This window comes from Haemaphysalis longicornis, unplaced genomic scaffold (genome assembly GCF_048455015.1).
Source record: "Haemaphysalis longicornis isolate Haplotype H1 unplaced genomic scaffold, Haemaphysalis longicornis Haplotype H1 scaffold_4, whole genome shotgun sequence".
NCBI classification, from domain to species: domain Eukaryota; kingdom Metazoa; phylum Arthropoda; class Arachnida; order Ixodida; family Ixodidae; genus Haemaphysalis; species Haemaphysalis longicornis.
Genome location: NW_027526361.1, coordinates 92004220 through 92148398, shown reverse-complemented (window position 1 = coordinate 92148398; position 144179 = coordinate 92004220). Strand labels below are relative to the sequence as shown.

The following is a 144179-nucleotide window of genomic DNA, read 5'->3' as shown; positions in this document are numbered from 1 at the left end:
TCGGTCTCAAGCTCGGAATGGCGGCGAAGCTATGCGGTCGCAACCTGAAGCGACGGCCATACTCCAATGCAACGAGTCTGGGCCAGATTCTGGAAAGATAAACGGTCTTTTTCGCGGCGTACGTTTTTTACAAATGCGGTATATGCCTGCTTCCAGCGAAAACTTTGTCGCGATGTTTTCCCACTGTGACCCCGCGCTACAATCTCCAGCTAAGGCACACCAGCTGAGATCAAAAAGAGTTGAAAGCTTATTGGGAGTTACGCTGCTGCGGAAGCTTGTGAATCTCTCACGTGCAACTTCTCATCTCATATACGAATCTGATGATCAAATTGATCACCGAAAGTTGCTAGTATACCTCGCCGTCCGGTGTGTTCTCTACGCATCGCCTTCATCGCTCTTATTCCCAGAATGTATCACCAACTCACCCTACTTTCAAATTAAACAAACGTAAGACTGCAGACGTTCGTTAACTGAACGTGACAAAAGTTGGAGCAACGTTGATATACTAGGGAAGTTTGAAAGCTAGTAGAAGGAAACTCGCTACTGGCAAAAACAATGTATACGCACTTTGGGATGAGAATGGCAAAATAGCAAACAACATTGGTTATATAGTACTAAAAATAGCCGTGGAATTTTGCGCGAAACTTGCGGTCTCTACCTCACAATATGCATAATCATTACAAAGCATAGCAGGCTCACACACTGCGAGGAACCACCGTGGGTTAGAGCTAGTTGAGCAAGTTCACGAGACAAACGCCGTCGCGCCAACTCAACACCGCCTCTATGGGCAGGTGGAGTAGGGCGCGACAAAGGCCCATGTCCAGGGTACGGAGGGAAGACGCTTACTCTACGCCAACCTCCATGTTACGTGGGTTACAAGTACGCAGTTCCCTTTAGGCGAAAGGGGTGGTAAGGCGCACCGCGCAAGTGCGCGCGTCGTCGCCGCGAGCGCGCACCGTTGTGCGCGCGCATCGCCGCGCTGGCCAGATGGGCTCACAGGCGCGTACCGCACGGCATAGAGTTTCATTTTCGCAAATCTAACGCTCTGTATCGGGTTGTATGGTGATCCTCTGCAATTTCCACGTTACAATCACGTGCCTAACTGCAAAAATTAAAAAGTTAATTAACGAGTACTAGTTAATTGCTGCACTGAACAGCAAGTGGAAGTATTTTTATTTTATCTCGAAAGCCTACTTGTTAAAATTACTTAGTCTTCCCTGTATATACACCCTGTATATACGGCGCTATCAAAGAACTAGTAAGTTTCCTATACAAAAGGGTGTCGGGCAAGGGTGGTATACAATATCTACGTAATTATTTACAGCCTGTCTGGAGGGTGCGTTCAGAAAGCTTAAGTTGGGGAAAACGGGGGTGCGAATAAATGGGGAACTTCCCAGCCACCCGAGGTTTGCAGACGACACTGTCTTGTTCAGTCAGCAGAGCATGCTTTGTCTCAATTGTGCTTGGAAAGTTTGATGTCAGGATTCAAAATGAACACAAAAAAGTCAGGGGCTATGTTCAATAAGCATGCCAAGGAACGCGACTTTGGGGTAGATAACAAAATCTGGGGAAACAGTACGCGATTACGTCTATCTTGGACAAGCCATAAATAAGTGCTGATCCCAGCCAAGAAAAGGAGACTACCAGCAGAAAAAAATGTGGGTTGGGTTGCTTTTGGTAGGAATTCCGATATCCCGAATAAAAAGCTTCCGCTTGTCACTCAAAAAACTGGTGTATAACCAATGCGTTCTTCCAGTAACGACGTACGGGGCAGAAGCTTGGGAGTCTCACTAAACGACTTGAATGGAAACAGAGATAAGATGACATGATAAGATGGCATGATAAGATGATAAGATAAACATAGGGATAAGGTGACAGCAGCGTGGATTAGGGAACATGCTGGTGTGGAAGATATTCTAGCGAAAAGTAAGCGATTAAAATGGGCGTGGGCGGGTCATTTTATGCGCACGAGGGACGACGGGTAGACCCTCCTTTTAACGCAGTGGCTGCCAGTAGACCGTAAACGCAGCAGGGGTCAGCCAAGGACTCGATGGAGGGATGAGCTACGGAAATGTGGGGGGGGGGGGGGGGGGGGGGACAGTGTGGGCTCAGCTGGGACTCGTTAGACTTGGCTGGAGATCTTCGGGAGAGGTCCTGCAGTGGACGCAACCAGGCTGATTATGATGATGACGACGACGAAAAAGTTGTCCGTGCACGCTTAAGGAGTGAGCGGTTGAAAAAACAAAAAAACAGTACAAAAACGTCCTCTTTTTTTTGTTTTTTAACTGAGGTAATATCGAAAACAAAAAAACTGACAGATTGTTCCGGGAAAATTGTTGCGATGCGACCAAAATGCAGTGAGGGGAACGCTTACTGAAATCAATGCCTTGACGTGAAATCGTGCGCAGATTTTGGGATCGGAACTTTCTGATGGCACTTTTGTGATGCAGCATGAAACAATTACGTTCCTTTCAGTGTAAACGCAAAAATTTGTCTCCCAAGTGTTTTGAAGGCCAGAGCCAGCGGCAAACGAAGACTTCTTCAATGCTGCATCGTGTTTGCGGTGGCGTCACGTTCACCTGCCATGCATGCGGCACGCATCCGGATAACTCTCGTTCCGTGTTGTAGTTACCAGGAGTAGTTGCCAAGTGTAGTTACCACACTTGGCTGCGGCTCTTGGCGTCCCGGGCTCAAATCCCCTTCGAACCCAAATAATTTTGATGCATATTTTTTTTTACAGCGGAATTTGCTTCATTCGTGTAGCCCCCAGCAACTATACGGTCAATTGTCGCGTTTGATAAGACATCTAAGGCTTCGCTTTAAAAGAGGTATTCGTTTCTCATAGACTCGAGTTTCTCACAGACCCGTGTCGAGTTTCTGATAGACTCAGTGCGGAATCGTCTTTTTTCAGTTTTTTGTATTTTTCTGGGGGAAAAACATGAAAAACCTGATTTTTTTTTCTCGCCCCTCAAAATTTCAAGAAAACTTGCATCTTACGCACGCTTCATCACTAACCGGGAAAAAGAGAAAAAAAGACTATTTGGGTCGAAATTTTTGAGCGTCTGCCTATCAGCGAATCGGGTTCGCCGACGGCGGCTTCTCCTTTCGTGCCGGCTTGAGGGCTGCTACTTCAGGGGTTGTTGCGCCATTGGCTGGAGCCATTTTTTCGTGCCTCCAGTCTTGGCGGCGAGCTTCACCAGGGCTAGTTGAGTGGTTAAGCTGGGACTGACGACTGCAGTTTCCCGCTGTTGTGAGTCTTTAATAAATTTGCCGGAATGGGTCTGAGGACACTTCGTAATAATGTGTGTGATCGTGGCCCCCTGCCGCAGGCCTGGCACAAAAGGCTGTACACGTCCGGATATATCTTGCTGTAGAGTACTGGGTTAGGTAGGGTGTTGCTCTGAATCTGTGCGAGGGTAGTTGCTTGGTGTCGCGTTAGCGAGTGGCGCGGATGGTTCGGGTAACCATGCTTCGACCGGGGTGCAGGTTGGTGCGTCAGTTCGCAGACAGTCTCGTGAGCGAGCTCGTTTCCTTCGAGTATGTTACTTGCAAGGCGCGAAACGAAGGCCACGATCAAAATAGGCAGTGAAAATTATACTGCTGCTCAGCGCGGTCAGCCCTCGCGCATTCCAACTCCTCACTAGGCAGCAAAATAGTAATATGTAGAAGAGTAGAACGACGCGCAATTGGAGAAACGTTATCATTGTGCTCGTCATTCGGCAGGGTAAGAAGCCGATGTCCTTCTTCAGCAGGGGGATTGAGATGCCGATGGTGCACGTGGCAATGCGGTGTCCCACTCGGCACCAGACTGCAGCATGATAAGGGCAACGCTGCTCTTAGGAATTCGTATCTCGGGCTCCGGGAGCTTCTAATTAAGCCGGCAGCCCTCTGTACTTCGTGTGCCTCTGCAGGACGGAACGTCGACGCCCGACGTTGTCCGCTACCTGGCGGATGGCATCGGCGACGTCGCCATGCGCTGCCCGACGTTGTATTTCTCAGACTTCGTGTTGCGCCAGCGGGGCTCGCGCGTCTACCACTACGAGTACAGCTACCGCTCGCCCAAGGCGAGCTTCTGGCCAGACTGGATGGGCGTCACGCACTTCGACGAGTTCCCCTTCGTCTGGGGCTACGTGCTCGAACGGCCGGAGCTGGTCACCGAGGACGACCGGGAGTACAGCAGGCTGCTCATCGGTCTCTGGAGCTCCTTCGCCCACAACGGGTAAGCAGGCTCTTCGATCCGTGGCGTTCCCCGACTTACTACCGGACTTGCACGATTCTAGCCCGCCCCTGGTTGTGACGCGCAGGTACGTTTACTTGCGAAAATTCGAAAAAAATAATTTGACGCCGATTATAACGCGCAGATGTGAAAGACTGGACATCACGTGCCCGGCAGAAGACATTTTATTTGTCGCACGCAACTGGGGCAGAAAAAAACTTTCTCGCGAAAACCACCAGCTAGCGCGGCGCGTCGCAGAGCTGGAACAGTACTCCCGCATCAACAATGCGGAAATCAAAGGCGTACCCTCGACGCAGGGTGAAGATTGCGCAGCAATTCTCGAGAAAATTGCGGAGAAAAAAATTGACTCCCTGTTACAGCGTCCGATATTGAGGTTGTTCATGCATACCCGCAAAGGACGGTCCGCAAATTCTCGCTCGGTTCCGCTTGCGGACAAAGAAAACGGAGTTCATAACGAAGGCAAGGAAGGCACGACTCACGGCTGACTCTATTGGATTCACGTCAGAAAATAACAGTGTCAAGCCGGTCTTCATCAACGACCACCTGACTCCCGAGAACAAACGACTCCGCACAAGCATTGGTTCTCAAAAAAGAAAAAAGAGTGGCAGTTCCTCTCGATCTAAAACTGCAAAATCAAAGCACGCAAGACGAAGGATAGCCACGTCTATCGAATCTCGGGGGTCAGTGATCTTGCCGTGTTTGCATGAACACAATCGCGCGTCAAGTCGCTAATGCGATTATGTACTACACCGTACACCAGCTAAATACCCTACTAAAAAATTCAGCCACATCCCACATATCAGTTATTCACTTTAACATCCGTAGCCTACCTAAACATTACGATGATCTTGTCAACTACTTAACACTCTCCAACCACAACTTTTCCGTTATTTGCATGTCGGAAACCTGGTTATCATCTAGTGATGACAGGCTGTTTTCTTTGCCGAATCACCATGCTGAATTTAATCACCGCCCGAAGGACCGTGATGGCGGTTCAGCTATATTCATTTCAAACGCATTATCTTACAAACGTCGCAATGACACAAGTTTCAGCTCAGCAAAAATTGAATCAGACTGGATTGAATTCGACCGCGTTGCCTTTCCGTTTGCAAGAAATACTATCATAGCATCCATCTACCGCTCCCCGTCCGCCTGTTACACTGACTTCTGCAAAGAACTCGAACAAATCGTAAACAAATTAAACCTAGAAAACAAAAACATCATTATTGTAGGTGACATAAACATTGACATCACTGACGTAACGGATGGCGCATGCTCAGAGTACAATAACTGATTCGTTGGTAACGGTTTAGAATCTTTAATACAATCAGCTACTCGGGGCGTGCAACACGGTCCGCACACGCTTATTGACCACATCTTATCTAACTTAGTTTCCCCTCAAGTTCCTGGAATTGTCGACTTTAATATCACACACCATTACCCTATTTTTTTACTGCTCGAAACTCGTACCCACTCAACCTCAGACCTTAACAAGACACTCGTTTGACCCCAGTAAATTTACCGAAATCATATCGCTTATTGACTGGAGGGGCGTGTTGGAGGAACATTGCCCAGAAGCGGCATTCAACTTATTCTCTTCTAAAATAGTAGAATCAATTAATCTATGCACGTCACTGACTCCCGTCCATAAGCGATACTCTGCCCCCGGGAACCCATGGATAACGAATAGTCTCCTACGCAGCATTCGTAAAAGAGACAACCTTTACAAGAAATTAAAAGCTCGGCCCTTCAATATTCCTCTTAAAATTCGTCATAAAAAGTATTCGCAAACCCTCGATGCAATGTTGAAGCAAGCTAAAAAGAACTACTACCAAAATAAAATTCTTCAAAACGGTAACAACACCCATAAGAACTGGCAACTAATCAGATAATTCCTTAAGCTGGGTGGCGAGCAATCCTCTATAACTGAAATTAACGATGGTATGCAGACTTTAACGAGTCGACATTGCTGACTCTGTTACACTTTCTTTTCTAAAGTGAATGTAACACAGGCTAGTAACGTTTCATGCCTCCCTAGATGTCCCCATAGTTGTTACCTGCGTCCTACCTCAGCTGAGGAAGTCCATAATGTAATTTCAAATTTAAAAAACACTGGCCCCGGGCTAGATTTAATTCACCCTTTTAAAATAGAGCTAGTTCCTCGTGACGTGCCCGCTGTACTTGCTAGCATAATCAATAACATTTACGACCGGCGTTTTTCCGCCTGAACTTAAACGGCAAAATTGTTCCAGTCTTCAAAACAGGAGAGCGTAATTTTTTAGCTAACTACCGCCCTATAACTGTTCTTTCGTTCTTTAGTAAATTAATCGAGAAGCTCATTTCAGATCGTCTAATGACATATTTTGCTAAATTCAACCTTCTAATCAGCTGCCAGTTTGGTTTTCGCCCTAATCTTTTAACAGAACTTGCGCTTACAGAATTTACAGATAAGATTAAACAGCTCATTGACAAAGGTCACTGAGCTGGAGCGGTATTTATTGATTTCACGAAAGCTTTCGATACCATTATTCAAAAAATTCTTTTTTCTAAATTAGAATCACTCTGAATTTGTGGGCCACGTTTAACACTTTTGCGGAGCTATTTAGCAGACAGGACCCAAGTGGTACGCCTTTTAGACGCATCTTCCCAACCTATAACTGTAAATCAAGGCGTTCCGAAAGGGTAAATTTTAGGTCCACTTCTCTTTTTGGTGTATATTAATGACTTGCCTACGTGCCTAAATAACACAACTTGTATTCTTTACGCCGATGACACAACAATATTAAAAGGTAATCCTAATCTAGACGATCTAACAGCAAGGCTAAACAAAAACCTCGAAAATATTGCAGCATTGTGTAATAAAAACGCACTCCAGATAAACCCCACAAAAACAAAATATTTAACATTTCATACCTCTAATAAGCATCCAGTTTCAGTTCCAAGCCTTTGCTTTGAACGCACCGCCATCCCTGTGTCACGCACAGTAACATTCCTCGGAGTTCTACTCGACACTCATCTGAAATTTAATCGCCACGTGAAATCACCTACAAAAAAAAAATGGGTTTGGCATACGCGTACTAAAATTAGATCTCGAAGCTATTTTCAGAAACATATCCTGATATCTCTATACTATGCATTTGTTCACAGTCATCTTAATTTCTGCTTATCGTCATGGGAAACACATATACTACTCATTTGTCATGTCTCCATCATTTACAAAACCAAGCAGTTCGCCTAATTACACTCAGCCCTTACAACGCATCGGCGCTTCCCATCTACACCAGTCTGAAGATTCTACCGCTAAAACTTGCTTTTCCACTAAGACTGAGTGCTATCATCTTTCGGGCTCGCACACACGGCACACACGGCATAATTATTAGCAGTTTCTTAGATTCCTACCTAACGAACACCAACCCCACAAGATTTGCACAAGACCTACTGCTGCCTAAGAACTACACTAACTACGGCAAACAAACAGCCATTTTCGCAGCCATTCAACTATGGAATTCATTACCAAAAACAATTAAATTGTCTTATTCTATGCGTTCATTCAACAGTAGGTGAATATCGTTTTTGCTTAACAATCTTTCCGAATAATAAAGTCTCGTATAGTAGTTACTACCTGTTTTTCCAGAGCTAATATTGTATAATTTCTTGTTCTAGTGCTTGCATATATTTTTTTTTTGGCGTGTTACACTGATCCGTACCTAACTGCGAAATTTTAGTACTTTTACAAAATATTGCTTCTTCATTGTACAGTAATTTAAGACCATGCTTGCTAACATTTTTTTTCTGAATGATCATTTTTGTGCTTCCCCTTGTTTATAGTACTCAAACCTTTTTTTCCTGAGATAATATTGCATAATTTCTTGTTATAGTGTTTGCATATTCAATTAGCCTGCTAAATTGAGCCGTACCTTGACTGCCTACATATTTTTTAACAATATTTTCGCATTAACAGGAGGTCCCCCCGTCAGTTTTACTTTGGGACCTCCTTCTGTACTAATAACTACGTGCGATGTGTATGTACCGAAAAATGTTTAATAAAATTTTTTACGATCCTTGGTGCTTCAAAAACTTGCTTATCCATCTCCTGCTGGCATTAAAACTTAAGCTGGAAACATTAACACCCGATTTAGATTTTGAGCCCGGTTGTAACGCGCACGCAGATTTTAAAACCTTTGGCGAAAACGGGTGTGCGTTAGAATCGTGCAAATACGGTATGTGAAGCAGCACTGAACAAAACCCGATTTAGAAAAGCAAGTACATCACTGCCCATAGTAGTGATTTAATTTTGTAGTATACATACAGAGTACATTTAAAAGAGGCTAAACGTAATTAATACGAAATTTAGCTCTGGTGATAATTGCGACGTATCAGTTCATATCATGGTTTACATGTAACGCCTGGCAGCTATTCCGCGTTACCACCGCTAACCATACACTCCTTCCTTCATGCTGTACTAATGTACAGTGCTCACGGATTGAAACGCGACACTGCGAGCGCGTGGCCATGGCGCATGCAGCGCCGCCCGTGGACGCCCATGGAAGCTATGTGTTGCATTGTGGTATACCACGAGGGTGAGAGCGTTTTAACTGTAGGCTAGCTGCTTCCGGTTGCCAATGAGCGGGGCTGTGGTTCCACGCAGCGACAGCGGTGCGCTGCGAGCCTGGAGCGCGTTTGTGCGCCGGTGGTAGCCGGCTGGCGGTCCGCGCAGCGAATTTCGCGACATCGTCTGCTCGGGCGCTCTTCTTACGCGTGCCCTTCCGATGCGACACAGATAATGTGCGTGTAAGGCACGGTCACGCTTATCTGAATAAAACGAGCGTCTGCACGAAGGAGCAGCCAACTTTATTCCATGATATAAACTAAAAAAAGAGGAGAGCCGACGAAGTACTAATGCACTGCACCACACGCGAACAGAAGTTTCTTTTATTCAGATGAGCGTGACTGTGCATTACATGAACATTACTGTGCCGCATTGGAAGTGCACGCGTAACAAGAGCGCGCGCACACGATGTCGCGAAATCGGCTGCGCGCACAGCCGGGCTACTGCCGTCGGCGCACAAACGCGTTCAGCTGATGATGAAGATGATTAGTGACTTCCCCTTTGTAACGGGGTGGCGTTGCACAGCGTCCTAGTCGCAACGCCGCTGTACAATCACCTCGCCAAAAATTACAAACAAAATAATAAAAAATAAAAAGAAAATACTTTTACGAAATTTTTGTGCTAGTCTTGACTTCTTGTTCACATGTCTTCCCAGATTGTTCTCTGCTATTGATGAGGCGCGCCGTAGTGGAGGGCTGCGGATTAATTTTGACCACCTGGGTATCTTTAACGTGAGCCGAAATCTCGTTCACACGGGCGTTTTTGCTCATCGATCGCCTCCATCAGAAAAGCGGCCGCCGCGGCCGGGAATCGAACCCGCGACAATGATTTGATTCACGTCAGCGTTACGCAGTCAAGCCAAAAGGCTTACGTTTAGTATTGTATTGTTATCGCAGCGCTTCAAAGCTTTTATTAAGACTAAATAATATTCCCTGAGAGGCAACAAACATGCTCTGTTTGGTCCACGCAAACGCCGGGCGTGCAAACAGCCAAACGATGGGAAAAGCCTGTAGAGGTACACAACTTCAGGCGGCCATGAATTCTGAGCAGTTTCTTTTTCTTTTTTTTTCTTTTTTTTTTTCAATCGCAGCACAATGCTGGCCGGGAACACGACGTGGCCCGTGAACGAGAAGGAGCTGCGCAAGTCCCTGCGGCTGTCTCCGCAGCCTCGGCAGCAAGACGTCGCCCCGTCTCGGGTGTGCACGGTGCTCCGCAAGTACATCGTGCCTTACAAGCACACCACGAAGCAGGAGGCCACCGCAAGCAACTGAGCTGGCTCTGCGCGCCGTATGCGCCGGAATATTTTCCAGCGACACTGCGCGACTAACCCAGTGTGCGCCGGCACGAGTGGCTTGGGGGCTTGAACGCAGCCAAGAAGTGAAGCGGGGGGAACGGGGGGGTGAAGGCGACAGAAACACACCGCATATGAAATAAATTAATACGGCATTGTGAAATCCCATTACACTGTGTCGAATGCGTGACGAATTTCAGATGAATTGTTTATGGTTAGGGTCCCGTGCATGCTTGTTCTGCATCCTGAAAAAAAAAAAACGCCTTAATAACGTGGCCATCTCTCCCCATTTTGTGCAAGTTTCTTGGAAGGATTTGGGGAACATTTTTGCCAGTCGTGATTTATGTCGGTACGTGTTTGATTGTATATAGAAGCTCAAATCCTAAGAAGTAACTACTGCCCCTCCCGCTCATCATCATCATCATCATCATCACACCATCACCACCACCGTCCAGAATTCATTCTGGAAATAAAAAGATTTGATTTGACGGAGGCGACGAGACCGGTGGCAGAGACGGAGGAGACGTGAGATGCCATGCGTTGGTGTGAGCTTCTTTTAATTTTTGTAACTCCGAAAGTATGCGCAAGGCGCGCACACGACCGGTATACACGCGCCGTGGGTGGACCGCACAGAGGCGCGAGAGGTCGCGTGACGCTATCACGTGGCATTCAGCGACAACGCAGGGGGTAAACCCGCAATCGGTGCGTGCACCGTCTGTCTCTCCCGTCTCCGCGTGGGCTGGTAGCTCAACTGGTAAGACAACGGGCTCTCGCTCCGTTTCTCTATTCGTTCCAATGCGCATTCGCGCCGCCACCGCCCGCTGGCCTTAATTCGACTGGCCACGCTTGTGGCAGACGGAGAAGGAGAAGTGAGATGACATGCGTTGGTGTGAGCTTCTTTCAATTTTAAATGCAGAGCATTTCTTTAACTCACGATGTCACCCGGCGTTGTCGGCGTGCCTCGGCGTCCGCAACAGCCGTTCCAGGTGCGCCCTCTCCCCCACTCCTCTCCCGCACCACGCTACCCTCCTCGCTCTCAATAACAGGTCCGCACCCCTCCCCCTACACTATATAAAAAAATGCTTACCGGCGCCTGGTTTCGATCCCACGACCCTGCGGGCGGAACGCGAGGTACATGGTGCTCTACCCACCGCGCCACAAAGCCGACACAGAATGGAAGGCTGCGAACGCGCCTTATATCCTTGACTCATTCAAACTACGTCAAGAAGCTGCTGATACAACGTATTTACTACCACCAACTCCCCAAACACTAAACGTTAACGCAATACACCCACCCCCTATGCGACGCATTTACTCGAGTCCCCCTCGCGCGGAGATGGGCCCTTTACTCCTAAAGTATGCGCAAGGCGCGCACACGGGTGGTGGTGGTGGTAATAATGGCATCGATGAAAGACATATACCACCACCACCACCACCACCACCACACGGAGAAGTGAGATGCCATGCGTTGGTGTGAGCTTCTTTTAATTTTTATAACTCCTAAAGTATGCGCAAGGCGCGCACACGGGTGGTGGTGGGTGGTAATCCGCCGCCGCCGCCGCCGCCACCACCACCACCACCACAATAATAATAATACTAATAATAATAATAATAATAACAATAATAATAATAATAATAATAATAATAATAATAATAATAATAATAATAATAATAATAATAATAATAATAAATAAATCAATCAATCATGTTTATTTACGTGCCCAGGAACAGCCAGAGGCCTGAGTGCTGGCGCACGGATAGTGCGCCAGCACAATAATAATAATAATAATAATAATAATAATGGCAAATTTCGTGTTTAGGCGCGTCCAGACGTTTTCATTGCTGCTGATTTTTGAGTGAAAGTGCAAAAAACAATGCCTAATCAGCTCGCCACAGCCGCGATGTTTCGTCACATAGAAGTCGCAAACACTGGTTTCAATGGGGGTTGAAATGGGGAACTGAAAAACTTCTTTAAATCCAGAAATTCGTTACATCCAGGTTTAGCTGTATCATTACAAAACCCAAGAATAAACAAAAAAGTCTGCAAAAGAAAACGTTCGTATTACGAATAAAAAAGGGTGAAGAAAATGGCTAAAAACCGTGCAACGCCCTGCATTCCCACAAAAATGCAGATTCGCAAAAAAAAAAAAAAACACCCGTAATCACGTAACTGAGGATAATTGGTCGAACAGAATTATAAAAACAAAAAATAAGAAAAATAGAAAAAAATCACAAAACTGGTCTGACAAAATAAGAAATATGCATCTTATACATCTCCCCAAAAACTGAGGAATAAACAAAAAAAAGTCCGCAAAAAATTGTTGGAAATGCGCATAAAAATGGCGCATCCTTGCTTCTTCGGAAAAAAATCCATAATTAGCTTATTACAGGCACTTCATCGCTTTAATGGTATGCATTTACATCACTGGCGAAAAGAGACAAAGGAAAACATAAAAAGACTAAAATAAACCAACGTCTTTCGCTATTCATGTTGGCCATATTTGGCTGTGATGAACTCGCACTCTAGTTAGACAAGCGGCATAAGAATGCTACACATTAGTAGACAGTTCTCTGAATTTCTGTAGATTTTTTTTTTTCTTGAGGCTTCCGAGGTTTTTGATGAGACGGACGGATAAAGCTCGGCCTAAGCAACTCTGCTATTAAAAAAGGCCTATTATGAAAAACCATGGAAGCGACGTCCGCGGCCTTGTTTTAACGTAGCTGGTCCTTCCTGCCGAGACCAAATGCATTGATGTACGATTAATACCACGAATTCAAGTGTAGAAGGACCAAATTGACCTGTTAAGAGTGCATTTGTGTGTTCATGTCTTGTCGGATGTGGGAGTTGCTTATACGAAACACGACCAGGCTTGCATTTATAGACGCGTGGCGTTTCGTGTTTTTCATATACCGGAGACACTCGTTATAACGAAATCCGGTATTCGAATTCTCGCTTTTTTACAGTTTTTCATGGTCTAAAATGCAGACTAGGGATCGTAGATCACCACGTTTTTGAAGGGACAGGCGATCAATTTTTCTGGAGTGTATGCTGTCTAGCTCATATGAAAGACAGCGTTTCATATACTGGGGTAGCCACAAGGAATTTAGAAATATATTGCCGGAAATAATTTTAATTTGGCTTGAACTTCCCGAGATCTGCAAGGAGGAGCCACGTTGCGTCCAAGTGTGACGCGACACTCCGTCGTCTTCAATTCAAGATTTAAAAAAAAATACTCATATAAGGACAGGAAAGACAATTTTATCATTGCTTTAGCAGGGGACAAGATTTAAATATCGCTTTTCGTCTCACGCACAGTACGCTGCCGCACGGCTCCCTTTCATGGTGGCAGCATTCGTTCTGACAGCATACGTAAAGCTGGCAGTTCTAAAAATTCCGCTTTCAAACGTTCTAGGGCCCTATCAGGAAAGCAGTTTCGGCTCAAGGTGTCTCAAGTTATTCCCTTTCATTTGGTATAGGAGGCATATGCAAAAATCGCATGTATTTCCATTTAACAAAGTGTCGCTTACAACGAAGTCTGTGTTTCGTTCCGAGGACTTTGTTATAACGAGGAGTTACTTCTTTTATTTTATTAATCCCGTTTTTACAACGCTTTCTTCGATCCTTGTAGGGTTGGGATGGCTGTTGTCGACCCAGACTGACCTAAAGTCTCGACGTATAGAACTGTCGGGCCACCATACATCGAGTCTCCAGGCCTGGCTTGGCCTACAGTCTTCGCGCTTCGCCTGTACAGAAACCCGCAGCAAGTATAACATGGGCGACTACTGGTGTCCTCTGTCCTGTGCGATTCTCAAAAAACATCTCAAAAGGAAGAGTTCACAGTGTTGACGACCTTTCGTCCAGCGGGCGTGAAGGCCAGGCGGGACAGTTGGCTGACTTGCTGGCAAGTCCTAGCTCGAACAGGAACCGGAACCGAACACGAATTTTTATCCGGAACCGAACCGAAACCGAATATTTTCCGCCGTTTTGAATTGAACCCGAACCTTCAGGGATCGAAGGAACAGCTCCGAACCGGTTCTGGGAACGGCTATTGAAACGGTTCTAGGACCGGTTAGAGTGAACGGAAAGATGACGAGTCGGTCGGACCAACCTCGATATTTTTGGGGTCCCTGGCATTGAAAAATTTTACGGTGATCTCTATCTAAACCAATCAGAAAATTTAGTTGCACGCGAGAAATTCGAAAGTTTTTGGGTGACGACAACCTAAATGCTATACAGTTGAGCCCCGTTATAAAGGACATGGATGTAACAGACATTTGGGTATAATGGACACTATTCGCCCATATGGCAGACCATGCCATCTTTCCCATTAAGTTGACCTCTTTTATCTTGTAACAGACATTTTAACTTAAGATGCGGTGCCACCCGGCATAATTGCAGTTGCGTCCATTTTGGAAGCAAAGGGAGCGACAGACGCATGCATGGATCAGTCATCGATGAAACGACGACGAGAAGCCCGGCAATGGAAATGCAATGTACAGAACTGGTTAAAGCTTCTCGCCAAGCATACAAGTGCGAGCTCACATGCGGGCTTGTGAGCAAGCCAAGAACACCGGGAGCGTGCGGTGGGCTCTCCCGATCACGTGGCTTTCAGTCAAGAAACATCGAAAATGTTGAGTCCTTATAAGCGACTGGCAGTGATGGCTCAACGGAGTGTTCACACCATGCAGAAATATTTTTCCTCCGTCAGAATGGCGCTCTCAGCCGGGTTCTTTTCTTTTCTGCAGTTTTTTTTTCTTTTCTCTGGGAACCGGCGACGGTTCACCCGTGTTAATTTTTAACATCGACCAGCCTGTCTATCCATCAAGCCACTCACTTGCGGTTCCTTGGTGTCACTCTGGACAGCAGACTCTAATGGCGACGGGCAGTCGACATTACTATTTCGGCTGTGCTTCTCCGTGTGAACATTTTGAGGAGTATTGCTGGAGCTATGTTGGCGAATCACCCGGCGTCCATGATCAAGCTGCACTCAGCACTGATTCTGAGTCGTATTCTTTACCACTTGCCTCTAATCTCCCCTTCACAATCCCAGTATGAGCGCCTCAGAGAGTTGCATAGGAAAGGGCTGAGGACAGCAATTGGAGTTCCTCAAGGAGCCACAAACGAGAAGGTCATGCGGGAGAGCCAATCTGCTATACTCCGCTTGATGGCGTCACAGAGGCTACTGACGCAGGTAATGCGTCTAGGGGAAACCAGTGCTGGAAGAGCAATAATAAGGCGGCTTCGATCAAGGACGGCCTCTCATGCGCACACTGTTCTGAACACTCTGAGGATATTGTGCCATCAGTGGCCGGGGAAACTTCCCATCTCAATGCCGCCATGGTCTTACACGAGAGCCTTCAGTGTCAGTTACATGTTCCTCACATGAGAGTCAAGCGAAACACGCCAGTGGAAGCAGCCAGATTTTTGGTTCTTGAATATTTGTGGATATATTATCCTAGTCACCTTCAAATTTTTACGGATAGCTCAGTCGATCCGCACAGAAGGGTTAGTGCAGCGGCGTACGCCATTTCTGATGCCCAGGTTTCCTGGGCAGCAGGCCTGGATCATGTGGTGTCGCAGGAAGTTGTAATTCTGACTGACTCAAAAGCAGCACTACAACTTTTGCCGCGTGGGATCCCCACGAAAAACGACTGTCAGCGTTCCTTACTCAGCAGCAAGGGTTTTAATGTGCGCTTTCAATGGATTCCATCCCATGTTGGCGTCAAGGGCAATGAAACCGCTGATCAGATGGCACGGAGTACGCTGAAATTTGCACCGACTGTTAAAGTTTCCCCCAGTCACTGGAACGACTTCAGGCGAACAGCGGCCGAACATTTTAGGTCCTTGGGAAATCCCTATCACCAGCCTTGCGTCACAAAGGGACTTACAAGATCGGAGGAAACATTGCTGTACCGCGTCCGAACGGGCTCAGCGAAGACCACAGCATGGCTATTCAAGGTGGGCCTCGTGCGATCGCCTCAGTGTTCGTCATGTACAGTGACAGGGGATGTGCACCACTACGTAATGTGTTGCCGAGAGCATAATGTCGAGCGGACTGCAATGCTCTCAGCGATTCGAAAGCTGGCAGCCCCACACAACACTCCGGACCACATAGTCTTTCAAGGGGACATTGGATGCTGTGCAGAGACGTGTCGCGCCATCTCCTAAGATTCCTTCAGGAGGCGGAACTGGCGAACTCGTGGTAAAAGGACACTACCATTGGCTTATTAGGAGGAGCTTGGGCGGAGCATTTGCCGGCATATCCAGCCAGGCTAACCCCGCCTGATCCCACACAACAACCACCACTACCACCATAAAGGATGATGAATAGCCAGAGAACACAGCGAAAGAAGCTGTGCGCTCTGGCAAGAAGCTGTTGTACAAAACAGCGTAAGTGCAGCCATGAAGCAAACAAAGATTCAGAACTATTGCATTAATTCTATGGGCAAACTTGAGTTATAATAAACCTTTTTCACATGCTGTAGCGCTCCTTTGGGCTTATTTAAGAGTTGGGGTGCCTAAATTTAACTAGGGGTTGATCAGCAGGTGAAAACATGGTACCCTGCTTATAAGAGACCTCTCATATGAGAGGCAGAAACAGTTCCCCGGTACGTGTCTCTTATAAAAGGGTTCAACTGTAAAATGTCCTTTATGCACGTATCGCGCTGTTATGTTGTCTCTAGCATAAGACTGAAATCTCGCACTGAAGTTAGTAAATAGTTGCCTAATGCATATTTTATATTCGTGCAAGGGCTTTCGAAACAAGTATTTATATAAGGTAAGAATGTAGTAAGCAACTAAACTGAAACAAAAAGAACAGCGATCAACTGGTTTGATGCGAAGAAAATTCGATAGCGTTTTTCAGTACCTTTTCTCCCTGTGCTACCGTCCTGCAACCGTGGAGTACCAGCGACCACTGCCGCTGCTAGTGAATTCACTAACCTAATGTCTTCACTATATTTTATAGAACCCAATCGCTGTCACTTGTCGCTGAAGTGTCATTAGCAAGTTGCTATCGCCGGTGTTTCCCAAAAGTCAGAGTGAGACATTATAGCCGTTCCTTCCTCCTAGCCAGTCCGTGAGCAGGTGGAAGGTGGGGAGAATAAAATCCCTCTAAACGCCACCTGCCACGCTTGACAGGAGGATGCTGATGGCGACGCCGGACAGTTTTCGACTTCTAGCACTGCTAATACTCCAGCGTTAATTAAAGATTACATGTCGTTGAAACTATAGCTACATGAAAAGCGTATACGCTATAGCAGACCAACAATTTTTCCTTTCAATGCGAAAGCATTACTTGTCTCGTCGAGCGAAAATTCGTGCGTGCGCGCTCTCGCGTGTGCGCGCGCTTGTGTGTACGTGCGTAGGTGCGCAGTGTGTGTGCGTGTGTGTGCGCGTGTGTGCGTGCTGTATGCTTGCGTGCATGTGTGTGAGTACGTGTGCGTGCATGCGTGCGCCAGTGTAGCGGATTTACTACTACGAGAATTGGAAGTACTGGCGTTTCATTCCACTTTTTTTGCGACCACGGAATGGAATGGGAATGGAGTGCCGACAAAGCTTGGAGGAATGGAATGGGAATGAAAATAGTCGCCTTTTTCCCCTGAATGGAATGGTAATGGAGTGGGCACAGTTCTTAAGACTAGCTGTGTCGACCTGACGCTGCGACCTACTGCCAAGCTGGCTGTGGAACCATTATCACTGCAACCCATGCTGCCAATCGTTGTCTTTTTAGGTGGCACGCATGGAACCTCTTTAGGATCAGCCTTGCTCGAGTATTACGTGGCTGAGGTGGAAAAAATTGCGCTGTCTTCGTATATGCGTGACGCCGGGAACGTGGACGCAAAATCTCAACGGGCTGCGAACGGTATGCACTGGCTCCGAAATTGGGTATGTGTTGGCCTGCGGGTATGCGTTGACCTTTGCACCGGTCTGACATCCTCACTGGCGGGTACGCGAGATGTGACTAAACAAAAAGGCTGGTGATGTATTATAAATCTTTACTGGGCAAGGGGTGGCCGATGTGAAAATGTCGAAATGTAACCAGACGAACGGCTGGCGAGGAAGGGGCCTGCGGGTATGCGTTGACCTTTGCGCCGGTCTGACATCCTCACTGACGGGTACGCGAGATGTGACTAAACAAAAAGGCTGGTGATGTATTATAAATCTTTACTGGGCAAGGGGTGGCCGATGTGAAAATGTCGAAATGTAACCAGACGAACGGCTGGCGAGGAAGGGGCCTGCGGGTATGCGTTGACCTTTGCGCCGGTCTGACATCCTCACTGACGGGTACGCGAGATGTGACTAAACAAAAAGGCTGGTGATGTATTATAAATCTTTACTGGGCAAGGGGTGGCCGATGTGAAAATGTCGAAATGTAACCAGACGAACGGCTGGCGAGGAAGGGGTGGACGGGGGTATGCCATGTCCCGACATTAATTATAACGTGCACGATTTGATGCCTAACGCTTTCAACCGGTACCCGCAGCTTGACGTACAATGACTTTGGCGTTGCTCGGTACGTCGTTAAGCTGAACGATAAGGTTTCCTGACGTTAAGCCTGACCATAGGTCTAACAAGAGCAATCGGCGAAGGCTCTTGGTCATTACAACGGATAGAAGAAGGGAAAAAATGCGCTCTCAACCAGAACGAAACTTGGCGACAATAAATTTAGAGTCATAACTCGGTGACATCAACTCAAAAGAGCAGTGAGAGAAAGAATCGCTGCCACGATAGTTTTTAAAGCAAAGCTTTCAACCTCTACCAGCCAACGGTTCTTTCATGGCGTGCGGGACAACAAACTCCAAGGAGGGTTTCACTCACGGAGCGCATTGCAGATGGCGTGGCGAATTTACCCAGCGTTCCCCGCGCGGAAGTGCCCGCTCGCCGCCGGCGGCGGCGGCGGTATGGCTTTGTCGTCAGCTTTAGCGACGGTTGTTTGGGCCTGTTTTGGCGCCGCTTCGCGTCCATTGCGCGCTGCCTTCGCAGGGCTTGATTAACTTGTTCGACAGCACCTCCAGGGTAACCCGCACCCGACGGAATTAAGTGGTCGTACGGCAAACATACGTTAAGGATTGGTTCGCAGGGCGGGAAAACAAAATGCACAAACCACATACAGACATCTGGCCGCTAGACGAACGCTACCTTTTGCACACTGCTTGCCACGAATGGGACTCCGTTCTCTAAATTGGTGAATACCGATTCGGTTGTATTTTAAGAGGTATTGCAAAAGGCTAAAGGAAAACTGGTTCTGATAAATAGCGATTATAAAAGTTTCCTCAGCTTTCTCGCAATTCTGAAACTTACTAAACTAGCTAGAAACAGCCATAGTAGGAAGCATCTGCCATGATTCTGACCCATCATTCCAGGTAACGACTGGCAGAATCTCTGGTTTCACTCTTTGTAGAGCCACGTGCGCGAATTCAAGTGACGTTGCATGGGCAATTGTTGTGGGTGTCGTTTACAGCTTTGCTTTCCAACCACCTTCACAGCGTGGACTGGAGCCAATTTTAGATGCGACGGCATCTCATTCACTCGCCTTGTCCCTCCATACGGCGTCGTTCTCCGTCCACACCCCTCCCCCATTCTCGTCGCCGCGCGAGCTGCGCTCTCCGCCGCTCACCCCCTCTCCTCTCCGATAGCGAACACTCTCTCGCGAGGGGCATTGGATTGGATTCGATTGGCTTGGCTTGGCTTGGCTTGACTTGGATTGGACTTGGATTGGACTTGGATTGGATGTGGATTGGATTTGATTAAAGTGGATTGTGTTGGATTGTGTTGGGTCATAGCTGCGGCAGGGGGTTCGGCACGTTTCACGCGATGGGAGAATCAAACTAACGGAAACAACAACGGAACGCCCTATGCGTCGCATCTACACAGGGGTTCCCGCGAGGGGAGGTGGGAGTAATTTTTTTATATATATTTTTCTCTGCATGAGACGTCAGCACACTGCTGCATCCCTTGGTTTTTGGCGGCGTGCATGCACATTTTTTGCACACATTTTTTGCACACAAGACGTTCACATTCAGATCACTTATGATGTTTGATGAAACCCCCAAAGCTTTCACATTAATAAGCATGGCCTCGGGAAGAGTTTTTAAAGCACGTAAGCAGACTACGTGTCCTGAAGAATTCTTTAGTTAAAAAATGCTCGCGATGAGTGGATTTTTACAGCCATTCAATTTGCACAACGCCGGATTTTTCTACCTGTGAGGCACATGGGGCTTTCGCCTTAAAAGTCCTGCAAATTAACCACCAATATTACGAAAGTCCATCTAATCCAGCACCCACCCGGTTAACTAAAACAAAAGAGACGCTGTCTGGTTAAACGTCCTCGAGAGGCGGAATAAGAGCAGAACAAAAACAAAATATACAGAAACACTACGCTACCCGCCATATGACGATTCCCAACCACAGAGTTCGACCCATTTTTTTAGAAATAGGGCGTAAGCAAAGTGCGCGGTCTAGCCTTGCACACGCTTTGCCTTTGTTAAGCTGTGCTTACGCAACTGCGCGTTGGCAGAGGCCAATGGAACTCGTGGTAGCCGAACGTCCTATCCTACGTACCGCAACCTGCAGGACCATACGCGGCAAAATGCAGGATCGCTCGGTGTCGCTTACCTTCAAGGGCGGAGATCGCATAGACGATTATGCTGGCCCGAGATAGACCTGAAATCTCGACGTATGGAGCCCCATCGTCAGTACACCGAGAGATCAGGCCAGTCCCAGACAAGCTTTTCTGTCGAGGGCCGTCGACGCAGCAGCGAGCACGCGGTTGGTGGTCAGTGTCCTCTGAAGTGATGGCCATCTGGGTTATTTGACGTTCGATGTCCTTCCGAATAGTTCTGGCTAAGCTAAGAACAGGATTTTTCGGCATTTGCGATCAATGCAGGAAAAGAGCCGCCGAGTCCACTGTTACGAACGAGCAGTTTTAATACCGTAATATTAATATCTCACGTTTAAAAGTATGTCACATGCGCGAATACAATATCAAATTAAAGGTGCCGATGAGGAAAGATAATCGCGACAAATTAAAATTCTTACATTGGTTAGTTCTGGATATGGGGGTTACACGAGCACGAATGGTTCCAACTATTAAAAATAAGCGGTGCAGTAAAAACTAATTCTAATCTCACAAGAATGGGAAAGAGCGAATTCTAAAAAAGTGTAAAGCTGATATGAGAATGCATTTTTGTTTCAGCATAAGAAGATAACATCAGAATCATGCCTCACCCCTGCGTAATGAGATCCCCTTCCGTATGGGTGATGTTGTGACCTGAATCCAGGCGCACATTTCGTTTCACTGAGAAGCATGGGAGCGACGTAGAGGTACTATTTGCGGGAAATTAATATTGCATGTTGGTGTCGGCATGCAATTAAAATTAATATTGATGTCAGTGTCGACAATATTTTCACGGCGATCTGTTCATTTCCATGTCGTCCGGTCAACAGAGAACGATTCAGTGGAGATATCGTATGGAAAGAGCTACTTTCGCAACGCTGCCGACGTTGCCATGGAGACGACATGTCGAAGCGCGGCTTGCCAGCTGCATCTGCCTCGACACGTCTTGTGACTCCCCCTTCCACTTGTACGCGTTGTAGAATTTGAGTCTGCAGCCAGTGCGTGCGGCAAAAGAGGAGGAAGTGGGAATGAGGGCGACAGAATGCCGATACTAGTAGGCGACAAGCTTAGGAGCGTCCGGCAGCCAGTGCCGCTGCTAGAACTCTAAAACGAGCAAACGTGACTACTGACACGGCTAGGGCGGACGCGCGAGAGACGCCGCGTTGCGGTCTCCTGAAGCTTGAGAAAGGCACTCGCATCGGGCCGAGCCTCAAGTTCGTGAGGGAGATGGACGAGATGCTCGCGGAATATTAAGGATCCACTGTTTGTTTATTAAGTGCAGAGCACTTTAGGGGCTAGCTTTGTCGTCGTAGTTCACTCGCTGGACCCAAGTAGGGCCACACGGCGTTCCGTCGTAGCGGCTGTCGTCGCGGCGTAGCTCAGAGGCTTCGAAAGCCAAGCGGTTTATAGGTGGTATTCAACGAAAAGTTCAGCTGTCAATTTCTTCGCTTGGCAACACTGGAAACGGCCACAGATATGGCCGAAGCGCCACGGACATGGCGCGGCCCGTGCCACTGCGCCGCACGCCGAAGAAAAAAAATACCGGCGTGCGTCGTCTACTCTGTTTAAACCCGATTTCTCAACGGTGGCGTCAACAGAGATGTTATTAATCGCACTCACGTTGGACTCGAAGCAATACCTTGCGTTCGGTGAGGTAGAGTTTGTAACGTGCAACACACTCATGTGCTTAGCACGGACAAGTACAGCCATCTCGCGGAGCCCGACGTAACGAGTGACGGCGCAATCACACGGTTGCCTGCATGCGCGCCTCGCCAGTGAATACAACCAATATAGTCATAAGCGTTCGAAACTCGTGAACCACTGGCGCTTGTCATACATCTCCCCGTTGTTTAGCACAAAGAAAACTGCAGGTACATTTGAGGCAAAATATGCGTAGTTAACATTTTACATACGTAGTTAACAGGTGACATCATTTTAGAGGCTAGACTCGTAGAATCTGCCGCTGCCAAATACCACAAAGGGGGGGGGGCGGACGGAGTATACGTGAAAAGGAGGCGTTCCGCCACGTTCGTCTGTTAGAGAAAAAAAATGCGGTTGATTTCTCTGTCATAGGAATCAGTAAAACACGAAAGTGAAATGTGCAGCGAAATCTGCAGGTGGGCATGATTTGCGGGTCAGCGGCTGTCTTTCGGGTGTGCTTGGCGAGCGACGCCCTGCTGGCGGGTCGCTTCGGCAAAGGTGCACTGACGTCATTTCCGTGACGGATATGACGTCAGTGAAATCTTGGGGGTCATCACCATCATCAACAACCTATCTATACCCACTGCAGGGCAAAGGCCTCTCCCATTAATCTCCAATAATCCCGGTCCTGTGCTAACTGTGACCAATTTATCCCTGCAAACCTCTTGATCGCATCTGCGCATCTAACCTTCTGCCGCCCCCTGCCACGCTTGCCTTCTCTAGGGATCCACTCTGTTACCCTTAATGACCAACGGTTATCTTGCCTTTCCATTGCATGCCCTGCCCACGTCCATTTCTTCTTTATTTCTACTATTGTGGCATAAAACACCTTCGTGTTAAAATATAAAACCAGAAAACGAACAACCCTAAGTATAACGTACTCATTAGTACTAAAGGTTGCTTCCCCGCAAGAAAACTCTGTGTGCTGAGGTGCACCCTTTACAGGCCGCTTGCTTCGTGGTACTGGCGTCACTTCCTTGATGGATATGACGTCAGCAAAATCTTCGTGTAGCCGAAAAAAAAAAACACTTTCGTCTTAAAAAGTGCTGGCCTTCGCCTTCACGAATAAAAGGCAAGCTTCACTCGCGCACTTCTTGAAGCGTTCAATTGCTTACATCCTCTACTGCTCCCAAACAGATTTGACCGGTTGAAAAAAACAGAAACCATCTAAAAAAAGTTTTTTTCTGATATTTTTTTCAAGCTGGATAACATAAAAAACAAAGCTTCTCCGGGGAATTTCATTGTGATGAGACCATTGTGCAGTACGGAAACGCTTTCTCAAATAAGTGCCTTTAGAACGGCCATAAATTGGTTTCATTCGTGTGGTCGCCAGCAACTACAGTCTCTTTCACATTTGATGAGACATCCAAGGCTTTCGCCTTAAAAAAAAGTATGTCGAGTTTTTTATGTGTGGGTAATCTTCTTTTGCAATTTTTCAAATTTTTCTAAAAGAAAACTTTTTGACGCCCCTCAATTTTTATGAAAACTTTCATCTCTACTCCCAAATCCCGTCGTAAGACTTTTGTTTATCACTTACGTTAATTCGAGCTTGCATTAATTCGAACTTAGGTGGCGTCCGTCCCCTTGCAGTTCGAATTCACGAGATTTTACTGTATGTTAGTCGATGTCATAATGTCAAACAATTTGTACTTGCAGCTTACGTCGCCCATACAATGCCCGCATTTTGTGCCTGACTTTTATGCTGACGCGTGTCATAATGTTGACAGTTTGTTCTTGCATAAAAAACTCGACCAAACACCTACATGCTGCATTTTCTGTGTCTGGCTTTTCCTTATAGCTGAGGTGTCGTGCAAAAAAAAGTCGCCGTTAAATTTATTCTTAGGTTCCTTTGAGCCAAAGCCCTATTTCTGAGTAATTAGCGGTGCGCAGGTGGTCTCAACCGTGGCGTTCAGACGACGCAGCCATCAGGGAGTGTGAATTGCACCCGGGACTCGTTTTCGGATTAACGAAGGTCCAGAGTTCAATTCTCAGGCCAAGATGGTCTCTTACTTGGCTCTGAAATTTGTCGATCCAGGCTTGTCGTGTAGCAGGCGAATCATTGGAACATGGTGGACGTTGATTCCTCCCCCCTCCCCGTTTTTTCAATGTACCTCGTGAAATTTCTCAACAGATTTCCGGCTTCCACAAAATCTCATTCGATTCGGCCACTTGTCGAGCGCTCACGGCTAACACTCAGTCAACGTTAGAATCTTCGGCCCTACTCGAAAGGTTCCGTGTTTCTTGCTATTGTCATCCCCGATATCCGCTCCCCAATGGCTACCTTCTTTGGGAGCAAATTTTAGAACGCGCCCCAACTCGGGTAGAATGCCTTAAGAGCAGCTCAAATTCGTTTGGTAAATTTTTAAGCACAGCTCACTAGAGAGCCTTAAGTCGGGCCTCCCTTGGGGCGTCTTTTTCTTGGGGTAGGCACTGTGTTACCTTCGTGTTCCCTTACCTGGCTCCGTGACCTGACGACAGGCTTCTTTGCAAAACCTTTGTTTCGGAGTAGGTCAGCACGGGGAGTTGCTCTGAGTCCTGTATAGTGTACGCACGCAGCGTGCAGAAAAACCAACCGAACTTTCGGTGTCGCCACGTAAGTCGCAGCCTACAACACCACGCTGAGATGGCAGCTTCGCCCATGCTAGACGTCGTAAACGGAACCAGCAGCTTTGACAACTTCACAAGATTGGATTTCTGTGCGGCTGAGTTCTAATGTGTACAGTCATAGACCAATAAAATGCGAACACGAAAATATGAACCAGGACACGCGAAATTGAAAAATACTGTTCGTTGATGTCCAATAATGGCGCGCTAAATTGGTATAACTAAGCCACGCGTCATTGTGACTTGCAATGAAATAAATTGCCCTTTTTATGCGTTCCGGTTCATATTTTCGTGTACGCGTTTCATTTAGTCTAACAGGAACGTGTTTGCGGGACAAGAACAATCCGATGGAACAGTGCAGCTACCGAGAGTTCCTATTTATGTTTTCTCGTTTTCCACGGAATGTCGATGTTGCCGGACAAGTCATGATGCCAGATGCCTTTCCTGTTCCGTAAAGAACAACTTTCTGAGAATCTCGCGCGAAACAAGAGTGATTAATGCGAAGGAAGAACGCTAAAACCGAGCTAACAAGCTAACATTCACTGCACTGCAACGCCGACGAGTGACACAGGAAAATGAGTCCGGCTTTTTTTTTTTTTTTTTCTATGGAGGTGGTGTGCTGATAGGCATTAAGAAATCTCTTAGTTTTCCCTCCCTGCAAACTCGTCCCTTGAGATAGTCTGGGCACCATGCGTGACGTCAACGAAACAATTACTGATTGGTGCTCGTTACCGCCCGGCGGCGGCCGATCGCAATTTTTCAGACAACCTTCGTCAGAGCCTTGAAATGACAATTCCCAGTTTCCCTTCAGATTATGTACACCTCGGTGATTTTAACTTGCCTCGGATAGACTGTCTTCACCATGTCACAACTAAACTGATTTCGTTAACCGTACTCTAGACTTCAATTTATTCTGGGCTGTTAACGAACCCACTCGGGAATCAAATACACTCGACCTCATCTTAACCACTGCCCCGAAACAGTTGAAACAATATCTTGCCTAAATGGCTACACTGATCACAAATTAATCCAGCGATCACTTCACGCCCCACTATAGCTCACGCCGGTTCCGTTACAAAAAACATTCGCCGCTTCAGCAGGAAAAATTACGTAGAAATGAATTCCGATCTAGAACATTTTTTTTTTCATGAGAAACTTCTGCCGAACTTTACTGACCGCACAATCGAATTGGGTACTGTACAGAAACTATACGGACACTTAGATCGATCTCTGCGTTTCGTTGATAACGTTCACGAACTACAAGATCCATCCTTGGTTTAATCGATCACTACGTAGTCGTCGAAACAAAAACAAGCGCTTGTATCGCGCAACGAAACGTGGTTTAATCATGCGGCGTTTATAAAATACAAATAATTCCTAAAAACTTATGCCGGAGCCACACGCGATGCTATAAAGTGCTACTTCAGTGATCTGCCATCTCTCGTACAGCACAATCGTAAAAAGGTTCGGCAGACTGTTGCGCCTGACCATGACTCTCATCGCAATTCATTACACGATGCTAACCAAGCACCACTGTCGTATGGCGAGTGTGCAGCTATGTTTAATAATGTTTTCTCTTATCTGTTTACCCCGCAAGATCATTCCAATGTATCATTAGTAACTGAACTGGACTGGCGTTTTATGAACCAATTACCTTACAGTTGATGGAATTTCGCGTCTTATTGCTAATTTAAAGGTCTCTACATCCGCCGGTATCGTTAACATCAATTCAAAAATACTGCAAAGCACTTCATTAGTTTCTAGTCATATATTATGCAATTTATTTAACCAATCCTAAAAATCAGGGAAGTTACCGGCAGATTGGAAGATTTCTAAGTCGTCTCCGTGCTTAAATGCGAAAACAATTAAGTACTCACCCGATAATTATCGTCCAATAGCCCTCACATGCATTTGTTGCAGGATGCTTGAACACATCATTGTGTCTCATGTTTTCAGCCATCTGGAACCTAACAATTTTTTCTTCCTTAATCAGTGCGGATTCAGGAAATACTTTTCTTGTGACACGCAATTTTTGGAATTTGTCACCGACTTGCACTTCAGCATGGACGCCAAGCAGCAAACTGACTGCATTTTTCTTGATTTCTCAAAAGCCTTTGATCGCGTAGCCCACTGTCGGCTGATTTAAAAATGAAGAGCCCTTAAACTAGACTCACTATATTTAACTTGAATCCGGAACTCATTTCTCTGTGTAAAACACTCCCCCGTTGCAATGCAACTTCCGGTGTTCCTCAGGAGTCAGGGTAGTGTTCTTGGGCCCCCTTTTATTCTTGATTTATATTGATGGCTTACCACATAATATAACGTCGTCGTCGTCATCATCATCATCATCATCATCAACAACAACAACAACAGCCTGCTTAGGCACTGCAGGGCGGCGCCCCGGTGGCTCAGTGGATAAGGCATGGTGCTGCTGAGCACGAGGTCGCGGGCTCGATTCCCGGTCGCGGCGGCCTCTTTTTCAATTGATGCGATAAGAGAAAACGCCTGTGTGTTCCGAGATGTGGGCGCCCGTTAAAGATCCCCAGGTGGTCAAAATTAATCCGGAGCTCTCCACTACGGCGCGCCTCATCGCCTGTGCAGCGTCGGCGCGTTAAACCTCATAATCAATCAATCAATAAATCAATAAAGCGAAGGCCTCTCCCATTGACTTCCAGCCGCTCCTGTCCTGCGCCGCCCGAGTCCACTGTTGGCCACCGAATTTCCGGGATTCATCCCTCCATCGTGTCATTGGCCTTCCCCTTTTAGACCCGCCTCTCGGTGTACACTCTGTTACCTTAATTGTCCGCCGTTTTTCGGTTCTTCTCAATACATGGCCAGCCCAAGTCCATTTCTTTTTCTTTGTTTCAAATATGATATCGTCAACTCTACTTCGTTCTCTGATCCAGGAAGCTCATTTCCCGTTTCCAAGTGTTACTCCGATCAATATATGTTCTGTGGCCGCTTGAGCTAATCTAAGATTGTTTTCCATTTGTTTAGTATGGCGCCAAGTTTCAGCTCTGTATGTCATCACCGGCAGTATGCACTGGTTGTAGATTTTTATTTTCAGTGACAGAGGTAGCTTACTTCGCATTATTTGGGAATGCTTGCCGAGTGCTCCTCAGTCCATACCTATTCCGCCCCGGATTTCTCTCGTGGTTGGGGTCAGCTCTAACTATCTGTACGAGGTAGTTATATTATTTTACTTCTTCTAGTATTTCGTTTACTAAGCTAAAAAGGGCGCTTTCGGTGGGCTTGTTCCTCATCACTTCAGATTTATTCATATCTATTTTTAGCCACACGGCCGTGCTTTCTGACTGTAGTTCCTCAAGCATTTTTTGTAGGTGTACTGCAGTCTCACTCAGCAACATATGTCACGTCTGCAAACATCGAATGACTCAAGTATTTTCCGTTTATCCTTAATCCTGTGTTTTCCCAGCCAAGCTTTCTGAATTCCCCCTCCAGACATGCTGTGAACAGTGTTGGCGAGACGGTATCTCCCTGTATTACTCCCTTTCGGATCGGGAGTTGATCGCTTTGCTTGTGAATTGTTATCCTACCCGTACATCCCTTATATCGGCTGCGGTGTGTACTGAATTAAACGCTATTTCACAGTCCATAAATGCCATGTTAAGGGGTTTAGTGTATTCTGCGGATTTTTCTATCCCTTCATTGACAACATTGATGCGACCCATCGTTGAGTACCCTTTCCTGAACCCAGCCTTCTCTCTGGGTCGTTGGAAACCCAGGCTGTCACCTATGCGGCTCACTATAACTTTCGTAAGCAACGAGTAAACAACTGATAGAGTAGGCTGATGGGTCTGCCATTCTTAAGGTCCTTGGTATCTCCCTTTTTTTATGAATCAGGATAATATTGGCGTTTTCCCAGGCTATGGGCAATTGTTGAGTCCTTAGGCATTCCGAAATAGTGCAGCAAGATTTTCCAGTACAATATCGCCCCCCTCTTTCAAGCGATCCACGGTTCTGCCGTCGTCACCCGCAGCTTTTGCTCTTTTCATGCTCGTGAGAGCCTTTCCTACTTCTAGTTACTGGTGGGGCTCCGCAAGTTAAGCTTGTACTCTCAGTAGTTTCCCCTTGTCTAACGTCACTGGCATACAGTCTGGTGTAGAATCGTTATGCTACCTTTATTATCTCATCCATGCTCTGCCTGATGTTACCCTGCTCATCATCCCCGAGTGTGTACATCCTGTCTTTGCCGATGCCCAGCTTTCTCTTAGTTGCTTTCAAGCTTCCTCCTATTTGCAGCGTTTCCTTGATGACTGCCATGTTATATGCACGAATGTCGTTTGTTTTACTTCTGTTAATCCATTTAGACAGCTCTGCTAACTCAACCTGCTCCAGCGTACTTGACACTTTCATGTTCTTACGTTTTCTTAGTTCTTTCGTTCCTCGTTTTCTTACTTAGTTTTCCTGTTTGGTTCCTTCATAGCTGCTGCAGATTCTGTGATTTCCATTGGGAGGTTGTCATTTAGCCTGTCGTCGTTCTCGTTTAGAAGCGCAAATTCGTTTTGGAGAGTTACTCTAAACTCCTCCGTCCTGACTCCGACTAACTCCATGCTGGGATTTTTACTTTTCACAAGTTTCCTTCTTTCTCTTTTGTGATTCAGCCTTACTTTGCACCTAACGATCCTATGATCGCTGCTCCGAATCTTGCTTAGTACCCTTATGTCCTGTACAATACCTGGTTCTACCTTTAAATATGTTCTAAACAACTAACCTGTCTCCCAAGATCTGTCGTAAGTATCTGGACGTGCATCTCACACAAAATGTTTCCTTGTCCTTGTACATCGGGGCCCCTAATAGCGGCAAAGCCTCCATAACCTTGGGATACTTGCGTCGTAATTTAAAGCACTGCCCGACAAATGTCCGTAAGCTTGCCTACCTAAAGTACGTCCGCCCTCAACTTAATTCCCTCCATTTGTCTGGTCTCTTATCAAAAATACTTAATTTCTATGATCGAAGCAATGCAAAACCGTTCTGAAAGTTTCTCATCTCGTAAAAATACAGCCGTCATATTAGCATAACTAAAATAAAAGCAAAACACTACGGTGTTTCAACAGCATGTGCAGCCACACCCAAGCATTCATTTAACTTATCGGCAGTGCCCACAGCGGTAACATTATGGAATGATCTTCCCAACAATTGTTTCTATCACTGACCATATATGTATTAATCCGCAGACAAATGTACCGGCCTTGTTCGTTATAAAAATGTATATTTGCGCATGTTTACTGCAGCCTTTTTGCCTTTTTTAGTGCCGCGCGCACTACTTCGTGCATAATATTCGCGCTTCTTGCACCATTTTGATTTTAAAGCGAAGCTTTGTACCTCTACCCCCCAAGTGTTCCTTCGCGACCATTGGTGTCAACAGAAAACTCCCCCGAGCAAATAAAACAAGTGACTGGCACCGCCAAGAATCGGACCTGGAACGAATAGAGAAACGGAGCAACATCCCCTTGTCTTACCGACAAGGCACGACAAGGCGCTCCACCCAAGGTACGAGTAACGGCCGTGTTCGCATGACATCTCACATCTCCTGTTTCTACCGCCGATCTCGTCGCCTCCGTCAGCGCGGCAGAGACGGAAATAAAGTGAAATCGTCTAACGCAGGGTTTGAGCTTCCTTAAATTTTATTTAAAAAAAACACGAGTTTTCACTCAGGTGCTTCACCAATACAACTCAGCCAACCACCATTTACGGATGGTGCATTGATTTAACCTTAGCAAAGAATATCTATTTGAAGTAATAAAGGCTGTGGTTAAGTGCATTTCACTTGTCTCTGGTTTCACTCTCTGTGGAGCCACGCGTGTGAATTCAAGTGACGTCGCATGGGTAATCGTTGCGTGTGTCGTTTAGAGCTTCGCTTTCCAACCACCTTCACAGCGTGGATTGGCGCGCATTTTTGAACCCGTCGCGTTTCCACACTTATGTATTAGACAGTATGCTTCTTCCGTGTTACCTCTTCTGTTAGTTATATTGTATTACCACATTGTATTGTTTTATACCATGTTTCTCCTGTTAAACTCGAGTTTTTGCTTTTCTCGCCCCCTTACTCAATGTTACTACGGAGACTTGTAAGGTAACGTGAATAAATAAGCAAATACCATTCAAATAAGAATAAATTAAGACCGCTATATTATATACACACTCATACTTGCCTTCGCCAGGGCAACTACAGTCATACTTGGCGCGCCTTTACAGGAGACAGGTCGCCTTATAGACTGTTAACGGGGATGAGGAGCAAATTCTGGGCAGCAGCGAAACGTTCGCACACAGAGACCTCGTAGCGGAAGCGCGGAATGGACTTGACTAAGCTTTTCCCACTTGCGTGTGCCGCAGCTGAGGCTGGAGCCCACCTAGGCAGACATGAGGCCTCGACGTACAGAAATGCTGCGCCACCACTCGCCGAGTCTCCAGGTCAGGCTATGTTGACAAGTCCTCTTCGATGGAGACGTGCACACAAGACAGCGCAACCACACTACCCATCAATATCTAATTACGTGCCTTAGCGCTACAAGCGCCCTGTCTATTAGCACTTTTATTTGTGTCAGCAATTTCAAGGTTCGAATACCTACAAGCTCATAATCTCACAAGCGTCTTGCCTCAGTAGAACAGGGTGATGAGTCCTTCACGATTAAAAATTAAAAACTATTGCATTTTTAGCCGGAGGCTGCTGGAGAGATGAAAGTTCATGATACACATTAATTAAAAGGCCTAGTTGGACGTTCTGTTGATCTGCTGTTGGGCTTTCTGTCGAACTTTCACGTTTCTCTCGTCGGGCCGCTGCCTCAGCTTCATTTATAGCCGTCAGCTTCATTTATAGCCGCTACGGCGAGCGGCATTTTGAGCTGCTCTAACCTCTTTCACCGTAGCGTACTTTTGTCTTCCCCGCTCGGCAACCAGGCCTGGTAGATTGGCGGCAACGCCGGAAACCTGCCGCCAATCTTCTCCAAAAACTGAAGACTAAACAAAAAATCCCGCAAAAGAACGTTCGAAATACGAATAAAACAATATAAAAACGACCGTAACGCCCTGCATTTCCACAAAAATGCACAACTTACGGAAGTAACCCATCTAATAGTCATAATAGCGTAAAAATCGTAAACGCGTATTATTGGCCGAACAAAATTAAAAAAACTACCAAAAAACGAGAAAAATAGAAAAGAAATTGGCTGCGCTCTATATGTATACGCTGTGAAGGTAGTTGGACTACGAAGCTGTAAACGACACCCACGACGGTTACCCATGCGACGTCACTTGAATTCGCACACGTGGCTCTACAAAGAGTGAAACCAGAGATGACCGAACGCAGCAGCGACGGCAGAAAGAAAGCGGAGAGGAGCGTCTGGCGAAGGGTGAGGAGGAGGGCGGCACGCGCGGCTATGGCGCCATTTCTGTCGTTGCCTTCCCCTTACACTTGTTTCATGCATCCGCGCCGATAAGCGTCCTCCCCGCCCTCTCCAGACGCTGTTCCGTTCACCGCTAATCCAAACTACGTGAACGCCGTTATCATTCATTATGCGGCTTGCACTTCAGGCGAGGGCTTTGAATAAGCCCAGGTGGTAGATCCGCCGCTGTGCTCGTTGAGTGCACCGTCTGTCTCCCCGTATCCCCATGTGGGCGTAGCTTAGCAATGTAATAATAAAAAAAGTGGGCGCAGCTTAGTTCGAGGGAGTTTTCTGCGCGGTCGCGACATAACCTTTGAGTGGTAGTGGTATACTATTTCGCAGTAAAATAAAAATTTTGCCAAAATAAACTGACGTAATCAAAAATATGCATCTTATACATGTCCTCCAAAAAACGAAGACATCTAACAAAGCCAGTAAAAAAAAAAACGTTGGAAATACGAATGGAAAAATTGTGAAAACGGACCGACCCTGCACTATGCCTTTCATCTGCGGCAAAGCACATGACTGGTGAGGATAACTCCGGGGAAAAAACGTTGGAAATACGAATGAAAAAATTGAGAAAACTGATTAACCCTGCACCATGCCTTGCATCTGCGGCAAGGCACATGACTGGCGAGGTGAAGGCACTTAATTATATGTTCATCATTGGTGAAAAGAAACAAAAGAAAACCCTAAACAATAAAATAATTCAACGTCCCTGGCTCTAAAAAGGAGCTGGCTACTTCAACCTTTAGAGTAATTAAAAGGTACAATGTTTTTCCTAATGAACCACCAGGTTAGAATAAATACATTGTAAGACCAACGGCTTAAATCACATGCGAGCTCACTCGTCCAGAGGAATGTGCACGCATTTAGTAGTGTTCACACATCTTAGTCACTTGAAAAAACTCCCTTAAAACAAAGAAGGCTTTGGCTTGGTTACGTACAGCCGTGAGCTGAAGTAAACGGACCACGAGAGCGGTGGCCAAAACTAATCGCTGCGCCGTCTGGTTGCGCGGCGCCTGCTGTCGAGACCGCGCACATCACAGGCGCGGCCTAGCAGTACAGCACACATGCCGCTATCGCTCGCTTCTTCGCGATTGTCTCACGCTCCGATAAATTGACGGCAGGGGAACCGCGCTGCCCTTTTGCTGTCTGCTGGTCAACGCACCTGTGGAAACGGCGCTGCGGCAATCGGCGGCGGCAACGTGGCTCTGCTAGCAGAGTTGGCGCGCTGGAGATTATCTCGTGCTTGAAGCTTTTTTTTTTTCAACCCCCACCTCCGTGTCATATATTGAAGCAGAAAATAAAGCAGAAAAAAAAAATCACTGTGCAGTCGAAGAAAATAAGGCAAAACACCATCTTTGTCGGTTTTGCGGATAGATGATAATTATAACCCGCCGCGGTGGCTCAGTGGCTAAGGCGTTGCGCTGCTGAGCACGAGGTCGCGGGTTCGATTCCCGGCCGCGGCGGCCGCTTTTCTGATGGAGGCGAAAAGCAAAAACGCCCGTGTGTACGAGATTTCGGCGCACGTTAAAGATCCCCAGGTGGTCAAAATTAATCCGGAGCCCTCCACTACGGCGCGCCTCATCACCTGCGTTGCGTCGGCGCGTTAAACCCTATAATCAAATAAAAAAATCAATGATAATTATAGCCTCCAGCGAATCAGTGAAATCGAAAAATTATCGATGCTAACCTTACATGCTAAGGTTTTGACAAATACTGCTGTGTTTAGGTATGTACTGCATTGCTTTATGAAACTTGGTTTGCCGTATGCGGCGTATGTGCCATTTCGCAGTTGCTCGGGAAAATCCAGATTGGCAATTTTTTCAAGTTTGAGGCACCGACACATACATTTAATGTTCAAAAACTACATTGCGATATGAGATACCATTGAACCACGCCTTGAATGCCCAGCGATTATCGAAACGCATGCAAACTACATAGTTTAGATTTATTTGCACTTGAAAACATTATTGACAGTTCTTGCGCACTTCTGTGACACGAGTTAAAATTAAAGAATTTAATCCAAAGGGGGGTCGTTCAGTCGATGATTGAAGATAAAAAAATTACTAGCTTATGGCCGACGGCATGCGGAAAGCAAACGACGGTATATTTCAAAACAGCCAAGTTTATTTACACGTAATATTGTACAAAGCATTGCACAGGGCCGTCGTTCGCAGATGGGGGTTAGCAGACAAAAAGAGGAACGTGAAGGCACTTTGGACTCCGTGGGTCCCTCCGCGATATTCCCAAATTCCTTTTTTTCCAAACCCTGCCGCGAACTAAAAAAAAGTGGGTTTGCCGCATGGCGTGTTTAAATAACGTCTCCGCACAGCACAAATTTTGAAGCTGGCTTTTTGCACAACGTTTCAATTATGCAAAAAAGCCACACTCCAAAGGCGGGCAAACAGGTATGTGTATGAACGACCTTGGCTGGAAGGGTTGATTGTGCAACAATAGGGCACGTATTACCCTATTTCATCGTGGGGTCCCCTGGGGTCCCCCACCACTTTTGCAAGCCCAGAAGGAGTCCTCGGCACGTTACCGGCCGAGTACCACTGGCATAAAAAATCAGAGGTCGTGCAAATCCCAAGTCCTATGGGCAGCCCTATTTCCTTCACAACGCCATACACTTAGGTTAATTACAAAAGTCCCACCTCCCAAAGAGACGCCTCAATAGAGAGTGAGGAGGACCTATCAATTAGCCAATACTAGGCCGCTGAGTGGCCACAAAGACGGTCAATCGTTGTTGTGTACACAAATAGCCATGGGACCCAACTCTGTCACTCTCGTGCGAAACTCGAAGGTGTTTATCCCAAACACGCTACCGAACAAACAACAAGACAACAGATCTCAACTGAGAAACTTTAACAAAAAAAACCTCGGGTGCTCCGTATAAATCCCTACACATGCAATGCACGCCTAAAGTTGACTAGCAGCAAGTACACATTGAATAGTTCATGTGTACGAAATATTTTCGCAATACATGCAATAGAAGCGGCGCAATGAGCAAACAAAAGTGGCCTGATGCCCCGCCCCCATCTCGCCGCGCGATACCGGAAGACTGAAGAGCGCGGGCGAAAACCGGCTGAAAAACGTCATACCTGGACTTCCGGCCGGATCGGCCGCCTCGGCCATGCTCTTTTCGCCGTGTTTCTTTGTGAATGATACTTGTTGTTGTTGTGGTTGATAGCACCCATTTGTACAATTTTTGTGTTCAAAAAGTATGCACGAACGCCAAACGAGGCATACGTTATCATGCCGTATTCCTAAGCAGAATAATGCCACGCCGGGATGCTTGATAACATACGGAAGTGACAGCCGAGGTGGCTGTGCTTGATGACAGAGAATATACTACACTACGTAAATACTTTGTAAACCGCTCCAATGCGGTTTTTTTTATGCGACGGACGTGAATGTTCGCATTAGATTCTAGCTTTAGAAAGGACGGGGAATACTGCTGTACTTTGGCCAAGGATGTTTCGCTCCATTCCAGAAACCAAGTCACATTTGTTCAGGAAATACTTGTTTCGTTAAACGCGTCGGTTTTCTTTCCCTATGGGCTCAGGACAGTGTTCAAAAGAACAATTTTTTGGCGAAACTAAAACAAGGGGCCAATCCTGATAGAAGTTCTCTCCCGGCTAAGAGGCAAACAGTATTCCTACAAAGTAAAAGAACCAAGACAACCAGATTACTTATTTTGCAAGTATACATGTCACGATGAGGTTATGTTTGTCTGGAATTAAAAAAAAAAAACACCACTTCGAACCACCACCATGCCATAATTTGTGTTGACTGCGGGGGCCTAATTTTTTGCCCAAGATTCCGTGTGGCTGCATATTATAACCTGGCAAGCACTTGTCACTGAACCTCAAGTGTGCTCCAGTGATAGTCGGTGATATATATAATGATGATACTAAAAAAATTAGGAGCGAAGAGTAAATATACGGCCTCTCTCCGACTAGCGCAGTAAATGCTTAAATCTAGAAATGCTGAAACAGGCCAACGATTCGTTATCACAAACGTTTGGTGATTGTTACCTAAAGTAACGTAACTACAACGTAACTGCCTTGTCCGACTGGTCTGTTAATTATAACGAGGTGGCCGTAATATTGTAGCAGAATGCGCAACGCACAAGCGAAAACCAAGCCCTACTACAGCCAATAATGCTGAGCAGGCACTAGTATGCTGCAGTGTTTTCAGAATAAATGCATGTGAAGCAGTAAGACGCCACTCATCGAAGTGCAGCTAGCAATCGCCGAGGCGCCGTAGCGCCGCTGCCGAAATGGCGCGCGCGTGTGGGTCTGTGTACGGGGATGAGTAACGGGGCTGGGGTGGGCGACAACGAACAAAGGAAATGCGGAAGCAGAGTCTGCTTGTTGGTTTATGCGTGTACCGGCAAGATGCGTCTCGCATATACGTTTATAGCGCATGAACGCTATTTTTTCGCGCAGTGCACGTACGTGCTTTTCGCTGGTAGATTGTTTATAAAACGCCCATTAATCTTCGGCATAAATGGTTTTGTGTATAATAAGAAACAGTTAAGGCAGTACCTAATATTAACATAAGGTATAAAATCCCCCTATGCTGGTTGCCTAATTCAAAAATATTTTGATGGAACCCACTAGTCGACGTCACAGTCACTGCTTTGGGGTTCTCTGTCGTGTAAAGCAAATTTAAGCTCCAAGATAATTGAACCAACAGCACGGGAAATTATAAAACAAACTTCCAGTCATGTGCGATAATTAAACTGCAAGCTAAATTGCCGCAAAGGCAACCGTGCGATCGTTCGCAATGCTTCCGACAACCCGCGCGGCCGAAGGGTGTCCTCCTTTGACGTCATGACGGGCGCAACCAATCAGGGGCGTCAAAAAACGAAAAGCGCGCGTCTTTCAAACGGGGCCGCGCTTTTTGCAAGATAAATGCCACTTGGACTCATGTACGATATAAATTTCAATGTGATATTCTGAATCAGCGCGCAAGAAACTATATAACTGTTAATCTAACTCAAATTTTTTGGAAAGCGCTTCACCTTCCCTTCAAGCTCCACGCAGAAGATTCCCTTCTTTGATAGCCGGTGCCGGTATTCTAAGAAGACGGGCTGCGCCCGCATTACAAAAAAACCATCACTCACTCCTTCGTCAACATATCTCTGTGGTAGTGTCTACATTGATAGGGCGGTGCCCGGCAGTGTTCCTCTAACTGCGCGGCGTGATTCCCCTAGCGCTGATTTATCGAAGCAAGAAGCAGTCGCGAAGTGTGTGCTGTACTAATAAGCCGCGCCTGTGCTGTGCGCGGTCTGGACAGCAGGCGACGCAGCGATTAGTTTTGGCTACCTCTCCCGTAGTCTGTTTACTTCAGCTCACGGCTGTACATTGTCCCACGGATCCAACAGTTTCTGCTGCGTCCGTGGGACAATCTCCGAAATAGCAGACTAAGCTTGTCGCTTAATTTTTTCCGCTCGGTCGCATACTCAAGCAGGACATTACGCGCGTCTTCAGTTTGGTGTACACAAGCATAGCAATTTCTTGCTGTAGGCAACGTCAAGATGAAGTCTATGTAATAACGTGTCAACCGAACGACCTACATTAGACGAACACGGGTATTCAAGGGACGGGTCCGCTGAACATAACAGCGATGAAAGATATTTATCGGTCAACTTGGTTTCCAAAGTAATGTGTCTTCGGTTGTTTCAAATAATTTTTCACATCACCTCTGCTAAAAGGCACGGAGCTACACGTGACATTTGAATTAGCGGTTGCTGCTAGTTGGTCAGCTCGCGAATTTCCACGTATCCCAATGTACCCGGGAATCCACTCAAATATTATACTCTTGGTTCTTCCTATTTCAGTTGCCATCACATCACATCACATCACATCTGTCTAAAGAACTATAGCGGCACAAGAATTCTATGCATTAGTAGAAAATTCTCTGAATGCCAGCATTTGCTTTTCAGTCGTTATAATGGCACCATAAAGACAAAATAGAAGTTTAGTTCAGTAAAAAAAACTACATCCACGAAATAAAAATGATGCCAATTTCGACGCGAACTTCCAAAAACTAAAATAGATATTAGGGATAACAGATGAAGCAGTGGCCACTTACAAGCCACCTTCTCGCTGTGAACTTGGGACGTCACAGGAACCTGTTTGCGCTATTGGCGACCGTGAACCAAGGTCACCGCCGAGAAACAAACATTTAGTTTCGTTTCATCGTATCACCTGCACGCTAACGAGCAGTTAACACACTGATAACGCTGTTTTAGTGTTCACTCTATTACACCTCTGCTGACGTCATGTACCACGAAATTTGAATTTTTTTAATATTTCCTATTTTTCTTTTGTTAAAAAGTATCATTCGAGAATAGAATTGAGCGAGTTACCAAGAGATACTTTTCTCTCTTTTTAAAATCAAGCGAGGTTGAATTTGTATTCGTGGCCCGTTAAAAGAATGGGGAGAACGTGTTAATTCTTATAATCAAGTACATGCTAGACTCAAGTATGTTACACTCAAGTATGCTAGACTCAAGTATGTTGGACTCAAGTATGCTAGACTCAAGTATGTTGGACTCAAGTATGCTAGACTCAAGTATGCTAGACTCACGTAAGTAGGCTCAAGTAGACTATAATCAAGTACATGCTAGGCTTATAATCAAGTACATGCTATACTGAAGAACCCGACGTTGCGCACACCGGTTTACTTGAGGAGGGCGACCAGAGGTGATTTTGCTGCGCCGAAATAGGTCTGAAATCTCGACGTATGAACTGTCATCATCGCCAGTACACCGAGAGATCAGGCCAGTCTCAGAACAGCCATTTTCGATGATGTTGGCGAAGTTCGTTAAACTATTCACGCAGTCCTTTCACATCAAAGATCTCCCCCGTCGCACACGCCGCCTTTGCGGAGAAGCAACAGCTAGCAGTTACTAAAAAATGCATCAGTGATGTCATGCTCTAATCGTAACTGGGGCGGGACTTCTGAGCTATTTGCGCTTCAAACGTGTCCATTTAGCGTTCATTTTAAAACTTGGGCTTAGTTCCGGTTGAGAGGCCTTTGACAGTGCCCCCCCCCCCCCCCTTCCCCACTGCAATAAAGCTCCCGCTTTGCACGTAATGCGTCACAACCATGTCGCTTGCCCTCAGCCAATCAGGGCTCGATTGATGTGGAAACTTTGAAACGCACATGAAACGACAAACTCACAATTCCGCCCCTGGTCAATATGCTTTGATCCGCAGACATTGCGTAGTACATCAGATTGATCAAACAGCTCCTGGAGAAAAAAAAACAAAAAAACTAACGGTTGGAGCGCACCGGTAGAGTTTTTGGTGTCCTTTCCTCACTGCGGTGCATTTTAGTAGCCTAATATGAATAATAGAATCATTGCGCTGCGCCCCGTTATTGAGGTATACTGCGCTGGAGCGTACCAGACGAAGTTACCACGACTACAGCCCGTTTGTTCTCCGAGTTGCTTCCCATGAGTCGAGTTCAGAGTTGCAGGAAATGTAGTGTACATACCAGGTGGATGAACCACGGTGGCCTTAGGCGTCCAAGAGCCCATGCCAGAAAGGTGCCGGTGGCCTCTGGAGTCCAAGAGCCCGTGTCAGATAGGTGCAAGTCAGCTGCCCAAGTTGATGCGCGACCTGCCTCCACGGCAGCAGCATTGCGAGTGAGGGCCGGGCAGGCAGCGACGAAGAGAGGAAGGTGCCCTGGCTAAATACCCTTGGACAGCCCTCCGTTCTTTCTCCTCCACGGCCAGGAAGAGCCGGGAACATGATACATGTGCACACAGCTCTGCACTCGAAACCGGCGCTGTTTTTCTGCTCCAGGAGCAATGCTTAGTTGTTCTCTCTCTCTCTCTGTTGGTGCGTTATGAGTGCGTGCGCCTTTGTTCTTGTGCGTTTTAAGTTTTCGCGCTTTAGAAGCGCGAGTGGCCTTTGTACCACCACCTCGCCCTGGCAGCGTGGAGTTCCCTTACAGAACCACCAGCCGCCGCCGCCGCGCAGCGAGGCGTTCGGCGAGCTCGCGAACGCGTCCACGATCCGGTGCGCCGTCACTCGACACCTAGCACCGCACCATTTAGTCTTGTTTTTCTTTCTTTCATCTGTGAGTCAAGTGCGCTTTTTCTTTCGTTTGCTGCCCACACCCGCAGCACTTGCTTGTAGCCCTGGTTCAGTTCCGATGCCTCGCTTTCTCGAGACCATCCAATGTGTCATCGGCATTCCTTACGCACTTTAGTATCACCCCCTCTACGACCACGCGCATCCACAAGCGCACACAAAAAACGCTGTACGCGTCTCTTTTTCTGCCAAGCCTGAACAGCGGGCTTCAAAATAAATACTGAGGAACACATAGAAAAAGAAAACGCAAAAGGAAATGCCCGATCCGCACTAACGTACCTCCTCCTTGGGAACAAAACATGAGACGCGATCGCGTTCCTGGCGGGAATCTGCTCGCGCTGAGGGCCTATTCTGACCGTTTAGCCCCTCCGCATACGCAGCGGTTCATAAACACTTCGAAATTTGCGGCATCCGCGGGCTGTCAGCAAGGGGAGCGCAGCCAACGCCCTCTCGAAACAAGGAAAGCCATCGCCTCATTACCTCGCGTGTATGCTTTCTCGCAAAGCGATTGGCGGGTGTCACCGTGTCGTGGTGGCGGGTTGTTCAAACTTCGATGATTAAGAAAAGTCAGAGTTCGTACGAGTGTGGTGACGTAATTTGGAGGCTTTCTACTGATCTAGAAGGCGTTGAAGCAGAGCGGGAACAAACGCAGGGCGCGTTGGGCCACTCACGTTTCTTGGCGAGAGGTCCACGCACGAAAATGAGCACTCAGTGTAAACGCGAATCGGTGGAAAGCGCGGCCGGTGCCACCCGCAACGGGCAATAAATTTTGCTCGAATGGACCAGGCGCCGTGAAACGTCTTTCCTCCGTGCCAGCATCGCGTGGTCCAGACAACACAGACGCGAACGGGACACCCTGAGAAAGTTGTTGGGACATGCGAGCCCTCTTGTGGGAGTCGCTGCTGCTCGCAGTGTTTATACAGGCGCTCGGCCGGATCGTGCGTGCTGGTGCACCGGCTGTGAGGCGATAACCTTAAATAAGCGACACTTGTTGAACGCCTCTCGGTGTGCTCACGGTGTCCGTGCTGTATACATGAAGGAAAAAATAAATACATCACCCGCGGGACTGCTGGCGGGCACGATCTTCTTTTGCCCGTGAAGTGTAAGATGTTCGGGGAACATTGGCTCGCTTATCTTTCCGGGAACGGTGCAATAATGGTGTCAAAGTGAGTTCAGTATCCCGAATCTCCTGCCTGAATCACGATAACACACAGCCAAACATTCCCAGCCCGATGGCAGTACTTCGTATAGAGTCAAACGACGCTCTCACGGTGTTGTCTTGTCCATGCGAACTCGAGGGGGACCGCAAATTAGCTCGAACAAGATGGAGGGGTTTCCTTGGGTGGGACTCGCTGCTGGAGGCATCGAAGACTTTGACGTTGATTTGCGCTCCGGCCCGAATGTCATTTAAACCAAATGTCATTTGACTCAAATGGGGGGGCTTCGAATGCCATTCGGAATCCGCCGTGCTTCACCAATCGGTATTCTTTACAGCATAAAAACCGAAAGCAAGAAATTTAGTGTCAGTACTCCTTTAACAATCGATCGCCGTTCTTCGGGGCGCTGCTGCTGTCGAGTTCTGTTTTTACACAGTAAAGCAAAAATCATATTTAGCAGCAGTCTTTGGCATTAAAATGATATCAAATTATAAATGTAAGCTTTGATACGGTTTTTGCTTAATTCTGAATCGCAGTCTGCTGTCTGGCCACACTGGTTTGCCGCTTGCTCTCACTATTTCTGAGAGTATAAAATCATTACATCTTGATATCATGATAAATGAATAAGAAGTAAACAAAGTCCCACAAGTAAGAATATTTTGTTTGTTTTAAGTACGCCAGTAACGTATTTGTTTATGCTGACTTGGAACGCTGCGTGCGAGAGTGCTAGAAATGGCATTTGAGCACCCCAAATGTCTCTCTGGGTGCTAATTTGGCTCCAATGTCACTTGAGCCGAATGGCATTTCAAAACCCAGTAGAGCAGCACAACTTTGCATTTGAGTCAAATGACGTTTGGTTCAAATGACACTCGGACGCTAGTGTAGCTTGTGTATTATTCACCAGAAACACGAAAAGAAGTTGGAGTGCAAAATAATACGCAACACCGTCAATTCGGGCGCTTTTCTTTTTTTTTTTCAGACTTGAATTAACATGAAACAAACGTAAAACCGATTTATCCAAAATACTAGGAAGCTCATGCCTCGCCAGAATTTTGTTCGGCGCGAAATGTGGCTGCCTCCAGTGGGAACTTATGTTTTATTGAATTACCCGCAAGTGCTCCGTGGCATGCTTGGAGGAGAAGCCGACATAAGGTGGCTGTAGCCCACCAACGCCAACACGACGACATCGTGCAGAAACCGGTAATTAGTAATGGAGTATCAAAGCCAGAGAAATATATGGAAGGGCCTTTCACAGAGCAATAACCACACGCCGCAGCCCTGGTCTTGGGTCTTGCTTCTGGCATTTAAACTGATAAGCACTGGGTGACTTGAGCTCACATGAACCTTTAGTGCTTCTCTGAGAAAACAGATATATTTGTTTCGGTTTCTTTTGCTGTGGCGCGCTTTCGAGAGCCACTCAGGAAGAGCGCAGTGTTCTCGGCGCCAGTTGCGTTCGCCTTCGACCCATGTTAATTTCTTGCACGTTAGCTGTTTGCTAATCGCCTTATCGGTTGTAGCACGCGCCCCCCGCGGGTCATCCTCCCGTTCCGAAACCACTGTGACGATTCCCCCGCGTGGCAAGTTCCCCCTTTCCTTTCCCCTGCGTGCGACTTTACCCGTGCCAGAACCACCGTTGAAATTGCTGGCCCCTCTCCCCGCGGGGGCCTCTCGGGTGGGCGCGGCCTTTGTGAACTTGTTTGGATGCGGAAGGCTTCCGGTCAAGGGGAAGGAGGGCTACGGCGACGTTCTGTTTGTTTTTTTAGTTTTAGTTTTAGTTTGTGAGTCTAGTTTTAGTGAGCGGAGCAGCCCCTATGTCTTGCCGAGCAAAACCGAAAACGGAGGAAGGGGAGAGGTAAAAGAAAACGCAGTCAGGGCGCGTAAAACTGCATTCTGTTCCTGTGTGCGGATTGTTTGTTATTTACTGCCTTTTCTCCTTGAATTTCTTCTTTCTTCTCTCTATCTTTCTTCTTCAAAAATAAATCTTAAAAACTCGCCAGGGCAGAACTTTTAGTGACGGGATATTGTAGCAAATAATGTTGTAACACACACAACGCAGCAATACTTCAATTGCCGTAAATTTGTTCCTGTTTTTATTTGCTTTTTTTGTATATTTTATTACTACTGCGCAGTGCTGCTTATTACAATATTTTTATTACCCGTTTGATTTGTTTCATACGATGCCCGTTTTTTTCTCTTCCTTCGCCTTTTCCAAACTTCTTTCCTTTTTTAATTTTTTTCCTTTGTCTTCGAAGTTCCTTTGCTGTAGAGCAACACTCTTGGCTGTGATCTTTTAATAAATGTCTATATTTTATGTTTGTATATGTGTTGCCTTAGCGTGAGATTGATGTGTACATTTTCTAGTGACGGGATATTGTAGCAAATAACGTTGTAACACACACAACGCAGCAATACTTCAATTGCCGTGAATTTGTTCCTGTTTTTATTTGCTTTTTTTGTATATTTTATTACTACTGCGCAGTGCTGCTTATTACAATATTTTTATTACCCGTTTGATTTGTTTCATACGATGCCCGTTTTTTTCTCTTCCTTCGCCTTTTCCAAACTTCTTTCCTTTTTTAATTTTTTTCCTTTGTCTTCGAAGTTCCTTTGCTGTAGAGCAACACTCTTGGCTGTGATCTTTTAATAAATGTCGATATTTTATGCTTGTATATTTGTTGCCTTAGCGTGAGATTGATGAGTCCATTTTCGGACTGTACACACAATAATGCCCTTTGGGTGATTGCAGTGATATAAATAAATAAATAAATAAATAAATAAATAAATAAATAAATAAATAAATAAATAAATAAATAAATAAATAAATAAATAAATAAATAAATAAATAAATAAATAAATAAACACATCCTTACTGCAGAACGACTACGTGTGCACTCTGAATCGTCTCCCGTGGAGCACTGAAGGAGATAAAGTGTGAAAGTCAGGACAACTAAGTATAATATGCATCCCAAGAACGACGGCAGAAGGGCGGTGTATTCGACCGATGACAGCTCACGGTGCTCAGCACAATTTTGACACCGCTGGCACAGTTCATGTGCAGCGCCATAATTAAAGTGCAGCCTGTTCATGTTTCACTCAGCATAGATTATTATTGAAATGTTGACAGATATGCAAACATTCAGAGAATTTTATAGTAATGCACACGATTCTTACGGAACTTGTATTCATGATGAGCTTTTTTCGTAGCGTGATTGGAGTACCAAATTAAGTTGAGCTATCTTATTGGTTTGAAGTTTTCATTTGTTTCTTTCTGCCAATAATGCATACTTTTTTTTGCAGAAGTTTGCTAATGAGCATAACAAAACTAAAAATACATACAAAGCATAAAACAATGAAACAGCGCTTAAATGAAGACAGTAAAAGAAGCCCAAACCCAAACGTTAGTTAGATATACATACAAATCCCGGATTCCTGAAGAAACCGGAGAAATGTACGCTTGCACTAACATTGCGATCTTACTACCAAAGATATCGCTGAAAACAGTATTGTATGCTTACCATAATTAGTTCGAATCTTAGGAAGCAAGAAATTGTTTTGACTCGAAAAACGCGTGTTTTTCGTATTAGTAATCATGCGAACCGGGAAAACCTCTAATACGAGTTTGCGATTAAGAATTTTGAAAAATAAGATACCGAGGCTGTACCGATAAATTTGAGTTAGAGGCAAAACCCGAAGTTGTTGAAATAGTGGAAAGGAAGAAGATCGACGGGGTGCAGAGTTGATGACGCGAATAGCTTGTTTCTGTAATGTAACGAGGGGTGACAAATGGGTGGCGTAAGAGCTACCCCAGGATGTTATACAGTAGGTTAAATGACAGTGAACGAAAGCAAAGTATAAGCCCAGAAGGATTTGAGTATTAAAATATGGACGCGCCCGAATCAATGCCCTTATACCGAAAGACGCCTTTTTAACAATTGAAATTACATGCTCATCAAATTTAAAGTTCGAATCAATGACAACGCCTAGAAAGTTAGTACGGCTGCAAAAGGCAATTTTTTTAGAATTTAAATAGAGACTTGAAAAAGTAGGAAGTGTCTTGTTAGGGAAGCAATAAAGCATAAAGCAGGTTTTACAAACGTTAATGTATAGTTTATTTGATAAACACCAACGCTGTAGTGAAAACAAGTGAGCTTGCAATTTAGACACTAATTACTAAAATCGTTATCACTGGAGAAGATAGTTGTGTCGTCGGCATATAAGATACATTGTGAAGTTGTTAAGCACTGAGGCAAGTCATTAATGTACGTCAAAAATAGAAGAGGCCCCAAGATTGACCCTTGGGGTACACCTTTGTTAATATTAACCGGGTGTGACGTCTGGCCGTTAACGCAGGCTACCTGACTCCTGTTTGAAAGAAAACTTTTTAAAAGAGTTCGGGCAGGTCCAACAATGCCATAAAGCTCTAGTTTCTTTAAAAGAATGCTATGGTTAATCGTGTCAAAAGCTTTAGATAAATCAATGAAAACGGAGCGAGCATATTTACCACAATCAATAAATGACTTAATTTTGTCGGTCAAACAAGCTATCGCGTTGTCAGTGGACAGACCACTGCGAAATCCGAACTGACAGCTAGTAAGTATTTCAAATTTTGTTAAATACCGGGAGAGTCTTAGTTCGATTAGTTTTTCTAACACTTTATCTAGAAACGAGAGGATGGAGATGGGTCTGTAGTTTTCAATAGAGAGATGATCACCTTTTTTGAATACGGGGACTACTTTTGCCAATTTTAATTGATTTGGAAACACACCGGTCTGAAAAACTAGATTAGAAATGTGACTAAGCGTAGCGGAAATTAGATTACAGGCAAACTTGATATGTGCCCCGTGTATACCATCTATTCCTGGGCCTTTAGCCTTTAGCAGTCGAATAACAGACTCAACTTCTTCTGGAGAGGTAGGGCGAAGATAAAAGGATTGAGCACAACGAGGAAATGCAGACGAATATGTATACGAATCAGCTTCTTGGCTAATATTTGCAAAATAAGTGCTGAAGGCATTAGCAATACCCGTTGGTTCAACAATACAGGAATCATTATACATTATTGGAGTAATTGCTTTGTTTTGACTCGTGTTGTTCAAAAATTCATTAAGTATTTTCCACTTTTTTTTTGGGTGTCATGACCGCACAATTGGAGCTGACGCTCATAATATTGTTTTTTAGCACATTTAAGTAGGGATGATAATGTTGAAGCGTAGCGTTTGTATCGTTCTTTAAGATTAGAGTTGAAAGGTTTACGCTTCGTTTTCTTAAAAAGATTTTCTTTCTTGCGCAAACACCGTAGAAGCGCTTCAGAAAGCCACGGGCTACGGGGAGCGTCGTATCGCCTGTTGGAAGATTTTACTGTAGTGCAGCTGTTTACGACGTTTGTAAAAATTGAAATAAACTTTTCCATGGCAGCATCAGGATCAGTAAATGTGTACAGACTAGACGAACTGACGTTTGAAAGGGCATCGATGAATTTTTCTTCATCAAAAGTGGATCTGTACTCAAATTGGGGACCGTTATTTGTCTTACTGATTTGCAAAAATACCGGAAAATGATCTGTGACGTCACATTCAACTACGCCAGTTTGTATAGGTACATCAAGATTAGAAAGAATATGATCCAACAACGAAACAGCAGCGTTATCGACGGCACGTGTAGGGACGTTAATCAGTGATTGAAAGCCATAACTCGAAAAACAGCTTAAGTAATGCGCTGTGGTAGGGTTGCAAGTATCCAAAAGATTAAAATTACAGTCGCCCATTATCAACACATTCTTGTTTTCGAAAGAGAGCTTATCCAACAAAAGGGAAAAAGAAAGGCAAAAGTCGATTGAGTTAGATGATGGTGAACGATAGATTGATCCAAGCACAGTCTTTTTGCTACTGTGAGGAAGGCAGAACGAATCATCAAATTCTATCCAAACGGATTCGCACTTAGGGACATTAATCTGCAAATCATTGCGCCTAATATAAGCAAGATGCTTCGAAATGAAAATAGCAGAGCCTCCGTAAGGGGCTTCAGCTCTGTGAGCGTATTCACTTGAGTAATCTGGGAAGCCAGGTTTCAGACAGGCAGATGGCGGAAAATTTGTGCATAAAAGATTGCAGTTGTGCAGATATTTCAGCGTGGTGTTTCTTTAGGCTTCTAGCGTTGAAATGGATCGCACTAAATCCAGCACGCCATAGGTTTTTACCAACATCGCCAGCGCTTATGTAAGCCATTTAACAGGCGTAAAACGACCTACAAAGCGCAAGGAATTATGGCTCAGCTTTTGAAGACGTTCAAGTCGGCCTCAGATAAGATGCGATAGACTTTGCTGTCCGTTGTTTTTCTCGCCTTAATTACGCAGTTCTCCGTCCAGACGTACATCCAGTTGTTTTCCTTTTTGAGTTCCCTGCATTTGACAAGCAGGGCCTTATTGTCTTGGGTGAGGTGTTCGTTCACAAAAATCGGGAATTCTTTAGAGACCGTAAGGCCAAGTGCAGAAGACGTAAGGCGGGCCTTACGTGCTTTCGCGATGAAATCAAAACGCTTATCGCGGGAACGGAAGCGGGCAATAATGTTCATTTGGTTGGGGGTGTGAGTAGGAACTCTGTGAACAGTTTCTACGTCATCCGTGGTGACAGGACATTCAATCTTCTCTCCAATGAGCTCGAGGATGTTGGTGCAATTTTCGCCTTTTGTGACGGGCACATTCCGAATTTCTATGTTATTCAGTCGTGAATACTGCTCCAGATGAGCCACACGAGCTGAAAGGCGAGCATTGGACTCTTCCAAGCGTTTGTTATTTGCCACAAGAAGTTCGTTTTCCTTCTTGGCGGCTTCAAACTTAGTGTTGATGAAGTCCATCGATTTCTTCATTTCGATGATTTCTTTCCTCAGTTCATTCACTTCACCAGACTCATTTTGCGCTAGCACAATCCTAGCAGCATTCAGTCCCTCAGTGAGTTCTTTGAGTTTATTTTCCATTTTTAATTTGAAATCCTCGAGCTCGCTGGAAAGGGTACTAACAGTGCGCATCATGACAGACTGAGCGATCCGACAACTGCAGCACCCAATTGGAAGAAAAAGAAGCGGAGGCGTTACCTGAGTTTGTAGAAAATTCTTGATTAGTGCCAAGTTCGGCGCGAGCCACAGTGTCGGATCGCTCGTCAGTCAATGAAGTCGGTCGAGGCAAGATGGCGGTTTTGAAGTCCCGCCGGCGACTGAAGCGTCACCGTGTGGAATTCTTTACCCAGCTATATTAAAACAAATTCTTTCTACAAGTTCAAAACTGTACTTAGGAACTGCCTGCTTGACATTTAAATTTCTTGTGGTATATTAATGTTCCATTTTTTATTGTATCTCGTTGTTTATATTTTGCTTGAAATCTACTACTTGTTATAACTGTATCTGAAGTTTTATTTAGTTTTATATTTTGTCTCTGAATACATAGTTATGTATTGTTCAATACTTCTGTATAGTTTTATAGTTTGGCTTTGTATATGTAGTTCTTTATGGTTCAATAGTTCTGTATACCTTTTTATTTTTTTTAACGTCGCTCGTAATATTTTGTGCATCGTCATCGGAGGTCCCGCGTACGGCTTCGTCCTTGGGACCTCCGTCTGTATTACAACCCATATGTAAATATGTATACATCCCTGAATAAAAATTGAAAAAAATTGAAAAGGGCCTCAACTTCGCCAATTGTGCATCATGATTTTCGCCGACCCCAGGCGCAGTGCGGGGATGGTGCTTTTCATAATTTTTTATCCGTGTTTCGTTTTATTCTTGTTGATTGATTGATTGTAGGGTTTAACACGCCGACGCAACGCAGGCGATGAGGCGCGCCGTAGTGGAGGGCTCCGGATTAATTTTGACCAGGCTGGGGATCTTTAACGTGCGCGAAATCTCGTACACACGGGCATTTTTGCTTTTCGCCTCCATCAGAAAAGCGGCCGCCGCGGCCGGGAATCGAACCCGCGACCTCGTGCTCAGCAGCGCAACGCCTTAGCCACTGAGCCACCGCGGCGGGTGCCCTCGCCATTCCCGCGCATTCGTTACGGTGGGGGACGTCAATCTAGTTTATTCTAGTTATTCTTGTCGTCGGTTCGTGAGGGCGGCTTAGAAGCTAAAAAAGACTGGTTTTAATTTTGTCGTCGCTTCGTGATGGTGGCATATAAGGTAAAAAATGTTGATTTCATTAGTTCTGTTCGTGTATATTTTGGTTTTTAAGGTTTTTGCATGCATGTTTTTTTTTACTTTGCCTGCGAATAATTATCGCTATCTACGCTATTATAACAATTAAATGTGTTGCGTCCACCGATTCCGCACTTTTGTGCAAATACACGGCACTCTACGGTAAGTTTTCACAATTTTTATTCGTGTTTCCGTCGTTGTTTTGACGAGTTTTTTATTGTTGTCTTTCGGGGGTAAACATATGGTAGATTGTGCAAGTTTACTTGTATATATATTTTTATTTTTCCGTCTTATTTTGTTCGACTCATTATTTCCATTTGCGTTAAATATAACGATTGAGTGTGTTAACTGAGCCAATAACACATTTCGCAAAAACGTTGGGTGTTAAGTGCTTGGTCCGTTTTTCTGATTTTTCTTTTCGTGTACCGGTAGTTCTTTTCTGGGCTTTTTTTTTTGCGTCTTCACTTTGGGGGGGAGGGAGGGATACATAAGGTGCCTATTTTTGATCTCGTATGTTCACTTTTATATATTTTGTTTCTTTTTATTTTTTTGTAATCTCGTTCAACCAATTATCTCTATTTGCGCTATTATAACAAGTCAACGCGTTGCTTCTGCTAATTGCTTCTGCTAAAACTGACATTTCTGCTCTTCTGTAAAGTTATACAGCCAACCAGGAACTATTACGCATGCTGATGCGACCATTTATCTAAAACTTAATCGTTTTATTTAAGTTCCTGATTTGAAACTGCGGAAACTTTTTTTTTTTTTTTCAGTCGGCCCTTTTTTTCGTATCTCTTGGTGTATGGGCGCAAGAAATGCGTTTTTGTATGTGGGATATGAGCGTTTTCAGACAGTGATGCCACGCTTTTTTTTTTGTCCGCCAATAATAATGCGACCCAAAACGTTTTCCGATTTCCCTAACCCAAATTAGTGGGCTCAACTAATCAATATTACAACCGGTCAGATCACCGTGGCAGTAACACTAACATTACTCGTTTCACAGGCATCCCAACAATAAAACTGTGATTGAATGTCGTTTAAAACAGAAAACCTATTATGTAAATTTCCGCTATTGTTCTATTTTAAGGGAATGGCAGAAATATCACCTTTTAAAACTGTTTCCCAAGTAGTTAGATGGACCAGGTTTTATTACCTATCGGCCGTTCAGATCAAGTGCCCCCGACACTTTATTGAACGCCTCTTTTAGGAACGTCCGTTTATAGAATATTATTTGCTTGTTTTATCCAGTCTGAACATCTGTTGCTTTAATAGCCACTTTCAGTAATTTGTTGTGGTTCATTTGCCATTTCAATTTGTTTCCATTTGATCATGTGCCTACCGTGCACTACATAGCATCAGCCGTATCACGTATGATATTGTTCCGTTGGGTAGCACATATGGCTGCCATTTGTCGCTCTTACAACGTATACCAGGCAATTCTTTCTACTACAATCAACTGGTTGCGTCTTAACAGCACCATTTCACTTCAACCCTCTACCGTTCCAAGCTCGTGCACTAGCTTGCCAGAAAGCTACGCGACATGAAAGGAGGCCGTGCCCACGAAGGCCGTGCCTTCGCACGTCGGCCTGCACGGCAACGAAGAGGCCGAGAGCCAGTCAAAGCAGCCACCTCTTAGGCAGAAAAGCGTCGCCACTATGCCTCCACTGCGGCCAATAGACCTTTCCGGAAAGTTGCGCGCGCCCCCAAACGGCGGCCGCAAAGCAGCCTGGGAACTGTGAGCGCCGCAGCAGCCGCCGCCGCTGCCGCCCGGGCCGCTCTTCATGTAGCTCTACCGTGCCAAACCGTGCCGTGCGCGACAGCGCCTGTGGAGGGAGCATTTGTTGACGGTGCAGCTTCGGCGTTTAACATTGTGTGATGCATGCAGAACATCTGCTCTCCCGAACAGCTGACCCGCCGCGGTGGCTCAGTGGCTAAGGCTTTGCGCTGCTGAGCACGAGGTCGCGGGTTTGATTCCCAGCCGCAGCGGCCGCTTTTCTGATGGAGGCGAAAAGCAAAAACACCCGTGTGTACGAGATTTCGGCGCACGTTAAAGATCCCCAGGTGGTCAAAATTAATCCGGAGCCCTCCACTACGGCGCGCCTCATCGCCTGCGTTGCGTCGGCGCGTAAAACCCCACAATCAATAAATCAAGTCCTGGACAGCTGTTTTCTTCACTGGCTTCTTTTTCAAAACTTCAGCATTCTTACCACCGCCCGCATTTCTTCAACAAACTGCTGCATTTTGGGGAGTTGCAGTGTGTATCCCGTCCATTCACGCTACACTATGTCTGCATTTGTTTCAAGTACTGGTGCCCAAGAGGTGGCGAGTCTTATTGTGCAATCCTAAGCTCTTTTGATGATTTCGGCTGTGTGTAAATATGAAAATAGAAATGTTTCTTTCAGTCGAAAAAAAGACACGTACACTTTTAATTACTCCGTTAGAAAAACTAACCAATACCGACTAAAAGGTAAAACTGTTCAGAGGGCGCTAATACAAAACACGCATAGTTGACATTTTGCTTAATTATCAATTGAGAAGTGGTTCATGTGTGAAGTTGCTCAGGTAGCAACAAATTTTCCGTATCCGGTTTGGCTTGTCAGCCATCGCATTTGGGAAAACATACCACGGTATACAGTTCTTCACTTCTCGAATAACTCGCTCAACGTGTCTCCTTAGGTTGGCGATTTGCCGTGTGCGTGTTTCCTCCGTTACTGTCAGTTTACGCCGACCATTTAACATGAGGGGTCTGTTCAATTTAACGCCAAGTTCACGGAGCTCATATTCGATCAAGAATCCTGGGTCAGCTATGACGAGCTGTCTCCTTTGTTTTCTCACAGGAAGTACACTACACCTTAAAAGTGGGAAATAATAATTCCACAATGAGCGACCGAAAAGAAATAGTCGAAATGCTGAACTCGCTGCAGCAGAAACCCCGTTACTCCAATGCCGCAGGAAACGGGCTGCAGGCAGTCGCTGTCGTTGGAGAAACCGCATCGTTGCCTGCTAGAGTGAAAATATTGCTTTATGCCCTGTTACGCCGTTTGTGCTAAAATTCATTACAAAACGGGCGTTGATTACTCTGAGCTGACAGGGGTATCTCGACAGTGCTGCATATCACTAGTTCGTCTTGGATGCCTGGAAGCGGATGCCTGGAATTTACGTTATAATGCTGGGCGTACCTGTCTTTACCGGAGGACACCTCTCGGAGAAGACCCGGTGTGGAAAAATGGTCGCATACGGTCCATGTAACATTTGCGTCTGCTCGCGTTGAAATGGGCTCCACATATCCTGTGATGTTCGGACGGCTCCCACAAAGCGAATCGGCCATCACGACCCTGGCGATTTATCTGGCGAACTTATTCCTTTTTAAGTTTCTTGTCCTTCGGAAACTTGTGCAATGAAACATGCCGGTCTCGTAGCGTATTGTTGTCCCATCCGATCATACAGCACGCGTTTTTCCGCCTGCTGCAGCTTCCTTGGCGCCATATCGTCAGTATCGTGTGAACTACAAACGCTAAGGCAGGTCGTAAACGAGTGTAGCTTTACACACGCGGAAATGCATCACGAATAACGTGTGCACACGATATGAGATTCTTCGTTTTACCACTCAGCTCCCCGCGGGCTGCCGGAGGCAAGAGCTGGTTATTTGTATTTTTCTCTGGGAGCTCAAGTGCACATTTGTTTTTTATTTCCTCGTGTTGAGGAATTTCTATTTTCCCGCGGGCAGCAAGAAGCACGAAGACGCCTTTCAACTGCCAGCAGCTAGCAGACGACGTTGCTAGCAGACGACAAAAGGTTCTCATGCGGTGCAGGCAGCTTCAGAAGGATGCGGAGTTTATTTCTTATTTTGGGTTCTATGGTTTAAAGATGATTTAATTGATGCGCGACATAACTTTGCAAGCCCATCCTTTCGCGCTACTTAAACTTGGTCCTATGACGGACGCCGCGAACGCGGCGCGCGGAGCGACCACCCCGTCGGCGCTCGCCCCGCGCGCGCACGCAGTTCCCATGACGCCTTGCGCGCGCCCGCCAGGGGAAGGAGCGGCGCTGCAGTTTCTGCAAAGGTCTATTGGGAACCACGGAACAGTCCTTGCTGCTACGTGGCCCTGAAAATTCCTCGCAGCACCAAAAACAAGCGCCGAACGTGCTTTCTTCTACTTCTTTTTTACAGCGCAGTGCCATAAGTCACGGCGAGGCGGCGCCCCCTGTCCCTCCTTTGCGGGAGAAGAGGAAAAGGAGCAGCGTGCAGTGTCGCTTAGAACGCGGGGTGTTTAAAAAGGGGGGCAAGCCCGCGAGTGGAAGAGCACAGTTGGACTGGAACGGGGGAGTTGGGATTAGGTGGAATCGTGCACAACCCGCCTCATCGCCGTAAGATAGCCTTGCAGGGAATTTTACCCGGACGACTTCGAACTGAAAGGTCACATAACTGTTTTAATGTGCATGATAAAACAAAGCGCGAAAGAAACGACGAAAACAGAGAGGAAACAAATACAGTGAGAGCTCGTTAATTCGAACTTCAAAAATTCGAATTTATGGATAATTCGACCTGTTCGAGTTGGTCCGGCCAAGTCTCCAAGAAAACTCCAACCCGAGTAGGCTCCGCCACGGACACTGTTCGAACTACGCGTCACGGCGCCGGCGCCATGACACTTGGCACACGGCCAGAGAAACGCACCCTGTGCCAACACTGTGTAGAACGGAGAAGGCAAAACAGGGTGAAACCAACCCAATTTCTCATGTCCGGCGTTTGGGAAGACGCATTCTTTGCTAACTCAGTCGATGAGGACGCGAGTACAGCGGTGTGTGCGGTGCGCTGAGAGAGGAGGGCGTCATATCATATCTCAGATCAGAAGCGCAGAACCTTTCGCTGCCAATGACGACAATTAAGGAGGACGAGGACGAAGCATAGGGCGGCTGTCCTCTCAGAAGTCACGGCAGGATCGAATTCTGCCCGTGTTTTCTTCAGTTCCGCGTCATTAATTTGTTAGAGCAAGAAGTGCTGACTGTCGCCTATAGAGAAGAAAGGCAGGGTGCCATCACCGCCTTTTTCAAGCATCAAAGTGCTGACATCCGGTATACAGTTTCTCAGTTGCAGCGTTCTGTTCTTATTCTTCCCCATCATTAGTTCAACCTTTCAATAATTTGAACTGAGCTGGCGTTCCCCTACAGTTCGAATTGACGAGCTTTTACTGTACGACAGGACGGCGCACTCTTCTGTCGTCTAGCGCTTTGTTTTATCGTGCAGACTTACCAGCTCGCCCAGCCTTCCTTGTTACCTCAGTAGTGCGTCTTTTGGTCGTCGTCAGCCTATTCCGCAAGTATCACGGCGTCACGAGTCAAATGCGGATAAGTAATTAGTGAGTCGTCACCCTTTTCTCTGTTTCGGTCTCTTGCGTTGCCTTGATGGAAGTTATCGTTAACATTGACATCAGCGTTATTTCGAAGAGGTAAGCTTGCGAATAAAGTGAGGCTGTATACATGCTGTATATATGGCCCCGCTAAGCCTCAAAAACACACCTCTCATCAAGAAAACGGAAAATAAACTTCGAAAGAGCCAGATATAAGCCATATTAGCTGCGTCAAAAGAAAAGATACCCACAAACATTTCTTTTTTATTACGTTATTAGGTACAAACAACGCACCCTGGTCAAACAATGCCGTGGTCCCATTTTTGCCACGTGTATTCAATAAGCTTTCTTTAACTCGAACCACGTTAAATTCACACAAATTACGGTACCACTCGAGTTTGAATTAACAGGGCTCGACCTAATCATTTACAACTGCTTAAAGTTTATACGGCTCGCTGAGAATTCTCCTTTGGGATTCTTAATGCTGACTGTACAACCTTTACAACATGGTATTTTTATAGCTTGCCACAACGCTCACCAAACACAAGAGATTAATAAGACGTACATGCTCCGTAATAAGCTTGCGCCATACCACAGCTCAGTGAAAGACGATTATGCGCCGAGGTAGTGCACGGTTCAACATCATCTCAACCAAGCACGGGCATTTTCCACTTGTACGGCAATATTTTCTTATTTGGTGACGTACCTTTAGTTGCTATAGCTTTCTGATTATTAACGCGAAATAAATCCTACAGCATGCTCGTAAACCCAAGGAATGCACCCTGTCGCGAACGGAGCGCCAGACGGTCTTGAGTATACGGCCCCTGGAGTTCCCGCGCAAGAAATCGAAAGCGGCCCCCATATCGGGGCCTCCCGACCAGCTAAAAACATGGCCCGTCGCCTAAACACAACGTCTCGCGCACAGCCCCCAAATCGGGCCTCATGACCCAGAGAGAGAGGGAGAGCCCGCCGCCCGGCGGCGATCGGACTCTGAGCCCTGGCCGAGAGCGAGGCAAGTGTAGGACGGACGGGCAGAGGCAAAAAGGAACGCGACGGAAGAAGATGTGAATTTGTATGCGCAGCGTTTAGTCCAATTAAAGCAGTTGTTTATTTGCTTACTGGAAGTTCCGATGCTTGTCATTCAACGTCAAGGACACACCCACCACGACAGTGACGTATCCCAAAGGATCAGGTGAAACTGTCGCGAGAAAGCAAAGCTGACAAATATTTAAAAAACGGCGTTCAACGCGAAATGCATGCGATATTCGGGAGAGCTTTAGTTCCCATCTTTTGGAGTATGCGGGATGCAACGAATACATGCAGTCTTATGGAGATGATCGATGGAAGCAGAGTGATAAACAGAGAGTTAAATCGGTCCATAATTGGTGGGGACAAACCTTATGATCTACAAAAACAGGATGTGTCCTCCTTCACTCAGGACGGCTATTCCTGGACTGCCTCAGGAATACACCGAAGTATAGGTCTGACGAGTCCCATACAGCGATTCAAAACCCGTGACGTTGTTCGAAGTTAATGACGCCGTACAAAATCGTTCTGTGGATCGCATGACTAAGTTCTGTGCTGGTGAGTGAGTGAGTGAGTGAGTGAGTGAGTGAGTGAGTGAGTGAGTGAGTGAGTGAGTGAACTTTATTTAGACGAGCTTCACGCACTGATGATTGGTCGCCCGGCTGGTGGAGGGCCTCCTCTAGCCCTCCGGGTAGCCCTGGTCCGCGCTGGCTGCCCTGGCCCTCTTCACCAGGCTACGCTGGACGTCGGAGCTGGCCACCTGTCCCGCCCACTGCTCGTACGTTGGGTGAGGATTGGGGGCAAGGAATTAAAAAAAAATCGAAGCCGTTTGTTGCGTGGGCCACCACACTAATTTCGTTTTAACCCAAAAGTTCAAGTACGGTGAACCAAATTGAATTAGCAGAGTTTTTGAGATTGATCAACAGAAGTAAAACAAACGACATTCGTGCGTTAAACATGGCAGTAATCGAGGAAACGCTGGAAATAGGAGGAAGCTTAAAAGCAACTCAGAGGAAGCTATAGCTATCGGCACAGACAGAGAATGTACACACTCAGAGACGAAGAGGGTAACATTGTGAATAGCATGGATGAGATAATAAAAGTAGAAGAACAATTCTACCTCAGGCTATACTCCAGCGACGTTACCCCAATGGAAATTACTGAGCGTACAAGCTTAGCTTGCGATATCCGCTAGTAACTAAAGAGGCATTGAAAAGGCTCCCAAGGGCATGAAAAGATGAAAGTCTGCAGGTGAAGATGGCATAACTATGGATCTTTTAAAGGAGAGAGGAGCTGCTGTATTTGGAAAACCTTTCTGCCCTATTTTCAGGATACACTCTAAATGTGCCTGCCCACAGCCCGGAAAAACACCAACATAATTCTGATTCTACTCTCTGTTGTATACACGCTGCTTACCAAAATACTAATAGTTGACCGTGTTGGGAGGTAGGCCAGACTGCGGACCGGTGACAATGAAAGGACGTTTATTTCGGTCTACATCCTAACGAAGGAGGCCCCAGGCCTTTTGTCGTTCGGACGAGCGTTCTGTAGACCGCCGTTCTCTGCCGCTGACCAAAGACGACTCTCCCGTTGCCCTCTCCTCCGGAGGTCCCGAGTCGCTGGCCCAGCCCTGGCCCCGCGGTTCCGAGAAGCCGGCCTTCGCTCTCCTCTGAAGCCGCGACCCGCCGTCCCCCCGATTCCGCCGGAGCGCACACGTGTTGCTGTTTTACGGCCGGCCACCCAGCCGACGGTCTAAACACTCTCCTCTATTCGGCCTTGGGGAGGGCTCCCCCCCCCTCAGAGTCCCGCACGCAACAGACTCCTCCCCCCAATAAAGTCCTTCGCCGAGGCTGCGTCCCCCGATGCAGGGTCGAGCGAAGAATGTTCACACGTCGCACCAAACACTCTCGGGCCCACACCGCACGCACACACGCACAAAAACAACGCCAGCCAGCAGTGCCCGAGCGACGCCACTGCCAGACAATTCACCGAAGCACTTCCTTGCCTATCCCCTTTTGTATTCAGCTCTCGCCAAGCAGGGCAGCGTGGACACAAAGTAAAAAGTCACTACTGAAAAAAATACTACCTAAAGTAAACAAACACTCGTAAAACAATCCCTTTTCTTAGAAGCCTCTACTCAGGCCATCCGCATTCTTGTTTTCGGCCCCTTTCCTGTATTTAACTTCAAATGTAAACTCTTGAAGAATGAGGCTCCATCGCAAGAGCCTACCATTCTTATCAGACATTTGCTTCAGCCACGAAAGGGGACAATGGTCGGTCTCTACGGTGAATTTGGTTCCCTGAATATAACAGGCTAGCTTTTGGACTCCCCAGACGATACACAAACAATCTTTCTCGGAGGTGCTGAAGGCTTCCTCACGGGGCGTCAATTTTCGACTGAGGTACAGCACGGGGTGTTCCTCACCATTTTGATCAATCTGGGACAGAACGACACCTAGCCCACGGTTGCTCGCGTCGCACTGAACTACAAATTCACGGTCGAAATCCGGTGAAGCCAACACTGGTCTCGAAGCCAAAGCTTCCTTCAGAGATTGAAATGCTGCTTCTTTGGCCGCCGTCCAAGTTACAACCTCAGATGTAGTGCTGATAATAGCCTGTCATTCCCAGAAAAAGACCTCACCTCCTTCTTTGTCAACGGCTTGGGAAATTCACGGATGGCAGCAACCTTCGTTGCCATAGGCTCACGCTTTCCCCGGCCTATCGTGTGTCCCAGATAGGTGACACACGCCCTTCCCAACTGACATTTTTCCGCCTTCACAGTTAGGCCCGCAGTTCGGAATCGTTCCAGTACCTGTCGTATATGCTCCAAATGCGTCGGCCAGTCAGCCGAGAAAACTGCCACGTCATCGAGATAGGGCAGTGCAAATTCACTCAGCCCTTCCAGGACCCGATCCATCAGCCTTGAAAAACAAAAGGGCGCATTTTTCAGGCCAAAGCTCATGGTGACGGGCTGAAACATTCCGAACGGCGTGATGAACGCGGCGTACCGGCTAGCTCGTTCCGTTAGAGGCACCTGCCAGTACCCGCGCACCAAGTCAAAGGTGGAGATGAACCTTGCTCCACTAACGAGCTCTACCCTCTCCTCAATATTAGGCAAGGGGTAAACTTGATCTTTGGTTATGGCGTTTAGTCTCCTGTAGTCGACGCAAGGTCGGGGCTCTTTCCCAGGCACTTCGACCAACATCAAAGGAGAGCAATATTCGCTGTAACCTTCCCTTATCACACCCATCTCCAACATCTTGTTGATCTCCGCTTTCATAATCTCCGACTGCTTGGGAGACACCCTATAGGCTTTTGACCGGAAAGGCGCTTCGGAGGTGAGCTCGATGTCATGCATGATCAAATGGGTTTTCCCTGGTTGTGCCGCAAAACATTCGAGGAATTCCCTAATAACACCTTCTAAATCCCGCACCTGGTTGTCGTCTAAGTCACTTTTGTCGGCGGCGCCAAGCACAATTTCCTCTACCGACGGATTAACTTTGCTCCCACAACTGGGAACCTCGACCGAAACTTCCGGTAGGGTGTTCAAAGCGATGCTGACGATTTCCGTTCTTTCAAAGAATGGTTTCATCAAATTCACATGGTAAACTCTCTCTTCACGTCTCCGCCCTGGTAGTCTCACTGAGTAGTTCACGTCAGAGATGCGTCGGATAACTTCCGCTGGCCCATCCCAGTGAACCTCGAGACGATTCTGCCTATTCGGTCGCAGGATCATCACTTTGTCTCCCTCTGCGAACGACCTGCTCTTCGCATTTCGGTCATAATAGCGCTTTGAGACTTTCTGCGCCGCTTCCAAGTTTTCTCTCACCAATTTACGGGTATGACTCATCCTTTGCAGTAGTTCTACTACATACTCTACCACGGTCCGGTCAACCCTTTGATCCTCCCAAAGCTCCCGGATCAGTCTTAGGGGGCCCCGAAGATTTCTCCCGTACACTAACTCGGCAGGGGCGAACCCTGTTCCCTTGTGCGGCACCGTTCGCAAGGCAAACAAAGTGCCCGGAAGGCAACAGTCCCAGTCCGCTTTCCTTTCGTGACACAAAGCCTTCAACACTTTCTTGGGCACAGCGTGCCATCGTTCCACGCTGTTGCTCTGCGGGTGATAAGCTGAGCTGCGATACATTCGGATTCCACATTTTTCGAGGAAAGTGGTGGTTAGCGCACTCGTAAAAGTCGTGTCTAGATCGGACAGCCACAATACGCCTTGGAACCATACAGTCTGACCCTTTTCCCACGCCGGCAAAAGGCACCCCTCAAGGATCCGTCATTTCCCCCTTACTTTTCAATATCGCCCTCCTCCAACTTCCAGCCAAACTCTCCACAATCCCCAATCTCCACCACGCATTTTACGCTGATGACTTGACAATGTGGACCAACACCGGATCGGCGGGACAACAGCAAGACAATATACAGCAAGCCATCGACTACACGCTCGAATATCTACAGCGCCGAGGCCTCACCTGTGCACCCCAAAAATCGGCATTGCTGGTTCTTCGCGCACGCACACGCGGCCGTCCTCCACAACCAACCCCTGACCCGTCCGTCACCATATCCTCCGTGCCCGTCCCGCAAGTGACCACTCTTCGAATTCTCGGCGTTCCCTTGCAAGCCGACGGCTCGGGAGCCGCTCTTCTTCCGCAACTCCATCTAACCGTCACGCAGCTTACGCACCTCATTCGAAGAGTCTGCACTCAGCACCATGGCCTCCGAGAAAAAGACACCTGCCAACTCATTCATGCGGTCCTGATAAGTCGCATCATATATGGGGCACCGTACGTCCAACTGAAACCAAAGGAACACTCCAAACTCGACGCACTCATTCGCAGAACATACAAAATTGCTCTTGGACTCCCTGCATTCACTCCTACCACGCACCTACTCCGACTCGGCCTCCACAACACACTGTCTGAACTCCTAGAGGCACAGCAAGTCGGCCAGCTCGCTCGCCTTTCCCTCACCCCCACGGGACGCACCGTTTTGACACACCTGGGCCGTCCCGCTCCTACTGCATTGGACGCACCACAACGCATGCCCACCCAAATCCGCGCACACATCAAGGTCTCGCCAATTCCGCGCCATATGCACCCTACTTACAACGTGGGTCGAAGACAAGCACGCGTTCGTCTCCTGGAGAGACGATACTCCAACGATCCCAACACCCGATACACGGATGTCGCAACCTACCCAAACCGAACAGCCCATACAATGGTTGCCCTCAACGCTCAAGGCTCTATCCTGACATCCGCCACCATCGCTGATACCAACACCACTACTGCCGAAGAGACAGCCATAGCCCTCGCCGCCACCACAGCACCTACCGGCTATGTAACCATTCTTACCGACTCACAGCAAGCTTGCCGGAACTTTCTGACCGGATGCATTTCACCTCCCGCCCTCAAGCTTCTCCAGACAATAAAGACCCTGCCCTACATCCAAGTTGTATGGACCCCAGGTCATGCCTCACTCCCAGGGAATGAGGCGGCACATGCCGCTGCCCGCGATATCTTACTCCGGGCATTCCCATCAGGGGCGGGCAACTCGGCTGCATCGTCCTCCAACCTTCCCGTTCCCAGTCGCTACACTGATATACTGCACCACTACCGTCAGAGCCGTCTCCATTACCCACCCCCTCATCCCTCCCTCAGCACTTGCGACGCCCGAATATGGCGCAGACTCCAGACGGAAACTTATTTTAACACTCGTATTCTTCACCATATATCCCCCACTACCTACCCTTACAACTGCCCTACCTGCTACACTCCCAATACGACGTACCATCTTGTATGGGAATGCGCCGACCACCCGAACCCCCTCCCTTCCCCCACCCCGGAGCAGTGGGAGTGCGGGCTGACCAGCTCTCAGCTCGGGACTCAGGAACGCCTGACCTCCCGGGCTAGAGCAGCAGCAGTCGCTCGCGGCTTTCTGAACTGAGAAGAGGCCACCCACCTTCTTTTTTTTTTTTTGTCGGCTCAAATAAAAACGTTTTTTCCTCCTCCTCCTGGTCTGATTGTATTTCCGCAGGAAATCCCAACCGCGAAAATATCCCAAGCAAAGCATCGACCACTTCGACGGAAGTCGCTTCCTTCAACGGTATGGCTTCCGGAAACTTGGTTGCCGGGCACAGTAGCGTCAGTAGGTACCTGTACCCCGACTTAGTCTTTGGAAGGGGCCCCACCACATCAACCACTACTCGGTGGAATGGCTCGGAAATGATAGGAACACTCACCATTGGGGCCTTGCGCCTATCATTCGACTTTCCCACCCTTTGGCAGGTCTCGCAAGTTCGCACGAACTGCTGCACGTCTCGAAAACACCCTGGCCAATAAAATTCTTGTAGTAACCTTTGTTTGGTCTTGTTTATTCCCAAATGGCCTGCCCACGCGTGATCGTGGCACAGAGCGAGCAAACCTTTTCGATACCTATCCGGCACCACTATTTGATCGTATTTTCTTCCGCGCTTGTCTTCGTACTTGCGATACAGAAGTCCCTGTCTTTCTTGGAATGTGATATTCTTAGATGCCACACCTTCCTCTGAGTTAAATGCCAGAACCTGCAGTGACGGATCACTTTTCTGCTCCGCTATAAAAGCTTCGCGGTCAGTATTCAGCAACTGTTCGTAAACGGGCGCAGTGGGTGCTAACACTGTTGTCTGAAGCTCCCCCTCGCTTACCCTTTCTGACGGGCCCCCTTCCGGAGCCTGGGATGCCCCTGAGTCACCGTCGTAAGTTTCTGTTATCTCAGGAACAGAAGCATCAGATTCTGGTTGCGCAAGCATCTCGGCCAAACTCTCCGACTCGTCTGTTTCCACCTCACTTGGCTCACGGCTGTAACATAGCTCATGCGCAAGTTTCCGCGCCTTAGATCGTGTCAGTGCCATTACTTGCGCGTCTGTGAAGGCGCACCCCCTTTCGTTTAGCAACGCCTCGGAGCTGTTCGAGAACAGGTACGGATAGCTTTCCGGCAGCCCCTTTGAAACAGCGGCAATAGTCTCCAGGACCCCGAACGGTCCTTCGATTTTCACCTTTGCTGTAGGTAAACATACCGAATCCTCACTCACTGCCTGTCTTATCCACGCACACCCTGACACGCATAGGCGTGCGCACAGGGGGGGCAGGGGGGGCGGCCGCCCCCCCTAATCATCTGAAGGGGGCGCCAAATTTGCCCCATGCCTTGCCGATGTAACACATGAAAGTAAAATTTTTGCTCAGAAATATTTTGTGTGTGTTGCAATTCCATCACATTGAAATAAAAATTTTATAACCATCCCTCTTTGCACTGCGTTCGCACCGCAAGGCCTTCAGTGAGAAGAGGTCGGGAGTTGCTCTTGGGGGGGGGGGGGGGGGGCAGCGGTAAGACTTTGCCCCCCCAAATTGAGAACTCTGCGCACGCCTATGCTGACACGTAGTCTTCCGCTCTCACGTAACTCGGGTGGATCACGTCCATGGTAGCTGCCGAATCCCTAAGCACCCTACATTTCTGCCCATTTACCATGACTTCCTTAGTGTACGGTTTTAGCAGGTCATGGTTGTTTGGATGGCTGCTCACACACGCAAAAGCCGGCCTCTCATTTCGGCAATTTCGAGCAAAGTGTCCCGGCTGTTTGCAGTTGTAACACATTACAGGTCGCCTGACATCAAAATTTCTCGGCGGGTCTTCGGGCTCTCTGACGACCGTTTTCGGTATCGTGTTCGGTGCACCATTGCTCCCCTGCTGTCCTTTAGCCTCCATGAAGCGGTTCTGTGGCGCCGGAAAGAAATTTTCCTTTCTCAACTGGTCCTGGCGCGCATCCTGACTGACTCTACCTTCTTTGATGTTTCGGCTAGCCACGTATTCATCCGCCAGCTGGGCTGCCTTCTTCACGGATACGCCAACCTGCCGGTCCTTAACCCACAAGCGCATGCTTTCCGGCAAGGTCTCGTAAAACCGCTCTAAACACATGAGGTCCTTCAATTTAGAAAAATCCCCATCGGCGTCAGAGCCTTTGACCCATTCTGTGAAGTTATCGCTCAGTCCGCAAGCAAACTCAACGAAGCTTTCGTTTGGCTTCTTTTTGTCTTGCCGAAACCTCCTTCGAAACTCCTCCGCTGAAATCTTGTACTTCGCGAGCAGGCTCGACTTCACCAAATTGTAGTCTTCTGCATCGCCAGCACTTAGGCGTGCCACAACCTGCGATGCTTCCCCCGGAAGCAACGACAACAACCTCTGTGGCCAGGTATCGCGGCTGAATGATTGCCTCTCACACAATCTTTCAAAATTTACCAGGTAGAGACCGATGTCATCTCCCGTCTTAAATGGCTGAAGCAAATTTGTCATCTTAACTGCGCCTCCTTGGGCGACTGAGGAATCCCCATTTGCCAGCCTAGCTTGCTGAAGCTTTATTTCCTCAAGCTTGATCTGGGCATCTCTGGCATCTTTCTCGTCCTGCCTCTTCCGTTCCTCATCCTGCCTCTTTCGCTCCTCTGCCTTTTCCTTTTCCACTCGGCAAATTTTGGCCCACGCATCTGAAATTTCGTCCTCCTCAAAATTCACCTCCTGAATGGCACTGCGAATTTCCGGTTTTCTCATTCTTGCATCCACCTCTAGCCCCAACTCCGCTGCTAGCAGCAGCAACTCATCTTTCGTGCACTTTGCTATGTCCATGCTTGGCGAGAGCTTTCTGCCCGAAAGCACAAATTAACTACACACCCGGTGGCAGTCAATTTGGCGCCTGATTTGAACCCTGTTCAAAATTGTCTGGCAAAGCGTAGTCGCTCAAGCACTTACCAGGGGCCGAATTCTCTAAAACGACGGGGCGTCGCTTTGAAGCGACGGGTTAGCGCCATTGAAATGCATGTGTTGTGTGGTCGGGGCCGTCGCTTTGCGGTGCTCCTCATGAGGGCTGATCCTGAGAAAAGCACTGTGGCAAGGGCGCGAAGCGACGCCAACTGCCCCCCGTCGTTTCGCTTGTCGCTTCGCGCCCTTGTCACAGTGCTTTTCTCAGGATCAGCCCTCATGAGGAGCACCGCAAAGCGACGGCCCCGACCACACAACACATGCATTTCAATGGCACTAACCCGTCGCTTCAAAGCGACGCCCGTTTTTTAGAGAATTTGGCCCCAGCGTGCGGTGCCTGTGTCTCCCGGAGCCACGTTGCGTCGGTCGATCCCGGATCGCCGTTGCCGCACCTTCTCCACACGTCAGGAAGGCCTCGTTGTCTTCCTCCTCGAGTCTTTCGTCCGCTCTTCACTCGCACCTTCTTCGTCGCTCGTGTCTCCCGGAGGCCACGATGATGAATCCGCGCTGATCCCGGATCAGGTGGTTCTTCTGCACGAAGTTCTTTCGTCCGCCTTGGCTTATCCCGCCGCTGCCAACCAGTTTGTTGGGAGGTAGGCCAGACTGCGGACCGGTGACAATGAAAGGACGTTTATTTCGGTCTACATCCTAACGAAGGAGGCCCCAGGCCTTTTGTCGTTCGGACGAGCGTTCTGTAGAGAGAGAGTGTTTATTAACATGAAAATATTTACAGGGCGAAGTTTTGCCTCTCGGTAGAGGGCACAGGTCTCGCCATTCTGTAGACCGCCGTTCTCTGCCGCTGACCAAAGACGACTCTCCCGTTGCCCTCTCCTCCGGAGGTCCCGAGTCGCTGGCCCAGCCCTGGCCCCGCGGTTCCGAGAAGCCGGCCTTCGCTCTCCTCTGAAGCCGCGACCCGCCGTCCCCCCGATTCCGCCGGAGCGCACACGTGTTGCTGTTTTACGGCCGGCCACCCAGCCGACGGTCTAAACACTCTCCTCTGTTCGGCCTTGGGGAGGGCTCCCCCCCTCAGAGTCCCGCACGCAACAACCGCTTAAGTGGCAGCCTTGATTCCCAACAACCCAGAGAAGAGGATTGGTTTAGGAAAGGATACTCAACAATGGACCACATCCATGCCACCAATCAGGCAATAGAAACATCCGCACAGTTAAATAAGACCATTTACATGGCATTTAAGTAAAAAGCGTTTGAGCAGTGCTTCAAGCAAGCATTGAAACACCATGAAATAGAGGGGACGTACACAAGACTCCTAGACGAAATATATAAGGGATGTAAGGGTAGGATAATCCTCCAAAAGATAAGGGGAAAGTTCACGATCAGGAAGGGAGCATGACAGGGAGATACCAAAACTGTTCACAGCGTATTGGGGCGGCGGGGGGGGGAGCTTGACTGGGACAACACACGATTACGGATAAACGGAGAATACGTGCTTCGAAGTTTGCAGACGCCATAGTCTTGCTAAGCGAGTCTCTACAGAACACTTGCAAAAATGCTTGAGGAACTGCAATCCGAAAGCAAGGCCGTTGAGCTTCAAATAAATACGAATAAATGTTGAGTAATAACAGCTAAGCATGCCGGAAGTGCCCTCTTCAGCTCAATGCTAGAACAATTAGAAGAATATGACTACCTCGGACAAGTTGCCAGTACTGACCCAAACTACGAGAAATAAATCCAGCGCAGTATAGATATGGCCTGGTGTGCGCTCGGCAAATACTCCCAAATAATGCGCTACCTCTATTGCTAAAATGAATGCACAACCAATGCGCCCTTCCGATGGCGACATGTGGAGCGGAAACTTGGCGCCTTTTTACACAACTGGAAAGCAAACTTAGGTCGGCCCAACGGGGGGCCATCGAATGAAGAATGATAGGGGGTAACACTTGAGACAGGAAGCGAGCTTCCTGGATCAGGGAACAAACTCGAGTAGATGATATTACAGTTGAAATAAATAAAAAGAAATGGGCTTGGGCTGGCCATGTAGTGAGACGAACCGACAACAGGTGTACCACGAGGATAACAGAGTGGATACTAAGAGATGGGTCTGGAAGAAGGGGAAGGCCATTATCTCGATGGAGGGAGGCAATAAGGAAATTTTGAAGTAAAGAATGGACTCGAGCAGCGCAGGACAGGGGCGGTTGGAGGTGAATAGGAGAGGCCTTCGTCCTGCAGTAGAAGTAAGCATGGTGACGATGATGATGATACTAAATAATAGCCGCGTATATAAGTATGTCATAGCCCACTGAGGAATGGCAGTTCGAACGTTAAAGGCAGAATACAGGATGACAGAGAAGCGCTGAGTGTACACAGTTAGAAAGGGCGTGGTTTGCGATTAGCATTGGAGTACGAATGAATTTCGTGATGTCCTAAATTATCTCGTGTCAGAAAGCCGGAATGAAAAGACGCGATTAATTTAGTCAAAAATATTTTGCTACATCGGTTTCCAGGAGAGTGGAAAATTATAAGAATGCATGCAGGGTCTTCATTCCCTGTTTAAGGACTGTTTAAAGGCTCGGGCGGTGGGCAAAAAATTTATCATGACTTGCAGAATCTACCGCAACTTTCCCGAAATAGGAAACCACTCCCACTTGAGAAAGCTCAAGTAAACGTCTCTCTCTCTCTCTCTCTCTCTCTCTCTATATATATATATATATATATATATATATATATATATATATATATATATACATATATATATATATATATATATATATATATATATATATATATATATATATATATATATATATATATATATATATATATATATATATATATATATATATATATATATATATATATATATATATATTGGAAATTTGGAAAGTTGGAAATTTCCGCGCACGTTAACCTCATCGGTAGTGATCGGCGACTCCCAAGTACGGCACATTCACAACCATTTTGATGCATCTCGCCATGGAACCCCAGCATTCGTGTCACAACGGGGAGCGACCATCCAAGATATCCCCGCACTGATGGACTTCGTGCCACGCACCACGACCACCATTGTGCTCCATGTTGGCACGAACGATATCGCCAAAACGCCGGCCAGAGTCACCTTTCAACGGTACGAGAAGCTTCTCGCTTCCATCAGGCACGACCATCCTCAAATCCGTACCGTCTATGCGACTCTCATCCTCCCTCGCTGCCCTGATCGGCGCCGACAACGGAGCAACTGGCGGGCCGTGCACCGCTTCAACTCAGAAGCCTGCCGGTTTAATGACCTTCTTCGCCGGCATTGTCTCCGCACCAGGGGCCTCTTCTACCTGGACCACGGCCTTGAGTGGCTGCCCTCGGCCCGGGTGTTTGCCGCGGATGGGATCCACCCCAACTTTGGCGGCGTCGCCATCATGGCCAGCCACCTGCACCGGGCCTTGTTGAGAAACTCTGCACGCAGTCAGTCGACATGGCTACAACACGCTGCCAGTGCCCCATCCCAACAAGTGCAAGGACAGGCCCCACCTCCACCTCCGCCTCCACCAACAGCCGCTGCTCTATCCTCCGAGGCCCCCTCAACCAGGCCTCGATATTCCGATGTCGTCCGGGGAACACGCCGAGATTGACTTCCTGAAGAGCCCCCAGGTGAACCCGGTGTCCATCCATTTTCTAGAGAATTTTTAAAGCTAAGGAAAGTTGTGGAAAAAAGAATTCGATATGAACATCACGTTAGCAGCTTAATTGTATACCTCTCGCCTACTCACGAGGCAAACTGGTGGAGCATACTACATAAGGCATCGATGGATCTTTTGAGCATTGTAATCGAACATGACCAGTGTTGCCTCGATGCCTTAAAAAAGGAAGAAATTTCTCTACTTAAAAAAATTCATTTGACTACGCAAGAAAAGACCGAACAAGAAATGTTTAAACTGAACAAAACAAGCCATTTTTCCGCTCTCAAGGCAAAAAAAATGCTCCGCGACGGTGTTGATTTATCCCTATCCGAACCTAGCACATCATCTTCCCATAATTGATTGATTGTGGGGGTTTAACGCGCCGACGCAACGCAGGCGATGAGGCGCGCCGTAGTGGAGGGCTCCGGATTAATTTTGACCACCTGGGGATCTTTAACGTGCGCCGAAATCTCGTACACACGGGCGTTTTTGCTTTTCGCCTCCATCAGAAAAGCGGCCGCCGCGGCCGGGAAACGAACCCGCGACCTCGTACTCAGCAGCGCAACGCCTTAGCCACTGAGCCACCGCGGCGGGTCATCTTCCCATAATGATGTACCCCAGCCCGACACTCCTGATAATGTAGTCAACCTTTCCACCGTTACTCTTTCAAAGGATGAATTGAGCGCATTGTCTAAGGGGCTATCCTTTTGTCCCTCCACTGGAAAATTAAATGAGCTGCAACTGTACAAGGATCTAGAAAATTTCTCATGCTCACTCCGGTTAAAAGAGTACTATCATGATGTCCCCAGAGATGATAACACAGGACCGAGCTTTCCATCAGTTAGCCATTGGACGCCACCACCACAACGTGACAAGTATATGGATACGTACATCAAGGCGGTTCAAAAAGATGTCATAGCGGAATATAGAAAGCGCACCTCCTACAGACCGAATCTCACAGGAAAGGAACAGAGGGCACTAGAAATCCTTAGCACCCGCTCTGACATCATTATAAAGCCCGCGGACAAGGGAGGAGCCATTGTTGTCATGAACCAAACGGATTATAACACTGAAGCGCAAAGGCAATTAGGTGACACGTCTTTCTACCAGCCCCTTGCGGCCGATCCGACATTAGAATACAAATAACGAGTCCGCAGTACCATAATTGAACTTAGGGATGAAAAACTGATAGAAAAAAAAAACTGCGCGAGCTCTTATTCCATTGCACTGCACGCCAGGACGTTTTTACCTCCTTCCCAAAATTCACAAATTCAACAATCCGGGCAGGCCCACAGTCTCTGGCATAGGAACCATGACCGAGAACATTTCTAGCTATGTCGACAACATTATAAGGGAAATTCCGCCCACATTCAATTCGTACATAAAGGATACTACTCATTTTCCAAGTGAAATAAAAGACCTCACGATACCGGATGGCTCCTTCCTTGTAACATTAGATGTAGCCTCTTTGTATACAAACATATAGCTCACGCCGGTGGAATAGAATCCGTCATAAGAGCCTACGAAAATTCACAAGAGGACAAACCTATTGACAGCAACACTTTGGCCCAACTGTTAACTTTAATACTTGAATTAAACAATTTTGAATTCAATAACCAGCCGCCTACGTCCAAATAAGTGGCACATCTATGGGGACAAAAATAGGCCCAAATTATGCAAACATATTCATGGGAACCCTTGAGACACAGTTCTTGGAGAACTTCCCTTTAAAACCACTGTTTTACAAGCGGTACATCGACGACATTTTCTTGGTTTGGCCTCATGGTGAGGAAGCCCTGAAACAATTCATATCCGATTTCAACAGTGCTCACAGTGATATCTCATTCTCACATGAGTATTCAACCTCTACAATAAATTTCCTTGACGTGCAGATAACAACTAACGGACACAGACTGGATACTTCTGTGTACAGAAAACCCACCGACCGACACCAATACTTGAACTTTCATAGTAGCCATGTGAGACACTGCAAAACGGCCATTCCATACAGCCAAGCCCTACGCTTCCGCAGAATTTGCTCTAACCAAAATGACTTCGCTTCTAATTGTGATCAGCTCCGCATTGACCTCGCACGACAAAAATACCCACTACCACTCATTGAAGATTCAATCAGGAAGGCATCAGAACAGGAGCGTTCTAGCCTTATTAGTGGCAATAACACCTCCGCTTCGAGGTCACAAACCAATCTGATTCTGACATATTCGGCATCTGGCCCAAACGTCAATGAAATTTTAAGAAGACACCACAACATCTTGCTCCAGAGTGAAAGAATGAAGCACGTCATTCCAGACCCACCACGCGTGGTGTATCGCCGGGCAAGAAACATAAGAGACATTGTAACATCATCTCGATCAAGAGAAACTAGTTTCCCAGGTTCCACACCATGTGGAAAACCCCGGTGCAAATTGTGTCTAATGATGACACCAACAACAAGCGCTCAGAGCAGGGAATCTGACTTTTCCATGCAGATCAGGGGCAATTTTAATTGTGACACTGCAAATATAGTTTACCTCCTAGAATGTGGTGATTGTGGTGCGCAATATATTGGACAGACTGAAAATTCTTTTAGAACTCGCATCAATAATCACAGATCCGATGCAAAAACAAAACCTTATCTCCCCCTTTCAAAACATATCAACTCTTTGAAACACCCGTTCGATCAATTTAAGGCCACAGTGCTCCAATTTAAAACCCATTTCGACAGGGAAGCCTGCGAATCTTATCTGATCCACAAATATAACACTCTCACAAAAGGTATCAATGAGTCTCAGGGAAGGCTGTCGTGCCTTCAAACCTAGACCTTGTAGCGGCACGTATCGCACGTTACCACTTCTCAACCGTTGGATGGTTCATCGTTGTCAGCAGGTTACTTTTCCGTATGCTTTAATGCTTCTCCTGCACGAAATCTTGCTGTATCCCATCATTACACTTTCCAAGCACTATTCGGTCTAGTGTTGTGAATAACTTATTTTCTCCGTATGCTTCATTGCTCTTTTGCCCGAAATGTCACTTTGTAAGCTATTTTTGTTCACTGCTATGGTTCCCCATGTTCTACGATTTGTACACGTGTATTCTTTGTATTGTTTCGTTTGTCAGTTTCTTTAAAGAATGCTGTGTGCGAATTTATACTGCCATTGATGACTAGCTACGAAGTGTCTCTTTTTTTTTTTTTCCCTAGATCATTGGAGATTTGTCCTCGTACGTGCGCCACATCTTTCTTTTACTTTTTCATAATGTGCAAACCCTTGTTACTTGCAAAAATATCAAATGTAAGCTGACAATTTGTTGTATCTATCCACTTCATGTCATGAGCCGGGGGCTCGTTCAACTGTTTTTTTCTGTGTGCTGTTTTCTTTGTTTATTTCCTGCCTTGTGTGTCATTTCTCAAAATCCTCGCACAGCCTGCGCTCTTCTTGGGTGGCTCACGCACAGCTCTGTCTGCGTCGGCGCCCTTCGAGGAGTCGTCATTGTCCGCCTTGTGCCCCGGACGCGGGTCGCGGATAAGCCATTATCTGGTCTCCTCCCGAAGCGGCGGCACTTTCCTTTGAGGACGCGGCCCCCTCGCTAATCCTCCCGCCTGCATTCTTGAAATTCAACGTCGCCTTCTGCCATTTTGCGTTCCCCAGTGTCTGGATGACTAATTGTCGATTCTACGCTTCCGCCTTATGCGGCAGGTTGTTTCCGCTCCTTTGGAGTAAGATGCCCAGTACCCCTTCCTTATTTGTTTACTTTTCTTAATATTGCTGTGCGTGGGTGGGCGGTGGCTGAGGGAAACACGCTTCCTAAGTGCCTCGCTTTTGCTTTTCGCCGCGTTGTATATTGAGATGTATTACCTGCGCGCCCAGTCATGCAGTACGTTTCTTTCCACTTGTTTCTTGCTGTATATATAGCGTAGTGGTTATCGCACCAGACCGGTGTTCTGGAGGTCGTGCACGCTCGGATCCCACCCTGCGGGCATTTTTTCACCACTTTCTTTCTGACTCAAAAAATTCTTCATTTTTTTCTATGACGTAACGCATTCCCCCCTTTGCTTTCCGAGGTTTTCTTTACTGCCAACCCTTATTCTGTCTTAATTCACTGAGCCCCTCATTTCCCATTTCTGATTCGCTACATGCATAGCGAGGGCCTCTGTTCTGGCAGTCTTGATGCCAAAGGTAGCTTAAGAGGGTTCAACGCTTGTCGGCCACTCTCGACATGTCGTAGACACTCGAGTCACGGCCCGGGGGTTAAAAAGAAGGTCCCCTTCACCCCGAGTAGTCCGAGTGGCGCTGGCTACCACCCACAAGTGCAGGAAGCAAAAAATACCTTAACATAAATACCCGATAAAGTGGTGGGGAAACAGCCCCGCCGGTAGCGTAGTGGTTATCGCACCAGACCGATATTCTGGAGGTCGTGGGTTCGGATCCCACCCGGCGGGCATTTTTTCACCACTTGCTTTCTGACTCAAAAAATTCATTTCTTTCTATGACGTAACGCATTCCCCCCTTTGCTTTCCGAGGTTTTCTTGACTGCCAACCCTTATAACCCTTATTCTATCTTAATTCACTGAGCCCCTCATTTCCCATTTCTGATTCGCTATATATATATATATATATATATATATATATATATATATATATATATATATATATATATATATATATATATATATATATATATATATATATATAATCCGTACGAGGGGGTTGGCCATAAAAGGCATGGTCAGTAAAGCTTGGATTCCCGCCCCTGCATAGATTGCACATGCCCAAGCTCTGGATTTTTTTTATTTCGTTTAAAATACAGTATCACGATGTTATGCTTCCTAGGGCGAGTGCTGGCCCTTGAAAATCCTACTGATGATTCTCTGCTGTAAGAGGTGCCCATGTTACAGGATACACCCAGAACTGCATGCAGTAGCGAATGTGTGGTAATGATCGATTTTATATTAGATCTAGCGGATATTCAAGTGAGTGGCTTTAAACTTGGCGTGGTCAGTAAATCGTGTTATTATCCATTTGTGGTGAAATTCGATTCCATATGCTTACATCACAGTGACAGTTACCGCTTCTCTGTATTACTAAGAGACCCCACTATTAGCTTTCGCGATAATGTATTTCGTTTCCAGGCTGCGATTGTTGATCCCTTATCGAACCGATTTCCCCCGCAGCATGCTATGGTAAACGGAGTGTATTCCTGACCCTCACATTATTCAATTCCTTGAACGCCTCGCCTACCGTGGAGGGGAAAGTTGTCCCGAAAGTTTGGCTTCTACGTTTCACTGAAACCCTGCCTTCTCAAAAACTCCGGTGCGCATGCCGGGAAGTGCGGTGCATGGATAAGAAAATAACTATTTTAAAGACTCAAGTCCGAGTTTTAGTTGACTTGCTATGGAGCGGCAGTGTCTGGTTCTAAGCTCACTGAAACACATTAAACTAAACACGCAAACAACCAAAAAGTAAAATGAGTGTATTGGGGGAACTGCCAGGGTTACAAACTCTTTAACGAAGCAAGTCGGGGCGGAAAGGGAGGGGGTGGGGGGCGTACGCTGACATAGGGAGGCAACGAAATCAGTTTTCTTTATTACGGTGTGTTCCAGACAAATGCATTGTTTCTTTATTGTTGCAGCCTATTGAACTTCAGCTGGCGACATGCTGCTCGTAACAATTGCTCTTGCTGGAGAATGTATACCCGTAAAAGTTGTCGCACTTCACGCGGAAATTCAGCTTTACCTGCAGCTCTGCCTGGACAAGTTCGTGCTAACTCTGGTTCCGTAGCGTGACGCGCCTTGTTGAGCGTGCGTTGGATTGCATCAAAATTTCTAACTGGACGGTCCGGAACAAACCCGGGGCACATAGCTTTGGGACGGCGCGGGACTCGGGACATTGTATGGAAAGTCGGGACAGTCCCGCAAAATCCGGGACGGTTGGTCACCCTACGAGCAGCGCACTGCGGATCTGGTATGGCTGGCAGGAGGGGAGGAATTGCTGAGCTCATCGTCATCCCCTTCACATCATCGAAAACCGTGGCATCTTTTCTCCCACCATGTGCGCCGATCCGCAACTGCCCAGGACCTCGCTTCTTCATTTTTGATCCCCTTAAGGGTTTTTCTTTTTTCTTTTTTTTCCATTTCACAGCAGCCCCCCCAGGGGCAATTTAAGTGAAATAAAGACGTGAAACAACAACAACCGCGAGAAACAAGGCCGGCATTTCGCGAGTCGTTTCAGCCGCCGAGGGTCAGGCTGCGGGGGTTCCTCGAGGTCTTGATCATCGCCAGGCTGGCGCCGAAATATGCGCCGCCTGTCCAGGAGAGCAGCACTAAAGAGTGGCGTGCGTGCGTGTGTGTGTGCGTGCCATAAACATCCGCGCGCGGTCTGCGCTGCTGGGAAGGAAGGAAGAGGCGGCTCGTGAGAATGGTGCGCGCCGTACCCGAGAAGAACACGAGCGGCGTGCCCGAGAAGCCGGCTCGGCGGCGGTGTTATGTTGCGCGCTAGTGCCGAGAATTTCTTTCTCTCGCCACGCCGCAGCCGGAGGGAAAGAGAGAGAGAGAGAGGTCGGAAGGAGCAAAGAGGGTATTGGAAGGAGCGTATACACTTCGCTTTGCACGGAGGCGTGAAAGAACCAGGCGATCTTTTGAAATCGATCACGGGTTACTCTGGGTGAGCCCCTCCCGGCTTCTTTAAATGAGCCCGCTTTTTGCATCGCTGTCTTTGCGGGTGATTCAGGAACACTGGCACGAAAACAGCCATTATATCGCATTTTAGACTTACTTGCGATTGTGAGAGAGAGCTTATAAGTAATCCTTCTTAGTCATCGACGACACGACCAGAGGCAGACCACCCGGCATATACCTCACATCCTGGTTGCAGTTGACCTAAAAAGCATGTGACACAGTCACACACGCCGCCATTCTCGAAGAAATAGACACCCACTATCCAGGGTTCCGGATGTACAACTACGTTTCAAGTTTTCTCGAAAATCGCACTCTGGATGTCAAGTCTCGTAACTCTTCTCCCATCCAATTCGGTAACAATCCAAGCGTACCCAAGGCTCCATCATCTCACAACTATTGTTTAATATTGTCATGCAAAAGCTCGCCATAGCAATTCATGAAGGGAGCGGCGTCCGCATGACGATTTACGCTGATTAAATCACCTTGTGGACTGAAAAAGACGACGACGCCACCACTGAATGATCATGCACAGAACTCCAGGCTGCTCTTCTCATACTTGAAGACCTCCTAACATCAACTGACATTCAGATATCCTCCACCAAGTCTACGGTACTGAAAATAGCAGGCAGTATACTTCTAAACGCGACAAAGTTCCCATTTTTATTGGTACTCATGGACTTTGTGAACAGGAAGATGGCTAAATCAAACTCCTCGGCGTTCCAGTCAACAGCAAAGGCAAAGCCATTACCTGCATTCAAGAACTACGGAAAAGCTGGGACGCCACCATACACCTTCTAAAACGAATCTGCAACAAATTGGAGGAGCCAGCACGTAATTCCTTCGGCTTGCAGGTCGCACTGTTCTTACATCCCGGATCACATACGGCACCACCTGTTTCAAGTTGACACGTACTCAACTGAAGCAACTAACAATCTTGCCCCACAAGCTACTCAGATGCATTACCGGCCTCCCAAAACATACCCCGACTGATCACCTCTATGCGTATACGCTGAGCCGCCAGCAATCGAATCTCTAATAGAACACGCCACCGGCATCCATGAAGACCGTTGGACACTAACAACCCAGGGTAGACATCTAACCCATTACGATGAGACCCGCAACATCAGCACAGAACCGATCCGTACCAATCCGGCCTCACCACTACCTCCACCTTGGCTTCGGACCCAACCAATCACGCATAAACCTCAGTCCCGCAATGAACAGCGCAGATACAGTCATCAAAGATCCACGCTCTCCACGCTACATCGCTGCACAAAGCCAGGAACGTATGTCATTTACACCGACGCGTCTATAAGAGAAACAGCCATAGTAGGAAGCGTATGCCATGATTCTGACCCATCATTCTCGGAAGTAGTCACTATCTCCACTGCAGCTGAACTGGACTCCACCACAGCAGAACTGCAGGCTATCCTCCTAGCTCTCACTTTACTCTGCTGAGAGAATGGAAAAATTCAAGCCAAACACAAACCAAAACGACTCAATATATATACGGCCAACGCGACCGCAGTACAAGACCTACAAAACCCCAACCCAGCAAGCCGCCTGACCCGCACCATTCCCAATACAGAGTTCAGCGACTGATCGATCTTCAGGACATGCCCATCTTCATGGAATGGACCCCTGGGCACCAGGTAACTGGGCCGCTCATGACATGGCATCTGCAGCCAATCTCTCCCTCCAGGGTACATGTCCTTTGAGTGACTCGTTGCCTCCTCTGGATGTCAACGAAGACGCCATTGCGAGGATAATTCGCCATAAAAATAGGCAACGATCGCTGAAGGAAAGTACGCCACGACCCGACCAACCCATTCTTTTGAACATTCCGCTGGGCCTACAAGTCCTACTGTGCAAAGCGCGGACTGGCTACGCGCTTTGCAGAGAGGTGAGAATGGATGCGACGATTTGGCAAAAAAATACCGGACGGCACATACCTTCCCGTCCATGCACCCTATGTCACAACAGCAGACCCAGGCAGCGTTAAGCACCTTATAAGGGAATGCGACAAGCTGGATGAAGAAAGGTGGAGACAAACCACACCATGTTCGCACATACGAAGGGTGGATTAGGCCGCAGCAAAACCAAAAGGAAACGTACATGTCCCTTTGGTCTTACGCGAAAGAAGCTTATTCAGTTTACTTGAGATGGTCCGTGTGCGGGGCGAACATAAAGACGCCACCAAGCCCCCAGTCGACCCTTTTAGAAGTTACTTTCCCTCGAATGACCTTCGCTAAGTGGTCTGTGTGCGGGGCGGATGTGTGAAATGAACCCATGCAACCTGCGAACATTTTTTAACACATACACGAAGATATCGCTGACGTCATATCCGTCACGGAAGCGAGGCCAGTACAACGAAGCAAGTGGCCTGCAAAAGATGCACCCCTGCGCACAAGGTCTTCTTGCGGGGAAGCAACCTTTAGTACTAAAGAGTACGTTATACTTAGGGTTGTTCGTTTTCGGGTTTTATATTTTAACACGAAAGTGTTTTATGCCGCGATACCCCAAGATTTCACTGACGTCATATCCGTCCCGGAAATGACGCCAGTGAACCTTTGCCGAAGCGACCCGCCAGCAGGACGTCGCTCACTAAGCCCACCCACAAGCTAGCCGCCGACCCGCAAATCATGCTCACCTGCAGATTTCGCTGCAAATTTCACTTTCGTGTTTTACCGATTTCTATGACAGTGGAATCAACCGCAGTTTTTCCCTCTTCTCCCATTCCTATTCCCCAACATGAGGCGTTCGACCTTTCCTGTATGAATAAATTCATTCATTCATTCATTCATTGTACATGCGCATGTTTCCTCGTAGAACTTCAGCTTAGATAACACTCTTCAAATAAATAAACTGAAGCAGGTCATGGGATTCTGTAAGCTATTTCCTCCTCAGTGTTAGTTTTCTTCACGCAAAGCAGATATTTTAGTTCCTCGATTGTAGTCTGTCGTCAGATGTATCATAACGAAGAAACAATTAGTCTTGAGCTACCGCACTTTGAATGGTCAAGAACTCAGTATAGTCAGATGCATTTGCTTGATTATTAAAGTTCCAGCCCCCCTCCGAAAAGATCTTTTAATCGCGTGGGCGGTGCTTTAATCTCATTCCGTAGCTAACGGGTAAGCACACTTCTGAAATCCCCAAATTTTTCGTAACCAACTTGTTTATGAAAGTAAAAAGAAAAAGAAGGAATCATGAGCCATTCCACTATGTGAAGGTGGATGGCCAGCGAAGCTTTTTAGCGCATGAAATCGACACACAATCAGGTGAAAGGTATGAGAAAGTTTTATCCTCTCGACAGTTGACGGCGGTAATTCCTAAGCAAGACACATACAGTTACCGTCCTTTCCTGCTGCGCATTTGCGATAAAGTCAGCTTTGCCGCAAAGCGTTTATGCACGCGCAGAACAGAAACGCGCAGAACCCTAGCTTATGTCCGTCCCGCACTCGAACCACTTCAATTTGTAAGTTAAGTGCATCAAGGACTCTGGTATCATCAATTAAAGAAGTGCTTTCTCTACGCGCTGGGGACGTGTGCTTCTCTCCAGCCCAAGTCCTGGCCGAATATATTCACCATCCATATCACATAGGGGCCCGCGCCTGCTTGAGGCACGTTTGACAGCAAAAACTTCCCTAAAGCAGATGAAAATCATCCTAAACATGACAATAACAGGGCCAAACAACCCCAATTAACGCGCAATACAACCCCAATTAAAGAAAAACAATCATGCCATATACGATTATCGCAAAGAACAAAACAAGAGCTGGAACTGGCCTAATTGTTTTTAATTTAGGCACACTGGCCTCACGAGGCCGGTGTGCATAACTTATTGCTGAACTTGGACACGAATAAAGGAGCAGAGCCTGATGACATTCCCAACGTTTTTCTTTCCAGGAATGAAGAATTACTAGCTAATGATCTGTGCGTCACATTTAACGAATCATTATTAACGTCCTCCTGACCCGAGGAATGGAAAAAGGCTAAAGTTGTTCCTGTGCATAAGGCCAATATACTTGGCATGTACAATCAGTAAAATCTTTAAGCACGTAATTTTTAAACATGTAAATGTTTACCCAGAGAAAAAAAAAAAACATATTATCTCCCAATCGGCATGGCTTTCGGCGATATTTTCAACCATAATAACTCAGTTACTGGAATTAACACACGAGGTATCGCGGAGTATTGACAATCAAAAACAAACTGACCTAGTCTTCCTCGATCTTGCCAAAGCATTCGATAAGGTATCACACAAGAAGCTACAAAAATTAACTTGCGGGCACTCTAGGAAATTCTACTGTTCTTTAATGGATCAATAATTATTTTACGGACCTTGCACATTATGTGGAATTCAACAATGAGATCTCGGCTACCACCTCTGGCACATCTGGAGTCCTGCAAGGCTGCGTACTGGCCCCCATTTTGTTTCTTCTCTTTATTAATGATCTCCCTACAAATATTAGAGAGAAAATCAAATTTCTCACTAACGACTCTGTGTTCTATCGTGAAACAAACTCAACCGACGACCACCTAGCTTGAAATACTGCTTTAGAAGATGTTTCCCGCTGGTGCCGTAAATTGCAGACGTCACACAATGCAAACAAGTGTACATTCTTGTCGGTAAGTCGAAAAAAAAACTAGGTCAAATTTTTACTCCACTGTTAATTAAATCCCCATAACTAGAGTAAACCAGCATAAATATCTTGGAATTATCATAACTGAAGACCTAAGATGGCACGCACACATAAGTTACATAACTTAAGCTGCCCTACGCCGCTTGCGTACACTTTGATACAGGCTCCGCCAGGCTCCGCCTCCTGTAAAGCTCCTTGCGTGCACTTAGTTTGTGAGATCATTACTTGAATATGGTAATGTCATTTCGTCACCATTCACAAAACTGCAAATAACTAAACTGGAAGGAATACAAAGGAAAGCTATAAGGTTAATCTACAACCGGTACAGACTTTCAGATTCTCCGACTGAACTAATAAAAAAAAAAAGCTGGCTTACCCTAATGAATATAACAAGGTTGGCACGTGCAAAATTCATGCATGATTTAATTTATGGTAATTTAAACATTGATGTATCCGCCTTCGTCACGTTTGATCAAACCAGAACACTGCTTTATGTACCAGTTTTTTTTTTCGTTGGCCGCTGATGAATGGAATAAACTAGACCGGAAAATTTCAAAAAAGTTTTTAACACTGGTAGAAAATGAACTTTGTATTGTGCAAGCGGAAACGTTACTTGATTCTCATTTGTGTGTTTGTTGTGCGTGTATTGTACCCAGCTAAGAATGATGTTATCATGTTCTATTCTTTTGTGTATATGCTCTTAAGAAATATGTAATACTGAATCCAAGTGAAGGTAAAATACCCTGGCGATTCTTGATCGTGTTGTCTCAAATACTTAGCCGTATTGTACTTATTAAAGAGTTTTAGAAGTCCGTCTGTTCCGTCGTTTACGTAGTTACCGTGTTTACCGGGACCCCACTGCACCTGCGCGCGCGGAAGGGCGAGGAGGCGCACCCCACCGTGACGAATGCGCGGACATGGCGAGGGCCGGCCAGCGGAACTAATCCGCCTACCGCGACGTATGCACAAGTGCCCGGACGGGTCCCGTTCAACACGGTAACTACGTACAACACGGAGCTTACGGAGTGCTCAAACTCTCTATTGTTGTGTTGCATTCGGGAAGGCGTCTCCGAGCCGAGCTCCGTCGCCTCCAGCATGCGAGGTAGCGTGGGGGTTGAGCGCGGCCAGCAAATGTTGTTGCCTTGAAGATGACGACGAGAAGCCGCAGGCAAACTTGTTTACTGCATGGTGAAAGATGAGACGAAGCAAGACAAAAACATCGCCCTGGCGGGCTAGGTTACAGTACAGGACTCGAGTAAAGTGACAGCACTGATTCACTGCTTCAACACGAATGAACTCCGGCGCTCGGGGCTTATATTTATACCCAAAGCGCTAACGGTCAAACGAGCGTTCCCACTGATTTTTGCACACGGCGCGACATGGTACAGACACACACAACGCTCTTCCCATGGGAAGAACGACCCCTCACGAAGAAGGGGTCGGTAGTAGAGGCGCACGCTGAGTCCGAGAGCGGGGAGAGAGGTCTCCGATCGGAGTCTGCCTCGCCGGATCAAGTCTCAGCTTGCTGCGTCAGCCGCCGGCCGCCGAAGTTTGAACCCCGCCGACAGCGAGGCGCCAGCGATCCGGCCTTACCCAGGCATGTAGCGGTTTGTTGGGATCCGTTGGCTGTCGCTGCAAGCCCAAGTCACCGACACAGAGGCGCCCACTTGAAAGGCGCACGTAGTTGGAGGCTCCGCCACAAAGCCGAAGAGTGTTGCACGAAGCATGAAGCACAGCGGCGCACTGATTCGTAACAGTTGTCTCACATGATGCATATGCCAATGTGTCAACAATTACTCAAGTCACTGCATTTATTATCTACCAGCAAAATTTTTTTACTCATGTTTTTATCATTTCTTTGGTCCGAAAATTCTAAATGATCCGATTCTGTTAGTTTTATTCTTTCCTTTAGATTGCAATATGTAAGTCTAACTAAACTATAATATATATATATATATATATATACAGGGTGTCCCAGCTATCATGCACCAAGATTTAAAAAAAGAGCAATGGCATTACTCGAAGGAAAGCTAGTGCGTAATGTTTGCAGTACTGTGGAGAAGCGTGCAGTAATTTTTTCGTTAATGATACTTAACTAATTAATTGCAATTAATTATCTAACTCGAGAAGTACTGTGCTAATCCCCGAAGTGTCAATGAGGCACTTGTAGGTACCCACGAGGGGAATCTAACTGCGGTATTATCAGCGACGAACTAATTGCGTACTCATATATTCTGACTGATCAAGAAAACCCGCGAAATATGAAAAATACCACGTGACGGCCCCTCGGCGCGCATTAGCGCGCATCGTAAAGCAATGCCCTCAAACAGGCTGCCTCTGAGTTAGCCAGAATGAGATAAACAAAAGAAAGAAAGAATAAATCGCTACCGAGTTTGTGCTTTATCGGCACACGCGTCCCGCGAATCTTGCTGCTGTTGCTCCTTCCATGTATGCCATTATCAAGGTGATGCCCTGTCTCTTCAGGCGGGTGACAGGCGAAGCAGTTGCTTTCAATCAGCTTATTTGGGGACGCTGATTAACAATGCGCGCGGAAGCGCCGTCACGTGGTATTTTTCATATTTCGCGGGTTTTCTTTATCAGTCAGAATAAATGAGTACGCAATTAGTTCGTCGCTGAAAATACCGCAGTTAGATTCCCCTCGTGGGTACCTACAAGTGCCTCATTGACACTTCAGGGATTAGTACAGTACTTCTCGAGTTAGATAATTAATTGTAGGGGAGAGTCGGGAGGAATGGGACACTTTTCACAAATGCATTTTTAGTTTTGTTTATTTTGAACGCAAAAAGATGGTTGATGGATTATAGTACAAGTCGGAACAAGATGCGCAAATTCTGAGAAACACGGGCTACTGCCACTTCTAGCGCCACTGCAAAAAAATAATTTCTAACAGCTAAAATCTGTCCCATTCCACCCGTCCCTTCGGGTGGAGTGGGACATCCTTTGGGAGGAATGGGACGCCAGTAAAGTATCGGTCCCAACGTCTTCAGCGGACATTAAAAGCCGATAGTTCCACATCAAACTTGAAGCAAGCTTGCAGGCGCTTCGTTCCCCCAATAGTTTTTGGCCCTGGCAGCTTCATCACAATATCCGTCATTGGCACAGTCCCTATATCTTTCTGCGGAGGAAAGTAAAACTTTGAGCTCTCTTCTTTCTTTCGGAGGAACTGGACAATGACGTCAATATTGTCACTACTTTCGACTCTACCCGTGTAATAAACTTCAGATTTTTTCTTACCAAATCTGACGAGGACAAAATCGCCTTTTTTCACTTGAAAAGTTTCGTTTGGGCAATCGGCCTCAGAAATGTCCCGCCTCTCATTATCGGAACCCGACATGTCACTGTCTGAATCATCAAATGCAATGGCAACAGTGTCGTCTTCACTTGAGGAACTGAACTCCTTCTGAAGTCGCCGTTTCTTTTTTGGGCGGGTAGTGGCGACAGTCTTAGCTGTGATAAGCGCTCTTTTTTTCAGACTCTGTCGTGCCAGCCTCTCTGTAGCTTCTTGTTCAATCGCATGCTTCTCGGGTGTATCCGTAAGGACTTTTGTCCTACCTTTCTTCCTTCCTTTTTGCCCTGTCTTACGCGGTGCAGCCTTAGGGTAGGGCCTTAGGTCACTTGGAACAATCCGGCTGGGAGATGCAGTTGACGTCGAGGCTGCGTTGCCGACAGTAGGTGGGAAGACATCTGTAGAGACGTTGCGAGCTCCATGGCCGTTTGTCTCAAAGTTCAAATCACTTTCCAGTCGGCTTGCGCTGTCCGTTTTCTCGGTGATGGTGGCCGTCTGTCGTGACACCTCTACGCTTACGGACGTTTCGGGTCTGTCAGTGACTGATGACATCATGTAGTCATCCGAAGTGAAGGGCTCGCTATTGAAAGGCCAAATTCCAGTTTTCTGAAAGCCCGAGATTATGTTCTTTTGTGTCACCGTTAATACGTAGGCGGATCCAACTAGTTGTGCAACATTGTGGATGGAGATGGTCTTCCCGGGGTTATTTATGAGCCAATCATTGCAAGCAGCGTTGTACCGAGATTTAAATGGTCCGTACACGGACACATCCAGTGGCTGCAGGCGGTGGCTACAGTGTGGGGGAAAGGTCAGAAGAATGACTCCGCTCTCTTTGGCCTTGTTGATGGTGTTGATGCTCACATGGCTTTCGTGATTGTCGAGAATTAAGAGAATTGGTTCCTCCTTCGAGCACTTCGTATGTCTCACAGTGTGCTCTAATGCCAACAAAAACAGTTCGCTGGACATCCATCCCGACTTGCTTGCCAAACCGAGGCTTCCTGCCGGGGCGCCTTTCAGAAAAAAATCTTTAAACCTCACGCGTGGAAAAATGAACACTGGTGGCAGGGCGTTTCCGATGGCATTAACAGTGCACAAAACAGTCACCAGTTCGCCGCGTTCTGCGGATGTGACCTGACCGATTTGCTTTTCTCCACGTGCTGCTACTACCTTTGGTGGGTTGTGTGCAGTTGTGAAGCCCGTTTCATCACAATTGTAGATGCGGTCCGGAGTTAGCTTGTATCGGTCGTAGACACTTTTCAGGTTTGAAAGGAAAGCATCGACGTTGTTCTTATTGAAGCTTGTTGCCCGACCCAGACTGGTCGCTTCTGGCGATCGAAGCGATAGCTCGGGATGGCGGTCCATAAAGCCCATAAACCAGTCTCTTCCAGCTACCTTGTTCTGTTCCCATGACGCCGGGCACTTCCGGTTTAAGGCTGTTGCAAACTCGTACGCCAGTGAACGAACTTGCATTCTCGTAAGCCCATAGTGCATTTTGCTTGCTTTCAGCAAATATTCTTTCAAGAGTACTTCATCTTCTGTTGTGAAGACCATTCCGCAGACCAAATTGGACTTGAACATGATGCCACCTGTGTCACCGCATTCTCTGTACTTCTTCACTGCTCGGCCAAGCGATGATTTTGATATTTCAAAAGATTCTGCTACGTCTCTTATACTTTTCTTTTCATCGCACACCAATCTCACAGCATCCAGGATCAAATTGTTCGATGTTTGAGCTCTGTCGGGATGCTTCCTCTTGTAAACCCGCGGCATCTTCCTGAAAATGGAAATTAATAAAAAATTGGCAAATGTAAATATTCACGCACACCAAGCACGCTTAACTTCCTTGCATGCACGTAACAGCACTCCTATTGCTTCCTACTATTCACGTGCGTATTCCGGGCTTCTCGCAAATGTGTTCAGTAATCACACCTTTTTAGTGGAGAAACATTGCATTTTATGATGCCCCGTTGGTTTAGCGCGTCTTAACGTCAACTGTCGCAGAAACAGCCTGTCTGTTATTTAACATCACGGCACCAAGCATTTGTACACTTTAAATAACAAATAAACAAATAACTGCTTTCGGAACTAAAGCGGCACAGCATTGAAGCTTATTCGCTAGACACAGCACCAGCCGTATGGTGGGGAGGAATGGGGACACTGTCCCATTCCACCCGCGACTCAAATGTCCCATTCCTCCCCAGGTGGTGTGCCCAACGAAAAATACATTCAATGGCGAAAATTCTCTTGTTAGGGCTAAACTTGTTATTGCACGATGTACGACCCTAACGCCTGTTTTCGAAGAAAAATTGGTATCAGCATAGGCAGGGCGGTTTAAAATTGAGAGAGGTGTAATTGAGTAAGCGGATACTTACTTTTGACACGTGAAAAACGAGAGTTGTAGTCAGAGAAAGCTCCATCCGCTGAAGACGGCCACCATTACAGCCAGGCTATCGGTATGCTAGCGCCATCTCGTGAGCAGCCGATGAACGTGTTTGAACTAACTCCTGGAGAGATAAACGAGCTGTCCCATTCCTCCAACCGTCCCAAACCTCCCGACTCTCCCCTAATTAATTAGTTAAGTATCATTAACGAAAAAATTACTGCACGCTTCTCCACAGTACTGCAAACATTACGCACTAGCTTTCCTTCGAGTAACGCCATTGCTCTTTTTTTAAATCTTGGTGCATGATAGCTGGGACACCCTGTATTTGTGTGTGTTGTCACGAGCCAGGAGGAACAAATAGGTCCAATCCACGCTAAACGACATCCACAACGCTTGAGGCGTTACTCGAATTCACACACGTTGCTCTAGAAAGAGTGAAACCAGAGACTCCGCCAGCCGTTACCTCGGATTCGCCGGGGCGGCGTCCTGAACGCAGCAGCATCGGAAGAAAACGGAGAGGACCGTCTTCCGAACGGTGAGGAGGATGGCGGCACGCGAGGCTATGGCGTCATCTCTCAGAGTCACTGCTTCCACCTCACTCTTGTTTTATGTGTCGCCTCCAAAAAGCGCCGCTCCGCGTGTGGGCGTAAAAGTGGTGTTTACTGAACTAGGCGGGAGTACACATAACAACTGGCGGTAAGAGCCATGCATCGAGCTAACACTTCGGCGTCCTCGTCTTTTCTACCCCTATTATTCGGGTAGCGCTGCATACCCTGACAAGGATAATGACCCTGCGTAAGATCTCGGGAAGAGAGAAAGAGAGCGAGAGAGTGAGAGAGAGAGAGAGAGCGTGTGTGCGTTGTAGATATTTCCTGCGCCTTTTACCAATTGATGGTATCCGCAAGTACGAATTAAGAGAGGACGACCACGCCGGGAGCGAAGAATCAAAGCATCACTCCTTCGGAGTGGTTCCATAATCGGAGTCCCAAACCATATAAATACTTCATTGGGAGTTGTTTACACTACCATGACAGCAGCATAGAAACCTTTGCGTCAGCTTATTTCCGTTTTTTTAGCGCATTAAAGGAGATTTCAAACAGAAACTGCTCTCTATGCGCCTTCGCAATACGCGTTACGAAACTGTTCGACCGGCTGCTGTGTCCATCAGCTGGATCAGAATTAACTCTATGGGATCAGCTCCGCGACGCATGGTTAGGGTGGCTAGAATGGCGAGTGCACCGTTTACTGAAGAACTGCGAGCTGACTTGAGGATTATGCACATTATGCAACAAACAACCGTTTCGCAGCATTCATTACTAAAATAGATAACTTCTGTTTCAATCAGGGGAAATCAGCAGGAAGCTTAAACTTTTTCGAGCCAAACCACTTTTTCGAGCCAAACCATTTCTCTGATGGCGTCTGTAACGCGCAAACGCCTGCAGGAAAGCCAACTTTTTCTGACGACGATGATGAATGATCGTGTGTGAAGTGAAAGAAAAAAAATTAGCAGTGGCTTCGCTCGGCTATGCCAAGATATGCGTAGCGTGCTGCGTGAGCTAAGGTTCAGCTGGTTATTCTTAGGTTTCCTGGCTGTCTAGGATTAGCTGACTATCATGCTTACTGCTGCTAAAACGATTTCCAATCCAATCCAGTCCAGTCCGGTCCAGTCCAGTCACTGCTCTTCGCGCATGTGCAGCACGGCTCTCCAGGAGCCACGCGAAACGGCTATCAAGCGGCTCCGGCGCACCGTCAGACTTGGCTACTGCGCTACGGAGGCGCACAGCTGGGCACGCGCCGGCGCCAGTGCGTCTGCCGCGGCTATGACGTCACTCCTCTGGAATGCGAAGACCGGCGAATGTGCAATTCTTGGGGGGGGGGGGGGTGACCTAAACCCGGAGGCCTCGCTCTTCTTCATTTGAACCCTTTGAAACATGGATAACACGCCCCTGGTTTTGAGAATGGGAAAATAGTAATAGGTGGTAGGAATGTGGATATTAGAATAAGGGGGATGGAATGTGAAGCCGGGGAAAGGAATAGGAGGTTTTGGTGAATTAGATAAGGTGGATTGGATAAAGGGATGGATCATATAGATAGGGGATAAGAATTAGAAACTTGCAAGCGGGGACAGAAGTAAAGAAAGTAATCGGAATGTAATAGAAAATAGCCAGCGCAAGGAAGACGAGGACGAGGAAGGTAACAACAGACACATAGCCGCGCTGTGTCCTTCCTCGTCCTCGTCTTCCTTGCGCTGGCTATTTTCTATCACCATGAACCAATACCAACTCGCCCAGCTTGCCATCTTGGTGCAATCGGAATGTAAATATGGGGTTGGAAATGTAATGTGAATAGGGATATATTAAAACTTGAATGGGAGCATTGAGATTTGAATAAGGGAACTTGAAGGGGGTGGGCGAAAGAGACTGGAATAGGGAGAATATAATAAAGGAATTTAAAGAGGAAATGAGAATTGGCTAATGGAATAGAGGATGGAAGGTAGTGGGTTGGAATACGGGAGTGGGGCTGGTTATGGAGTGAGAAAATGGGGAACAAAATCGGTGATTAGTACATTGGAATGGAGGAAGAAGAGAATTCGAATAATAATGAGGAGTAGGGGACTGGAATAGGGCATGGGAATTAGGAGATTAGAGAAAGGGGAATTGTAATAGAGGATTTGAATAGGTCAATAGAAATATATGGTGAGAATTGATGAATCACAAGATGGAAATGGGTATAGATGGTGGCCATACTGGCAAATGTGGGTGGGAAATTGGAATTTGGGAATTGAAATAGAGATATTTGAATCCGATTAGAGAGATTAGCATAGAGGGAATCGGAAAGGGGGCGAGGAAAAGGGGGAATAAAAAAGGGTGGGATTGGTATAGGGGGTTGGAAGTAAAATGGAATTGGGGATTCCAAATATGGTAAGGAAACAGATGGACCATGAAATACGAGATAAGAATGTGAGGACTGGAATAATGGGATGGGAATATGAGGATCGGAAGAGGTTGAAGTCAGTGAAGAACAAACACACACGATTGCTGAGAATGCCTGGCTGCTCCTTTTTACTTTGGTCATTATCTTATACCAGGTGAACTGCATGCTAGCGACGTGCCACCACTACCATTCTCCTTTCCTGAAAAGGCTGGTAGCGCGGATAAAGGATTTACATCTGAGTATATATAATAAATATAGGTGCTGAACCGCACGCCAAACCTGTTGCCGTTTAAAAGGCATCCTATGTTAGTGTTTGCTAGCCGAGGTTTCTTGCTCTTAAAAACACGCTATCAGCAAAAGCTTCCTCATACGCTACGTTGCTGGATCAGCGTTTGTTTCAGAAAAAACGCTTAGGCAAGCTCCAACATGCTCCACCATCCTTCACCGTTCAAGTTTCGTGATACCATATAATGCAGTGCGGGAAAGTGTATGAGGTGGCGACACGTTTCCACGTGCTCGACTTTTTTGTTGTTGTTGTTAAAGGGTAAACACTGCTGCTGTGGGTGCTAAATTTGTACTTAAGCATAATCTAACTTAAACTTAAGTGTCCCTTTAAAAAGTTCGTAGAGCAGAAAAACCACAGGCGGGTGCCGGACACGGAAATCATGATTGGTCAATAGGGCCATGACGAATGCGAATCATATGGAGGAGTAGAGTGTTTATTCATCAAAAGTCCACAGAATGGTTTGAGAGCCTGACCCAGGCAGGCCACCGCCATCGTGACAGAACATGTTGGCAATGGATGCGGTGCCGCCCACCAGTGTGGGCCGGCCGCATATTGGACTAGTCTTCTACGAGGCCGGATAGTGCATCTACGTCTGCTCTAGCCTGGCTGTCAAGTTCCACTCTTAAAACTGAACCTTAATGAATGTCCTCCAAGTTCTTTTGCTTTCCGCGGTGCCTCACTGGCTAAGGCGTTGTGCTGCTGAGCCCAAGGACGCGAGTTCGATTCCTGGCGGCAGCGGCCGCTTTTCTTGTGCAAGTGAAAAGCGAAAATATCCGTGTGTTTGAGATTTCGGTGGACGTTAAAGATCCCCCGGTAATCAAAATTAACCCGGAGCCCTCGACTACGGTGCGCCTCATCACATGCGTAGCGTCAACGCATTAAATTTCATAATCAATCAGGTTCTAATGCGTTACACTTGCACAAATGGCTGAAATAACTATGTGAAACACAGCACAAGCAAGAAAGAAGTTGAAGTTTCTAGGCGGCTATTTTACAAGGCATATTACAAGAGGCAATTCGCTTTTGCTGGATTCTGCACACACACACACACACATCGCTTACACGTACGCAGAAAAGTAAATTTTCCAGGATGCTAAATTTGTACTGCTCAAATGCAGCCCTCGCGGACACGAACAAAAGATGTAAAATAACGGCAATAAACTTGTAGTTATTACTCGCCGGCAGTTTGTGTGTTGTGCATCCTTTGTAGGTATGTCTGAATAATTGCTTTTTCATTAATTTGTTCGAATAATACATCATTTGCTTCGACCAACGTATGTGGCACCAGTAGAAAAGAAAGTTGGGCTGCTTTTTCTTGGTGACAAATATAATACAAATGTCCAGTCCATGCTCAATGCAAGGAATTGCACTCAGTGCAGTAGCATTCCTGTGATGATGTTAGCATAACCTTGGTGCAAGTGACATAGCTGTAATATTTAACACTTTTAGAACTTGCTCACAATCTGTCCTCACACTTTGTGAATTTTTGTTCCCATGAAGTGCACTAGATGTAGCCCTGCGTCAAACCTCCATGACAAGTTTTGTTGTACAGAACACTCATCAACAGCACAGGCATGCAAAGTGACCTGAGCATGGCTCCCCACACATTAGAGCAAAGATATCTGCACCTGGAAACACTCAATTTAATCCATTGCTAGTCTTTGTTGTTCGTATTCAAATATATAAAATTCGACTTGCCGCAAAAAATGTTATATTCACACAAATTTATTATTCAGTGTACAAAATCAGGGAAGATGAAATTCATCAAACTGTTTTAGGTCACTGCATCAAGCATACATTGCAGACAGCTTCAAAAGGATATCTTTCCAGTGTTTATAGACAGGTGGCCCTCAAATCATTTGTCAATGAATGCTAGGGAAATTAACGATGTGAATTTGAAATTGTTTTGCACCTGACTCAATCTCTTCCCATGCCTATGATATATATATTTTCTGCACATTTTTGAGGTTCGACATTGAATTTGGGCCTGTGGTTTGGAACCAGCTGACCACTGAGATGGTAGATCCATTGAGACGATCAAAAAAACATTCTGCCTATATAATTTACGGCGAGAATTTCGAACACAAGTCTTACTCTGACGATGTGACGTTTGTAAAGGACAACTTAGTACAACTTATGCATAGGGTTGTTCGTTTCCACGTAAAACCTGATTTTCCGTAATTTTTACACCCCGAACATGTTACAGAAGAATCGGGACCCAATGTCTCCCTGAATGAACCTTTTCAAAGCAGTGATCAGCACAATCGTGCGCTGACAGTCCGCCATTGTTTTCAACCAGTACTTGCTTCTGGAAGCAAGCCCCACAAACACAGCTTCCGAACTCATCGAGCATTGGCATGACTCTACCGCTTAGTACTGCAGGCTGGCAAATGCGGAACTGACATTGTTGTGCGTAGCTAATAAAAGCTGCGACGCCGAGAGAACTTTCTGCACATGCAGATAATAATGTAAGTACACAAGGATGTGTAAAAATATCGATGGCCAGCTTTTCCTTTTCATGAATAAAATGTTCCATTCCGTGAACGTTATCAATGCTCTTTACTGTCGTCATTACTCATTCATTTTCAAACAAGCGCCACATTTCGGAGAGTATTTGCTAGAAAACCCAGATGTCTCCTCTCTTACCATCTTGAAACAAACACCAATTTTAACATGGTAAAGGTAAGAAGCTTGTGATACCTTCTGATAAAATAAAGCGAGTGTATTACTTAGTAAATCTCCAGAATTAACCTGAAAAAACCCGAATCTCGGAATGGGCTTGCAAGAATACCCGATTTCTCCCCGGTTATAAGTTTGAAAAATAGCACCCAATTTTTACTCCCGTTCATTATAAAATATAAAACTTGAGAACGAAGCCTGCTTATGCACCTGTATGAATTCTCAGGAAGCTTCATCCCTTTGGAAAATCTTTAATTGAACTACCTATGCACTGAACTCACAAGCAGCATTAACATGTTTGAGTAAAGTTTACTGAACAGAGGCATTAACTTTTTCCTCACAGGCGTGACAGTGCTTCACCTTTGGACCAAGCTAGTAAAAACTTCCAATCACACAACAGTGGACACAATTTCTTTTAATTTTTTTTTCCAAGTTCTAGATTCATGTGCATGACAAGCAAACATTTTAGATTCGTGACAGTGTCCATTATAAGGCTGCATCCAGCGGGGCGTAGCCAGGTGAGGTGTTTCGGTGTCAGAACACCATCCCAAAATTTTCAGAGTGCTAGATCCCCACCTCCCCTCTTTCGGCATTTTTTTGCCAATGTTATTTACACACCACAAAGATACATCAAAATGTGAAAACGAAGAATAGCATGACTACGATGCAAACAAGAATGATATTGTTCGGGCACAGGCTTTTTTTCTTTTTATGTTTTTATTTGCGATGTAGAACATCCCCCGAAAAGTATTTATAGCTACATCACCGATTCTGGTCCTTGTACTTTTGTTTCAGCCACTTTTACTTGACGTGACATGCATGCACCAAGTTTATAAATTACACATTATGGCATTTCACATCATAGCATTTCTGAGTGCCGGAAAATGAATGGATGGGTATTTTGAATACCCAACTGAACCCAAGCTTGGAATGGGAATGATGCTGCAGGTTTTCACTCTTCCTTTTTTTTTTTTTTAACAGCAGTAGCCGTTAATAAAAGGGAGTACTGATTAAGAAGGGGGAGTGTGGAACAAGCATACAAAGGCAAAATGCAAGTTGGGTTCATTATTTGATTGTACCACATGAATGCCAACATGGAGTTTTAACACACTTTTGACTCTGTTTTCGGTACTTTCCTTATTACGTCACTGGTGACGTCGTCTAGCGCTAAAATTGAAAGTTTTCAAGATTTCTGTGTTATCTTTCTTGGGGGGGTGAGACCATTACCTTCCAGGCCTGTAATAAAGTTCGGCGTGTTACCAGAGGCTAGTTATTTCGAATAAAACAGGGGTGTGTTTTGTCTTCACTGTCACTATAATGGCGTTCCCTTTAGCAGATCTGCCTGCAAATCAAGCGTGGAAAGTGGAAAGAGGTTGCCAGTAAACCAAGCATGCTGCTTGCAGGCCAGCATAGAATACCTTGCTTTTTTTTTTCTTTTTTGTCTTCAGATCGACTGCTGCGCAAAACAACTGCACTATTCGTGGTGCCTGCAAGTGGTCATGGGCAGTTGAAAATGGGCTTCTTTGAAATGAAAATGAAATGAAAATTTCAACAAGCTACATTGTCACTTTGCTTGAGTCTTCATTGAGCTGTTCGCACATCTGGCATCAAGCAGGGCATTTCGTGCTTGCAGTTGTCGCCTCACAAAAGCACCGATGAATGCTCAAATCTATGCACTCCTCAATTTGACTCTAGCGCAGACTAGCCAGAAGTGGATTGGCCAAAAGGAAATAAAAAAAAAAAAATGCCATGCGGTGCCACTACGAGTGCTTATCAAACAACACTCGCGCACGACAAGGGAAAGGGTTAGTAGTGGGAGGCTCACAAGGAGGGCAGAGCAAGGGTGGTCACGGGCAGTAGGGAAGGGGGTTCATGTCTACAAGCCAAGCTCGGCGCTATGTCATCTCCATTGGCTGTGGGAGAAGCAGAACAGGCAGCAATGTGCCTCCTGACTGCAAGCAGGGCGAGTGCTAAGGAGGAGGCAGAGATGACACCACCGTTTTCGTCCTTCTTGGCCTCTATCGCTCCTCCGAGCGATGTTTCTACTTCTGCCATAGGCAACTAACACTGCTGCGTAAGTGCCATCCCAGCTTTCTTCCGCGAAGTAAACGTGACCCCGCAGTGTCAGTGCAGCACTGAGGCCACTATTCGCGACACTTCGTGCGAAGTGTTTCCAGCCTTCTCCCCCTTGCTTTTCTGTTCTGCAGCATAACCAACATGTGGTCTCCACCTATTCCTTCAAGCCCAACTGTTCGTAGCCAGTCAGAAAAGAAGTATCCCCAGTATCCATCGCAGCTTCAGTACAAAAGCCTTGTAAACTTGCCTCCCTCCCTCCCTTCTTGACCTCTACCATCTTTTTGGGCCTCGGTCGACAACTTTCCTCCTGCTCCTCCTCCCACATCAGACACCTTGCCTTTCAAATGCTCCGAAGGAGCCACGACTAGTTTGCAGGACGCCCTCAAAGAGCGAGATTACTCACTCCCCCTCCCCCGCTTATTGCCCTTCCAGCCCTGCCCCGCCACGAGCTAGCCAGCTCAGAGCTGCTGCTCGAGCAGGGTGCGCTCCTCCTTGACGAAGTTGACCAGCAGCTGCTCCAGGTCGTCCTCGCAGCGGGCCATCTGCTTCTCCATGGCCAGCCGCAGGTCTTCCTTGGCTCCCTTGTTCACTCCCCGCGTCACTGCTCTCTGCCTGCGAGGGGGAGGAGGAAGAGGAGGAGGGACGTGAAACATGCGGCAAGAGTGGCTTTCGATTGCAGCACTGCGGCCACAATCACTTACAAAATGAGCAAATGACAGTGCCCAGTACTTCATCGATATTACTACTGGGGAAGACAGCCAGAAAAAATGCTCATTTTGAAGCACACGCAAATTTCAAAGCATGTGCAGGGAAGCGGAGAAAGTTCAGTGGGTTGTCTTTCAAATGTGGCTGGCTCTACATGCATAATTCCCAAAAGTGCCCTTCCTCTTATCTCTGAGTGGCCACACTCTTCAGCGATCCCAAAATATCTCAAGTTACTCTAAATGCAGCAGTGCTCTTGGGCAGGGTGGAGTTCTGCATACATGTTGTGGAAATAAAGAGGTAGAGAAAGGGGCAGTATGGGAAAAAGTTTGCACACAAATAAGACAAAAGCAAAGCAACCCCACCACCCCATTTCCTTGTCTCCTTTCTACACACTCTAGATATGCATGGATGGATAACCACAGAGCTATGCTCTGCAAGTTTGCGGTATGTTCACGCTGTCCTCTTTCTGTGCATCATTTATTTGGAAAAGCTTTACATGCGCCACTGCACCAGTTGGCTCTGCTAAAGCTCGTTATAAATTTATGGCACTTATTTGTTAAAATACTGCACTGCCCTTCCAGCATCTGGCACAATTGCAGTAATTTCGACAAGGCCACTGTTTCACCTTTCCCTGCACTTGTAAATGGTTATAACAAAGGTGCTGTGGTGATCAAAACGTGAGCGACCAATAAAGCTGCCTGTGGCAAGGGATAAGGTGACTAAGAAATGCTACCAACTGTTCATTTCTAACTAAATGTGATATGCGAATCAATAATTTGGTAATTACTATTAATAACTCATGCACTAATGAACCCACAATTTAGCTTTTGCCCATTTGTGCACGAACTACTAAAGAAATGAACAACTTAACAAATTTCGCATGATTTGTCCCTATAAAACAGAAGTGGAAGGAGAAGTGTGGGTCCAGCATCTCACCTCCCAACCTGAGTGGTGGAGGTAGGCAACAGGTCCAAAGTGACTCCACCGCCGTTGGTTGTTGTGATGTACATGAACTCTTCCAGCATGTCTGGGTCTGAAAGCCTGCTGCTAAGGAAAGGGCCCACAAGTATCCGTCCAAAGCAACATCTAATGTGCGGAAAAAAGATGCCTTCGACAGGGCACGACATTGCACTGGGTGCAATAACAGTTTTTCTGGGTGCCTCCTCAGACTAACACCGCATTTTTATCATAGCGCTGTTACACTGCCCCTTGCAGTGCCAAAGAACATTGTGTAATGGTGCTTCCCAAGTACGGCTTACAAGAGGAACCATGTAAATTGATTCTTTTTAAAAATTTTGAGCGCTGCGAGTAGTGACAGAAACAAGATTAATTGGCCGACTATCTGTTTGCCAGCTGCAGTGGGCACACTGTACCTCTGGGTCGTTGCTCTGTCCATAACCACTCACTTGCTGCAACCCTTCCGAAGGAAAAAAAAGTGAGCTTCTCATTAGGACTACTCTTCATGGACATGCCAAGAAGGGTGCTTGCTCAAAAATTCCCCCAATTTTGTTTCAAAGTTGGCATCATAAGTCTCTCCAAGAAAGAAAAGAAAAATTCCTCAATGCCATTCTGCTGAGGTCTCCAGTTGGATAGAAAGGAAATGCAAATGATAGCACGGGACCTCTTTTCAAGAAATACGGAATTCTCAGCATATATCAATTACACCTGTACAACCTTGCTCAATACATCTTCACTCAAAGGAAAACAAAATACTGTAGAGTTCAAACACATATATCTTTTGAGAAAATAAAGTTTTCCATTTAGAGAAAATAACTATATACTTCCTCGCATTAGAACCACTTATGGACAATAATCGATGAAATATCGTATTCCTAGATTTTTAAATGAACATAAGGTACTGAACGCAATCCTAGACTCCCCAACTATTAAAGCCTTTAAAGCAGCTTTGCGCGAACTTTCTCTGTTTTAAGAGATATTGGTATAGTTTTTTATGTGACTATGATGTTCCTTGCACTTAGTGTCAAGCTCATAATAATGCAATCTGTTGGTATCCCAGCCTCATGAGTGCTGTGTATGTATGAATTTACTGTACATTTCTACATGACTTCATAATACCTCCCTTACTTAGTTGTATTGTTATATATCTCAGTTATTCTGCCCTAAGTTATACTGATGTAGCTCTGGTCTTCATGTTCCCGGTGTAGATGTTAATATGCATTCAAGTGACGTTGCTTGTGCTTTTTTTTTTCCCCCTCGTGATATGTTCATGCACTGTTTCAGCCAAATGTTTGTGAAATGCTGCCAGTGTGTACTGCTGCTAACCCTTGTATAACGTTTTCAGACCTAGTCAGGTACTGGTGCGTACCTTTTCGCCCCCTTCACTTGGTTTTTCTGCGACTGAAAAACTGTGATAAATTTAACACTTAAACGAAGCAAGCACACATGCACGCACAGCCCAGAGGAGGAAGGATACTGATGAGATAGTTGAAGAAGAGGCCGTAGCAGAAGCTTCCCTGCTTCTTGATGATGTCGAGCAGCTTGAGGAAGAGTGGCTCTTCTTCAGGCCAGTCGTACTGGGTCATCACGATCAGGTGCCCCAGGGACAGGTCGTCGCGGCTGAACTGCATCAGCACCTTGTCCTGGAGGGCAGGAGAGGTCGCGGGGACGAGAGAATGAATGAGGGGTCCGGGGCCCTGGGGGGCACACACACACACACCTCTGCCACCAGCTTACATACCCAGCAATGCATGCCCTAGTGAAAATTTATTTTCATGCACTGTCTACATCACAGCGGTCTACAGATGCTCCTGGTGCCGTGAGCTGGCAAGAGCAGACTACAATCCTTGAACCGCACGCTTAGGAAAACTGTCACAGTGCACAGCACTTCTACTTTTATACGCAGACTTAGGATGGCTACCTACTTTCCTCCGCCTTACATCCGTCATCTGAATTCAAAGTTGTGCCAGTCAGTGTGGGAGCAATGGCTGATCAAAATTGCAGCTGCTAAATTTATCCATAGTAGCCATCTGGAAGGCGTGCCACGTGAAAATGTGATCACAATTCCACAACACACCACTGCCACTGGAATTTTTTTCTCTTTTTGCTTTTACACTCTGAAATGGGTGACAGGGTGCCTGAAAACCTGCGTACAATAGTGGTACTACAGTATTTAACAAAAGGATCCAGCACGCACCTTCTGCTTTCGAGGGCACAATGCCGCCAGACCAGCCCAGGTATTTTCATCCACAAAAATTTGGTCATTGCGCTATGCAATGATGTTTATCTCCTAAATGAGATAACCACACCAAAATGAAGTTGCAGGATAGCGCAAATGCCCCGTCTTTTTACGCTAGCACCCTGGAGTTTCAAATTAGTCCAAATATCTCAACTGATGAGCACCTTTTGCCCCATACCTCCACGTCCAGCCTCCCGAGTGAAAAATTCCACCTTTTAACTTGCTTCAAATTTCAAATCCAGTTTCTTTCTGCCATTTCCTTGGATTCAGCTATATGTCCTTTCTTTGCATGCACTAAAGGCAACAGCCACTAAGACCCAGTTAGTCGGGCACCCACCTGCCATGCATGAGGTGGAGGCTGAATTTGCACCAACATCTGATTCATCCTCCCTCCCCGCCATTTTTGTTCTCATTTCTCTCACTTAAAAAGGTGAGGAGGGGGATGAAAGCTACGAGACAGACAGAGAGAAACAGCAGGAATTCCCTGAGAACAGCAGTAGAAAACAAACAGAAGGAGCTAATCCCTACCTTGAAGCAAGTGATGAGGGTTTTCATGCAGAAACGCAGAACCTCTCCCCTCTCGTAGCAGGCAAATACCAGCTTCCGTTCTGAAACACAAACAAGGACGCCACCCATTGCAACACTTCCTGCAAGAAAGTGGGCAGAAGAAGGAATCTGCACGTGAGCGGAAAAACCTAATGAACCAGCTCGAATGTAACACGTCATCACAAAACATGACCTTATCACCGACAACTACTCACATAGCGGGGCTCAGCATTAGCGTTAATAGTCTTAAAGACCGGGACTTGGAAAAGAATACAGACGTGACAAACGCCACACATCCATGCCGTACTGCAATGTTTCAAGGACAACACATGCACACAGCCCTGCCCACTTTGGCCCTGAATGCCCTTTGCGAAGTGCTCACTTCACCAAGGATGGGCTGTGCCAACCGTATCTCACTGAGTCAGCATGGCTGCTGCCATCGGTGATGTCGCCCTCACAAGGAAAAACCACTGGCTATACAAACACCAACGGAATGAAATTTCATTAATGGGCCCAGCTGCAGAATTGATGGCACGAGGCTCAATCCCGTTTCCTTTGAGCTGCACATCAGTGGTTATTCTGGAAGGAACATGTGTAGCGACAATTGCTTTTTGACACTGCCGCCTTGCGCACCAAGTTGGAGGACATGTTTGCTTTCTCCCGTTTGTCACTTACCACCAGCCGTTTTAAATTGTGGTGATGCAGAAGCAAACTCGGGCATTGCAGAAAGGGCAATGTTAGAAGCAATATCCCATTAGACAAAAATCGCAAAACTGAGGGTGTGCACAGTACCCAAAATGATAAGAAAAAAATTTGTGTACATTAAAATCTAGTACAATTATCACAGGTGGTAAGCTTTGCTTTAGTGCATAGAAGGTGTTGAAAGCCAATAATTGTCTGATATAACATCTCTGACGGAAATGGCTACATTTAATTGCTCTCCTCAAAAAGTTCATTTTTTTTAAATTTTAACTAAACCCTCCACTAAAAACAGACACACAGCCCACACTACCCTGAATGAGTGTTATTTCCTTTGTTGCTGGAAAATTAACATTTCTAATTGCAATCCTTGGTTCAAATTACATAAAACATTTTGTATATGCTGGGTTGACCCCATTGTAAGTCCCAAATAAAAATGGAACAGAAACACAATTTTTATGCACTTATTGAATGATGCTATAAATTTTATGACATGAAATGCAATGGTTTAAAGAAATCTGGTGAACAAGCCAACAGAGTACGTGATACTCGTTTATTGATGCAACATTAACACCCCAAAATACATCAACTTGTTACTTCCACAGTGCATGCATACGATGACTTGTATCCTCAGACAGACCTCAGCTTCTGACTCCCACGATTACCATATTTTCACGTGTACAACCTGCGCCAAATATGGGAAATTTCTGCGGTGAAGTAGAAGTGCGAATTATATGTGAGGTATTTCCTTTGATGCAGCTTCACCGCAATGCGCATTGTTCTGTGAGGCCCCTACACCTCCAATAGCAACTAAGCTACTCTTATCCCTCCCACTGATAGTGCTCAGTTTTCACACACAGCTCAAACATGAAAAAATATACTGGGCAAGTCGCCTAGAGTTTTCCGCGAAGGAAAACCACCGTTCATGAGTTAAGACTGTGAGGGCGAGTACTCAGAAACACCATGAAAGCACCGCTCCATGCTAGGATGATGATAGGTTTGGGCTGAATTTTGTTTGAAATGAGGCGGTGGCTCTCACCAGCATACGGATCTATTTTTAGATGCTTAATTGATGTAAACTGTTTCTAACTTTTACCTTTTTGCTGTATTATACTTGTATTCTGCATTCACACAAGAATAATATGTGGTGATGCCGCTTGATGTTTGATTGAATGGACCATCCAAAGCACACGTGAAACGTTTTTACGCTGAATAGATGGGTGAAGGGTTCTCTGACTTTTGTTACGCTGGCAGGCCACATCCGTAGGCCTGATGTTGCGCTGTTTTTAAGTGGATTGTCAAGGCATGGAAGGTGATCCCAGGTCAGATGGCTTGCAAAAGCTGTAAGAAATGCTGTGCTACAAACAGCACCAACCGAACTGAAGATGACATTGTGCGACAATGACGACTGCAGCCCAAGCGATAGCTCTAACGAGAGCAGTGACACTGAGTGATTGTGTCTCAGACCGTGCAGAAAATGTATTCCACATGCGAAATACAGGCAAGTTTTTTGCGCGAACAAATGTGCAATGTTGCTTTAGTAGCTTTAGTCGAGCCTTTCTTGTATAAAATGTGCAGGCGATACTCGGGGACATTTATTTATTTATTCATTGACCGAAAGTGGGGGTTCGGGTTATATGTAGGGGCGGGTTATACGCACGAAAATACGGTGTAACAGGGGACTTCCGGCAGCGCTAAGACTTCCTTCAAAGTAAGCTGTGCAGTGAAATTCAAATCCACATGCCTTTCTTTATGGACCACACTGTTAGGTATGGATAGAGAAATTGTTGTTTGCAGCACTGCAGCATGCAGGCTGCAATGCTGGGTTCGGTATGACAACAGTGCCCAGCGGGTCATGCCTCAGCAAAGCTGTCCGCGATTCATCAAGAGGCCAGTCGTTTTTATGGCGTTAAACTACAATTACGTCTAGTGCAGCCCCTAATGGCGACTACACAATGCTCAGGTAAAGCCGGTTATTCCAGCCCTTGTTCAGATCAATGGTGAATCAAGTTTCGACTTCCCAGCAAGAGGAATACCTTTCCACCTGCCTTAAATAACAGTTCCCCAGCATTTATGCAGTGATCCTGTCCTTAAAGGTTGGTGCAGTGTGCAGGAGGCACGTCTCCCCATCTTGCAGGGCCTGCAGCAGGCTGCTCACCTGGTTTGCGGTGCAGTGTTTCGGGCGTGTGGTAGGGTGATGCCGAGGGGGCCACCGAGGTCTCTGGCAGAGCACACACCACGTCCAACAGCTTGGAACAGGCCGACTGCAACAGAGCCACCGGCACTAAGGAAAGATGGGAGTGCGAAAGAGCAGGCCGCAAGGGCCAGGCCCACATGGCACCCTGCTACTCCACTGTTGCGGAGACAGGGGCCCCACAATTTGCTCTCTGCATATATTTGACTGCTTTAGTAGGGTTGCCACCCGCCCGGTTTTCGACCGGCCCAACCGTTTTTTTTTAACACAGCGGGCCGGCTACCGGTCCGTACCTAAAACCGGCTGTCATTGGCCGGTCTTTTGGCCATCATGCCACAAATAATTTTTTGTGTGTATTATAAGCGTCAATTCAGCAACTACGACGATAAATATGTGTCGACAAGCTGCGCAAAGACACATGAATAGAAAAAATACGCGGGCAAGTGTGCTCCCGGAGATGGAGGGGGATCAAGGAGAGGAACAACAGAACGAAATGCCGCCACCACAGTTCAAATACAAAGAAGAGTTTTAATGGACAAAGTATGTGCGGCTGCTTTTCAGTGCAGCACATTCAGAGCAATTACTAAAACCTCAGTCACTTTCAGTCCAAACATTATGTTGACATCTCTCTAGGAAAATGCTACAATAAATGGCATTGCATGTCAAAAAAAAAAAAAAAAGTTTTTTTTAAAACGCAAACTTGTGCCCGTTCGCCTCCCCGAAGGGCTGGCTATTTTTTCGGGGGAGGTGGCTACCTTATACTTTACTGGGGAGGGGGGAGGGCAATTTAAAAGTGTAATTTTTTTTCTTTTGTTATCAAGATGTTGGAAGCTACTGACATTCCATGGGCTTGATCTGTTCCTTCACACCAACTTTAATGTAAATAGATGAGCCTCCCTGTCTTTGAGCCCAAGTGGCAAGTCTCGAATTGACCACTTCTCTAACTAAGCTGCTGACAAACAGCTTAGTTAGAAGTGGTCAATTCGAGCTTAGAAGTGGTCAATTCGAGAAGTGGTCAATAAGCTGCTTGTCAGCAGCTGGCATGTCTAATATAAAATACAGTCGATCCCAGATATACGGAATATCGAACTCCAAGGGGATCGCAAAACAGTTCGATATATGGATAATTCGAAATATAAAATATGCCCATCTGAACCTTATTCGAAAACTCTGCACATCACTGAGAGCTTTCAAAAATCGCAACAAGTGGTAGCCCGAATAGGTCCTCAAAACACGAAAATATGAAACACAGCGCGACGACCACTGCACTTTATTTAGCACGGAAAAAGTCCATGAGACTCGTTGCCTTTATCTTCCACTTCACGAAGTTCACCAAGCTGCCTTCAAGCTTAACACCATTCAAATAAGAAAGCATGGCGCCATCCAGCACGTCGCCATAGACACGAATTACGTTGAATGCTGACGCAAGCTCGGCTGCCATAGGCGGTTGGAAACGTCATCAGGGCCGCTAATAAGGTCCGCTTCTTCAGTAATGGGGATCCAAGCCGCGATCGCTGTATCATCGCGATCCGCCACAGGTCTACACGTCGTTGCCAACACTAACTTGTGCGGTTGCGGCACCTGGAATTTCGCATGGGAATGCTGACAGGTCTCTAATTCTCTCGGGGCACTCAACAAAGATGCACCACACCGTATCAGTCTGCATTCTAGCAGAGCCGCCGCTGGGTCACAATAGCTCAAGTCGGTTTCTCCTTCCCCTTTAGCATCCAAGCACACCCCGCATTCTCGTTTTCATGAGGCTAAGCCCATGCTAGCGCTTTGAGAAGGTCAAGCAGGTGTTGAAGGCCACCCAAGGGACGTGACGCACGAGAAGTCATCATCATCACCCACAACTTCATCAAGAGAAGCGTACTTGCAGGGGCACTTGAGGCGCAGCGTTCAATATACGGGATGTGACGGTGCACGAGTTCAATAAACACGTACAAGAGTGCTATACTTTTGCACAGGACTTCCAAGGGGATCATCATCTGGGATGTTTGGACTGTTGGATATATGCAATAATTGGATACATCCAGGTTCTATAGATCCCGGATCGACTGTACACCTTATTTTAATTCTTACTCTGTCTGTGTACCTAAGGAACCCAACGGTTACAGCTCAAGACTGTCAACATAAATCTCCTGGGCACCACACCACTTCTAACACACAGGCTGTTTGCACAATGAAAATTCCTTAAAAACTGTTACAGCTGTTCTTCCCGAATGAACGTCATTTAAACCGTGCTGCAGCACACTGCAGTTAACAGCCACCGAGTGGCACAATCTGGTGTCGCCAGAAGACTACCAAGCAGCACCACAGCTACTCACTTCCACAAACTGCAGTTGCCTTGAATGAATTCGTGTGGGCTAGTTACAAAATCCAGATAATTTTGGCTCGACTGTTAGGCACCGAGTCAGGGGCAGACTTACGGAGGCATCCCCGAAGGAATTGAAACAGCTGGCCAGTTGGAGGTTCACCTTGTTCTGCAAAGGATACAGCCTATTAGTGATTAGTGTGCACCACTGTCTGCATCAGAATGGTTTTGAAAAAACAAAGTGTCACTAGTGCTGGCTACTCGGTCATCAGCCATCATAGGTATTTGTTAAAGTTAGTACATGAATAAGCACACTTAGTGTGTCACAAACTGCTAACTTTTGGTTGCCAAAGAAGACTGACAAGAAATAAGCACCCATTCTGTCCTTGTGCAGCCTCATGTTGCCTTTAGACTATTTAAAAATGAAATGCAAGAAATTCGAGAATTTTCGAGGGTCTGTAAAATATTCAGGACTTTCAAAACCTTGAAGATAAGCTCTGCAAATCCAAGGGTTTTCAAGTTTTTTAAGAGCCCACATAAACCCTGCAGCTGTCAACATACTTTTACAGCTGCCTATAACAACACTTTGCCTTGTTCTGGTCTTCTGCTGGTATTGCCTCAAATAATTATAGAGTAATACTGAGCTACTCTGAAGGCTAAGCCAACTGCTTCAGTTCCCAGCATTTGTTAATAGAGCTTGTGTCTAAACATTCAACAGAACTCGCTGTCACGAATCGGTGGGTTGTGAGCTGTACATGCACATGCCAGACTATGCAGCAGGCGCTAAAATAAATCTAAATGGACGTTTTGGCAAACAAATTTAATTATGACCAGCATAAGCAACACCTGGTAAATAAAATGAACGTTCATGTGATTAGAGCATGCATACCTGCTATCCCTAAACGACCACTAATTTCCTTCAGATCAACCTGACTGTGCAGATAAAATGTCCCTACACAAGTTCTTAGCCCTCGGGCCAATGCTCACTGCCTGTGTTTGTGATGAAATGCTCAGACAGGTGGAAAAAAAAAAAAGGCACTACCTTTGTTGTGGGGTCAGTAGTTGTCTCGGCTATCTTGTAGAGCTTTGAAATTGCTTCCTTGGGCTGGTCCTGAGGAAAAGACAAAATTTTCATTAGGGAGTACCCTCGACCAATGTCATTGCTGCTCAAATCAAGGCAGAAAGCTTGGAAGATGGCTGCAATTTCTAACAATGGCTGCTGTACACAAACTGTACGAGGACTGCTGAACTAACATACCACAGAGTTTTAAAAATACCTACAGCACGAATTAAACAAGGACACAGAAAGCGCTCTGGCAGTGCTCGTCCCATCGTCTTTCGGTGTCCTTGTCTATGTTCGCGCTGTAGCTATTTTTAAAATTGAATTACTAACTTGCCCAACAGTACACCTTATTATACCACAGAGATTTAGCATTCCAGGAAAAGGGGGAAATAAGCAGTTACTGTAAACAGTGTACTTTGTTTGTACCGCTCGTCTAGTGAGCCCTTCCCCCACCCACAGCAGCATCTTGCTGTTATGAAGACAGCCGAGTTAGGAAATTCTGCCGATGCCCCAGTATTGCAATACTAATAGGTAGTTGCATTCAACCGTAAGGTGCGGTGGCTTCAACCAGGTAAGGAGTACACCGCACCTGGTAGATGAGTGATTCTATAAGAAAGGACTGGAACCACGGCCACTCCTCCAGGTGAATGTGCTGTGACAGCCGGCCCAGTTCTGGAACAGAAACAGTGGCATCCAATCGTGGAAACGACCTTTCAATGGGCCCTGGAACAAGTCCTCAACATAATAAATAATCTTGCACAATCGTGAGGTTACGTGCTCAGGGACATCTGAGCCGAGTACTATTTTCTTGTTTTCTTTTAAACAGCCAGAAGCGCACAGTTTATAGCCACTATCCTGGATTTTTGTTTATTATGTCGTCACCACGTTTACATGTCACGGAGCAAGAATCCCAGCTACTGAACAGCTTTTTGTGCACAATTTCAGTAAAACATAAGCGTCACCAATGCATTGCCTCCTATTTGCCAACACCATACTTTTCCTTATTTGGCGTTTCCCACAGCGCTTTAACGTACCATTGTACCTTCCGTCAGAGCTCTTCGATGTAGGCAGTTGCGAAACCCCGCCTCAAAAAACGGCCCGCACCTGGAATTCCCCTGCTTTCGATCATGCATACCATGGCGCCACTGCAGCTGCCGCATGCACTATCCAAAAAAACAAACTAATTATTCAAACTGACAGTTTAACGTTAAATTTTGTTTTAAAGTGCATAATTCTTTATTTTTGTGTTTTCGTAAGTTATTAATTGCCATCTTAACTCCGGTTTTTAGGTTGCGATTGTTTTTGCATCCACGCATCTGCCTCGACCAATTGGCGCTTGTGCGGCACTCCGGCACAACATAGGTCCGAACTGAAGTATTACATTTTTAGTTTTCGTTTTGCCTACAGCTCATTGTATGCTAAAACTAATCTAGTAGCCAATCAAGTGGCTCTAAATAACCAATTTGAGCTTGCATAAAGCTGTCAAAGTGACTTAATTTTGTTGCCACCAGAAGACTGAAGAGGACATGCAGCAGACGACAGTGCGCAAGCGACGGTTGACCCCATGGTCGCATTCCTTTGTACTACTTTTGCTTCGTATGTATATAAAACACTTGCATAGTTGAGCACATTGGGCTCCTTTGGCATAAAAAATTTACACAAGCACTCAAATACCTTTTTTTGCCCAGCTCGTTGAGCGGCGAAGCAAGCTGTATAGTTTATTTTGTCAGCAAAAGATGGCGCCACTGTAAAACAAGATCCAAAGCAGTCGACCAATCGTAGGGCCACCTTTTGATATATGGGGCCTATGGGGAGTTTCGCAACTCGTATATCAAGTAACTCTGCCTTCCGTAGCTCCTCTGCGCATAGCCGCTGCATGTGTTCAAAAATCTCACCGAGCAATGCGTGTGTGTTTGCAGAAGTGTTTGGTGTAAGATTTCTACTGTTTTCTAATCATGCTTACCTAGCAGCACAAAAGAACTGAATTACACAAACACATTTACAAAAACACTACCTGCTACAGTCAAACCCAAACATACCAAACTTGGATAGAGCGAATTATGCTTTATAGTGAACACTTCAAGTTCTTCTGCCATTACGCATGTAAAATGTATTTCTTAAAATGAAATAAACACTGGATATATCAAACTCTGAGAGCGTGTGATCGCCCACCGAACTACCGCCAACGCACTTATGTGCCGGCTGCGCCTAGCCTCCGGGCTGCCATGCTGCCCGCTGGCACTTCCGTGAAACACAGCAGCGGGAGTAATTTGCACCTTTTGCCAACCTCGCGTTGCAGCACTACTAGGTATTTGACAGCTGCCTGCCACATCATCAAGTATGTGCGTGCAGCTCCGGACCTTTCATGCTTTAGGAAAAAGAGGGTGGAAAAAAAAAAAAAAGGCCAGGACTCCTGTGCTGCTCTCACGACTTTGGCACTATGTTGCCCACGTTTCTATGAACTAGCATTGCAGCGCTTCACAGCAAGACGACGATGAAGCAGCAGCAAGCCCGGATGAAATACAGGGAAGTGGACTGCAGTTTGTCGATACGATGTCGCATGTCGAGAATGCGATTCTCATGGATGGTGCTAAATGCAGTGTTCATGCGAAAGTCACTGCCTACTGCAAATAGGTACACTTCTCTGCTATAAATATCTTTCGGAACAGATTACCATTCATGGTGGGTGGCACAGTCTTTCTTTCGTTACCGCATTTTTGATTGACTGTTCCCATTGTTTAATTATAACGAATTTGATACTGGAGTTTTATTATAAGTGGGTTCGGTTATATCAAACTACATCATTTAGTGAACAAATCACATTTGATTACGCTGTTCATTATAAACCGCATTTGGCTGTACTGGCAGCTGCCCTTTTCCCCTCCACCTGCCCGCAACACATTTCAGAAGCTTTTAATTAACTCTTTCAGGACCGCTCCATAGGCCATCGATCACACATGATCGATGGTTTCGTGAGCCTGCACAATACAAATTTTCGCTCGGTGGAACACCTAGCGACATCTAGAAGATAGTTTGAAAACTGGAGTTTTCTCTTTTGTGAAGTTTCTTTTTTTATCGCCAGGTGGCAACGCATCAGATATTTTATTCTGACGGGCAGTGGTTTCGAATGTAAACAAACATGGCGTCATACTCGCGCGAGCGCGATAAGAAATCCACCTCGTCTCGTCTCGCATATCTTCGCCTTCTACTGTGGATTTTAACGGTGAGAGTGGCAGTGAAGAGTCGGAATGCGGCTTTAGAGATAGATTTTCAGCTCGAGTGAGGATTCGGGTGTCAGTCAGCCTGGAACATCGAATCGCGCTCAAAGGTGGGTGTTGGTTTCGGTTTGAATTGGCTCTGGAGTAGGTATGTGTGCTCTAAACATGTTCTGGCTGGTTTATATTTGTTTGCTAGGGTGTTAACTACCTATGGTGGTGATCTCCTGCCACCAGCGCAGAAACGGACCAAGTTTTCGCTGAGACGAGAGCCCGGCGTGTAGCTGGGTGACGACGTAGCCATGGTCCTAGTGCCAAAGAGATCACACAAAACAAAAAACCAGTTTCACCTAGCCACATCAAACTTTCGCGACGAAGAAACAAAGCATTGTGTTAGATTTCGTATATTCTGAAATAATTTTATTCTTTTTGTATATTTTTATATTTACGCCTTTTTCTATCTTTTTCTGTAGTTTTTTTACGAAGTTCTTACTTTCAGATTTTTTCATGGTTCTATCGTCAGTGTTGAAGTAAAACTTAGTATTGTATGTCAAAGAATATATAATTAGCTGCATTTTGGTATATGCTAAGGCAGGATGGTGCCTTTGCTTTATGTAATAAAAAATTTGTACCGAGACCTCCCTTTTTCATCACTTTTTCCGGCGGTCCCAAAAGAGTTAAGTTCTCACTCTGCTGCTGGATGCACTGACTGCTACAACAATGTCCCACGGCACTGCAGCCATTCACAGGTTTATTGAAATACAGCTCAAGCTCCCAGAACAGCATATGTCGGCTTTTCTCCCCTTTAAAAAGGTTCTGCCAACATATTGAAAGACTGCTCACTGCAAAGGCCCTTTGCATTGTTGACGCCTCAGTGCAAATCAAGTTTCAAGTTTCAACTTTCCTGCAATGTTCGCACTGCTTTTCATACTGTGCACTGGCCCGTTTCCACACTAGAAGTAGCCCTTCTCACCCCATGTGCTCCCACTTCACTAGCCTCGTGAGAAAAGGGTCGAGCAAGTGTGTGCGGGCATCTTGTAATAAACAACAGCCACAAGTGCACGCCATAGCCTGCCTGGCAGCAACTCCCCGGACAGACCTTTCTTTAGATACTGCAGGATGGCCCAGCACCGGATGGCCGTGAGGAAGCTCTGCGTCAGCACCACGGCCGATTCTGCGGGAACGCACTTGCTCACAGTCAGGGCGGGGGGCTCCGCCTCCTTTCCCTGCACAGAGCAACCAATGAGGCAGGAGCATGACCCACTTGGCCTCTCTGGCAATGAGAATGAACTCTGACACCCAGTGCCTCATGTTTTATGCAAATCCATGAGTCACACGGTGAATCGTCGCACAATATTATACCAGAAGGAGCACTGTTGCCAATTTTTTCTGCGCTAAACATATTGGTTAGGCACATATTGCAGGGACATAAAATGCGGATGATTCAATGTCCTTTTTAGCGTTGCAAGTTTTGATAATTTTTTCGAAATAATGATTGCAAAAAAAATTATCAAATTCAAAATTTTAGTCCAGCCGTCGAAGAAAATAGAAAAAAAAGGAAGTTGCATATAGCAAACCAGCAGTAGTAGAAAATAGAAAAAAATTCAGAATATACATGTTGTAGGTAAACATTTCAAAAACCCGTCCTAGAAAAAAAATTGATTTGCTCGGTACAATTTGCCAGATATCAAAGATAATGCTAGCACATGTGGTGCCCGTGTCTTGTGGTGAAGCCCAACCTCTTATTTCAAATTTCGCAATTTTGGATGCTTTTCTGGAAGAAATTGGGTGGTTTGACATTATTAAAGATGCCAATTAGTCCCCACATGATGTAAGAACACCTTGTCAATGATTACGTCCAGCACAAAATTAAAGGCAAGCAAGTGATGCGAAAAAATCCACTTGGAGTTGAAAACGAAACTCGGTGGTGGATGCTTGTTGACGTTCTGATCGCCGCTTATCTGTCAGAACTTTCATTTGCAGTTTAATATCATCTACTGACTTACTATGGTAACCCTGCTTGCAAGAATAAGGTGCGATGCACTAAAATCATGCCTAGAAAGCTTCTACCAAGCAGCTGTCGCGTTATGAAGAGAGTTCAGCACTATCAGCCTCCTGATTGCAGCACCCCCTAACAGTTTCGAAAAGAAACAGTATCAAGCCTTTTGGAGACCTTGTGAAAGTAGGCAGTTCTACTAAGCAGCAAAACTGGACCTCAGGAAATACCCTCGTACCGAATTGAAACTGGCCGGTGAACAGCTGACGGTGTTCAAGGCCGATTGGACCACTCTCCTTGTCTGAACTAATACCCGATGACTTGGTGTTATCTTTCGACTCTCAGCTGAAGCTGTTATTGCAGAAGTAAGGCGTAGGTGAAGTGGAATCACGAGCGGCGTGTTTTTTTCGATGAACAGTAGCAGGCGACGGACCGTGGCAAATCAGCTTGCAGTTGGGTAGCTGAGTAGTAGCGCCAAATATAAATTGTGCAATGTGAAAACGAAAACGAAACTGCTGGAAGCTGGATGAAAATGCCAGATACACTTGTTAGACACGCTAGGGACCTTCAGAAATAAGCTGTGGCAGAATAAAGCTACCCTTTCTCCAAACCAACGAGCACTAATGAATACCTGGTGCCATTTTCAGGTAATTATCACCTCCCAACGCTGTCGGATTAGAAAGCTGACAACATAATTTGGCATTTTACTTGCTAGGAGCCCTTTGATAAAAAAATACTGAGAGTAAAGCTGCATAACCACTAGTGGCATGCTTTTTTGTCGAGTGCAGTAGCCACACCCCCTTTCGCGAAAACACGCACACCTAACCTGGCAAAGAACGCTGTCAAAAATCTCAGTGTCGCCAGAGCGGGAAAATGTAAACCGATTCTGAAAGTGAAGTGCCTAGACCACGGTGTACAGGGTTCGTACAGGTTTCAAAAGCAAAAATTCAAGGGTTTTCAAGGACTTTCAAGGACCAGAAAACACATTTTCAAGGTTCCCGTCTAATGTTTTATCTGGGATTATTTATAACCTTTCCAGCACAATGCAAAGGTTTTTTATTGCACAATACCTAAGCACATTAGTGCACATTTAGATAGGTGCTAACGGGTACGTAAATGCTCCCCCAGCTTTATTTTTTTTAATTCATGGCTGGTATTTACAGGTTTTTCTTTTTTCTTTGTGTTTTTCTGAGGCTGTTTGATTTCAAAACTTAGTTCATGTTGCCTGCATCTCCTGTTTTATCAGCAAGAGCATCAGCTGGAGCAAGTGTTGCTCCAAGGCAGGATGAACTATGTGCACGTCCACCATTTGCACCTAAAAGCAAACGTAGATGGAGCGTATGAGGCACAGACTAGATGGAAGATGCAAGATAGAGAACAGAAGCTGGCTTTCACTGGATTGTATCATGATATGAATTGGATTGACAAGTGCCTGCTCCCAATGTTGCCTTGTAATAATTAAAATCCACCAAACTTGTCATTTCACGCAATACACTGAAACTTGATTGTTACAATGTTTCTTTACATTGGTTAACACCTAAAATCCTTGACAAACACTTTAAATTCTTGTGAAAAGGCAGGGCCATTGATTCTCTCCGGAAAAATCAAGGGTATTCAAGGACAATTTAAAAATTCCAGGACTTTCCAGGCCTTGAAATCGACACTTCTAAATTCAAGGGTTTTCAAGGTTTTCAAGGACCTGTGCGAACCCTGGGTGTAAGATATACTTTTAGGTGTGGACACAGCAGCCCAGAAATCTGTCAAATAGAGTTTGTGGCGCTGTGGCACCGCGCGTGGACCTTTGATTGAAAGGACATCTGGTGGCAGAACTCTTAACTAAGCTTTGAAGCGACCGAGGCTTCAAGTGACTTGAACAACGACTGTCCGAAGCCAGGTGGTTCGCAGGCACCAGCGGCTTGCGTGTAAAACAACATTGTTTGAGCTCACCGTGTGAGCTCACACAACGCGATCTTAACGCGGAATTTATTTCATTGTTTAAACAGCTGCGTGACTTCGGGCGTCTTAACTTCATTAAGACGCGCGCGCAGCTCCTTAGAACATTGGACACCGGCAGTGAGTTTGACAACATCGATTTGTCTCCGCTGCTTCGTGCATGGACTTACCCCAGTTTTGCAACGTCATTTACGACGAAGAAACAGCGTACTCGCCGCCAGTTTAATCCATTTCACAAACTTCCTACTTTCCTTGTATGTCGGCGCGTTGTTCCGACAGTAGACGCTTTCTTTTTGCGCTTCTTGTACGGAGTAGCTTGGGGGTCTGTAGCCAACGGTAAAGTCAACGGCACTGCATCGTTTGCGAGCGCGCACCTGTTCGACATTCAGTATAGTACATCCCCTCAAAGCACCAAAAAGAACCCTTTCATGCAACTGCACTCAGAAGAATGCTGACCGCAAGTAGCATCATTTTCTGCTGGGGATGGCTGTAGAGCACGCATTCATTCATTTAGTATCGCAGGTAACGTTAATTACTGTTACGTTTTCTTGCCATCCGTTGCAGTACGTACTGAATAAAACATTTGCACCCCATTTTTTTCTTTGCGCAAGCATAAAAAGCGGAGCATAAAATCTCATTTGTATGAGCGATCAACGGCTACCGCGGCCCGCATTCCCTTCGGTTTAGTGTTTTATCAGTTCTTTTGATTTTTATAGACTTAAAACACATGCTTAGAACACGTTGAAACACTGGGGCGAGCGCAAAGGTTTTCGCACGGCTTTCTTCAAATTATCGTCTGCACCCCCGGCCGGCGGACCCAGTCAAGCTGCGGCGAGCAGAAATCGAGCAGACGACTGGTTACGGAAGCTGCCGAGAAGGACCGACAAGGAGCCGAAGGGATCCGAACACCTCCGAGTGGGCGGCGATCGGGCAGCTTCTTTTCTCTGTCACGGGAGGGCGCTGCAATCAAAGGTCTCAGCGGCGCCAGTTTGGCAACTTTATCAAAACGAAGAGCACACGTTCGTTTTGTAAGCTGTGTCCTCACCTAGTAATATATCTTACACCGTGGCCTAGACTAACTACTGGGGCGCATTAGGTGTACGAGAAACAAGTACAACATGTCGAAATCGGCAATATAAAGCATCGATCACCCGTGATCGATTTGAATAGGCACGGTAATGAAAGAGTTAAATAGAGACTTTCGTTAAATCGGGTTTCGTTAAATCGAGTTTTGACTGTAAATGTCATCACCAATTTCCAGTAAACTCCAAATGATAACATGTCTTAGGCTAAAGTGCTACTAATAAAAGGACTCTCACTGCCTGTTCTCCATCACCACACACAGAAAAATGTTCATGCATCTTGGAGCACTCACCTCAGGCTCAACCTTTCTTTTCTTGTGCTTTGGCCTGGTAAAAGAGAGAGAGGAATCAAGGAGAAAAGAAGAAAACACAAAAGACATAATTGTTCTTGTAGCTAACTCTGTTTTTTTGATCATACAAAAGGAATGATTCCACTATGCAAGAACTGCAGCCCTCAACACAATAGCAAGAAAACCAGAGACAAACAGATTAACGAATTCTAAACAGACCCCTTTCAGCCAGCAAAGCTTAACAATTTTGTACTGAGCTGCATGGCTGCCACATCTGGAGTCCCACAGGGATCAATGCTGAGGCCACTACTAGTGTTGCTTTTATACGTGATCGCATCACTTAAAGTGACATCACCGAAACTTCTGATGCATTAAGCTTCACATCGATCAAAGAAAACCAGCCGGGTCATACTGGGTCTCAACAATGAAAAAAAAAAAAACTCAAAGGTTTGGGAAAAACTTGGTTCATACTTGGCAAACTCGGAAAATGTACTTCATGCACATGGTTCCATGATCAGGTCTTCTACTGAATCTGTCTTGGTTACATGGAATGCGCTGCACTCCAATTACCTTACAACCATACTAAAGTCCCCACAGAATAGCTGAGCGCAGTTAGTTCAGATACTTGCCTCTTGCATTACAAATGTGTCTAGAATGAGGAGATCACCTTACCTTTCCCGCTGTGGCATGCACAAGACATACTTCTGCTTATCACTTTTCCATGTTTCGTACCACACTGGCAGTTGCTTCCTGTAGCCATGTTTGTCATGCCTCAGCTCACACTGATCATACACATAATATTATACCAAACGCCCCTATTCAAAACTGCATCGAAATGGCTTGCAGTATATAAATCTTTTGGGTCTCCTGTTCTTCTCTCTTTTTGCACACTTATCTTCCCTGTTTATTCTTCAGCCTAATCTCGCATATTTGTTACACTGCATACATCTGTTTGCTAGGCTCTTGTTTCAAGTGAAATCATCATTACAGCATGCCTGTTGGGTGCCTAGAGCAGCTACCAAAAAACAAAAAATAAGAATACTCGCACAATGCATGGAGTTACCTATTGGTGAATAGAACGGTAGGCCTTTATTACGACGAACTAGAACAAAGCAAGAAAACCAGTTCATCTTATCATAGGTTCATCTTGACAAACAAATGCTTTCTGCATTGCGTCCATTGCAAGAAAACAAGTGTTTGCTCTGTGCGTTACAAAATTTCTCGTTACTGAGTTCACCCTGACAGGAGCCTATGGTAACACAGCCCACAGTGCACTTACGGTTCCACTGTTGCGTTTGTCCACCTCGGTCCTTCCAAGAGGATGCACTGAACATCACTGGTTGCACCTGTTGGGCAAGGATTGAAGTTTCATTCAATAAACAGCATCGTAAACTAGTGTACGGTGCTGGGCTGACGAAACTACTTTAGGACAGTGTTATTTTTCAAGCCTTAGTATGCAGCCCTACAAGAACTAGCTTTGGTCTCCAAAATCGCATTGAAAATAAACCGCAGCCATAGTTAAAACAACGGGTTCCCGGAAAATTGTCTCTTTTAAACACCTTGAGCATTAGAATTGTTTTTCTGCCAATTTGCAAACAAGCACTTTTACTGAAGAAAATTACTCATGCAAGTTTACAGACCACAGCAGCAGGGATAGTGTTACCAAACCATCTCAGTCGCAAAGATAAGTACCAAAAAGTGGACTTCAACTGCAACATTCTGGTCCTTCACTACAATTCAATGCAAGTCAATGCACATCAAGTCAATGCACGTCATCAAATAATGAAATGTTCTGATTTTCAGAGCCGACACAAATGTTAATTCATAAACAAAAATATTAGTTTTGTGTGTGTGTGTGTGTGTGTGCGCGCGTGCGCGTGCGTGCGTGTGTGTGTGTGTGTGTGTGCAAACAATGCATTATATCTTGGGCTGCAGAAGTGCAGCAAAAGATGACTCCAAAAAAACCTGCAAAGCCCCATGCAGCATCCTGGCATAACATTCTTTTTTAGAGTGCCCAGAAGCCAGCACATTCCCATTACAGCCTACATTCCCACAGTGTCACCGCTCTGGCATTTTCCTGTGATGAGCAGGCTGAAAATGAGGGTAAGTTCACTGACGCCTCGGCACAAGAGCTGGTAAGCCTATAGTACCTGGAAACCACGAAGGGTTGATGTGCTTCCCATAGTTGTACAGTGCGTGCAGGAATATTACAATGGTAATGTAGAAGACCTGCAAAAGAGGGCACAAAGAAAGTGACTTTAGACGCAATTGCACAGCTACCTACAATCCACGTCACTCGTCCTACACGTCTACAACCCTGTGCTTTGACTCGCTGCAACCTACACGACAGGCCGTTAGAAGAGTGAAGAACAAGGGGCACGATAGTTGTCCTACCAGAAGCTCGGAGACCTAGGGCCCATTCTTTGCACATCTGGTTATCCCCTGATGTAACTAGGCACCTGCTGTAATTTAAAAAGGAAACACCAGCCTCGGAGCCCCAGCTCTAAATGCAACAGTGGGCCAGAATGGAAAAGGAAGAAGGAGTCTAACCTATTCTCAGACGTGCCAGAGAGAGGGGGAGGGAGGAACTTCAATGAAAGGAAAGACAGCAATGTCATCCTGAGGAAGTGCTCTGGCCAGATAATGCAGTGGGAGGGGGAGCAGTCGGGATGCACAGGTGGAGAGATGTGAGGTAACTATGCATGAATGTCAAGAGTTCCCACAGTTCCAGTCCATTGCCCAGAAGAGACATTTGACAAACGCTAGATGATATACATAAAGCAAAGCTCACAGCACAACTCAAGTCGTAAGAGTACATCGAGCGTTGCACTGCAACATTATAAATCAACACTTATGATCTGCCATGGACCATTACGTACCTTCAGATGATACAGAAGTACCACAACATCCAATACTTGTAAAACAATCTTCGCGGCCTGTGTTTGCACACCAGCAAGCACTGAATGCAGTGGATTAATTAAATGCTTTAGCATTTTCACAACCTTCTCAGTTTCAAGATTTTTCTTTGTCAAAAGCTTGCAGATTCATGCCTACAGACTGACTTTTATGAGTCAACCATGAGGGCATTGAGGACCACTGCACATTACAAGCAGTGCCTGGTGAAACACAGGGTGGCTCAGGGTAAGGAGGGCTTACTTGCCGAAGTGGTGCCGGCAACGCCGGCGTAAGCTGCACCGGCTGCGGTGGTTGCAACTTGTTTTGAGTACATTCAGCCCTCAGACCACTCTGACCTGAGCACCTCCTCTTTAGCGTTACAGAAATGGCAGCCTCTTTGTAGGAGGGCTGCTTGTTGCTTGTGGTGACAGCAACCGACCCGATACGAGGCGCCACTCAGGGGCCCTTCATTCAGTATCCACTGATGGCTGTTGCCAAAAATGCTGGCACAGTAACGGACGAGCTACATCTCGCTGCTCAACCCCCTCAGTCAACGAGAGGCCGAGTGACCCCTGTGATGGACCTCACGGTCCCGCAGCTGCCAAGCCGCTGTGAGAAAGCAGACAGCACATGTCAGGTCGGAATGAACGCTTTCATGGAACCGGCGCGGGTGCAGCGCGAGCCCGTGCCACCACTCGATCGTTGCTGATAAAACTGGTGACGATGGTGCGTCGTCTGCTGCAGCCTAGAAGAGCAAGCAGTTCCAACAGCCACCCCTGTGTACCTGCTTGTGCTGAGCGGCCAGCAGTTCCTCCGGGTCCGCCCCCGCCGTGAGGTCAGTGGGGGGCTGTGGCCGGGCCACGAGCAAGGCACGGAGGCGCTGCCACTGTGCCTCCTGCACAAGGGGGGGCTCCCCCTGCAGCAGCTCCCACAGCTCCCACCGGAGGCGACGCCCCGCACACGACACAAACCCGCACAGCTGCCGCCACAGCTCCGCCTCCGAGGCACCACCAGCCCCCCCGTCCACGCTGCCGCCACCGCCGCTGCTTCCCGAGGCACCACTGCTGCCCCCACCACCTTCGAGGCTGCGAGGAACACGCACACTGCCGACTGATTACCTTACACTGGCCCTATCATCACATTCATTGACCCCGTCTTGTTCCAGGGGCCCTGAAACAGCCTTTTGCAAACATGCTCCGGAGCACAGTGTATCCCGTTTTGCACTGCTCTACTGTTGCAAAAAAAATCTTTTGAAGCCTCTGTTACAAATGGAGTAAATCAGTGCTATAACAGCACCTATTCCCCGCTCTTTTTTAGGGTCCTTTTAACACTCCTGCCACAGAAAGCCTGCTGAACGGTGCTTTAGTTCATGCATTTTTGTGGAATTCACATAACTGATACAAACTGTCGGGCATCAGTGGCACAAAAACATTCCTCATGTCACGCGCTTTATATTTCGCCCAAAAATTTAATTTTTGACCAGCTCGTTTAACAAAACCGCCATTTAGCTATACCGCAAGACCAAACTACATGACATTCTTTGTGACAGGGTCAACAGGTTTCAAACAAATTCAAAGCGTGACTCGTCATTCCAAAAGGAGGATTGCGGCTTCTATAAATGCTTTAGCAAGCGATAATAACTCTTAGATTGGCAAGCCTGCTAGTGTTTTCCTGCTTTGCGCATGCATTCTACAAGGATCACCCAACAAAGGGGAGTGGCTCTTACCCTGGCTTTGCGAAGAGGTCAAGCTTGTTCCTGTTGGGTGCATAGATGAACATTGTGTAGAACTCGATGCACTTATGGATGAGCCGATAAGTCTGCTTTACAGGCAGCTCCATGCCCAAATTCAACACCAGGGGGGCCACATCGCACACTGCGAGAGAACGATCATCAGAGGTCACTGCAAGTGCCTGCAAAAGCAAACCCACCAGAAACCCAGTAAAAGATGCCCTGGGGACCAATTCTCCAAAACGATGGGCCGTCGTTTTGAAACGAAGGGGCAGTGCCATGCAAATGCCCGTGTTCTGGAGTTGGGGCCGTCGCTTTGAGGGGCAAGAAAGCAGGCAAAATGGCACTCCAGAGCAGCGGCAAGGGGGGCGCGAAGTCCCAAGCAAAACAACGGGGGGCAGCGCGTGTCGCTTTGCGCCCCCTGGCTAGTGCTCTGGGGTGCCATTTTTTGCCTGCTTTCTCGGCCCTCAAAGCAACGGCCCCAACCCCAGAACACGGGCATTTGCATGGCACTGCCCCTTCTTTCAAAACGACGGCCCATCGTTTTGGAGAATTGGTCCCTGCTCTCACAAAGAACACGAATACAACTAACCATCACACACTGGGTCTGCACTTGTAAATGAAGATGCCCAATTAAATCATCCGTAGACCATAGATCTTATGAAGTGATGCCACCTTCCAATTACAACTGCAAGGCTCTCGTTTCCTCCCCTCTTTCCTCGTTAACTGCTTTTGCTCGCACTTTATTGGCGGCTCAGTCCTGCCAATGCACCAACATGCAATAGCAACGAGTTCACCTGTTTTTTTCAGTTAGGTTTCCTGTCTCATTTAGCCCCATTTACATTTCTTGTCCGTGCTTTATCTACCCCAGTGCGCCTTAGGCAACATTTGTCCCAGGGTTCTGAAGATCTGCTCGGTATTTCCAAGTCCTGGGTACAATCTGATTTGCATTTGTTGTGTTCTTAATTTCTTCAGGGAAAACATGACCCCTTGCCAAAAAGTGCACGTTGATATGAAGTCTGGAGGAAAGGTGAGGACATAATTGTTTGAAAACCTAATTTGAGAAAATACACTCTTTGTTAGACAAATGTTGGCAGAAGCAGGATTTCCTGTCAAAGGTAACTTCCTTCTGCTGCAGTTTACCAAGCATATACAAATTCCTTCCGCACATATTACCCTTGCACTCAAACAAAAAAAAACTTGCTTTTTTTCCCTTCTTTCGAAACAAAGAGTCAGTTTCATTAGCAGTAGCCCAACAGCCTATAAGCCTTGAGCCTAACAGCCTATAACTCAAGAATTTATAAACAGATATTCTTAACACCTCTGTGTGCAAAGAAAAGTATGCAATTATCTCCTCTACTTAGCACAATATTTCATCCCGAGCTTCTTTGTCTTCCAGTGTTAAGCTGGCAAAGATGGGCAAATGCATCTTTGGCTACATAGCAATCCCTGCCACATGTTGCAGTATTCTCCATTTCGCATGCTTCACTGAATCTTAATTAAAGATCCAAGTTTCTTTTTAACCGCTACTGTTTTTAACATTTCTTTTAACGCAAAAATGCAGTCCCATAAGCCATAACAGCTCACACGTGCACTGGGGATGGACAAGCGTTCTTACCCAGCAGCTTCCTGAACTGGTTCAATGGTGTCTGGCAATGGCTATGCTTCTCTGCCATTTGTAGCGTGTCAATCAGTTTCACCTAGGGCCGGCAGTTGGGCAGCATGTTCACATCACACAGACTAATTGGAAACACACTCACAGGAAAAAGCGCTAACAAGGGTCCCCAAATTCTTGTGCACTAATGCAATGGAGAAAAAAAAAAAGGCTGACACTTCCACGAACAAAAAAGTAAAATATTTATTTTGAAAGGTTCTCATTTTAGACAGACAATTATAAAGCATACATTTAGCTGCTTATTCTTGAGAGATACTTCAGCTGCATCAAATGCTCTCTGCTTCAAGGTATATGATGCTAAGACATTTCCAAACAGCAACAATACAACAGATTCAAATGAAACTGCTCGAGTTTATTTAATAAAAGAAAACCATAAATTTGAGTTACAGTTGAATTCAATATTAGGTTCAACTACTAACCTCCTGAAATAAAATGGCCAGATTGGGAGAACTTGCAAGCCGTTGAAAGCAGCAAGCCTATGTATGAAACTAAAAATCTAGCCAACAAGAACACCAACAAAATGCTGCAAACAACATATCCTACACCATTTACAGGAACTGTACCTCAGCTTACACCGAGACTAAGTTAGACACATTTCCACACATTGCATGTTACAAAGAAATTAACATGCTCCGGCACAAACAGTACTTCCTAATGCTGAAAACTAAAAATTCTCACGTCCATTTCCTGAACTTCATGCAGCACTGGAACAGCCACACAGGACAAACCTCGGCCTCAGCCAATGAGCTCCCCCGTGAAAATGGAAAGAGCATTTCTAGCAAGAAATCATAATTTCCGGCTTCATTTCTGACTCGATTATTAGATTCTAGCTGGAATCGACAGCTTCTAACTAGAAAAATTCTTAGCCTAGCTAGAGACGATTATTTCCAGCTTGCGGGTTTTTTTTTCTTCTAGCTGGACTGACAAATGCTAGCTGGAAGTAAATCTCAATCCAGCTAGAAATAAACTAGAAACTGAATTTCTAGCTAGAAATTATGCTATTTCTTGCTAGAGGAAATTTCTGGTTCAATATTCCAGCTAGAAAAAAACGTATATTTTCCCCTGAGAGGGCAGCAGATGCACACAGACAACAATCGCGCGTGGCCTTTGCACCCACATCGTCTGCTCCGCTCGAGGAGAAGCAAATGACGTGCCCCGGGAGGGACTATTTTCTTCCGTGCATTGCTAGCAGTGCCCCTTTATGCTTCGCACCTTCTATAACGCTGCACGGGGTTAGTGAAAGAGGGCCGAGAGCAGCCAAGTGTGTGCGCCGGCCAAGTTGACTAAAATGTCCAAGAGTACTCACACCATGCTCGACCACTTTCTCTGGGAACTTTCGCAAGAGGAGCAGCATGAGCCTGCAGTGCTCAGCTGTGTCCATGCAATGCTCTGCAACAGGGAAGGTCGCCCCCGAAATTGGCCCAACATCTGCCACTGTGACGAAACATGCTCACCACCAGGTGGCAGCTTTCGAAGCCAGTTTAGGTTTGTAACTATAGCTTCTAAGGAGGCACTAACACCAAAAGTTTGGACCAGTCAGTTTCACACAAAATTGAAGAAAGAGCACTTAAGTCTACTTCCTTCTCAATTTTATCAAATAAGCATTTTTAACTGGCATCGTATTCCTCACCTCCCTTTCATATGTGCTGAGATACAAAAAGCTAGCATATGATTAGATAAAAAGTCTTAGAGCAGAGTGACAGGCGTACAGAGGATACAAGTTATTTTTTAGAAAGCTTGCAGCAAGCCACTGCACCAACACAAAGCTCTGAAGTTGATCTAAAAAAATTGCGAGGTGCAGTGACACATGGTGATTATTGCTGTTACATTTCAGGACATCCCAAAGAACACGGCCGCCTTCTGGTATTTCCTTACTGGCTCTTTCAGCAAGAACGGCCACCATGCTTTGCTTAGGGATGACGGTCAAGCGAAACCCCGGACTCCATACAGCCTCCTAATTAGCACGCAAGCATGTACAAAACTCACCCGCAATAGAAAGCAAGATGTCATGCTGTGAGGCTGTTGGAAGGTGATTAAACATATCTGCAAGAAAGATCAGTACAGGTTAGCCAATCTTCTGGGCTACACAATCTGGCATGAATGACACTTTTTCTGCCTCCTCTCTCGCATTCTCCTGCCCACATAACCTGAACCCTATTAACAACTCATCCGCTGAGCACTGGCAGTCAGCGCAGACCAGCTCAGCTTCAAGAAACCCTGGTGTAACGAACTTGGATTTCGCACAGGCTCACTCACGACCTCCTGCACGTAGGAGGCTGACCATATCCCATCAAATAAATGTTTATTCCTCCTCTTCTCGTTGGTGTAATCTGACTGCATTTGTTTAATCTTCAATATCCTTTGTTGGTGCTAAATCTGCAGCAATACATAGATTAGCAGGATAATGCACTGGTGTTGTCATTAATAAAAACTAAGATAGGCACACCTTCCTTCTTGCAATCATGTAAAGACAGAGACCACGATACCTCTTAAAAACGCAGACTCTGTGTCGAGTGTGTCAGCTCGAAGGGCATTGGCAATCTTGTATACTTCATCCCAAAGGCGATGCTCAGAGGGAAACTTCCTGAACCTGAACGAACGGTGAAAAGGCCATTTACAAAGCTTGCACAGTCCACCTTTCATGAAGCACTGTTTATCTGCCAAGTCGCCCAGCATAACGCCTCTTTGCAGCATTACTCGATTATCAGTTCAAGCTTTGCATTTGACCATAATTTGACAAATGATGCACACGCATTAAAAAATGAAGCGCACTAGCTCCCACGAGTTTTAACTGCACCACCTTGCATAGACTTGTTATACATCTCCCAATATACTTCATTTCTTCACATTGCTGCATGAGGTATATGAAAAACATCGAGGCAACATTGATATTGAAACGTACATTTCCTCCAAGTAGCCCGATGCCTCCTTAATGTTTCCACTGTCTGCTGCCAGGCAATATGCTTCATACTGAAAGGGAAAGTTAGAGAACATTGATGAATACGTGCCGGCACACAAAAGCGGACAGAACAATTTGTAAATTCTTTCACATGTTTAAAATTTGGTTTGATGCGTGTGCGGTTTTTGAGCTAGGCCATAAATGGTCAGCAAAATGTTAGAATTACAAGTTCTGAAACGTAAAGCTCCTTGTTTAGCAATACCAGTTTGTCCTCCAGTTCCCAAGCAGAAACAATGAACGTACCCCAGAAGGTAGTGTTTACTACTGTAGCCCGGCTAGAGGAAATCGACATGCGCGAACGCTTTCACACTTGTCTTCAAAGCTCTTTGGGTGATGGACAAGTAAGCCCTTGTAGACACGCCAGTACGTTGTTCCTAACGGGCAGTCAAATTACCGGCAGTACTTAACAGAACAAGTATTCTAACATTATTAGTGGTTACTTTTCGGCGGGGTTCAAGGAGCCACAAGTAATGTGCCAAGTGCATTCTTTGGAAAGTTTGGGAGAAAAATATTATTTAGCCACAGATCTTCGAGCACAGGTACTATGAGCCACGATGCTGGTTCGTCAACGATGCCAAACAGTTCGCCCGTACTTTAATTTAGTTTAAAACGATCAGCATGCCAGCGGGCTTCGTTGAATGCAGTGGTCATTGTAACATGCAGCAATAAAGAACATGCGTGCCTGTATCCCAAAGTTTTCCGGAAAAAGTGTTTTTGCCGTAAGTATCCAAGACTTTGTAAAATACGGATCAGATTTCTGGCAGCTTCGTGCCATAGATATAAGGTATTCCTCGTCTGTTTCGTTTTCCTTCATCATATTGCCCGGCGCCATGACATACGGTGACACAACTCGGCAATCCGTTCATCTCCGGAGAATTAAAAAAAAAAACTTGCACTGAAACAAAAATTTTAAAAACAAAACTGTAAAATTTGTTTTTACACTTATTCAAAAAACACAAGAATTTATGCGAACCCTTTTTCCAGTTTAGATATAACTCTTATTTCATGAGCCCGAACAAGCCGAAACTGCGGCTGGTCGGCGAACGTATTGCTTCACATAAGGAAGTCGATAGGAGAGGATACTTTGCGAAGTAGGTAAGTCCCGTTTGTCAAGTTTATTTTACGTTAAATTTCGGAGGTTTCAGTTGTTATCTATTCTTTTACGTACTCCTAAGTGCAAACGCGACACATTTTCTTGCCTACCTTTCAGAAATTTTAGCTTAATTGCTCGTACAAGTGAGATGCGAAATGCGTCGCTTTGTTACCGAGACGACTGCAAAGCGTCGGAACTTTGTAGCGTCCATTATATTTATTGCGCGCTATTTTCATTGTCTACTAGAAGCGCTCTTATTACTTCGGTCTCAGTAAGGCTTTCGTTCTTCGAAGCAATTTGGTGGCGTTGAACTGCGACGGTGGGCTAATCGTTGGCCGCCCGATGCCCCCTTCCCTCTCCTCACGCAGCGTCCCGAGGAGCATCATTTCGAAAGTTGTGCCACCAGCGCTGCGCGCTCGTCGGATCCTGCCCGCAGGAGGCTGCCTGCTGAGCCCGTGTTAAATGTATTTTGCATTGCCGTCCCTGGGCGGAAGAAGTCGGTCAGAGAGCGATGAAAAGCGAAATCGACGCAGCGGTCGCCTTTCTGGTGCGGGTCATCGCTAGAAACTCGAGCCTGGACCCGGTGCAGCTGGACGCGCTCGGGGAGCGGCTGCGATGCATTCTGACGGAGCGGTTCAGGGACCACTGGTTCCCGGAGCGGCCGTCCCGAGGCCAGGCGTACCGGTGCATTCGCATCAACGAGACGGAGCCTCGCGAGCCGGTGCTAGAGCAAGCGTCGCGCCGCTGCGGCCTCGGCTACGATGACCTCTGCCTGCCGGCTGAGCTGACCCTCTGGGTGGACCCTGAGGAAGTGGGCTGCAGGTAGGAGACGTCGATCGGGCACTCGCGTCGAATGGGAGACGTCGCCTTAATGCCGTCCCAGTGAATGCAGTCGGTGATGGCCCACGCCGCCACCGTTTTTTTTAAATTGGCACCGCCATTAGTAAAAACAGACGAACCATTTAAACTTGTAGGTAGTTGCAGTACACCTGGCCAATGCCTGAGACCTGACCGGCAAAATATCAACAGGAACTCGTCAAGCCAACTGGAGCACAAGCACACAAATTTGTGCCAATGCGCCTTTCTGGGTTTGGTTGGTCTGTAAAAAGTGCCCCGTCATGACAGAATGGAAACCACGTTTTAAAGAAATTCCCTAACCGAGCATAGCCCAAGTTAACTAAGGCCAGCCCAGTCCAAATGATGCGATTATTGAATGCAACCAATAGGGTATGATGATAGTGAAGAATAGAATTTATTCTGAAACTATGATGATTGAGAAGAGGGATGACTCCCGCTTCCACAAGCAAAGATGTAATTACTGTGCCACAGAGCAACACTGGAAGAGGGTGTGATAAGTGGGCTCACTTGCAAAGTACTGTCTGGACGTAATGCTAGTTGCGGTTTAAAGTTCTGTCTTCTGGAATTGAGCACCCTCTGTACTTGTCATTTTCATTCTAACAGCCACCACTTTCACAAGTTGACAGCAAAAGGAAGTCATTTGTTTAACCCCTGAGGAAGTGTTAATAAAAAAATGTGTGCTGGTGATTCAAAAGTACATACTAATAGCATGGGTTGCTATAAAAATGTTGATCCTTTTGGTTGAGGCTGGGGGTAAGCAGCTTTGCCGTAACAGCACTGATCAAATTTTTACTACTGTCAGGTCTTTTGTAAGCAGTCTACAAGGAGCACTGCAGTTAAATTATTTTAATGGCTAATATTCACGTAACAGTTCTTGTAATTAATAGTTCTTGCCAAGCCTCACACCAGCTGCATAGAAGTATCCACACATCTTCTGCAGTTAGCGGTCAGCTGTAAGTTAAAAAAAATCCAGGGTTGATTCCTTTTTCGAAGAAATTGGTGGGAACGTAGAATGCAAATTGTGTGAGATACTTGCGTGAGAAGACGTCTTGTCAGATTGTAATTCCTATGGATGAGAAAGATTGCGATTTTGCTCCTCATCCCATTTGGATGGTGCATCCCTGTTCCCCTCAAGTGGAGGGGATTGTGGCACCGCTGCTTGTTCATTTTTTTTACCTCACAAAAAGTGGGTTATGAAGGTGGATATGCTGGGACACATGTATGAACGAACACAGTTTTTCCTGGGCTCAGACATGCATCGTATTTCAGTACAAGAAAAAAAAATTGTTGAACCTCGACTAGGTGCTCTTTGGAAATACTGGATATGCTTTGAGTTGCAATCCTTGAGCTCACATGTGCCAAGTATTGATAATTGAAATGCAGCCTGTTGGTAGGCATGCGTATGGAAAATCACTGTCCAAAAGAAGGTCGATTCACGCAAGGGGCCTCCTTCCTGTGGGACGGTGGTGTCCCTAAGGCTCTTCCTGAAAGGGGCAAACTGTCTGGGGACGCATAAAGCAACTCGAAAGTGTTTGGGGGCCCTTGGTTGTGGGTTTTGTAATTACAAAAATCTTCATCTGGTCCAAAGTAACCAGTAGCCATCCTCTAGTCCATATGTTGCTGTGGCACGTAAAACCTAAATTTTGATTTGTTTTGTATGTTCCTCTTAATGGGACCCTGCAACACTCTTTGAGCAGTGCAAGTAAACCTGCACGACGTTTAGATTACACTGCCAGAATACCTGGGCCAAATATTACACATGCATGTGAAGTGGTGAACACGCAAATCGCTGTGAAAGGGATAGAAAAATCAGGCGCGCTCTCTTCAATTTTCCTCATTACGCACCTCTGGCATGGCCTAAACGACGTCATTGCGGCCATGGCTGTCCTTTTGGCTGTCGCTGGCCCACTTTGCAGCTCATTTCTTGCATTTCCTGTGACGATCTGTCGCCGGCGCTCTGTACCAACCTCTTCAATGCCGGAACCTGTACGCACAGTTTTGGCGTTTCTTTTGTGTTTTGAGTGCGCACGGAGTTGAGTGGTGAACTCAGTATTCCCCTTTCAGCAAGACCACTCGACAACAAATGTTTATTGCTTCAAAAACACCCTACCAGCCTGAGCACGCGCTTGCGAGCGGGCAGCCATGCCTGTTTTTTGGGGCACCAGACCGGAAATAGACCCCTCCACGTTGTGGGGAAAAGGAGAAAATTCCCCGGCCTGTGATGTATCGAAGGCCGCTGAGAAGAACGCCGCGAGCCGCCCCCCTCCCTTTGAGAGTGCGCGCAGCTTTGGTAGTGTTGTCTGCAGTCGCGTTGAGAGGGAACAAGTATGCGAAAGTTCTCATCGCGCGTAGTTTCGGCAATAGTGAACAAGCTTTCATTATTCTTGCGGGAGGAGATTGTTGGATTGTCTTTACCCCAAAATACATTTCGAGTAGTCGATGGCAAGTGCTGCAGGGTCCCTTTCAATGACACCTTATCTTCAAAATGCCCTTTTGAATGTTCCCTGAGTTGTTCTTTTGTGCCTTTTCATATCCACTTAGTTAAGCTGTACCGCCATTGTGCGATTTTTCTTGTTTACTGATTATGTAGTATTGTATGCTGTATTAACAAAACAGAAAGAAAGCTAATTGGCGTTTTTTAGTTATTTGGGAAGCAGGATTAGTGCCTTTTAAATGCGTGCAGAGCTCCCAATTGTCAGTTTGTGTAGTAAATCTTTGTGAGCCATGCTAAAGCTTGTTTCCCCCTTCCCACCCCCTTTGACCCTTGTTTGCCCCCCTCCCCCCATCCAGGTTTGGAGAACGTCGTGGTGTGTACTATGTGCTAGCGTCATTCAAGGGAAGCCGAAAAGAAAACTTTGTGGACCAAATCAACATTGACGAGCTGGAGCAACGTACTGGAGACCGCCCAAAACAGGTGAATGGCGACTCTGGTTCAGTGTGTAGTGGTTGGGACATCAAATGTCGTTCTTGTACTTTCTCTTCTGATACAGACAAGGGAGTGGCAACTGCAAAACAGGGATGCACGTGACACAAATGGCTGGTGAAAATTGGAATTTTCGAAACAAACTCGGGGAGAGGGGAAAAAAAACGCCATTGTTGGGGGCCAAACATTACTTACGTGAGGGGACACAAGTGGGTGTGCCGGTACCAGCAGCCGCCCACGGCAGCCTCAGGATACGTGTGGCAGGCGGCACGTTTCACTGTGGTCTCCACATATATTTTGCCACAGCTAATGACGTGCAGCGTGCCTTTTTATTTGTTTATCGGTGTTTGTTACTAGTGCGTGGCCGCGCTCCGCTACCTCTATTGAGTTCCGTGTGAAGCGCGCTTATCCTCCTCTTGCATGCTGCATTGGCAGGCCTGATAGGGAAAGAGGGAAGCTTTTCAGTCCCTGTCGTAGACCGTTATTGTCTGATCAACAGTGTTCTCAGCATAATCGGATGTTTCCAGAACAAGAGCACTGCAGATAAATGCATGGAAAGGAAACTGAGCGGCATTTCATTGATTGGCATCAGCATAATCGGATGTTTCCAGAACAAGAGCACTGCAGATAAATGCATGGAAAGGAAACTGAGCGGCATTTCATTGATTGGCAATCTTCTCTGCACCTCACTTTGTTGACTGTTTCTTAGCCATTTCTTTATTAAGTTTATTGCGGAGCGCAAGTTTGCTCCAGTAAACGTTCATTTCTTCAAGCACCTTGCTTTCCTCTTTACTGTGTGACAGTATACCAGACGTGGCATCCATCACGGCAGTATGCTGTGGTGGTTTGGCAGAGAAACTTCCACTAAAACCTTCCCTGTGGTTGACAGCAAAGCAGCCCAGTTTCTTGCCTTGTTTTCTCACAGCTGATTTTCTTTTCTTTTTTCTTTTTTTTTTCCATGGGCTCATTTATCAGCCACAATACATTGGGGCATACTGGTCAGATTTGCATAATTTTTGCTGCACTCAAAACTGTATATATTAGGTGAGTAGTGAAGTAAAACAACGAAAACATGCTGATTTAACATCTTGTGCAGTTTAAATTGCTTTTATCGCATGGTTGCACTACCAGGCCCTTGTGGAGTGCAAAGAAAGATATATATATAAATTAATATTGCATTTAGGGGTTATACTGTAAAAATTTGGCGGGAAAGGAATGGCATATTGTGTTGCGTAACTTTGAACTTGGGCTGCATAGGCAAGAACTTGGCTGCGCATTTGAACAAAAAAAAAATGAACCATTTGTTTTAAAACCATGCATGTGTGTCCAGTGGGCTTCCTGGAGTAGGGTCTGTGCTGTCTCCCTTGTGCTGTTCAGCTAATTTGACAACAAGGGAAGGAGTGCAAGTTTAGGAATTCTTGAGACAGTTTCACACTGCACGATCTTTTGTTGGTAGAAAAAAAAGTGAGAACTGTTGCGCTTCACGGTGGGAGACTGACAAACTATCAATGCATGCTGATGCTGCGTGCAGGAGTTTGTTTAACTTGGTGCTAACTTACGTGTTGAGTGTTTGCTACAAATTGTGTCCAACGCAATGCCTGCCTCCTTTCAGTCTCTCCAGGACATGGGCTGTGGGCGGAAGCGGGGCATGGGCAGTGGAGGCTCCCGGGGCTCCCCGTGGGGCATTCCCATGGTGCACCCCAAGGGGCCGTCCTCGTCCCCCTCGCCTTCGTTCAGCCCCCCGCAGTTCCTCTCCCGTGGCGGCACCCTGTGGAACCTGTCGGCTGGCCTGCCACCTGCCCCCCCACCCGGCCAGAAGGCGGACAAGTACCACTGGGTCAACAAGGCCGTCAAGGCCTGACCCCCCTGCGACAACTCCCTCCATCTTTTACTAGGCACCACGGTTTTAGAGCGGTTTTTCGAGCCAACTTTTTAGGCTCTTCTTGGCCAGGCGACCACTTCTCTTTTCTGGCTGGTCTCCTCCGCATAAACACACTCCTCCTCTTTCCATCCTCTTTCTTCTTTCCCCTATCAGGTGCTCGAAAAGGCTGCAGCAGCGCCAAAAGTGTTTTCATTCCAGTTATTATTGTTTTCTTTATTTTGCCAATGCCTTGCTTTTTTTTTTTTTTTTTCTTGTTGATTTATCATGTCATGTGTTAAGACTGAGCTGGTCACGCACATCGCCTTTGTTGTGCAAAGTGAAGGTGCAAGGGTTGCAGCTGTCGACCAAAAGTACCTGTCTTGCCCAGTGTACTGGCTGGCAGTCTTGCAGCCAAGCAGCTGTGGAGCACAGACCAGAGTTAACTCTCTCCTGACTATCGTGGTGCCACTTGCGTGTTTTTGGAGTCTCCCGGTCCTTGTTTGTTTTGGATTGTGGTGTGCGCTGTAGCGCGCCATTTCCTCTCCACTTCCTGGTGTGCATTTTTTAAGCATTCATTTCACGTGCTTAGCGACGCTTATCCGGTGCATTCCCTTGAGATTAAGTCAGAGCGGGCGTACTTAATAACGGTGACGATCTGGAAGCTTACGGTATATCTGTGTGAAATGAGGTGACCAGTGTGCAAGATATGGCAGAAACATTGGAAAAAGTGGGACAGGCTGTGGGGGTGTGTCCGTTTGCAACTGAGGTCAGCATTCTCGAATGGTTGTCTTTGCCAAGCTACACACTTACAATGTGGGTCTTCAACGCTGCTCTGTTGCAGCTGCTTTGTTTTAGCGACATTAGTCATTGTCCAGTCTAAACGCATGTTTTCATAGTGGCTAAACCCAACCAACGGTACAGAGACCTTTCCGGATTACAGTTTTTTTCGTGGTTGCGGTTGTGTTTTCAGAACTCACCACTGCCGCTGTAGTTCAAAGAACATGGATCATTTCGGCGCCACAAAGAGAACCATCCCGTAATGTTGTGAGCCCTGGATGCTGTTTCCCGAGTGAATCAGGGTCTATTGCGAAAGTTTTTTGAGGAGCTCCTGATTGGCTTAATTAAACGGCGTCCATTTGACGTGCAGGAGATTTGCGTGTGATGGAGGGCCGACGAGTACACGCACAACGCATCCACAGCACCTGGCATTCAGCACCCATTCGCGGCCTGTCTGACGCGTCGTAAATACTTTGTGTGCACACACACACCCACACACATTCGAGGCTCAAGCACTGGGCGACAATTTCCAGGTCTACCTCTTCTTCCGTGCGGACGTCCCCACGGCATCTCGAACACAAAGCATACCTGTGATGCGGCAGCTGCAAATTGTGATTCTACAAAGTGCTCTTGAGGCTGCCTTTATCAGTGCACCGCATGCCGTCATTTCACACGATGTCCTCCACTGCAGGGGAAGAGGGGAGTGGGGTCATCAACTCCTTCTCTCCCCCCCTCGCTCGGTTTCCTGTTCATGCAAGCATCTAGTACAGCCGTCGTGTACGGACACACTGTCGTCCCAGTGAACAATGCATACAGTATTTGATACTATACGGCCAAGGAGCGGAGATGCATGTAGCCTCGGCCCATCTAGTTCGTGGTCCCCTGTGGTAGCAGTCCATCATGCGCGGTGGCTCACTGTTGCAGAGTGCCACTTGTGTTGTACAGCCGTCTCAAGTCACCCTGTGTTCTCTCACGATTTCTCATGACGGGCCTTTCAAGGCACCAGACCTTTCTTGTGCGCATTTCAGAGTTGCTCGTTTGGTGGAGTGTGCTAGCATTGCACTTTGCACAATGTGTTCAGCTGCAGCTCCTAGCACGGAGCCAGGCCTTTGATGGTGACATTGGTGTAATGACATTTCTCATAACGAAAATTTTTAAAACTTTTACGCGCATCTTGTTGCATCCCATCGTTGTCTACCTTTTCATGCTACAAGAGCCTGTCTGCTTTCTTAATTCCAAGAGGTCACATTCATTGTCACCCGATGCAAGGAGCAGCAGTGCTGATAGTGATTTTGTGTACAGACCAAAAAAAGGGGATCAAAGAGTGGGTAAATGACCTGTGCTTCTTGATACGAGATTGCACACCTCATTGAGTGGAAGATGGAGCATGTCTCATTCATTGTGTACACCTGCAACAGTGTGCTACAAACGCCTTCAGGGAAATTGTTTTTAAGTTTTTGTGTTGTTCTATTTAACTTACTAGGTCGAGTAATATATATATACATATGTATGTATGCATACGGATATTCCAGTACGCGTGGCTATTGATGGCATCTTTAGTTTTCGTCCCCCAGCTGCATTACCTGCGTCTCGGTGGTGTCTAGGAAGTTTTGTGGTGTGTACTGTGTGCTCTTTCTCGCCTATTGTTTTTTTTTTATTTGTATTAAAAGCTGTTGACGCTCATGGTTTCGTCGTTACTTCAAAGCTTTCCATGTGCTGAGCGGTTGGTCAAAACTTTTTAATTATAACTATTACCAAGGGATTTAAAGGGGCCACAAAGACAAAATGCAAGTTTAGTTCATTTAAAAGATTGCCTCATTAGAATAACAATGGCACCTAGTTTAATGTGAACTTCTTTAAAGCAAGCTACCTAATGTCAAAAATAGATTAGGCACGCGACACCTTGGCTACTTTTTCACACTGAATTTGACTTACGGGCAGGTCGTTGTGATTGGCCAAGGCCTGCAAAATGTGGCGCAAATTGAACAGGGATGATAAGCTTACTGGATGAGCTATTTGCGCTTAAAGTTAGCGCACATTCTTTTTGCAGCGGTAAGAATGGTGGGGTAAGCAATGGAAGTTACGAATGAACACGTAAACATAGAAGCATCCGTTCGTACTGTGCACACTATGCTGGGCATTGGCGGTGAGATCTTTGAGTGGTGCCCCCTGGCTTCTAATGTCAGCTTAGAGACTCACACCGCTGTCGGCTGCTGCACTCCACTTGTGAGGAGCAGCAGTGCCCGTGCTAAAACGCCCGCTTTGATGCTTTCGTGCATTAAAAAGCGTACTTCTAGCAAATCAGTTAGTTTGCCAGCTTCTGACACATCGGAATAGTTTCAAGCTGTATCCCGCACAAGTTTGCAACGCCAATGGAGCGAGAGAACAACTTCACGGCATCAGCCAGAAGATGGTGTGTAATTCGTACTTTGTAGCTTATTTGTGAGGTTCAGTGCTCCGAGCTCCTCGATAAGTATTCAAAATGTGTAGGCTTCCTTAAAGTATCTCTGAGACGCTCTTACGAAGACTCGATAGTCTGTAATGCTACTGTCCAAGCACCAGGCCCCTACACGTGCATTGCACAGCAGGAAATAAAACGGCTGTCTTCTATTTTATTGTTGTCTTGTATCGGATGAATGTTTTTTCTGTGCCCAACACAATAATTTTTTTTGCACCATCAGATACGTCTTATTAGGAGGCTTAGGGATGTTTGGGAGACTTACAAAGTTCGTGTGGATATTTTCTTCAGGCTGTATGGCATACATTTCCTTCTTCACAAATTGGCTTTCGTTACGGCTGCGTGCGAGAAGGTGGGTATCCCCAGCATGCATTGTTTATTCACATGCAATTACAATGAGAAGGTTTGTGCTAAGCCACCACGAAACGGCATAGACAACATTGTCCAGAGTATTCGAAGGCAGTTTGTGCCCCAAATTTTTATCGTAACTCGTTATCGTAACACACTGACTCTCAAACTAAACGGTTATGTCACGATTACGGTGTTGAAGGCTTGATGTACTCACTAGCAAACGCAATAAGTGGTATGCGTGCTGATTTCCAGCATAAGAAGAATCAAAACCGATGAATATGTCAAAGAAGCTCTTTATTGTTTCCCAACCTCCTCAGGCGGTAAGAACAAATCCTGGCCTACTCGGGATGCATGCGTTCCATGAATTGGAAGAAAGTTCTCTCTTGTTCTGGGCTGAGGACCCTGCCCACTTACCAGCCCAATTTTACTGTTAAAGTTTTCTCCTCCTCCTCTTGAGTGCAGTTTTACTGTAATGCATATCTGAACATTGGGAAGATATGGCTGTGGGAAATATACCATAAATATCCCTCCAGACCTGAACAAACGTGTTACTGTATTTTTACCGTACACGTGACCAGCATGCGTGTGTTGTGTTTGTGCATGTGCGATATCGCGGCACACCTTCAGAAAGCACTAGCTCCTCTCCATACTGACTTTCTACACTCTGTACAGAGTTTTTATAGGGACAGAAAAGCAGTAATGAAAAATGGCTGCGTCATTCCCGAGTCTCTATGATTCGGCTTTCACCTACAAATATCAGACGAGGTTGAAACCACGATTATTTTGCGGATGAAGCGGTTATGGTGCCATGCCCTGTATACAAGCACAGCCTCTGAGCTTGAACCGACCACGTTATTGGTATCATGCTCAATTGCTAACATTTTGCTCAATAAGCTTCCATGCTGGTTTGAAGCCTGGTACAAAACCAGCGCGCGCCTTTACACACAGTAGGTTATTTGGAACTCAACCTACATTTTTTCCGCCCCATAGTGCATGTCGGCATACTCCCATGCCATGACAAGGCAAAGTGATGTGATGCAATACTTTTGAGTGGTCGGCATGGTTGCAAAAACTTTGACCATCTCCTTACATACCAATTTCCGGGAATCAGATCTGCCAAAGCCGACAAACCCAAAGGCATAAAATTTGTTTTCGTTTTGCGCATTTTCGCAGCTGGCTGTTCCCATTGTTGGAATGATTGCTCGATACAGAAGCTGACGCCTAGCTCCAACTCTTCGTGCTCTGCACAGTACCGGCTTAGCAAGGAATGGGGCGACGCCAGCAATGTTTCTTCCAGAGCCGTATCAAAAACTATACTTTAAATCACGCCTTGAGCTAGTGTGTGCGATTTTAAGTCTTTTACTATGATAGAAAGTTACGCACATGCAAAATCTGGTGCGGACAAGCATCAAAAGTCAACTGAGCGCAAAGAAACAGCAGGGAGAGCGAGCCCGAGTGAAGCAGACGACAAATGCGAGAATCCCCAGGCCGGCGTCACGGAGATGCACTTCGCAGCGCCACCCGTTGTCACGCTCACCGCCAATAGCTGCACAGCCGTCGGACGCGTTGGGCTTGTCTGAAGCGTCATCGTTACTTAAGTGACCCTGTCTCTTGAGCATACCGAATTGTTCATAAACAGTTGCCATCAACCACAGCAAAAGTAAGCCAGGTACAAATCCAGTCAAAAACACAAGTGTGGACACCGGTCCCTGAGCCATACCGTTGCGCCATCTATGGAGGCGAATGGTAAACAAGGCAACAAAAGACTGCTTCGCCATTCGCAGCAGCCACAGTCAACGTACTAAGTGTTATTTCGGGTACTTTTCCTGAATACATCATTGCTGGCATCACAAAACACAATTTAGTGGGAGAACTAAAATTTAGCTAAAAATGTTTAATTTCTCAGTGAATAAAGCGTAGTTTGCTGCTGGACAGGTGCTGGGGGCACTGTAAAAACACCAAATCTTTAAAAAAAAAGAACTCGTATTTTGTCTTCGTGTCCCTGGTCCTGGACCATATAACAAAGGCGGTAATTGAATCTTTGTAATCCTCCTTTTCCACAAGATGCACTTAGCCCCTTGTTCTGTTCCGAGTATTATAACACTGCCACTATGGCTACCTCATAGGAAGAACCGCACGCAATGCCTGTGCAGCATTGAGTGGTTGCTTGCAATACGTACTTTGCAGATGGGTTCACTGCAGCAAAGGCATGAGGACACAGCGAGATATGCATGCACAGCTGTACAAACACTCCGGCAGGCAGCGCAGCCTGTGTGCGTGTGTCTGCTTTCTTACAGTTGTATCTTGCAGGCAGCCATTTTGGGCAAAAGGAGTGGGGGAGCACAAAAGGTGAATGGCATCCTTACGAGCTAAGGTCATACAAGCCAAATATTGCTTTTTTATGGCAGAAAGTTTGATTACACGTCGGAGCCTCCAACCTCTTACCTTTACTTATTTCGAACCTCCACGCGTCTGTGCGGGTGAGGAAAAAAAATCTGCAGTAATTCGGAGAATTTTCTACTAATGCGTAGCATTCTCATGCTGCTTGTCTAAAGTGAGAGTTCTTTACAGCCAAGTATGGCTATGAGTAGCGAGAGGCATTAGAGTATTTTATTCTAATTTAAGGTTTCTCTTGTTTCTTTTCGCTAATGATGTAAATTTATATCATAGCGATAAAGTGCCTCTACTTTGGTAATTATGTTTATTTTTTCAAAGATGCAAGGTGAACTGCAGGGTTGGTCCGTTTACGCTATTTTTTATACGTAATTACCACATTCTTTTGCAGACTTTTTTTGCTTCTCATTACGATGCATATTTTTGATTTCGTCAGATTTTTTTTTTTTTTTGCGAAAATTTTATTTTTTCTATTTTTTTTATTTTTTGGTTTTTCACCAACTTGTCTGACCAATTATCTTCATTTATGCTATTCTAATGATTAAAGGTGTTAGTTCCGCCAAATCAGCATTTTTGTGGATACGCAGGGCATTACACGGTCCTGGCTGTGGGAGTACTCTGGAAAGAATGCTACACATTAAAACTATTGCATAGCCTTCCCAAGACTTCTGGTGACGCTTGCTGTCCTAGGTTTGTCTCTTGCCTCCCTAGACTTCCAACACTGCAATTTACTTATTGTAGCCTGCACCACCCATACGTGCCATCATTTTGCCTGTTTAGTCTTTCTTTTTACAGCATCCTATGCTTTGCTTTGAGACAAAGTACGCGTACACTTTGAGGAGATGCTTGTGTAGGCTGCTTACGTGAGCAGCCCTTTTGCCAATCGTAGCTGCACACACTAAGATGAAACATCACCTCGTCAAGATTTTCATATACCAAAGCGCTTTATGAATAGGGTTGTTTGTTTCCGGGTAAAACCAGATTTCACCTGATTTTTACGCCCCCAACATGGTTCCGGAGAATCGGGTTAAGCCTGATTTCTCCCCAAATGGACCCTTTCAAAGTATCGATAAGGGCTGATGGTCCGTCGTTCCCAACCAGTACTTGATGGTAGCAATCCCCACAAATACAGCTTTCGGACTTGTTGAGTATTGGCACGACTTTACTGCTCGCTACCCTAGGCTGGCAAACGCTGCAGTGACATTGCTGTGGCTGGCTAACGGAAGCTGCGACGTCAAAAAGCTTTCTCCTGGGTGAGGTACGTTCAACGATCGGACAGGTCTTGAACCGAGACCAGCACGTTGCGATCGCAGATGATAATGTATGTAAACAAGGCTGTCTAAAGAATCGATGACCAGCTTTTTGTGAATAAAACGTTTCATTTCTTAAAAGTTATCAATGCTCATTACAGCCATCATTACTGAATCATTTCCAAACAAACACCAAATTTCGGAGAGTATTTGCTAGAAAACCATGCTGTTCCCGCGAGTACCAGCTTGAAAGAAACACCAATTGTAACGAATTATTAGAGCTCACAACACCTTCTGATAAAATAATCTGACTGTATCACATAGCACATCTGTACATTTAACCCAAAAAAGGCCGAATTTGAGAATGCGTTTACAAGAAAATTCTCCTTGATTTATCAGTTTGAAAAATAGCACCCGATTTTTACCCACGAAAGTCTAAAAAATATAATTCCCCGAAACGAACAACCCTATTTATGAAATATTGTTGACCGCTTTCTTATTGTGTTTCTTGATGAGTGCAAAAAAAAACAACGCACAAATATACTTGGAGAAAAAATTAACTGTTAATAAGCCGCTTCTGGCAGCGCCTTCCTTCTGCCTCTGCATGATGCTGCCAACACACTTGAAGCATTTACTCCACTGATGTATCCATGCAAAAAAAAAATATCACTCGGCACTAAGCAAAGCACAGGCCTGGTGGAGTTCAACCCAAGTGCTCAGCATGGCGCACAACTTTTTATACGTTAAAAGCTTTTGCCAAAAACTGTTCATGTGCAATGGCTGTGGGCAGCACTAGCAATAATGTTCGACCGGCCATGCAACAGATGGCGCAAGCAACCTGCTGTGACAGAAGTGTTCGCCAGAAGTGGAATGAATCCATCGTTAACAGATGGAGCACCAGGGGTCAGCATCTGAAGTCAGTACTGCTGCTGTAAGCCTCGAGCATTACAAATGAGCCACGAGGCAAGGAAAAAAATGGGCATTCCTTTTGTGCATAACTCCGTTAATACTACTCGCATTACCAAAACATTCACACGCTTAAGACTTCTTACATGTGGGAATGCAAAAGCATTACATTTTGTTTCAGACCATGCAATCCTCTGTGTGTAATGGCAAGTCTGTCACGTCTGTTGCGACAATGTCCTCGTCATCGGGGGGGGGGGGGGTATATGTGACTGGTATGCTATCTTCACATCATTACAGCCGTGGTGGCGTCAGCTGGTGATGATGGTTTCAGCTGCAGCAAGCGCCTGCCACTTTGCTCACCATGTGGTGTTTCTGTGCTCCCTTGCATCTCCTTCCGAGGCGTACTTCCATGTACGGCCACGTTTGACAGCCTCCTCTGATGCATATGCTTTAGGGCCCGTTGCAGCAGAGGCACAAGTGAGAATAGAAACATGTCCAGCTAAGCAATGGTGTTCTCCTCCTACTGCTATCTTCGTAATCCATTTCCCACTGTGTCGTTTTCTTCTTCGCTCTGTTTCTTTTGCCCAGAGGCTTGGCCAGTTGCCATTGTTGGCTCTACAAATATGCTATTAGTGCAAACGTTATTTGCTACTTTTGTAGTTAGTACACTTAAATTACTCCTGTGGGCCTCGGCAGACGTCTCCAACACACACTTCTATGTCGACAGTCACAACGCACTCACTAGGCCTGCCTCTATGTTTGCTGGAACCAAGGATCCACCATGCTATTGGGGATGCGTGTTGGGCTCTCATTCTGCAAGTCCTGGGTTCGAATCGCAGACATAAATCAGCTCTTATATTCTCGTATGCTGACAACTGTTTATAGTACAGAGGGCAACACCCTTGTCTATAACACAGGTTTCGTACTTATAGCCTTATCTTGCCTCGGCCGAAAAACATTTGAAGAAAACTATTGTGTCATTCTGAAGTCTTGACCATATGTTTTGACCTCAACGTCTTTTGTGGCAAGTTTGAGTCCGCAGTTTTGAGAAGTAACCAGTTGAAGTAGAACTCAGTGTTATAGACAAGGGTGTTGCGCACCGTACTATTGCTCCTCCATGCCAATGCCCCATGTTCATTTAATGAGGCACTTAATGCTTTTCTGGATTGAAACGCCTGCAGGGGAATTACAGAAATTGTGCTAGGCATGACTGTGTGTGTTCCATGGTGTCGCTTAAAAGAAGCGCTGTGGACCCATTTGAAGAACTGCATGGCTGCACACGATATTGATAGATTTCAAATGATGAGACCCATTATTCGTGCTTGTCCGCTGTTTATTTCAATGTCAGGAATAATTGCACATCACAATATCTATTACAGCACCCAGAAATATAGGTAACTGCACATCATAACACCTATTATACACCATCCAGAAAGTACCGCTGTTTCCGCAATTACTTGTTCGTTTACGTGTCCGGCCGTTTTGTTAGATTAGCAACTAAGCTTTGACGCTGGCAGCGGCAGTCTCCATGAAAGTGGCCAGCTTGACATCATTGTGAGAAAGGCCACCCACATCGTGCGTGCTGAGGGTGATCTGGACTTTGTTGTAGACGTTGAACCACTCTGGGTGGTGGTCCATCTTCTCGGCTTGCATGGCAATACGCGTCATGAAGCCAAATGACTGGAACAAAGAAAAGGTGCCATGTATTTGGGCGAACCTACCGGTAGACCTTAATTAAATTTGAAGAACAAAATTTGTGGCCTTTTCATTGGAACTTCAAAACAAATAGAGATCTTATTTTTCTTTGAACATGGGGAGTGAAGGGGGGGGGGGGGGGAGGGGGGGGGGTTAACCCCTTAAGGGCTCATTAAACGAAAGAATTATGTTCTAAAATACCCAATTTTTTTACTGATGTGATATGCTTCAGTAACGTGTTCAAAACAAAAAGATATTATTTAAAATATTTTACTGCATATAATAAAGTTTTATTGGTCATTCTCCACTCCATATAATACGCTATACCTGGGGCATATCAAATGTATTCACAAATAAATTTCTGCACCTCCACAAAGTAGAGGCTGGGTTTCAATTGGCGCGCAGATACGCACTATTCCTCGATAGTTCACCTAGAGCTAGGTGAGGCTACCATCTGTGTGGTAGCATTCAGGGCGCGGCACTACGCACAGAGCTTCCTCAGGGTCTACGCGGTACCATTCACGGGAGGTTTCCATCGTATCATAGCGGTGGTCTTCCCCTTCGGAGTCGCTGTCCGTAAAAACATCATCGCTATCCTCTTTACTTGAAGAATCAAACACACAGCCGATATCCTCATCACTCTCGCTTTCATCATCCGAAGAAGACAGATTTTTCGCACCAGAACGCCGCACGGATGAGGCCATGTTTGTAAAACGTGCGGGAAAGAAACCACCCGTTCCACCATCTAGTGTGGAAACTCTCATTGAATACAAGCGCCAATGGTGGAACCCGTGCTGCCATCTATGTTGTAAATATAAAAGCACCGTTTGACGAGCTGGGCTCGTCAAAAACCTCTTGTAGCATTGCAAAAGACCCGTGACGAGCGCAGCTCGTCATAAGCAAAATACTGGCAACTGCTCATGACGAGCTCATGTCGTCGTAAGCCCTTACGGGTTTAATTTTGAACATACAGCTTTGGAAATTTACCAGATAAAACTTGATCTGTATCTAGTAAAGCCCAGGCTTTACCAGATAGAAAAAAAATGAGCTATCCTTTTGAAGATAGAACTTTCATTAAGCAGGATGACTCTAGGGATCTGTTGAAGTCTTACAACGTCCTCCTGCTCAAACAAAAGTTTCCTCTCATCAGAAGGGTACAGCCTAATGTTTATATGGATGGATTTCCTATGCTTTATGCGCAAAATTCGTCTCGTCCAGCTCCCCACTGTTCAAAAAACAATAGAACTACGTGCCCTCTCCCTCCTAACACTGCAGAAGCATGTTCTCACATGGTCCCTCTGCTGTTTGCCTCCTGAAATGCTGTAATGAAACAAATGATGGAGCTAGCCAGCCACTTCCCCTATTTGCCTCGTATTTTGTGGTCGCCTTCTGTTTATTTTGGTTCAAACGAAAAATCTTGATTATTTAAACACACTTAGAAAATTCCCCACTGCATGAGACCACTATTAGTTCCATGGTAAAACCTAAACTCTGGCACGCCTAAATTTCCCTCGTTACCTTGGAAATCAATAACAGTAACACACAAAACAATGCCGTCGGCTATAAGCTGACTATGTGAAAAACCACTGATTAATTGCTTGACAGCAAACATAACAACTCCATCAATTTGTCAGATAATTCACATGCAAAAACGCCAATTTCTTGTTCTTCGTGCGTCATCATATACAAGTGGCTTGCTCACCTCATTGAAGTTTTTGAAGAGGAATTCCTTGTAAATTGCATCGCGGTCTTTGACTTTAGACCAGCCCGCACTAAGCAGCGGTGCAAGGGTAGTCTGCCTCTCTTCCTCGGTCAGCTTAGCCCTCTTTGATGCCTGGAAAAATTGCGAGAGCAAGACACTAGGAGTGTTCTCATCTGTGCCAAAGTGAACGTATTAAGAAATTACCAGAGTAACAACCAAGACTCTGGCATTCACAACATGTGAACAACAAACACGTACAATTAAGTGCCATAGAAAGATATAGATATACACTTCCTAAGGAAGCGGAAAAAACTTGGGCTATGTTTGTATGTTGTGATTTTCCAAGCAAGGAGCTCCAAGCGTGTGTGTCCTGATTTTTGTAAGAAATTTGCTTGATCCAACAACCTCGGACAAGCCACCATTGCAAACCAATGTGATTCATTCTGGAGCCATGTCGTAATGACAACTCGCTTACTAAAGAAAAACATGGATATAATGCAGGATGACCTAAGAGAGGGGTGGGGAAGAAGCATTTGTTAAGGCACAGCATGAAGCAGGGACTTGGGTGCTAGCACAAAAGGCTAGGGAGGTTTGTAGAGGAGGCCACTTTTGGAAAGACACCTCCACCCCCCTTGCAATAACAATGGGGAAAAGACACTGAGAAGGCAGACTGAAAGGAGAAGAAATCGTGCTAAGCACAAGCGCTCAGCCTGCTACTTCCCACACACCACGTAGGTAGGTACGCAGTGAATAAGCACCTAACTCCGTGGCAAAGTTTAAAAAGAAACAAGTTATGTGGCGACAAAAGGGCGCCCACATTCGCAAAAATAGCTTGCTTAGCAAAGAAATTCAACTGCAAGAACTAATGAAGAAGCCACCGATCTTGTGTCGTTCCTTGCACGCCAGCAACTAATGGCTAGCACATGATCTTGCTTCACATTGATTTAATATCTGCGCGAGATTCTCTTATTATCTTTCTTTGATTTTAAATGCAGTGTGCCGTTCCAGGGTCAGGCCCAAGCAGGGAAGAGTGGTACAATGTATGAACAGTCCAAAAAGGAAGAATGCAGTACTTACACCTAGATATAAAACATACAAACAAGCAGAAGCTGACATAAGTGAGAACAGGGGACAGAAAAAAAACTCTGCTTGAAGATGAACAGCCGATGAATGTGGGTTACCAGGTGCAAACATGCTGGCAGAAAGACTGTTACAGTCAGATGTGGTATGGGAGAAGAATGACGACTTTATCATATCCCCAGAGATTAGAAGAATGGAGGGGCAAGTTTAAAGGGGCAGTATCACCCACAGTACATGGAGACAATATAAGATGTGTTGCTGGGCCAACCTGCAGCCTGTGGTTCCAGAGTGAGTTTGGTGAGAACTTCTATTGCGCTTATTTCATGACTCAAGCACTGCACTTTTGCTAGCCTGCAACAGTTTGCCACCAAGGTTGAACCTTTCTGTCTATAAAGCCGATTTCGATTGCAACCCACCCCCCTTCACCGAACAATATGTGATGGACCACAACAAACCATTCTCAGTCAGACACACTGGCATGCTCCTTCAATCCTCTCGCCACATCTGTTACGATTTCACTCTCTTACTGAGCTAGATGGCACACCACTACCTAGAGTAGGGAAACAGTGCATTGTTTTAATCTGCAGTCTGCTCCACCACCTACTGTGACGAGTAGAATCTTTAAACTTGCTAGCACTTGGCTAATGAGCAGCGGGTCATGGCATACATAGGGAAATTTTTTCCTCGGAACCAGCCACACTGCATACTCCACGAGAAACTGTGTTGTGTAGGGCTGCTGAAAGCACATCACTTGGTGCGATGCGCCACACTTTCCTGGCCGTTCCTCACACCTTTGCCACAGCTGAAGGAAGTGGACCAGAAAAATGCACATCTCATCTCGATTTCCATGGGCTACTAGCTGCTACAATTTGGAAAAGGTCCAAGGTTGCGGGGAGCTGGGTCTATGACGACCAAATTTCGCCTCGACTATTATATTTTTCAAGCAAGCAACAGGCACGACCCCGCATCTTGCGACTTACCACGCCCAAGAGTGGCCATGATTCATTTAAACATACAGACACACCATTCTATGCTGTGGAAATCACTATAGTTGGGGCTCATATGCTTTACTGTCTGAATTATAAACATACATTTATATGCATATATGAATAATAAAGAGGCAGATATCACATCATAGTGCAGTATTTGGCGAGTTGGTTATCCATCATTACTAAACAGCGCAACAAAAACACGGACTATAGCTGAGGTACACAGAACGAGCGCTGTTTTTTTTTTTTTTTTTTTAACCACAGCGCTCGTCCTGTGTACCTCAGCTATAGTCCGTGTTTTTGTTGCGCTGTTTAGTAATGATAGATATCCCATGGTTGAACGGTTACATGAGCTAAATTTTTCAGTAAGCACGAACACTCAGACGATATCACCAACTGCGTTGTTTGCAGTACAGGAAGTTACCGGGCTGCTAGGTTTTTAAACAGCAGTTCGAAGACGTACTAGAAGAAAATGAAAAAAAAAAAAACTGATCGTAAAAGTAGCTGGGTGGTAGGAAAGCTATGTTAATTACTCACTGTGAGTAATTGGTGCTGCTTTAACAATAACACATCAAAAGACCGGTAACCCCGGTCATTTTTGTACCCAGAACCCACGACGCGACAGAGTCAGGCTGGTCATTCATTTTTTTAGCTTTGTTAACTGCAGCTCCGTTAGCTTAAGTGAGGGAGACAGTCAAATCCACCATTGCGATGGCAAAAGTTCTACAAGCGGGTCATTCGCACTTTCCAATGCCTTTACGAGCTCCACGCTACCGCGAGGCGTTCCCGCAGAAATGTCCCTGCTTCAAAAAAAGATAGGGGGGGGCGACCACTTGTTGAACCTTGGTCTCTGATTTTCCAATCCCGCGTAGTTCTGGGCAGTTTCTGGGCAGCCCAAAACTACTCTCGCAATAAAAATTCCACGGGAAAATAAAATACGGAGCTGCTCTGGAGCAGTTCTGAGCAGTGCAAACTGATACATAAAAGATACTTCCTATTTACGTGCGAAATTCAGCCACTGGCGGACTCGAATGTAAGCACGCGTCTCCGGGAAAAAGAGAGACATCTTTTCAGCCTTCACGCTTTTTCACGTTCCAACTCACCATTTTCGCAAGCCAACGTGTAGACCGCAGAGCCTCCAGACGAGCTGTGGCCTGAAAAATTATACAGCCTCTCCCAATCATTACAGATAAAAAAAGAAGATAATCATCCCCTGGGGGGTCGGAAGATCCCCAAGGCCGGCCAATCCGGCGGCCGCCCAGAGCAGAAGCGGCGGCCGAATTCCGGATTGGATTGGCCGGCTGTCGCGGTCAGCGCCGCTGTTGGGCGTTCTTCTTCCTGCGCTTGCCTACATTCATAGAGATAATATGCCTACATCATGGACATTACACGCACAGCCACCATAACATCGAGAAAAGTCCATGCAGCGTGGCTGGTAGCTGAGAACGCTTTCCTCGGTAGGAAATATACTAGGGTAAAAAGCCTGCTTTCACACTATTTCTAACTAAGTACATCACTTCATGTGTACAGCGCCCGCGCTAGACTAGGTGCTAATTTTGCGTAGAATCGTGAAGAGCCAGTACTAAAGCTCAATAACTTTTTGTTTAAACTAAATTATACCTCGCTTTAAGG

The 144179-nt window shown here is 46.2% G+C and overlaps 6 protein-coding genes and 1 non-coding gene across 8 annotated transcripts in view; 3 read left to right on the top strand and 4 right to left on the bottom strand.

Annotated features, from left to right (window-relative positions):
* The window catches only part of LOC144179071 (acetylcholinesterase-1-like), a 14219-nt gene extending 3997 nt beyond the window's left edge, over positions 1–10222 (top strand). Inside the window, exons 3-4 of the mRNA XM_077707273.1 lie at positions 3912–4219; positions 9937–10222. Of these exons, the coding sequence (XP_077563399.1) occupies positions 3912–4219; positions 9937–10117 (489 nt within the window). The 3' untranslated portion in view covers positions 10118–10222. The remainder of the gene's footprint in view (positions 1–3911; positions 4220–9936) is intronic.
* The window catches only part of LOC144179840 (uncharacterized), a 130922-nt gene extending 62212 nt beyond the window's left edge, over positions 1–68710 (bottom strand). Inside the window, exons 1-3 of the mRNA XM_077708270.1 lie at positions 68570–68710; positions 68358–68469; positions 39986–40176 (exon numbers count right to left, since the gene is read on the bottom strand). Coding sequence (XP_077564396.1) covers positions 39986–40176; positions 68358–68469; positions 68570–68710 — 444 coding nt within the window. The remainder of the gene's footprint in view (positions 1–39985; positions 40177–68357; positions 68470–68569) is intronic.
* A 4373-nt stretch (positions 68711–73083) lies between these two features.
* Positions 73084–73156, top strand: Trnai-gau (transfer RNA isoleucine (anticodon GAU)). The gene has a single exon. It is a non-coding gene; the product is annotated as a tRNA-Ile (tRNA).
* A 9610-nt stretch (positions 73157–82766) lies between these two features.
* On the bottom strand, positions 82767–85902 carry LOC144179070 (uncharacterized). The gene is made up of 2 exons (XM_077707272.1): positions 85714–85902; positions 82767–85115 (listed from the first exon to the last, which is right to left on the bottom strand). Exon 2 carries the CDS (start codon positions 85109–85111, stop codon positions 83039–83041), a length of 2073 nt encoding a protein of 690 aa, XP_077563398.1. The 5' UTR covers positions 85112–85115; positions 85714–85902; the 3' UTR covers positions 82767–83038.
* Positions 85903–90651: 4749 nt separating this feature from the next.
* Ints10 (integrator complex subunit 10) lies at positions 90652–123069 on the bottom strand. The gene is made up of 20 exons (XM_077707271.1): positions 122893–123069; positions 122154–122221; positions 121738–121841; positions 121238–121294; positions 120558–120640; positions 119195–119276; positions 117574–117721; positions 116632–116932; positions 115103–115181; positions 114232–114298; positions 112956–112989; positions 108731–108857; positions 105006–105088; positions 104396–104464; positions 103469–103522; positions 101004–101109; positions 98129–98208; positions 96839–97004; positions 95341–95437; positions 90652–94311 (listed from the first exon to the last, which is right to left on the bottom strand). The coding sequence occupies exons 1-20, from the start codon at positions 123040–123042 to the stop codon at positions 94158–94160; spliced, it is 2109 nt and encodes a 702-aa protein (XP_077563397.1). The 5' UTR covers positions 123043–123069; the 3' UTR covers positions 90652–94157.
* Positions 123070–123229: 160 nt separating this feature from the next.
* LOC144179068 (protein BTG1-like) lies at positions 123230–131405 on the top strand. Of its 2 annotated transcripts, none has more exons than XM_077707269.1 (4): positions 123230–123305; positions 123672–124125; positions 126952–127075; positions 128697–131405. In XM_077707269.1, exons 2-4 carry the CDS (start codon positions 123815–123817, stop codon positions 128943–128945), a joined length of 684 nt encoding a protein of 227 aa, XP_077563395.1. In that variant the 5' UTR covers positions 123230–123305; positions 123672–123814; the 3' UTR covers positions 128946–131405. The 2 variants fall into 2 exon arrangements, with proteins under 2 accessions (XP_077563395.1, XP_077563396.1); XM_077707270.1 differs by having other exon boundaries at positions 123258–123301.
* Positions 131406–138393: 6988 nt separating this feature from the next.
* Positions 138394–143865, bottom strand: Pcd (pterin-4a-carbinolamine dehydratase). Its single transcript, XM_077707268.1, has 3 exons — positions 143651–143865; positions 140479–140610; positions 138394–138761 (listed from the first exon to the last, which is right to left on the bottom strand). Exons 1-3 carry the CDS (start codon positions 143729–143731, stop codon positions 138579–138581), a joined length of 396 nt encoding a protein of 131 aa, XP_077563394.1. The 5' UTR covers positions 143732–143865; the 3' UTR covers positions 138394–138578.
* Positions 143866–144179: the final 314 nt, after the last annotated feature.

Bases quoted from the DNA above. Each gene is read 5' to 3' on its own strand.
- Ints10 (XM_077707271.1), bottom strand. From the start codon at position 123,042: ATGGCGCCGGGCAATATGATGAAGGAAAACGAAACAGACGAGGAATAC. The intron at 120,641-121,237 runs GTGAGTTTTGTA...TCCCTGTTGCAG, and splicing joins CATCTTGCTTTCTATTGCGG to AGCATTGCATGGACACAGCT. The intron at 117,722-119,194 runs GTAAGAACGCTT...GTTCTCTCGCAG, and splicing joins CCAGTTCAGGAAGCTGCTGG to TGTGCGATGTGGCCCCCCTG.
- LOC144179068 (XM_077707269.1), top strand. From the start codon at position 123,815: ATGAAAAGCGAAATCGACGCAGCGGTCGCCTTTCTGGTGCGGGTCATC. The intron at 124,126-126,951 runs GTAGGAGACGTC...CCCCCCATCCAG, and splicing joins CCTGAGGAAGTGGGCTGCAG to GTTTGGAGAACGTCGTGGTG. The intron at 127,076-128,696 runs GTGAATGGCGAC...GCCTCCTTTCAG, and splicing joins CTGGAGACCGCCCAAAACAG to TCTCTCCAGGACATGGGCTG.
- Pcd (XM_077707268.1), bottom strand. From the start codon at position 143,731: ATGATTGGGAGAGGCTGTATAATTTTTCAGGCCACAGCTCGTCTGGAG. The intron at 140,611-143,650 runs GTGAGTTGGAAC...CAATTTTTCCAG, and splicing joins CACGTTGGCTTGCGAAAATG to GCATCAAAGAGGGCTAAGCT. The intron at 138,762-140,478 runs GTGAGCAAGCCA...TCTTTGTTCCAG, and splicing joins TCTTCAAAAACTTCAATGAG to TCATTTGGCTTCATGACGCG.
- LOC144179070 (XM_077707272.1), bottom strand. From the start codon at position 85,111: ATGCCGCGGGTTTACAAGAGGAAGCATCCCGACAGAGCTCAAACATCG.